General features: G+C 30.8%; 7 protein-coding genes and 2 non-coding genes across 10 annotated transcripts in view; 6 read left to right on the top strand and 3 right to left on the bottom strand.

Moving 5' to 3' along the window:
* Positions 1–36,012: 36,012 nt before the first annotated feature.
* On the top strand, positions 36,013–38,157 carry LOC124936657 (WRKY DNA-binding transcription factor 70-like). The gene is made up of 3 exons (XM_047477174.1): positions 36,013–36,340; positions 36,467–36,565; positions 37,566–38,157. The coding sequence occupies exons 1-3, from the start codon at positions 36,063–36,065 to the stop codon at positions 38,005–38,007; spliced, it is 819 nt and encodes a 272-aa protein (XP_047333130.1). The 5' UTR covers positions 36,013–36,062; the 3' UTR covers positions 38,008–38,157.
* Positions 38,158–49,211: 11,054 nt separating this feature from the next.
* LOC124936624 (WRKY DNA-binding transcription factor 70-like) lies at positions 49,212–50,891 on the top strand. Its single transcript, XM_047477138.1, has 3 exons — positions 49,212–49,585; positions 49,840–49,938; positions 50,372–50,891. Exons 1-3 carry the CDS (start codon positions 49,275–49,277, stop codon positions 50,814–50,816), a joined length of 855 nt encoding a protein of 284 aa, XP_047333094.1. The 5' UTR covers positions 49,212–49,274; the 3' UTR covers positions 50,817–50,891.
* Positions 50,892–59,795: 8,904 nt separating this feature from the next.
* Positions 59,796–65,018, bottom strand: LOC124934203 (glycerol-3-phosphate dehydrogenase [NAD(+)] 2, chloroplastic). Of its 2 annotated transcripts, XM_047474695.1 has the most exons (9): positions 64,616–65,016; positions 63,996–64,132; positions 63,720–63,825; positions 63,346–63,547; positions 63,150–63,237; positions 62,713–62,860; positions 62,184–62,333; positions 61,934–62,083; positions 59,796–59,928 (listed from the first exon to the last, which is right to left on the bottom strand). In XM_047474695.1, exons 1-9 carry the CDS (start codon positions 64,940–64,942, stop codon positions 59,914–59,916), a joined length of 1,323 nt encoding a protein of 440 aa, XP_047330651.1. In that variant the 5' UTR covers positions 64,943–65,016; the 3' UTR covers positions 59,796–59,913. The 2 variants fall into 2 exon arrangements, with proteins under 2 accessions (XP_047330651.1, XP_047330652.1); XM_047474696.1 differs by lacking the exon at positions 63,720–63,825 and having other exon boundaries at positions 64,046–64,132; positions 64,616–65,018.
* Positions 65,019–72,496: 7,478 nt separating this feature from the next.
* Positions 72,497–75,096, bottom strand: LOC124936487 (putative pre-16S rRNA nuclease). Its single transcript, XM_047476990.1, has 6 exons — positions 74,748–75,096; positions 73,656–73,713; positions 73,249–73,317; positions 73,084–73,179; positions 72,873–72,962; positions 72,497–72,765 (listed from the first exon to the last, which is right to left on the bottom strand). The coding sequence occupies exons 1-6, from the start codon at positions 74,894–74,896 to the stop codon at positions 72,733–72,735; spliced, it is 495 nt and encodes a 164-aa protein (XP_047332946.1). The 5' UTR covers positions 74,897–75,096; the 3' UTR covers positions 72,497–72,732.
* Positions 75,097–76,495: 1,399 nt separating this feature from the next.
* On the bottom strand, positions 76,496–79,786 carry LOC124934181 (uroporphyrinogen decarboxylase). Its single transcript, XM_047474672.1, has 6 exons — positions 79,502–79,786; positions 79,235–79,356; positions 78,846–78,956; positions 78,574–78,762; positions 78,376–78,501; positions 76,496–77,271 (listed from the first exon to the last, which is right to left on the bottom strand). Exons 1-6 carry the CDS (start codon positions 79,617–79,619, stop codon positions 76,756–76,758), a joined length of 1,182 nt encoding a protein of 393 aa, XP_047330628.1. The 5' UTR covers positions 79,620–79,786; the 3' UTR covers positions 76,496–76,755.
* Positions 79,787–88,006: 8,220 nt separating this feature from the next.
* On the top strand, positions 88,007–88,080 carry TRNAN-GUU. The gene has a single exon. It is a non-coding gene; the product is annotated as a tRNA-Asn (tRNA).
* Positions 88,081–90,132: 2,052 nt separating this feature from the next.
* On the top strand, positions 90,133–90,206 carry TRNAN-GUU. The gene has a single exon. It is a non-coding gene; the product is annotated as a tRNA-Asn (tRNA).
* Positions 90,207–94,615: 4,409 nt separating this feature from the next.
* LOC124936704 (E3 ubiquitin-protein ligase RNFT1-like) lies at positions 94,616–99,046 on the top strand. The gene is made up of 8 exons (XM_047477223.1): positions 94,616–95,288; positions 96,018–96,094; positions 96,181–96,349; positions 96,461–96,549; positions 96,839–97,003; positions 97,100–97,177; positions 98,003–98,106; positions 98,523–99,046. Exons 1-8 carry the CDS (start codon positions 94,715–94,717, stop codon positions 98,626–98,628), a joined length of 1,362 nt encoding a protein of 453 aa, XP_047333179.1. The 5' UTR covers positions 94,616–94,714; the 3' UTR covers positions 98,629–99,046.
* Positions 99,047–123,875: 24,829 nt separating this feature from the next.
* The window catches only part of LOC124937106, an 8,597-nt gene continuing 2,333 nt past the window's right edge, over positions 123,876–130,139 (top strand). The window contains exons 1-5 of the mRNA XM_047477617.1: positions 123,876–124,284; positions 124,431–124,578; positions 124,670–124,820; positions 124,912–125,037; positions 125,144–125,224. Of these exons, the coding sequence (XP_047333573.1) occupies positions 124,087–124,284; positions 124,431–124,578; positions 124,670–124,820; positions 124,912–125,037; positions 125,144–125,224 (704 nt within the window). The 5' untranslated portion in view covers positions 123,876–124,086. The remainder of the gene's footprint in view (positions 124,285–124,430; positions 124,579–124,669; positions 124,821–124,911; positions 125,038–125,143; positions 125,225–130,139) is intronic.

Genomic DNA, 130,139 nt, shown 5'->3' with positions numbered 1-130,139 from the left:
TCACCACCAGCGCTTTGTTTTTTAAGCACTGCACTTTCCGCATTTAAGGCATTTTTTAGGCCATGCTTATCTTATTCACAACCCCAGTAGCTGTAAACGCAGTGGCAGTGATCGCTTTCCAAAGAAACTTATGAGCAATCCAAACACACTCAGATCAAATCAAACCAATTTCCACCACTAGAAGAAGACAAAGCTTTGAACACATCTAAGTATTCACCACCATGATAATCTAAAAGAACGGAGCTATATATCATGAGGGAAAGCAGATTTTGTTGTACAGAACGAAACCCCCAAGTGTTTAAACCTAGATTAGTGACCATGTGTTTAATATAAACCATCTCAGTTGTAATGGTAATCAAATAAGCCAATGCCCATGAATAAGCAAACAGTCCAGGACTCAAGGTAAAAGCTGAATCTGTAGCAACATATCCATCAGCTCTGCACTGCACCACTCAAAATGACGGTTAATTCGATGCTAAATGTCCAGGTACTATCTGTATCTCACTTATAAAGTGACACATATACACAAAAGTAAAACATCATCTCTCTCATTTATTAATATTTTTTTCTTTGTACATGTGGCACTTTCTTCGCTACCTACCGGTACATGTAAGTACATGTAGCATCGAACTAACCAAAATGACCACAAGTGACAGAAACGTAAGCTTGAAAGGACATGGTTGCTTTCTAAACATTGTATCAGCAGCGATAGCAACCACAACCAGAAGGGGAGTCAGTCAGTCAATGATCGGAAAACGATTAAAGTATCCACATTTGCATGACGGAGAAGATTCGTGTTTGTGAAGATTGCTAGGTAGAAACACAGTTGAAGCAGGGAGGAATTTCTTAGCGGTTTCAAGTGAGAATTCATCGTGATGCAAAAACCCTAAACGACCGAAAACCCATACTCCTAAAGCTGATGTAAGGTACTGTAAAGCAGTAAGGAAACCAGGGTAGTTGAATTTAGTACTTGTTTATCACAGCAAGTAACCTAAAACAAGACTACTCGTCTCATAATACTGCTTCGATGAGTTCAATCGAATCGAATCCATTGCATACAAATCGATTGAAGATATTAATGAATCTCAATAGATTTGACAAACTGAGACTTGATTATCCCACATTGCAAGTTATACAAAATGAATAGAAACTGTAACTAGTAAATGACCTGATCACCGACATATAACTGTATTTTCTTCATCGATCTACTGCCTCCTCTAGTAAACATGTTTTTCTTATATTTAAGACTTATCATTAACAATGTTAATTTAAGTACAAATATGTTAAATTATTTAACATTTTTTTATATTTAATATATTTCTTTTATAGTGTTTGCGTTATTTTTTTTTTAATTTTTTTGTTCCTCCTTTTTAGCACATGCCTTTTGAATTTGGCATATGTGTTTTTGAATTGGCACGTACATGTTTTAAATCGATACACTCGCGAATGTATCGATCTTATTGACTTTAGAGTCGTCACTTTAGTTTTCTTTTCAAAGAAACTAAAGAAAAGAAAATCAGAGATTCGTTTTAAGAGTCCAGTATTTGGTTACGTATTAACAAAGAACCTACGACGCTATGTTATATACGTTTGTCTTAACAGACAACCTCTACTCCTAAGTAATTGGCCAATTGATGTTTGAAGGATTGTTATATTTTCGTTATGAGTTCAGAACCATATTGCTTGTGTGAGAAAATCTTAATCATTTTACATAGGGATTAATCATATTCATTAGATATTTGGTAGAAATAAAGCAATAATAAACATGTAACACGATTCTTGAGGAAGACGAATGAGCGTAAGGGATGAGAATGAGGATTCAAATCAAGGATTAGAAATTTATTTTTTTGAACAAAGGAGAGAAGAGAATGAATTAACTCAAGGTCCCAAGTGTTTTTCCTTTTAAATTTTGCAGAGTTAAAGAAAACTCCGAGTATAACACCTTAAAACGAGTCATTTTTAAAAATAATTTCCAAAATTCTCGAAACTTCACATGATAGTCAAAAAAAATTTTAAAAGCTTAAAGAAATCGAGTTTGGAATTTTCGGAGTTATAAAACTCAAAATATGACACTGCAAGGATAAATATTATTCTAAACAGGTCCCAAAAATTCTGAAAAATAATAATTTTGAAGAAAATAATAATTTTGAATTTTTAGAAATATTTGAGAAAATTTGAAAGTTGTTAAGATAATTGAATCCTCATTTTAAAGTTGTTTGTTAAATCTGGGAAACAAATAGGACCTAAATTTTATTTTTTAAAGTTTTAAATAAAATAAAAGGTAAAGAAAGCGCAGGGGTTCAAATAAAATAAAGGAAAAGTTTAAGGCCTATTTTAATTCGAAATTAAAATACAAAATATCTATTTGAAAATCAAAAAGATCCAGGGGCCTCTTTCTAACTTCCGGAGAAGTTGAGGAAATGAAAACATAACAAAATGTAAAAGAGCCAGCCGGCTCTCCGCCCGTCTCCGGCGATGGCGATTTCCGGTGACCTCCGCACCTGAGATCAAAGGCTTCTCGAAGACAGTTTCTTCTCCTTCAACGGAGACGGATTTCACGATTTCAGCAGAATGAACCCTTTGGATTCAAGAACGAAATGACAACATCTATCAGCTAATTATTCAGCCAACAACCAAACCAAATCATAGCAGCAAGGAAACAAAAAAAAAAAAGAAATCCAACAACAGAACCTGCAATTAACTTTCTAATGAACGAACGACATCGGTGTACAAAACCCGATGCCTCAATCACTGAATAAACGTTACATTGGATAAGAAATTACCTGATTAGCGAAAGGGAAGTGCAGGAAGTTCGGCCGGAAGTTTACTGTTGTTCTTCGCTCTACATCTTCGTCCATACCGTCTCTTTCTCTTCTGCACGCTTCAAATACTGTCTCCTTGTCTCCTGAGCCTCCATGCGACAAGCAAAGCTTGGTTTCTAAGATGCCCGTGATCGAATCTCCGTAGACCTTCGTCGTTTAACCGCAGGCCTATCCTTCCTTAGCTTTCTGTTCTGTTTTAAAATTTTTTCTTGGCCACGGACTTCCCCTTTTGACTCTTTTATATATATATATTTTGAATTTTATCCACCAAATGAACCTCCTCTTGGCAGCTTTTCCTTAAACAAGTCGACCCAGTCCCATTTTTGATCCAATGAGCACGAAACTTTTTATGAACAATTCACAACATAATAAACTTGAATCTCCCTTTTGAATCAGTCCAAATGGTCCTTTTTAGGTCAAGTTATAATTTTCCAGTTCTTCATCCATTTAAGCTTGAGCAATCCCGCAACCCTTGTACACGCAACTTGCCCATATCTTTGGACTCAGGACTCCTCTCATGATGAGGGGTAGGCATTAGAAAGTTGGGAGTCTTGCCCACAACTTTCGTGTTTTACAGAAATTGTAACACGGTCCATGTTCATCAAGAAAATGGCCGTACCGAAACATATTGATTCACGCACCAGCTTCACTACGGGCGACCTAGAGTGAGCTGTGTGGAAAACTGGGGGGCTATGTGGTATCATTGGAAAGCAAACTCAAATAGCTTTCTAATGGTAGCTCATATACTCAAAATGGACCCGTGGTTCAAAATGTATGAATTTTAGAAGTATAATATATCGCCATTTAGCTCATGGGATTCAGACATGGAGTGTTGCCTCTCTTGTACTGATCGGGTGAGTGTCTTAGTGGTCAAGCCAAGGTTCGGAGACGGTGTCATTCGAACGGTATGTGAATCAGCTTCCCATCCCAAGTTGAATCACCCAAAACCATCAACTTCAACTCAAGTTATGAATTTGTAAGTGGAAAGGTGTACAAGTTGATCTTCATAAGAACACTCTTCATTCATGTCGATATTTCATCCAGACCAGGGATTCATTGAAAAATCGGGATGAACCCACATCAAGGAGACTCATTTATCTTTTCAAAACATCCAAGATCATTGAATTCCATCAAGTATTGAAGTCGAAATGAATTTATGAAGTTTTGGGTTCATTGGTAGCTTGAAAGGGTTCTAAAGATGCAAATTCTTTTTTTTCAAATAAACTTTTTTCAAATAATCCCCTTTTTTTCAACTTCAAAATCTTCAAAAGACTGGTCAAACATTTCCCACGTCCATTTGACTTGTATTTGACTCTTCTTTGACTCAGGTTGACTCTCCGGTTGGTAAATTGATTCGTCGTTTGACCCATTCTTTCAACTTATCCTCTTTTGAGCAGCTTCTGCACATATTTGCAAACAACAACATTATACTCGAAATACACGATTTCTCGTGCCGGTTATTCTAAAGGTAAGAAAGAATTCAGGACTTCAGCATGTTTGAACTTAGTCCTTTGGATCATCGTATTATTGAAAATTTAAAAATAAGACAGAAGAAAATTTATAAAATTTAACAAATTTTTACATATTATTTAAATTACAACATTCTATTCTTTGTAAAATAAAATTCATCTATTATAGAATCTGAATCAATATATTTAACAAGATCTCAATCAGTGATTATTATTATAGTATCTGCTAAAAACTCTTCTTCCATCTTATTCCGTTGAACAATATTCACATATTTCATGGTTGAAAATGATATTTTTGTAGTGCCGGTATAAACTGATAAAGTCAAAACAAGTTAAATTAATCTATCAATCAAATTATAATTTGATGACTTGTTTATTTCAACTAATCTACGACACAATTTATTGATGGAAGACATATTTTAAAAATTCTCATTACGAGAAATATCAATTATATAATGCTAGAGTTGATATATCAAATAATGCATTTCTTGTTCACTAAAGTCTTTTGGATAATACTTTTTAGCCAATTTATAAATATCTATAGCTTTAAATGATTTAAAATTATCTTTAGGGTCTAAATTAGAACTAAGTATAAGGAGCTCTACTGCTTCCATCACTAAATTTGGAATTCAACTCTTTTTTGCTAAAAATCTATCACTGAATTAAAGATATTGAAATGATAGTGTTAACAATTTTCAACTAATCTTTTTGATAGGATCGGTGTTAGCAATAGAGACTAGGGTCTGACTATTATTAACAACTTATGATAAACGATTCGATAATAATCATGTGAGGGATTATTATCTATTTCTATTCATCACAAATTCTTCGAACTCTTGAAACAGATTCAAGTGCGGAAGTGTTCATCGGATTTGAAGTTTTGAACGACTAAATGGTAAATGGCAGAAAGTAAAGAACACATGGAGTTTTATGGATGTTCGGAGATAAACTCCTACGTCACCCCTTCTTCCACAACCGGAAGGATATCCACTAAATACTTTGAATCAAATACAACTTACTGAACTAGCAAACTCTCTGTTGAACAGAACAACCTCTGTTCAACTTACAATATTCTCACATCTAGACAGTAATTGAATATCTCTCTTGAGCTTGAATGATGATAGAAATCAGTAAGAGCAAGAGCAAGTGAGTTCGTGTATTCAATTAATTCGATGATAAAAGCAAGCAAGTAAGTGAGTAATTCGTCCGTTGTCCTTGAGCATCTATTTGTAGTAGAAGGACACCAACGGTCGAATCTTCTTCGTGGACACGTGGCAAGTGTCCGTTGGAAGGCCGCCCATAGTACCGGAATACCACAGACTCTAAGCAAATGGATTGTGGTCGTACCGAACTGGTAGTGCACCGAATATCCTCTGATATTGTCTTATACTAGACAGGAAGTTAGAGGGATATTTGTGTACGTGGCGTTCGTTCATTTGATACAATTAGCTGGCTTGACAGACTGCACAGAAGTGAGTAGAGTAGTTATATAGTAGACAACTAGTTGATCGTGGTTAGACGTATACTTTCTTCAGACGGCTACTAAATCAAGGCATTAGACGTGCTCCGTTAGACCTTGTCTAAAAGAGTTAGACATCCTCGTCTAACTACGTATCCCTTTAGACTTCGTCTAAAGGAGTTGGACGACCTCGTCTAACTACGCATCCCTTTAGACTTCATCTAAAAGAGTTAGACTACCACGTCTAACTACGTTTTCCTTTAGACCTCGTCTAACTACGCATCACTTTCTCTTCAACACATTTCACTATATTACTATGTGATGAAGTAGGATCAACCACATGCATTAAAAGTGGACATTTAACTCAATCGTTAACCCTTTTACAATTATTAAATCCATCTACAGTGGATGAATGATTAAGAGGTGAATTCTTTTGGAACAAAAGGGAAACAAAATATTGAATCCCTTGATGAAGAGTACTCTAACTAGAAAAACATACCGCGAACATATTTTTCCACCCGTTTCCAGCCTTCGACCGAAAAACCTAGCCACGACCGATTCTTCCAGATTACCATTTTATTTTTCGGTCAAGCTTATCTTTAGGCTTATTTTTTTGGATTTATTTTTTTTGTATGTTATAAATTTGTGTTTTGTTTGATCCTAGATTAGTTATACCAAAACTAAAACACAACATAAAAAACTCCACAATAAAAACATAAAATATAATTCAAAACCAAAACACAAAAATATAAAGCTTTCAAAAACCAAAAAAATCTAAAACATAAAAACTTCAACAAAAAAAATTCTCCATGAGTTTGCTTTGAACTCTAAAACATTTAATACTTTAATAAAGATTCACCTACAAAACCCTAAACATTAATGGACTTTAGAATAACCCTAATATATGAGATATCTAAAAAACCCTTAGTCTCTTTAACCTTTAAGATAACTTATATGAGGGTTTATTTTTATAGGCTTTAGGTTGTTTTTTTTGTTGTACATTTATTTTCTTTCATTTTGTTGTACACAAAGGCTATGTTTGGTACCTATATATTAATTATATAGGTATAAATTGTAATGAGTATAAATTGTAAAGATGTATTATGAGGTATAAATTATAAAGGTTTTTAGTGTTTGGTTTGGAATATAAAATAGGTATAAATTATATAGATTTTATTATTTTTATGTTTGGTTGGTGGTATGAGAAAATAGTAATAAGTGTAAAAGACTATTTTGCCCTTATATTTATATAAATTATTTTTAATATTTATCAGGTATTTTGCATTATTAATTATACAAAAATAATAATTATAATGTAAATGTATTTATAAAATAAATAATACTATTATATATTTACATTATTTTATATATAATTCATTATAATTTAACTTATATAATTATATAAATATTTTAATAATTAATTCAATCAAAAATACAACACAATCACTAATAAAATAGACAGAATATATATATATATATATATATATATATATATATATATATATTAGTTTCTAATATTTTGTTCATTCATATCATTAGTTTTAACTTCATTCTTTCGTGTGTCATTAATATAGCAAATTTTCCGGTATTATTTTAATTAAGCACAAATAAAGTTTATTAAAAAATAAACATAAATGTATAGTTATTTTGATAAAATCTCAGCCTAACTCATCTATTTTGAGAACAAATAAATATTTTGGTATTATCTTTTTTTTTTTAAAATATGTAAAGAAGAAGAAATGTAGACTATGTTTTGATTGAAGATTAAGTAAAAAGGTGAAAGGAATAGAGAAGAAAGAAGATTTTATGAGAAATATAAATATAAATATAATAAAATTATATAAAGGATAATAGTGGAATAAATTTTTAATAAAGGCTTGTAACTGGTGAAGATATAAATTATACCTTTTAAAAATACTGTAGTTATAAAATTATTCAGACAAACAATTAATAATTTTTACTATATGTATATTTATATCATGACGACAGTACTGTACTACTTACCAAACAGAAGCAAAATACAAAAGACCACATCAAGAGTGGACAAAAATCAACCGGTAGAGTAAATAAAAAAATGATAAAATAAAAAGTAAAGTAAAGTAAAGCGTAAATTATGTTTTAAAATGCTAAAATTGACTTAGCAGAGATCTGAAGGGTGTTGTGGGACATTGTTGTCTTTGACCTTTTCCCACACGTAACCAAACGCCGAACTCAATGAATCTTTAATTGTGGTGTCATACGGTTAAATTATTTTCCTAATTGTAAAAAAATTGGGTGGCGACTCTATAGTCGTGAGTTTGATAAAATTGAAAAAACTCTAAATAGACCTATGGCGACTTCTCATTAAAAATCATAATCTTTCTTAAATTCGACGTGATGATAAGTTATGAAGTCGTCTATAAGGTCTCCTTTTTAAAAGATTAAAAAATAATCGATCATGTAAAAATTGATTCCCCTCACAAAATATTTTTAGAAGAATCCAAACAAACTTAGTGTTTAATCACGCACAACTTTCTTTCACATATTTTATACTTCTCTATATCCGGTAAACAATAAATTAAAAGATCCACACAAATGTGGACAATCATCCTAGTTGTATGTTAAATAATTAAAATAGAAAAACTAAAAAGTAAAACGTAAGGTCAAATTTTTTGTAGTAGAGATATACAGAGCGTTGTGGGACATAACGCTTCTAACATTTTCACAAGGCGCAACCAAGCAGCAAACTCATTAAAAGAATCTCCAATCGTGACGTGCATACGCCTAAATTATCTTTCCTAATTAAAAAAAATAAGTGGTGACTCTTTAGTCGCGATGTGTATTCTTAATCGAAAAAACTAAAAAGACCTATGTTAACATCTCATTAAATTTTTAATCTCATATTAAATTCGATGAGAATATTAGTTATGGGGTTGACTCATTGCTTTATTTTTCGATATAACTTAAAAGAAAAAATTCTCACCTTAAAAAATTTACATAAGAGCATATTAAACAATATAAGATTTGAAAACAAATCTGAACAGTTTTTTTATTGCATACAAACCTCTATATAAGCCACTTTTTCAATTTTTGGTATTACACTCAATACTAACCAGAAAAAACTTGTCAGGTATTTTTCATTACAATTAAGATTTTTGTTATGGGACTCTTATTTTTCATTGCTTTCATCTCATTTGATTAGAGGTACAATTAACACTTACAAGATAGTATTGGTTGCTCCATGAATTTTCATAAACCGACTGTGCAAAAATGGGAATATATGTATAAGAATTTTTTTCTCTCTAAATTTTTGTTTTACAATTATACCATTTATTAATATTATTATATATTCCATTTTTGTTGACATGTCCGATTAGTAAGAATTTGATTTAGTCTTTTAAAATAAATTTAAATTGAGAAAGATTACACTTAAAATGATTAAATTATCTTTTGGAAGGGGTACATAATTTGTTTGTGGCTTGATCCATTCATTGATTTAATACATTCATTCATTGATTAGATAGTTTTTATTATTTCATGACATAGTTTTGTCTTAATTGATAATTGAATGAGAATATTTTAAAATTTAGGAATAATTTGATTTAGCTCCATTTATTTGTTTTAGCTTACTATAATATATGTATGTTTAATAATATTAAATTTATTTTACAATTGTTAAAGTTGGGTATTTTTTATTAAGTTTTCAAACAACGTCAATTATTTAAAAATATATATTTAAATCATATATAATTAATAATATATATATATAGATATAGATATAAATAGGTAGATATATATATATTTTTTAAAATATTAATTACTTTAATTTTTTTAATATATTTTTTTAAATTATTAATAATAAATAACTCACTATTTAATTATTTATTTATAACTTATATTTTTTACTTAAATAATTTGAAATTTTTATTAACTTAATTTTAAATATAAATAATTTATTTAAATTAAAAAATAAATTATTTTAAAATAAATTATATGGATAGATTTGATTTCTATAATTTGTATTAATTTATAATTCAAAAAAATGATAAATAAATAAAAAAACATGACTTACTAATAAAATATTTGATATATAGATAATTATTTTCTTAAAAAATTACAAATATATATTCACTATAAACTATATATACATATATTTATATTTATATTAAAATATAAATATATATTATTATAATAATTTTATATAATTAATTAATTTATTATATATATATATATAATTCATTAATTAATGATCAAATAAATTATATATAAAAAAAAGTGAGTAAATACAAAAATAAAAAGAATAAATAAAAAAATCTATATATATATATATGGTGATGCTTAATTTTTAAAGTGTTCGGATTGCCGGGTCGAGAGAGTTGTGGTTAATTTTGATATTTAAGTGAGAGTAAATGGATACTTGGGTCGGATTTTGGGTTGACCCGCCCATAAACTTAAAACGGTTAAAAATAAATTTAAAAATGTTATTTGTAGGTTTCGAACTTGAAACCTAACAAAAACAAGTACAATCTTTTAACCAACTAGGCTAACAACACTTTATATTTAAGATTCAACACCAAATTTGATTACGCGAGATATTTTAACAATAAAAGTTCAAATTTTTAACTAACTAACTAATCTATATATATATATATATATATAATGATGCTTAACTTTTAAAGTGTCCGAATTGCCGGGTCGAGAGCTGTGGTTAATTTGAATATTTATGTGAGAGTAAATGGATACTTGGGTCGGATTGTGGGTGGACCCGCCCATAAACTTAAAACGGTTAAAAATAAATTTAAAAATGTTATTTGTAGGTTTCAAACTTGCAACCTAACAAAACAAGTACAATCATTTAACCAACTAGGATAACAACACTTTATATTTAAGATTCAACACCAAATTTGATGAACGCGAGACATTTTAACAATAAAAGTTCAAATTTTGAACTAACTAATCTATATATATATATTGATGCTTAATTTTTAAAGTGTCCGGATTGTCGGGTCGAGAGTTGTGGTTAATTTGGATATTTATGTGAGTGTAAATGGATATTTGGGTCGGATTGTGGGTTGACCCGCCCATAAACTTAAAACGGTTAAAAATAAATTTAAAAATGTTATTGGTAAGTTTTAAACTTGCAACCTAACAAATCAAGTACAACATTTAACCAAATGTGATTGAGATGTGGTTTGTGGAGGGATAATAGACCGATATCATTTGAAAGTGGTTAAAGAAATATGAATCAAATTTTTAATTGACCAAAGTGTGAGATCACGCTGTTAATTATTAAAAAATATGAATCAAATGTTTGATTGACAAAGTGAAAGTGTAAAGTCACGAAATTAGAGATTCTTTCGAAAAAAATATGTGATGAAACATGTGAGAAAATAAGTTATTTTATTGAAGTGAATAAAATGTGAAATGAGAGCGTTATATTTTTTTATTTTAATAATTTTAAACATTGAATAAATATTATTTTGATTTTTTTAATTTATTTTATTTTTATCCTTATTAGTGTGTCTCGCACAGAAATTTTCTGTGTTAGATTAAAAACTCTATAATTATAATTTTAAATGGTGGAAGAAGAGAGGTGTTGAAAAAATATATTTTAAATTGACAATATATTTGATTATAATTTTGTTTTTATAATTTAATTAGTGTAATAACCGGAAGTTACTTAGTTTTTTTTAATTAAATTAATATATTTTAATTATTAAGTTAATTAATTTATTGATTAAAATATCCAAATATTTTTACTTTATTTTTTTATTAAAAATACAAAATAATATTCTACCTAAATATTCAAAATCAAAATAGTTGTCAAAGTCAAGAAAATGAAATGAACAATGGCAAGGGATATATTACGTGAAAATAGGGGCATCTGCAATGAATATTTGATTTTCCACAAATATATAGTTAGCGACAAATTTTTTATTTGTATAATAAACGTTGATATTTCAGTCGTAAATAAATTTTTCGAGGAATTTTTAAATGTATGACATATTATGATTGTATTCCAACCAATAATCTTTGATAGAAAATATATTTATCACAGAATTTCCAACAAATATTTCGAGTATAATTTTGATAAATTATTTCATTGATAATTTTTTTAAAAATATCCGTTAGAAAGTTCGTGGTATTTCAGTAGGAATATTTTAAAAAATATTCTTAATATTTTTACCACGGAGTTTACAACGAATACTTCTTATAATTTTATTGAAAGTATTATTTTTTATAAATAATATTGTATGTTTAAATTTTTTTCTTAATTATTTCTCCTAATATATTATAAAATAGTTTTTCGGCTATATAAATTAACACTTTAATAATAAAAATTAAAACAAATAACTAACTATTTCTTAGAAATATTAAATTTAAATTTACTAATAAAAATAAAACATTCACAAGATATTTCACTTTTTTTCCCTTTAATCTTTTCAAACTCAAAATAGTGTAGCCCTTTTGCTCTAGGCATCTTTATTATGTAACCAAATTATTTGTTTGTTACTTTATAAATAAATGCATAAAGAAAAGACATTTACAAGAACACATCGTTGTTGTTGTTTTTATTAATCGGATACAGAAGAATGCAAAATCATTTGAGATGACAGGCTTCTCAATTGGCTAGTCAAATCTCCACCTTATCTAAAGCATCTTGAACTGCAACCAGAGCCGAGTTTTGGACTGCTCTAACTCCCGATAAAAATAAAAATTTATTTTTTTATTGCCTTACGTCTAATATTAAAAATTGATAAAAAAAATTATTTTTGGTGAGGTTTAAACTCATAACCAAATGAAAAATTTAAGTTTCAATGTTTAGCAACTAAGTTACAACATTTTATGTTCAAAACATTCATAAATTTACTTAAATATTTATATATTTTATTAAATGGGCTGCCCTAGTCCGAGGGCTTGCCGGGCTTATCCCAGGACCGGCCCTGACTGCAACAAGTTGTGCATCTGAAATAAGAGCCTGGATATCTGCTCCACTTAACCCATTTGTTATATTTGTAATAGAATCTAGATCAACTTCACCGGCCAAAGACAACTGCATTCATGTCTTAACTTATTATAAATCTTATGTTTCAGAATACAAATATTACCCCCCACAAATTAGTTTTTGTCGATTAGCGTGTTTCATAAAACTGAAAATTATGTGTGGAAGACCGGAAATTGAATTTTAAGTGTCCGAAAATAAATGATTAACTAGTCAAATGAAAATATCTTATATTTAAGTACTCGATATGTCCGATAAAATGTTGAACTATTGTAGTAAAATTAGTTAAGGCCAAATAAGAAATAAAAAAAAAGAATAACGGAATAAACATATAGCCCGCAAACACTTAAAAATTTAACTAGACGCAGAATTTGTCGCCTGACGAACTCGAACCCAGGACCTTAGGATGAAAATATCCGTCTATTGTTAGATTAAGTGATAAAATATGAACTGAAGCTTCCATCGTTAAAAGATCTTCCTTTTTTTTAACCTAGCAAAAGACCATGTTATATACAATAAACTACGGAATGCAACTCATTCATGTTTTCCAATTAGAGACTATCACTACTAAACTTTTGTAAAAAGAACGGTTAGAATATCCAACCTCTCTTGCTTGGAAAGAAAATCACATAAGAGAAGTTGATCTAGCCTAGTAGTGCAACATTATGTAAATCCGGTCTACTGCTAATTTAAATGGGTAAAAGAGATTAATAACAGATGAGCAGAAGCATAATCAACAATATAAAATGCATAATCAACAAGTTTAAATGGTTAAAAAATGATTTCCTAATCATGATACCAAAACTTAACATTCATTATAACCAAATAGACAAAACATCATCCCAGACACTTTCAGGGCAACAACTTAAGTAAATAGAAAATTACTAGCATTAAGGTCATAGAACAAATTACTTTTGAGAGCTCTAAATAACATAAGGACATAGTATGATCATAATCAATAATAACACAATCATTTTCCCCCTAAAATACATACTATATAATTACTATATGCATAAGTAACTGTATCAATGAAGAAGTTCCAATGCAAACAGATTTAAGGGCAACAACTTGTTCACTTTTTATTCTATGCATCACAAAGTATTTCAATTTTTACATGCCATATGCACATTCATACATAAAGTTATAACAGTACTTTTCATAGTAATATATATTTTTTTTTTATTTTCCATGATATATCAGAACAGTCATTTAATATTATAAAACTAGATGTATTTTGATATGTATTTGGTCGGTCTTTTGACTTGATAATACTAATAAAGAAAAGAACTAATAGAAAAGAATAGTGGCTTGGTCATGTACGTATTTACGACCAATCTACAATAGAAGAGAGAAGGTTTCATCGACAGAATAGAACGGGTGTAATGAAAATAAGAACGAGAAGAATACTTCCCACGAGAGGCAAAAGTGGTTAGGCGATCAGTCAATAGGCTTGCAAGCACACTCTCACATATTTTGGTGAAAGACCATGTAAATTGAATAGGAGTATCTTGTATTAGGAAAATATCTTAAAAAGCTAAATAGAGGTTACCTAGTGACTGCAAAAACAAATACTCTAGTCAATACTTCTACAGTCTAGGGTGAACATTGTGTGGTTTAATCCGAAATCCAATCAAATCTGAATCCTAAATATTAATTCGGATTGAATATTTCGGATTGGACTGAGATCGGATCGGATTGAATTAAATCGGATTATCCAAACTATCTAAATAAAAATATATTTTTTAATTAATTTTCTTTAAATTAAATTTCATCTCAATATAATATATATTTTACTTATCATCACTTGACAACGATATTTTTTTTAATTTAATTTTATTTTTATTTTTTTCAGATTCAAATTTAATAATAATAAAAAATTCAAATTTTAAAAAAAAATTCAAAAAAATTATTGACTAATTTCAAGCTGATATATATAAATATTTTTTAGTTTGGATTATCCAAACAATTTTCAATTCAATTCGTATCCGATCTGTATTAATTAGTAAAATGGTTTGAATTACGTATTGGATAAATTTAGTTTGAATTTAATACGGATCGAACAAAATAAGAACTGAGAGAAAATATATATAAAAGAAAAAAAGTTGTGATCGAGTAGAAGTCGAGAACGTAGGAGAGATTGAGATCAAGCGCAAGAGATAAGCGGGAAACTATATATGCTGAAGAACGAAAAAGGATTTACATAAATTCGGGTCGAATAAACATGGACTTTAAATATATTAAAGTATTAGGGTAATAAAGAGATAAATTTAAAAGCAATCTCACTATTCTCACCAAGTTTCTATATATAACAAATTCATCAGTTAACCAGTTCTATACCACACTAAAATATAATAGAGTAGCTATAACATTTGAGTATCTTCTCTAACAACTATGCATAAATTAACATGAATCATCAAATGACAAATCTAACAGACTTGGATTCTCCATAATTGGCTACACTGTTTTAGTAACTAAATGGATCATATGTTGCATTTACAAGACCTTCGAGTGAAAAGATCAGAGAAAGAAACAAAGATGTAATCTACATGAATGCCTAATCTACATCTTTTAGACCTTGTTTGAGGAAGGGGTTTTTTTGACTTTATCTGCATTTTATCCAAAAAATCTTTTTTTTTTGATGAAAAGTAAAAAAAAATTGGTTTTTAAAATTTGAAGACTAATTTGTCCTTTGACTTTAGAAGATATGGTGTAGATGAGAGAACGATAGTTTAGAGAGAAAAGATAAAATTAGAGGTAATTTTGGTATTTAAATGATAAAATTATTTGATTTAATAGTTGATAAGATGTTTGTGTTTTGGAATAAAAACTGGGTTTTATCCCAAAAACCCCTTCATCATACGAGGTCTTAATGTTTTCACAAAGAAAACAGTCAACCACAATCATATTAAAGTATTCCACTGAGAAATATGGAGAATCAATGTAATGTTTAAAAGTTTGAGCCATCTACAATCTTCTACTTCTTTCTTATGAGCTGAAATCAAGATGGAACTATGATTTAAATTCTCCCACTAAAATATTTTTCAGACAAATCAATATAACACAATATTTATTTTTAAAAATAGTCCATAAAATAAAATAAAAATATGAATCATCTAAGTATAACAAAACAAAGCCACATTAGAAAAATAAAAACACTAAAGAGAAAAACATAAAGATCTTATGCCAAAGATAAAAAAAAAATAACGTGTATGAAGGTCTTCAAAATGATCGATAATATCTCCAACCGACTCCACAATAATAAAAGCTGAGTATGCATACATTTACTATCAAAGTTGGGATCTACAATTTTTGAAATATAATATTCATTAATAATTGAATCTGAGTCTAGATTTGAAGTAAATTCTCTATCAATATAAATGATAATCGAATCCATTAGGTAGTGTTTTCCCATTTTATTACGAAAAACTTTTGTAACATGTTTTATAGCGAAAAATGCTCGTTTTGTAGTCACGCTTTAAAATATGTATAATTAAAATTAAACGGATTAATCTGTCAATCAAATGATATTGTTCTAACTTTTTCTTTTCCCTCTTTGAATTTGACATTAAAAAAATTGTTGAATTTCAAGATTCTCAATCAGTATATATGTTAGATACTAAGAAAATTACCATAAGAACACGAATAATATAAAAACACGAATAATATAAAGATGATTCACATATACACAAAAATGGATGTCAATGTGTATTATTCCTACCCATCGGGTACTAAAGTATTCATCCCCGAACTCGATTTCATTTACTATTCGACCCTGAACCCGACGGGTATCTCAATTTGTATCACATTCCCGATAGAAATCGAGTACCCATTACTCGATTAAAAAATGAATTTATATTTATTTTATAAATATTAAAAATAAAAATATTAATTATTTGCCTTGCATAGTTATAATGTAGAAGTTGAAAATATAACAACTGAAGTTTAATAGTTATGTTAAACTTGAAAATAAAAAGTGAAGTGTAAGTAGAAAAATATATATTTTATTATTAAGAAAATGAAGATTAAGAGTTATATGGGGAATATAAATTAAAATGATGTTGGAGTGGGGTGTGTGTATAGGTAACATCCATATTATATATTTATGGTAAGTTTGTAATTATTGTAAAGATGTAGAACTTGAAAAATCATTTTAAACTTTAATATATATATATATATATATATATATATTTTATTATTAATATTTTATTATTAATATTTTGGGTATCGAGTATCTAGATTGAGTTTTGCACACTCTCATCCTTGATTCCGATCCAGATTGAGTAATCATTTTCACTCCTCATTCTCGATACCGAACCCAATTTAAAATACCTGAACTCAACCATCGAGTAACCACGAGTATCGAATATATGTGTACCTATTGTCATTCCTAGACACAAATGACTATAAAATTGAAATTATACAAATCTATTGAGAGAATGAATTTCAATCAAAGCCACCATAATACGATTTTCCAATTTAGCCTTACAAATTATAGAGAAAGAGAAAAAAAGAGACATAACATATTTTTTTTTTAATTAAACAGAATAAATTATACAGTATATATCTTAATGGTATGTAACTGAGTTTAAAGTAGAACCTCGATAAATAAATGTTCGTTAAATGAATAACCTCGTTTAATGAATCAATTTCTTTGGTCCCAACTTGGTCCAATGAGCATAACGAATAACATCGTTGAATGCATTAACAAATAAATACAAATGAAGTCTTTATATGCCCTACGTAAATATAAATGAATAATCACTATATTTTAAATAATATATATTTTTATATAATATATTATGAATACATTTAATTCAATGACTAATTTTCAAACACATTAATAAATTACATTTTTTTAAAAAAATGCCCCAAAGTTGATTGTTTCTTTCCTTTAAATGCATATGATCCTTAATTTTGTGTCAAGCATGCACCATTTCTGAAATATTTTGAATTTTTGATCAGGGTGTAATTTTGTATAGTGATAATAGCTTGCAAAACTTCTCGAGGACACTTTTAGTATAGTGATACTATCATAGGGTTCAGAATCATTTGCCTAATCATTTAGTACAGCTTAATGATTTCTTAAATAGGAATATAATTAAAGTTTGTAGAAGAGTTATAACTAAATGAGAATTTAATATATACAAATTGATATAATTATAAAAAAAATTCTAAAAATATCATCTAAATAAATTATTATTCATTTATCCATAAGTTACTATGAATGAATAAGTTTTGGACTTTTCGATTAGGAATCCATAAATTATATATTATTGAGTCAGGTTATTTATTTAAGAATTATTAAATTAAAATATTATTTAATAAATTAAAATGGTGTGTAGTTATAAATAAATACAATATATTAGTATTGCATAGTGGTGGCCTTATGCCTAATTATATAGAAGGTAATGATTAGGATGTTACTTTGTATAATAATAGCTATTAATAGAAATGTCGTTAAATTTTCTTACTTTTATCTACATTTTTTATTCATTTCATTTTTTTATGTTTATTAATTTTGTCTCTAATTTCGTCGTAGAAAATTCTAACTGCTATATATTTTTTTTTTCACAAATTTCTTTTTTTTAAGTGTATACCACTAATTACATTACATTGTAACTTGTTTTTAAAATATAAAAATAAAAAATATAAGACAATTTATGTTATAATAATAAATTAATTAAAAAGAAAAAATAAGATAATTAAATTATTAATAAAAAAAAAAAAGCTATTATTAATTTAATTAAAAAAACCAAAAAATATTTTATAATCCTTAAACTACATTTTTCATATCATATATTTAATATCAAATTATAAATGTATACAGTTTTTTTATTATTAAATTATTATTTCAAATTAAATAACAATAATATATAAAAATATATATGTGGTCAAATTTAACGGCCTACCTTATATACAGTCCAACTTAATAGATAAGATGGTGGAGTCAATACTGTTTTGTTTCATTTGCTGAAATGACGTCATTAAACTTTTCAAACACAACGTAATTGAAGGATTGGAGTGCATTCGTCACAACTTTCAAGCATTATTATTACACCTTGTGCTTGTTTGATTCTGTTCTTATTTTTATATTATTTGTAATGAGTCATGGATATTTTTTTAAATCAATTATTAAAATATATTTTATGTTTAAAATTAATAAAAATAAAATAAAAGTATTTTAATGATATAATTAATAAATGAAGTGATTTAAATAAAACCCTATATAAAATCGAGCTCTTTATTTTATTTTTGGGTTATTTTATATTTTAAAAAATAATTTATTATTTTATCATCAACAATTTAATTAAGAAATACATGTCCAATGAATTAGGTTTTCAAACAGGTTGAAGTATCTAAGGCTGGACTACGAAAAGTGCTCAACCTAATATGTGCTCAAAAAGTTTTCGGCTTTAGGGATAAGTTTTGAAGAGTTAAATTCATGGTTATGAGCCGGTTTTCAATTGGTTAATCGTTTTTAATGTCTTTCTTTATATTCATGGTTACATGTTATTTATAGAATTAATTTAATATTTTTCAAAAGAGCTAGATGTACATATAAAGAATGGCGGTGATTATATACTTGTATTGCACACTAATATGCTTCCAGCAAGAATTGGTTAAAAATAATATATTTATTTTTCATGATGAAAATATTAATTAAAATGATACGTTTTGATGAAATAAATTGGTGCAAAAGTTTAGTAATCAACACAAAACAAACATGCAATTTATTTATTTTTGATTTCTTATTTTTTTATTTATTTTTCAGTTGCATGCTCCCCTCTTGCATCAAGTTGGTAAGGAAAAAATTGTGAATTGAATATAGATGAAATGGTTGAGATTGTTGTTGATAAAATTGGTTAAACTCCTCTCATGAATGTTGTGATATGCGGGTATATGAAGTTTGTTGTCACGGTACTATTATTGGATTCTTAAATAATATAGTTGAAAAAAATTACATTTCTTATGAGTATAGATAAATTTATGGAGTTGAAAAGAAGTTAAAACATAATAGATATTTAAAGATTAGTATAATAGAGTGGGACATAAATAAATCCAGTAATATTATTTCAACTAAGAATATCATAGTTTGATTATTAATACTAATAGGATAATAATGAAGTATCGAGGAAAGTCATCCTAAAAATTCAACTCTGGTCTCAATAATGAGTTATAACTTATAATTAGTTGTTCTCGTAAGATATTATAAATAATTATGAGGCTTGGTATTTGCTTGTGGAGACTTTGTTGGATTTTATTTTAAATTACTATTTTTTCCCTCATTGTTCTATTGACATTTTTATTAATATTTTTTAAAACTTGCAAGTTCATATTAATTTTATTTTTATAAAAACGATGAATTATAATATTTTATACAACACAAAACGTTAGAAGGATTCTAAAAGCATTTTGAGTTTAAGCGGGAGGGCATGACGTTAGAGTGTCATGCTAGTTCTTCTTTAATTCCAAAAAAAACGTTAGAAGGAAAGAAAAGATACATCTTTGAAAAATTTCAATGTTCATCACTAGTATAAAAATGATAAATGGCGATCATCTCTACCGATTGGTTGTAATACTAATCGGTATTATTAGAATAATACCGATTGGTATTATAACCAATCGGTATTATTCTAATAATACAAATTGGTATTACAACAAATTGGTAAAAACCCATTAATAATACCGATCGGTTACAATACCAATCGTTATAGTCCTAAAATATCTCCAAAAAAATGGGCAGCAATTTTGCCACGTTTTTATGGCTTTTTAAGTCATAGTACCAATTAATTTTTCCACCAATCAGTATAACACCTAAATTTAGGTTAAATAGGCTGCTAAGGCTTACAGAACTCCATTTCCTTCAATTCTGAATCTTTGTTTCCACGCTGTACAACCACTTCGCGACCTAGAAATATTTATGCTCAGAGAGATGGAATCAATGGAGATGAATGTAGAAGAAGCTTGAACAATTCCCAAGCCCGACTCTTTCAAACTATGCGGACTCAAGAGTAAAATCACCTCAAGTATATATTCTTTTTTTCTATTTCTCTCCCCCTGATCTATATATTGAGGAGGCTAACATGAGTGCGCAATCTGATTTGGTAGGGATGATTGTCTCTTATGAATGTGTGTCTATCTACGAATGACCTAAAACTTTACTCGCCTAAAACATGTCACTACTTAGGAGAATGTAAGGGTCATACATCATCATGGTCCGAATATCCTGCATTCTTGCTTTCTGATGGCTCCCTTCTCGTGGGACACTAGATCATTCCAGTAGGTTCTTTTTTTCTTCTTCTTCTTCCAACTCTCTTATTCTGATGTGGGTTTGATTGGAGTTTTTGTTTATTTAAAAAAAACCTATATAGATTGGTATTATAATCAATCGATGTTGACACTACTGAAAAAAGGTCATTACCGAGAGTATAAGCTCTCAATAAAGGCCCTATATCTTTCGGTATAGACGTAATTCCAAGAGTTTGGGAAACTCTCGACATTCGTCAGTATTGCCTCTTTCGGTTAACCTAATTAATTGTTTACAGAGACATTTCATAAATCTCTCAGTTTAGACACCAAAGTGAAAAATCGAGAGTTCTTTGAAAATCTCTCGTTTTTACCATATCAATAAAAACCGAGAGTTCTTTGAAAATTTCTCGGGTTTTCTTGCAATAGAAAACCGAGAGATTTTCAAAGAACTCTCGAATTTTCCTATCAAGAAAAATCGAGAGATTTTCAAAGATCTCTCGGTTTTTTCTATCAAGAAAAAATGAGAGTTATCAAATAACTTTTGGTTTTTCTTGCTAGGGAAAAACCGAGAGATTATCTAAGAACTCTTGGTTTTTCTTGATAGGATAAAACCGTGAGTTATCTAATAACTTTCGTTTTTTCTTGCTAGGGAAAAACCGAGAGATTTTCAAAGAACTCTTGGTTTTTCCCTAGCAAGGAAAATTAAAAGTTATTAGATAACTCTCGGTATTGTCCATGTAAATGGCTCAAAAATGCCGATTGTTTTGTGTGCGCAACCAAATATGTTCAACCAACGTTCAAAAACCAAAATTATGAATTCCAAAATTTTAAACCAAACCCGTCAAACAACCTGTTATCATCAGTAAAACCAAAACATTTACAATTTTTCAAAAACCAACCAAACAACATGTTATGAGTCAAACCAAAACGTTAACAATTGTTCAAAAAACAATTATAATGTACTAACTAGCTGGGGGAGGGGTTGATAATGTCTCATTAATAATTCAATTTTTTTTCATATCTCTCCATTCTTTGGGTCATTTCGCTCTCCTTTTGCGTTCTTTCCATACTGATCATTTGGAGCTCTTGCGTTCTTTCCATATCCCTCCTTTGAAGCTCCTCCATTGTCGACTCAAGTTGTATCACAAATGCCTTTAAATGTTGATTCTCTTCCAATAACCGATCGACGGATCATTGAGAATTGTTTCCACTCCGACAATCCTCTCAAAAGTGTGTGGGTCGGATGCCAGATCCCATACCGATCACTGTCCCATGCATTTGGCGTCCGAACACTCTCTCCGTCAATTCGATGTCATAAATATCTGGTTCGTTGTTTCTAACTTCGTCCATCTCCGCCTGCACATTTAAAATTAATTTTCATTTATAAAAAGCGATATATAATTTTATTAAATTAAATTAACTTACAATTTTCTCTTGCGCTCATTCTTCTGGAATCGGGTTGAGATTTTCTTTTGTAGGTTTTGGAGTACGGGTCCTCTTGAAAACTTCAACGACAGAGGGGGTTCGTCTTATTTCACCCGCCTGTTGAAATTAATAACATTCTTTATATTGAGTTATTAGAAATAATGTACATACCAACTCTTCATCAACTTGTGAAAACGGTCTACTTCTAGTATGATGCGAGAATTTTAGTTTATTCCTGTTAACAACATTGATTCTATTATGTTGAGTCAAATCAAATTGATTAAAATAAACTAAGAAAATAAGTTTATTCAATGCTGACATTATTTTGATGATTTATGTTAAACTTAGTTATAATGAGACTAAGTTGTCAATTTGTTTTGTGTAGGCGCAAATCTAAAAGACATTGCTACTTCAGACGCGGTCTGACGTAGGCTGTCTTAGACGTCTTACGTAGTTAGACGAGGACGTTTAACTCCTTTAGACGCGGTCTAAAGGGTAGCATAGTTAGACGAGGTCATCTAAATCCTTTAGACGCTGTCTAAAGGGATACGTAGTTAGACGAGGCGTCTAACTCCTTTATACGTTGTTTAAAGGGAAGCGTAATTAGACGAGGACGTCTAACTCCTTTAGATGCGGTCCAAAGAGAAGCGTAATTAGACGAGGACATCTAACTACTTTAGACGCGTTCTAAATGAAAACGCTGTTAGACGAGGTCGTATAACTCCTTTAGACGCGGTATAAAAGAAAGCGTAGTTAGACGAGGACGTCTAATTCCTTTAGACACGGTCTAAAGAGGGACGTCTGATGCCTTACTTTAGCAACCGTCTGAAGAAAGCATCCGTCTAACCACGTTCACTTAGTTGTCTGCTCCTCCTACCGTCAGCAGTCTGACAAGCCAGTTGACTCTATCAAGTAAATGAATGCCACGTACGCGGATATTTCTCAAATGCATTTCTAGTACAAGACAAGATTAAAGGATATTCGGCGCACTACCTGTTCGGTACGACCACAATCCAAATACTTAGAGTCTGCTGTACTCTCGTACTATAGGAGGTCGTCCAACGGACACATGCCACGTGTCAATAAAAAATATTCGACCGTTGGTGTACTTCAACTATAAATAGAATCCCAAGGACAACGGTCAGACTACTGATGAACCAACTGAAAAACTTACTGACTTTCTACTTCTCACAATTCTCTCAAGAAAAATCTATTACTATTTAGCTGTGATTATATTGTAATACTGTATTTTCTGTGAGAAATTTTAGTACTATAAGTTGAATAGAGATTGTTCTATTCAATATAGAGTTAGATGGTTTAGTGAGTTGTATTTGATTCAAAGTCTTAGTGGATATCCTTCCGGTTGTGGAAGAAGAGGTGACGTAGGAGTTTATCTCTGAACATCCATAAAACTCCTTGTGTTCTTTACTTTCTTCCATTTGCATTCATTTGTCTAAAGATTCAAATCTAACAAACAGTTCCGCACTTGAATCTGTTTTAAGAGTTTGCGAAGAATATAAACAAATACTAATCTCTCAAATGATTATTATCGAATCATTTATCGTAAGCTGTTAACAATAGACAGACCGTAGTCTCTATTGTCAGTATCGATCCTAACATACTGTTTCTCTGCATTTGAAATAAAATATAATGTTAGAATCATTGATATCAGATTTTATATGAATTATAAAACAGTACCTTAAGTTTATTCGTGAAGTAATGGTTCCGACACATGAACTCCCAATTAGCTAGATCGTAGTCTCATGGGGGATTGACAAGTACCTACGCCTTGTCTCCTTGATGAACCCGGATATAATCCCTATTCAAATCAAAGCGCCACATATCCCATATCTGTCTGGCGTGTGCCATTTCGGTCGCTCGATGTTGATCAATAGAACCATTAGTACTCTTGAACGGATCTTGAAAAATAAAATATTCAAATGTTATAAAAAAAAATGTATTGAATGATTAAAGTATAATTAAGTAATTATCATCGTCATAGCAAACCAAAGTGAATCCAATTGGTCAGCACTTAATGCCTTCACTTCAGAAGACGATGTGAGATGGATGAGGGGTCCCGCACCACCGACCCCAAATGTCTAGACCACATGCGTCTATTATCATCGCCGTTGGGCCTCCCATCTACCTCTTTGAAAGTTAGAACAATCTTCATCCCTGGTGGTCTCCTAGATAGAAAGATATTCTTGTTCTTCCCCCGCCTCTTCCGGACGGAGGATTCTTCAATATTAGGTATAAATCAATACAAACAATAAATAAGTGTAAACATGATACCTGTCGATGATGGGTCGGGAGTGGAATGGTGCACATGATTCTCCTCCTGATCCTCCTGATCCTCCATCTGATCCTTCACTACAGCAAACGTACTCTTAATAAACTCTTCGGTCTTAGCCTCATCCTTCTCATGTGTACCACCTACTGGGTCAGCAATAGCTAACGGGTCCAAGACATACACAATGTCTCTAGAAGACTCTCATTGGATCCTTAGGTGATCTGCATGTGCAAGTAGTATATGGAATGTCATGTCTAGTTTGTTTGGTGTTTTCATCATTCTCCCCCAAACAGTTTAATTACGACCTTCAGACATCCTTAATGCATATATAATAAATAAATTCAATAACAATTGAAGTAGTAATAAGAATATATTAAAGTAAAAACATAAATCTAACTAATTAATCTTAACTATATATTCGTAAACCTTGGATTTATTTTTGTCACAATCTTTCAACCGGTTCGTGATGAAATATCATGGGCGTAGAATACTTGTTTTGCTTGACTCTCCAATATACATCCTTATAACCTAAATCAAAACTCATTTCAACCTAATCTAATATATATATCAAACCAATTCTAACATTAATCAAACATAAATCTAACTAAATATAACCTAAATCAACCTCAATATATAACATATAACATAAATCAAACCAAATAACCATAATCCAAACCTAATATAACCTAAATCAAACTCAATAACCATAAATCAAACCAAATAACCACAATCCAAACCTAATATAACCTAAAATCAAACTCAATAACCATAAATCAAACCAAATAACCATAATCCAAACCTAATATAACCTAAAATCAAACTCAATAACCGTAAATCAAACATAATATAATATAATCAAACATAAATATAACCTTGAAATGAAGGCAGCGGCAGAAGCTTTAATCGGATGGCGGCAGCAGCAGGAGCTTCAATCGGAAGGCGGCGGCGACAAGAGGCAGCTTCAGTGTTCAATTGGCGTCCTCAATCTGATGGCGGGCGGGCGACTTCGTCAATCCAAGTGGCGGTGGCGTCTATCCAAGCGGCGACGTCTTCATTCGTTGGCTAGTGGGCGAGCATAAGGAATTGAGGATTGGGGAAAGAGAGAAGAGAGAAAGCGGAGTGAAAAGAATCGGGAAGAAATAAGATTTTTTTAATTAAACAGGTCATTACCGGAAATTTTCATATAACTCTCGGTTTTGATCAATTACTTAGTTCCGAGAGTTTTCATATAACTCTCGATTTTGATCATTCCTTAATTCTAAGTGAATAAGACATATCTCTCGATTTTGATCATCTTAAAATCCGAGAGATATGTCTAAATCTCTCGGTTTTGACAAATGATAAATAGAGAAAACGAAGAGATTTATGTATATCTCTTAGTTTGAAGATTATTACCAAAAGATATACCTAAATCTCTCAGTATTACATCTAATAAATTGTTAAATAGTTGGAGTTTTAGTTTCTAATAACCTTGAACAACATTAATTTAACACATTTGATATCCTTAAAACATTACACAATCCCAACACATCTTTATAATCAAACTTTACACACATCCTTATTATCATCAAACACAAACATGCATATACACTTTTTTATATAATCAAACACAATCATATACATTTATAACATTAAACACAATCATTATTCTTAAAAAAATAACACACTTGATTAGCTTAGTTAAAAATTTAGATTAAAAAGTTAAACACCAACTAATTAATAAATTATGAAATGGTAATACCGAAAGATTTATAAACATATTTCGGTATAAAAGCATAATATCGAAAGTTAATGGTATATCTCTCGGTATTACCACTTCATAAACTATTAAATTAATTGGTGTTTCAGTTTCTAATAACTTTGAACAATATTAATTTAACAAATTTGATATCCTTAAAACATTACACAATCCCAACATGTTAGATTAAATTAATCTAGGACATTTAATATAATGATTCTACTGGGTTTTGATAATTTAGTTTAAATAATCAAAAAGGGAGAAATTGTTTGGAGAAGCGCGTCCAGTATTTTGATCGGCTCAAATTTTGAGAAGTGCTTTCGATTTTGTTCATGTTCGGTTTTTGGTGAACTGCTTCCGGCTTTTCAATATCTTTGGTATTTTGATAAGCGCTTCCGGTATTTAACCTCTTTGATTCTATATGAAGTGCTTCCAGTTTTTTTAACCTCTTCGGTTTTTGAGAAGCGCTTTTGGCTTTTCATTATCTTCGGTATTTTCTAAGTGCTTACGGTTTTTCCAGAACTTCGGTTTTATGAAGCGCTTCCGGTATTTGATCAGACTCGGTATTTAATCAAGTTCAGTTTTATGAAGCGCTTCCGGTATTTGATCAAGTTCGTCTTTTGTGAAGCACTTCCGGTTTTTGATCAAATTCAGTATTTGATCAAGTATCCAAAATCCCTCTCCAACGCATCAACCCAATCCGTTATTGATAGTCTGACACAACAGCTTAGCTAAACCTATAGAAGACTATCACATGCCAAACTAATTCAGACTTCATGTGTTGTACATTCTTAGTACACCACGATCTCATGAATATTCTCTGTTGTACTATCCTGACACTCATCCAATGGAAGAAGGACAAGTGTCCATTGAAGAAGATTTGGCTGTTGCTGTGCCTTGGATATATAAGAAGATCAAAGAAAAAACAGAAACAAGACTTGATGCTCTAGGCTCTCTTGATAATTAAAAACTCTCTCTCTACAAATCTATATTCAAGCTTTTGCCTTAGCGTTTTTCTGTGAAAGATTGTTCATACTGAAAAGCATTGTATCTATTCAACTAGTGTTGTGTGAGCTAGGAGTTTAGAAACAGGCAGTGTATAAGACTTGGTTTCTGACTTGATTTGTGTAGAGGTGCTATTCAAATCAAATCTTCTAGTGAAATCCTTCTCGAGATCAAGAAGAAGGGGTGACGTAGGAGAGTTTGCTCCGAACATCTATAAACAAACTTGTCTTGTGTTCTTTACATTCTGAATCTTTCAACCCTTTATCTTCCGCTTCAAGTCTAAACAAACAGTTCCGCACTTTACTTCGTTCAAGAGTTTGTGAAGACTTGTGAAGAATATAAACATATATTATCTTCTAATAGAGATAATATCGAAGTGAGGTAAGTGTGGTTAACAAAGCTTGATCTACCCCTTGCTATTGTTGACTCATTTCCTAACACAACACATCCTTATAATCATACACAAACATACATATAAACTTTTTTTATATAATCAAACACAATCATATACATTTATAACATTAAACACAATCATTATTCTTAAAAAATAACACACACTTGATGTTCTTAAGAGTTAAGACAAACTAAAAAGTGAAAAATCAAATAAAATAAAGGGTGAATACCGAAAGCAAATTAATTAACTATCGATACATACATTCAAAACCGAGAGATTTTCAGTACTCACCTTAAATAGATTTTTTAGGGGAAGAGTCAAAACCGAAGGTTTTACAATAAACCTTCGCAATTACCCCTTCCCAACACTTATATTATTTTTAGATTTTTTGGAAGAGTCAAAACCGAAGGTTTTTTAATTAATCTTTGCAATTAACCAATTCCCAATACTTATAATTATTTTCACTATTTTTTGGGAAGAGTCAAAATCGAAGGTTTTTCAATAAAACTTTGCAATTACCCCTTTCCAGCACTTCAAATTATTTTCAGTTTTTTTTGGAAGAGTCAAAACCGAAGATTTTTCAATAAAATTTTGCAATTACCCCTTCCCAACACTAATAATTATTTTTTATTTTTTTTGGAAGAGTCAAAACCAAAGGTTTTTCAATAACCAAAATTAACCAAAAAACCCTAAATATAACTTGTACTAACCAAAATTATAAAAAAACCCTAAATCTAACATATACTAACCAAAATATGACAAAATCAACATAAATCATCAAAATCTAACATATACTAACCTTAAGTTGAAGAATCTACAACGGCAAGAGAGCGGAGAGCGGAGATAGAGGCGTCTGAAAAAATCGGGAAAAGAAAAGGGGATCTGATTTTAATTAGTAAAGTTTTTATCAAGAGTTTTAGAAGAACTCTCGACAATTACCCTATTTTTTCCCGAGAGATGTGTATAAAACCTTCACAATTACCCATGTTCTTTTGGAAAGAGTCAAAACCGAAAGTTTTATGGAAAACTTTCGCAATTACCCCTTCTCAACATTTATAATTATTTTATGTTTTTTGAGAAGAGTCAAAACCGAAGGTTATCCCTTCCCAACACTTGAAATTATTTTCAGATTTTTTGGGAAGAATCAAAACCGAAGGTTTTTCAATAAACCTTTGCAATTACCCCTTTCCAACATTTAAAAATATTTTCTGTTTTTTTTAAGAATCAAAACCAAAGTTTTTTGGAAAAACCTTCGCAATTAATTACCCATTTGGGGAGAGTTAAAATCAAGAGTTCTTTGAATAACCTTTGCAATTACCCCCAACCCAAACACTTCAAATTTTTCCTGTTTTTGGGGAGATTCAAACCCAAAAGTTTTATGAAAAACTTTCGGTGAAAATTCGTATCACCGAAGGTTTTACACACCTCTCGGAATCTATTTTTAATCACGAAAGGTTTCTTCCTTTCGGGACCAATACCGAGAGTTTTATAAAACTCTCGGTAAAATATATCGGTAAATGCCCTTTTATTACTAGTGTGACATATACCATTAGTTATAATATCAATTAGTGTTTCCCTCTATCGATTTGTTAAAGTTCAATCAACGTTTCATTAACTCGTATTACCGAGAAAGCTTTTAGCGGTCGGTAACGATTAAATTAAATCCAATCGATATTTACCTATATTCTTTTGAGAAATTAGTAAATTTCAACTATTTGTTAGTTTGAACATGTGATAACAAATTTTTATGATTTATTTTAGTAATATTTGTTATTTACTTTAATCATTAGTTTTATTTTTTTTATTTATTGGAAATGATAGTCTTTTTAATCAAGGCAATATTAAATATTTATGTGATTGCACACTCTGATTATATACATTATGTAGTGTTGGGTTTTATTGTGCATCGCACGGAGAACATCCTAGTTAATATTTGTATTCTGATAAATAAGAGATATAAAATTTATCTTTAAAACACTAAATAGTTGAGGCATGTTGAGAAGAACTGTCCTGAAGAATGATTTCGCCTCCTCGAGTAAATTACTCAATATCAATAACAATTGATAGTAATAATAAACTCATTCAATGTGTTCAATATTTGTTAATTACTTCGTTTAAAGAATCAATGTTAATTAAACAATTAACAAATTCATAGTCATTTGGATTATATTTCACCGATAATTCACATTTAAATTTGATGCGAATTTATATTTATTTAGACCAAATTTCACCAATAATTCACATTTGAATTTAGTGTAAATTTCATTTAATTTATTTACCCAAATTCTCATTTTTATTTAATTAATAAAATTAGTTTAATTATATGTACTTCATTTTAAGCACTAGAAACAAACTCTCCTCAAACTAAGTGTATGGGTTGGGGTAATTGCGAAGGTTATTAAGAGAACCCTCGATTTTAATTCTCCCATATTGTGTAATTTCGAAGGTTTTTTGGAAAACCTTCGGTTTTGACTCATCCAAAAAACAACAAATAATTTTAAGTATTGGAAAAGAGTAATTGCAAAAATTTATTTGAAACCTTTGGTTTTGACTCATCACAAAAAAAACTAAAAATAATTCTAAGTGTTGGGAATGGGTAATTGCGAAGGTTTATTGGAAAACCTTCGGTTTTGACTCATCCCAAAAAAAGCTGAAAATAATTCTAAGTATTAGGAAGGGTAATTGCGAAGGTTTATTGGAAAACTTTCGGTTTGACTCATCCAAAAAAAACTAAAAATAATTCTAAGTATTGGGAAAGAGTAATTGCGAAGGTTTATTGGAAAACCTTAGGTTTTGACTCATTCCAAAAAAACTGAAAATAATTCTAAGTGTTGGGAAGGGGTAATTGCGAAGGTTTACTGGAAAACCTTCGGTTTTGACTCTTTAAAAAAAACTGAAAATAATTATAAGTGTTGGGAAGGGTAATTGCGAAGGTTTATTGGAAAACATTCGGTTTTGACTCATCCAAAAAAACTGAAAATAATTCTAAGTGTTGGGAAGGGGTAATTGCAAAGGTTTATTGGAAAACCATCGGTTTTGACTCATCCAAAAAAAAAACTGAAAATAATTCTAAGTGTTGTGAAGGGATAATTACGAAGGTTTATTAGAAAACCTTCGATTTTGACTCATCCTAAAAAAATGAAAATAATTCTAAGTGTTGGGAAGGGGTAATTGCGAAGGTTTATTGGAAAACCTTCAATTTTGACTCTTCCCAAAAGTAATTACCGAGAGTTTTAGAAGAACTCTCGGTAAAAACCTTACTAATTAAAATTAGATCCCCTTTTCTTTTCCCGATTATTCCAAACGCCTCTCTCTCTCCGCTCTCCGCCCTCTCGCTGTTACAGATTCTTCAACTTAAGGTTAGTATATGTTAGATTTATATATATATATATATATATATATATATATTAGATTTAGATGATTTAGGTTGATTTCGTTATAATTTTAGTTAGTATATATGTTAGATTTATGGTGATTTTGTTTTAATTTTGGTTAGTATATTTTAGATTTAGGGTTAATTTTGTTATAATTTTGGTTAGTATATGTTAGATTTAGGGTGATTTTGTTTTAATTTTGGTTAGTATATGTTAGATTTAAGGTTGATTATGTTTGATTTTGGTTAGTATATGTTAGATTTAGGGTTGATTTTGTTTGATTTTGGTTAGTAATTTTAGATATATGGTTGATTTTGTTTGAGTTTTAGTTAGATTCATATATGTTTAGGGTTGATTTTTGTTTGAATTTTGGTTAGATTCATATGTGTATAGAGTTGATTTTTGTTTGAACTTTGGTTAATTCAAATATATCTTAGGTTGTTGTATTAATTAGAATTTCATTTTTATTTTGGTTAGATAAATATATATTATATATTAAGAATAGGGAAATGGAAGCTCAACTTATTAATTATATGCATTCAAGATGAGTGAATGGAAGCGTATGTGGAGAACACCAAAGAGATTACACAAGTCATTCCAGAACCTGCTTGCACAATCAGATTACCTTACGATCCGAGGAGAGACTTCCAAAGACATAGTGTTTGTCGTGGACCCGATGGCTAATACTAATGTTACACATGAGGAGGATGAGAATGAAGAATTAAAGACAGATACGAGACACATGGCGTTGATATTGGAGCAAATTCAATTGAGGTATATGGAAAGAGCGCAAATGATTAGTGAAATCAAAGCAAATAGGGTGAAAATGAGGCAAAGATTGGAGAAATATGAACAACAAATTGAATTCTTAATGAGACATAATCAACCCCCTCCTCCTCCATCTACTTATACATTATAGTTTTTTAAGATTTCTAAACGTTTTGGTTCGACTAATAACATGATTTTGGATAATTGGGTAAGTTTTGTTTGACTGATAACATGTTGTTTGGATAATTGGGTTTGGTTTAGAATTTTGGAATTATAATTATCTTTTGATTTATGAATGTTATTGTATATGTATTGGTTTGCCTTATTTGAGAAATTTATTGAAAAACCTTTGGTTTTGACTCCAAAAAATTTGAAAATAATTCTAATTGTTTGTAATGGGAAATTACGAAAGTTTATTCAAAAACCTTCGGTTTTGACTCTTTCCAAAAAAAACTAAAAATATTTCTAAGTGTTGGGAAGGGGTAATTGCGAAGGTATATTGAAAAACTTTCGGTTTTGACTCTTCCCCCAAAAAAAGAGACGAGGCGGCAGTATTTGCCAATCCCCCACGAGACTACAATCCAGTTGATTGAGAGTTCGTGTGTCGGAACCATTACTTCACGAATAAATTTTAATTCAAATAAAATATGATATCAATTATTCTAACTTCATTTTTTATTTCAAATGCAGAGAAACAGTAGAATCAATGTTGTTAACATGAATAAACTGAAATTCCCGCATACTGGAAGTAGACCATTTTCACAAGTGGAGAAAGAGTTGGTATGTACATTATGTCTAATAACTTAATATAAAGAATGTTATTAATTTCATAAATCATTTATTTCAACAAGTGAGTGAAATAGGACGGACCCCCTCTGTCGTTTAAGTTTTCAAGAGGACCCGTACCCCGAAACTTACAAAAGAAAACCCCAACCCGATCCCGGACGAACAAGCGCAAGAGAAAATTGTAAGTTAACAGTAGAATCAATTATTCTAACTTCACGGATAAATTTAAGGTATAGTTTCATAATTCAAATAAAATCTGATATCAATTATTCTAAATTCATTTTTTATTTCAAATGCAGAGAAACAGTAAAATTAATATTGTTAACAGGAATAAATTGAAATTCTTACATCATACTGGAAGTAGACCATTTTCACAAGTGGAGAAAGAGTTGGTTTGTACATTATTTCTAATAACTTAATATAAAGAATGTTATTAATTTCATAAATCATTTATTTCAACAAGTGAGTGAAATAGGACAGACCCCCTCTATCGTTGAAGTTTTCAAGAGGACCCGTACCCCGAAACCTACAAAAGAAAACCCCAACCTGATCCCGGAAGAACGAGCGCAAGAGAAAATTGTAAGTTAATTGAATTTAATAAAATTATATACATCTTATTTATTATATAAATGAAAATTTATTTCAAATGTGTAGGTAGAGAGGGAGGAAGTAAAAAGTAATGAACCGAATATCTCTGACTTCGACTTGACGGAGAGAGTGTTTGGACGTCAAATTCATGGGACAATGATCGGTATGGGATCCGGCGTCCGGCCCACACACTTTCGAGTGGATTGTCTGAGTGTCAACAATTCTCAACGATCCACTGATCGGTTGTTGGAGGAGAATGAACGGTTAAAGACAGATGTGAGAAAAATGGCGTTTATAATGGAGAAAATTCAAGGGAGGGATATGGAAAGAGCAGAAACAATTAGTGAAATGGAAAGAAGGGATAGAGAAAGAGCGGAAAGGGAGAGTCAAAGGGATAATGAAATCACAACGGAAAAGATGCAAATGAGGAAAATAATGGATAAATATGAATAACAAATTGAATTTTTAATGAGGAAGTATCAAACCCCTCCTCCCCCAGCTAGTTAGTAGTACGTTTTGTTTCGACTGATAACATGTTTTTAGATGATTGGGTACGTTTTGATTCGATTGATAACAGGTTGTTTGGATGATTGGTTTGGTTTAGAATTTTGGAATTATAATTATCATTTTGGTTTATAAATGTTATATATATATATATATTGGTTTGGCTGAACAGGTTTTGGTACACAAAAAACGATCGGTTTATTTGGTACATTTATAAGGGTGATACCGAAAGTTAAATGGAAAACTCTCGGTTTTTCCTTTTCAAGAAAACCCAAGAATTATTTGGAAAACTCTCGAATTTTCCCTTGTAAGAAAAACCAAGAGTTATTTGGAAAACTCTCAATTTTTCCTTTCAAGAAAACCCGAGAGTTATTTAAAAAAACTCTTGAATTTTACCTTGTAAGAAAAATCGATAGTTATTTGGAAAACTCTCAGATTTTCCCTTGTAAGAAAAACCGAGAGTTATTTCCCTTGTAAGAAAAACCGAGACTTATTTGAAAGACTCTCGGATTTTCTTTAAAGAGAAAAACCGAGAGTTATTTGAAAAACTCTCGGGTTTATTTGAAAAGGAAAAACTGAGAGTTTTTCAAATAACTCTCCGTTTTTCTCTTTGGTATCTAAACCGAGAAATTTACGAAATCTTTCGGTAAACACCCAATTAGATTTACCGAGAATGGCAGTACCGATGAATGTCGAGAGTTACTCAAACTCTCGGTATTATGTATATACCGAGAGAGATATGGTCATTGTCGAGAGATTATACTCTCGATAATGACCCCCTTTTCACTAGTGAGTGCAACTATACAGATGAATCATTTAATGGAAGGGTTTAATGCTACTATTCTTCGGGACATTTGTCTTAGTGGAGCCACAACAATGTGGGAAACAATTGAGAGGACATTAATGACATAAAAATGACAATATTGACATTATCATAAAATCACAAGCTTAAAGAAACAATTACTCGACAAGAGATTTCCAAGGACCAATCCTAAAAAGGCTCTTTCAACAAATACATTCTAAGACCCACAGTAGCATAAAGGAAATTACTAGCCTAACCGATATCATCAACAACATCAAATGTAGACGAGTCCTCAAACATCAAGGTCCTATTTTTCCGTGAGTCGCAGCATGTGTTTAATGTGTGAAGACGCGTGATGATACATGTTTGTAAGGTTCATATGTTTGTTATATCTATAAGTAAACATGACACTATCTAAGGGATTACCTCAAGAAAAATGAGTCGGTTCATTGTCGTGTGTAGGTGATAACCTGGGAAGAGATGAATCCTAATAGTACAAATATTACGGGTAATATTTTAATTAATAACTTTTGAACAAGTACTTTAATAAATTCTAGAGCTGCACAAATTTGTATTTCTACATTCTTTGTTCAACGATCTACTTTGAAATTATTTGAATATACTTGTGTATATTATCTCATTACAGTTGTGCAATAATATTAATACTAGTAAGGATATTCGAAGTTGTAAAATTCAAATTCATGGTTATAAGATGCCAATAAATCTTTTGATATTAATACTAATAATATTAATATATTTGCTGTGTAATGCATTTTTTTTCTCTTTAACATACTCAATCTGTGTCAATGTGGAGATGTTTAGAAATAGTGTCGAATTTTGTTCGGATATTGATCACATGCTCACAGTACAATAAAAGAAATTTTAAATATTTAAAAATTTGGTGGATAAATATATTCAAATAATATCATATATATATATATATATAATTATTAAATATTATTATAAATATAAAAAATAAATAAGTTAAAGCTTATAATCTTAATCATACATAATTAAGATTAAGAATTAAAATAAGTGAAATACTATAAAACCTTAATCAAATTAATCTATATAAGATTTTAGTTAGATTTTTTATATATATAATATGAATAAGCTTTGATTTTTTATTATTATTTAATTCCCCAAACTAGTCCACAATAATATGAGTACTTTTTACGGCAAATGGATCCAGCATTCACCTATCTAGAAACGTGGTCCACATTGCATAATTACGAGAATGCCACCATTCCCTTGCGTCACTTATATCGTCATATAGCTGTCGTCATGTGAGTACGTTCCTACATTGTTTTTATAAATGGAAATCAATAATCCATTTTCCTCAATAGTGCTCCCAATTCTCCATCTCTCTACTTCCATCATTCTCCAAATAATCTTTTCTTTCTTTAATGGAATCACCTTTGATGGAAAAGGCAACTAAAGAGCTGATCATTGGAAGGGAAAATTTGACAAAACTCATAACACTAATTGAAGATCCATCAAATATTATCACTGATTTAGTCGCCGGAATTTCAAGATCTTTCGAATACTCTATTCGTATATTGAATTCCGGCGGCCAATCAGGTGATGGAATTTCCGAAGAAACCGTCGACCGGAAATCTGTGGATTCCATTCAGAGTAACAAGCGGCCGGCGGCTAGGGATCGGAGAGGTTGCTACAAGAGGAAGTAATAATTAATTAATTTCTAATCTTTTATTTTAAACAGCATTTAATACAGATATAATTAAATATATAGTGGGATTTAATAAATACTTATATTTTTTGTTTTATTGTTTACTTTATTATTATGCAGAAAAATATCAGATTCATCAAGTCTATCTCCTACAATGGAAGATGGGTATACGTGGAGGAAATATGGCCAGAAATTTATTCATAGTCATAAGTTTCCAAGGTAACCTAGTTATGTCTTTTCTTTTAGGTTGAAATTATTTGAAATTACTATAATAGTACATAATATGGTTGTCGATTGTTGTGAATATTGATTAACCCACATCAATAGATACCCCTATTTCTTAAAAAAATTAAATTACTAGGTAAGCATTAATGTATTTGTCGGTAGAGTTAAAGCTGGTTAGATACATGTTTTTTACATCATTGAATCTTTGTTTGGTTATTTATTTCTGGTAGGTTATTTAAATAACTTTTAAACCTTAAAACCCAGAAATATTTTATCATTTTCCATTTCTCTATTAAATTTCATTACTCAAAATACCTTTTATTTTAAATTTTTATTTTTATTTTTTGAGGAAAAAAAATGCCGCAAACACACTTAACCAGACAAAGAACGTCTGACAGGCTCGAACCCAAAAATTTATGATTAATATTCACCTCTTATTACCGCTAGGCTAGAAGAGTGGATTATTATTATATAATAATACTTTTAATTTTCTTTTAAAAAAAATATATTCTTATCTCAAAATCATCCACAATAATTTAAATAACCCGAATTTAAACAAGGCCATGTAGTGATTTGGAAAAAACATGAGTTTATTTAGATAAAAATACTTAAAAGTATTAATTTATAATGATAATTTTTGTATTTTATTAATTAAATGATATAATTGAATAGAGATGGAATGAAATTATGTTTGATTAAGGTTCAATTTTTAGAAGATAAAAAGTAATAATAACACGACCTTAATATCTAATTATGAAATAAATTAAATAAAAAAATATTTCGTATTTTGATTAATGAATTGAGAGATGTGATTAATGAAAGAGTGAAATAAAATGACGCTTGATTATAGTTAAATTTTAAAAAAATAAATGAGATTGAACATTGTCTTTATTTATCATTCTTTATAAATTCAAACTATTTAAACTAGTGAAGCAAGACTTTATTCTAAAGAGTTTTATAAATTGCATTTCTTAATGAGGAACTATATATGTAGGTGCTATTTTAGGTGTACACACAAGAGCGACGGTTGCACAGCAATAAAACAAGTCCAGATTTCGGAAGAGGATCACTCATTGTTCCAAACAACATACTTTGGCCAACATACTTGTTCAAACAAAACAAAATCATCTTATGAAAGCATTCCCCTTACTAATGACCCTTATATTGCAAACTTCGATTCGATCGCTACTCCGACAAGTGAGGAAATGGATCATCCATTAGATGACAAAAGTTGTGTTATTAAAGAGGGTGGCAAGGAGCTCCCGGAACTAATTGACGCAATGGCCTGGTCGGATTTGGTAACGTTTGAGTCGTCTGAGATGATGTTCAAGGCTGGATTTGAGGAAGATGTCTCTAGCATTTACAACTTTGATTATGGAGATTTAAGCAGTGGATTCGGAGTGAACATCGACAATGTCAATCTATTTCTTAATTAGAAATTCGGACAAGTGTTTAAGATACCAATATGTCACGGATTCGATTTCATCTGAAAGCGCTTTTAAAATAGAAGCGGTGGGCATAATTGTGGGGTGTCATTCTATTTATTTTTAATTCAAAAGAAAAAAAAATCCCAACAAGTAATAATAAAGTATACATAGATTTGTGTTTTTTTTACTAGCTTAAGTCCATTATGTATTTAATTAATTATACATTATGTCGATAAATGATAAATAAAATTTCTTGTTTTTCATGTTTCTACATTATAAGTCAAATAAGGTACCAATGGTTGTATGCAATGATTATTTCCTCTGTTTTCATCTTGAAATGGATTCAAATTAGATTACTCTTTGAAATAATCGAATGGTTTGTTTCTATAGATTATGTTAATTCTAGGGACGTTTTGCAATCAATCAAATACATGTTAAAATCTGAAACAATTGAATAATCAACATCATAACTTACTCTTAACAAATCCAAATCAGCTTATGCATTTCTCTTGTATCAAGAAAGAATAATTTTAATACTCATTTTAACTCTATTTATAACTTTAAGGGCAAATTAATTTGGTGACCCTTCAATTATTTCGATCGTTTACTTTTAGCACTCAAATTATATTTTAAAACAAATCGTTACTCAAACTTTCAGAAATGGTCACCAATCTCCCTTTATATATATCAAAGTGACCCGATTGCCTAAGTCGAAAGTTGTGATTAATTTGAATATACATGTGAGAGTAAATGGATAATTGGATTAAATTGCGGGTTGATCCGTCCATAAACTTAAAACAGTTAAAAATAAAATAAAAAATATTATATGTATATTTCGAACTTGCAACATAACACAATTACATTCATTTAACTAACTATGTTAATAAAACTTTAAATTTTAAATTCAACATCAAATTTAATAAATGTGAAATATTCTTAACAATATAAGTTCAACTTTTAAAAACTATTTAATAAATATATATATGATAATGCTTAATTTCAAAGTGTCCGGGTTGCCGTGTCGAGAGCTGTGATTAATTTAGATATAAATGTAAGAGTAAATAGATATTTGGGTCGTATTGTGGGTTGATCCGTCCATAAACTTAAAACGGTTTAAAATAAAATTAAAAATGTCATATGTATGTTTTGAACTTGCAACATAACAAAACAAGTACAACTCTTTAGCCAAGTGTGAATGAGATGTGGTTTGTCGATAAATAATAGGCTGGGAATAATTGAAAATGGTTAAAAAAATATGAATCAAATATTTGATTAACCATAGTATGAGATCACGATGCAAAATGTCAATTGAGATTGGTGATTTATTTTATTAGGGATAAGAGACGTATTAAACTATGATTGAAATATGATTTATCGAGAGATAAGAGGTCGGTAACAAAAATCGTTATATCACAAATTAGAGGTCGATTGAGATTGGTAGTTAATTTATTGAAAAATAAGAGGCGTGTGAAACTGTGAAAAAGAGAGTTTAGTTAATTATGAAAGAATTTATTTTTATATATATATAATAAACCTTAATAGCGAAAAGAAGAGCTTAACTAATTATAAAAGATAGTGAAACATTTTTTTAATTTTTTATTTTAATAATAAATTTAAATAAATATAATAGTAATTTTAAATTTATTTAAAATAATAATAAAAAATCAACATTAATAGTATAATAATAATTCATTCATATATTTATATATAAATAATAAATTTTAAAAAATAAAAATGTAATTTAAATTTATTAAAATAATAAGTTTTTATTAAATATTTTAAAAATAAAAATATTATATATAAGTATTTTTTAATTGTTAGTCATATAAATTATATAAGCATACACAAAATTATAAATATAAATCAACAATCTTAAGTGATTTAGTGGTTGAACAATTAATGCTACATAATATAGACCATGGTTAAAATTTATGATGAAATTGGTGGTGGGTAAATGACACTTACAAAATTAGAGGTCGATTAAGATTGATGATTAAAATATGCGATGAAATTGGTGATTGGATAAATGAAATTCATGATATGGAAGAAGATGGTTTGTTGTTTGTTGATTTGACCGAAATGAAAGTGTAAGCTCACAAGTTTAGAGGTCAATTAAGGTGGATAAAAATATGGAATGAGATGGTTAGTTAGTCAAAGTGAGTATGTCATACGATGAGAGGTCGATTGTGGATTGATGGACCAAAGTGAGTATAGAAGAGATTGGTGATGTACCAAAGTGAAAGTTTAAGATAACGATATGAGATGTCCTATTATGGTGGATAAATGTGAAATGATATAGGTTGGTCAATCGAAGTGAGGGTCGGATTGTTTCTTGTAAAATATGCAAAGAGATGAATTATTTGACCGAAATGAAAGTTTAGTCTCAAGATGAAAGGTCGATTGAGATTAATGGGATAAAAATATAGAATGAGATAGATGATTAATCGAAGTAACTAAGGTCTCGCTATGAGGAGTCGATTGAGGGATTGATGTGTCAAAGTGAGGGTAAAAGAGATTGGTAATGTTAAAGATGATTGATTTAATCAAAATGATAATTGTGTAAGGTCCCACAATATGAGAGGTTGATTATGGTATGCATAAATATGAAATGAGATGATTAGTTATTCAAAGTGAGGATAAAAAAGTCTAAGTTGTATATTATAAAATATATAAGGAGATGGGTCATGAGATAAGAGGTCTGTTAGGGGATTAGTGACCAAATTGAAAAGTAAAAGAGATTAATGATGTTAGAGATGGTTGATTTGACCAAAGTGAAAGTGTAAGGTCGCATATGAGAGGTCGATTATTGGAGTGGATAAATGTGAAATTATATGGATGGTTACCTGAATTGAGGATAAAGAAAGTCGGGTTGTATATTGTAAAATATGTTACGAGATTAGTTGTTTGACGAAGTGAAAGTAAGATATCGAGATGAGAGGTCGATTGAGAATTGGTGAATAAATATGTGATGAGATATATGAGAAAATGTGGAATGTTATATTGGCTTGTTTTAAGCAAGCCAATATAACATAAAAGAATATATTATATATCGACCTCTAATCATTTATCAATGGTGGAAAATGTGTCATTAGCGACCACAAAAATCATCGCTAAAACCCTTAACGCCATCGCTAATAAATATCAACAACAATGAATAAAACCATCCCAGAAAGACAATGAATATTAGCGACGGCACAGTACCATCATTGATAGTTAACATTATCAACAACGATGGATCATTCGTCGTCGATGATATTGTTAACTACCAGCGACGGTTGATCTCCATTCGTCGTTGTTGATAGTTAACAATATCAGCAATGATAAATCTCCATTCGCTGTCACTAATAGTTAACAATATCAATGACGACCGATCTTCATTTGTCGTCGCTGATAATCCTTACTCCCAGGTTTTGGCACATTTTTGGCTGAAATCAACCTGTTTCTTATCTTGTTCAAAACCCGAAATTAACAAAAAGATCATTCGTAAATAAAAATGAATACGTATTAATACAAAAATCTTAAATCGTATTAATATTACAAAAATATCAATCAATGTATACTACTGCTGATTAAGATGGGTCATCCTAAACATAATCAAAGCGATATGCGCTCATATAGCATCTTGTTTTGTGCGCATTTCTGTGTGGGCATCTTGCTTTGCGCACATCTTTGTGTGTATCTTCTCGATCTCGTCCCATAGCATCATGTTCTCCTCGCACAACACTTGCATCTCTCGAAAGTTTGTTGGACGTACTCTGGATCCCATCCTGATTACCCTACTATGTCCCTATGCTCCAAAAGCAGCCTCAAACACTTCGAATGACGTCATATCAAGGTTTTCTTGAAATCGCTTATGCATCACAACCTACAAGAATTTACAACACTATTAGTAATTTTAAACTTAAACGGGAGTCGGATCCTCGATGGTCTCTCTCCTATTTTGAGTCTCTAAGAAAAGATCTACATAACTAGGGGGTGTCCAATAGTCCTCTCATGTACAAATAACATAGATAATTAGATATTATAAAATTTTAATACTCTTAATTAAAGTGCTAAAACATATCATTTGTCGCTCCACTTGTAAATGGTTTGTTGTCGGCGTAGTGGGTGTATCTGACATTGGCTTTGTTGTCGGCATTGGTTGCACTTCTCCTCTGCAATTATAAGATAGTCGATTAACATATAATGCATTAAAAATGAATAATATACCTTAAATTCATTTGTGAAGTAGTGATGGTCCAGGAGATAATTCTAATATGAGTGGTTGAATTCAGTAGAAAATTTTGCTCAGATTAGTTGGTCATTGCCCTAATGTGGTTTGGTGTAGTCGTTGTGTTTCTTACATCTCCACCTATCCCAAATTTTCTTCATATGTGACATCACTCTAGCATGTCACTCTAGCTCTGTAAGTGTAAATGTGATGGGGAACAACTTCAAATGGATCTTTAAAAATAACAACTGATTTTAAGATTATGAAGGTTAAAATTATAAGATAACACGTTAAAAATTATCAAACTCACACTAATGGACCGCCATATATGGTTTAACAAGGAATGTGAAAAATCAGACCAATGAATTAGACGATGTGGCACCACCATGTGATCCCGGATATTGGTGCCAATATAACTCGATCAGTAGGTGATGTTATCACAATTTTATTTTCCATCCACCTCTTTGAACTCCAACCGCATCTTCTGCCTAGTTTGCAGTTTCTCATTTTCCGTGTTTTTGTTCTTCTCCCGTCCTTTCCTCCTCAATGAAGACCCTACAAAATAACAGTGAAATGACATTTGTTAAAATTTATATAATAATTTAAATATCACGTATAAGTTGTAATTAATTACCTGTCTCGGTCTTTTCGATGGTGGCGTCTATATACTCCTCGGGAATGGTTGAATCTGGATCCCTTAGTCCCTTAATGTCCGGAAGTGATCTCATAAAGGTTAGAGGACCATCATACTATATGCCATCGGTACGAGCTTGGAGCTCGTATATCTATCTCGATAGGTCTCGTCGTGTACCGCGTCCCTTAGGTTCCATGATATCTGCAAGAAAAATAAAGTTAAAATTTTATAAAGTTGATCATATTTTATTTTACACAAATTAACCTTAGATGTTCGAATAACGATGATTTATCTTTGTGGCAATTTTCCATCCAAGTCTAGATGTCATATCCGTAGCGTAAAAAACATGTTGTGCTTGACTAGCCATTATAAACGGATCATGAATTTGAGTTCGCAATGTCCTGTTCACATTAACACTTATAAACCCATACTTATATACTTTTATACCACGGTCCTTGGAATGTACATCAAACCATCTACACTTGAAAAGAATTACTCGGTTCCCACCAAAATACTAAACTTCTATGATATTTGTAAGTAATCCGTAGTAATGTATCTATCAGCTAAAACACCACTATTTTGCGTTGTTAACCTTTCGTCATGCTTCTCAGTGTTGAACTTGTACCCGTTTATTTTACAAGAGTTATACTTCTTATATAAATTGTCGGGCCACTTCCAAAAATCTTTAGACTCAAAGTTCGATCTAATTCATCTTTCAATTATCACACTTTCGTCTTGAAAAAACTTATGTATATTTTATCGCGTTCAATATTATAAAGACTGAGTCCCATGTATCGGTCAACTCTTGCGTCAACTATAAAATACATAATTAGTCACTAGTTAGCTTTTGAACTCTTACTTGTAATATTATTCGGCTTTGAGACAATTTTTCAAAATGTATACGTAAGGGTAGGTCGGTACGATATACCTTAATGTTTTATCCATACCTTATACCTTACCGAAAAATTCGGTATGCAAAAAATGCATACCTTTACCTTACCTTGATTTCGGTATACCTTGAATTCGATATACCTTAATTTTGGTATACAAAAAATTCATACATTTACCTTACCTTGATTTCGGTACACCTTAATTACGATACGGTATTAGTATTATACTTTTGATATATAAAAAACATATTAACTTTAAAAAAAAATCAATCTTATCGATATGGTAAAGATTGCTTATATTGAATAATAATTAGTATAATTATATTTTGATATTATTCAAAAAATTATATTTCTATAATTAAATTAATATCAAATCTATTTAATTATTTCTTTTTTAAGTATTATACATATATATATTACATATTTTAACTTATAAATACTATTTCGGTAACGGTATCATAACTTACCTTTTTTCGGTATAACTTAAAAATCGATATTTTTGATATATTGTGGTAAGGTATTTTCAATATACCTTTAATATCGGTAATTTTTCCCACCCCTATGTATACGTGAGCACACTCCTGATCACCTGGTTCATGTGTGTAAAGTGTTCCAATCGATAAATCTTCCATTACCAAGAATATAGTTGAAGTTGGTTATATCGATGTCTCTATTGACTCGTGATATTCTAAATATCGAGCATATAAACTCATACTCTCGTGCAAAAGGTAACTCTCACTAATTGACAATTCAGAAAAGTTTTTATTCGGAAGATACTTTTTTAAGGTACCCATATATTGTTCAATTGGATACATCCATCGATACTCGACATACCCCTAACAAAGCCTCAAAGGCTAAGTGTACAGGCAAATGTATCATTATATCAAAGAATAAATTTGGAAATATATTTTCCAATTTATAAAAGGTCAATACAATGTCATCTTGTAACTCTTCCAATTCATCTCGATTTAAGGATTTTTGGCACCACAATCAGAAGAATCTAGACAAGTGCACTAGAGCATTGTACACATCATCCAGAAGTATAACACGTGTGACAAGTGAAATGAATCAAATACTATAATAGGATGTGGAAATCGTGGCTCTTCAATCCAGAAATTTTCTTATCAATTATGTCTACACACCCTCAAATATTATAGTAGAACACTTTAGACATTTTTACATATTTAAGAAACACACATAATCGTTTCTTTTGATCTGAGAAAAGTGTGTATGTTGCTACCAGATATTGAAGAACACCATCGACCTCAACGGGATGCAATGAATGCTTTATGTTCAATAATTCTAAATCTTTATGATTTCCGAGTCCATCCTTTGATTTTTCTTTAATTATAGTGCCCAACATACTATCACAAAAGTTTTTCTCAATATGCATCACATCCAAATTATGCCTCAATAATAATGTTTTCGAGTATGGTAGATCGAAAAATATGCTGAGTGTATTCCAATTATCACCCCGACATTGATGAGAAATCTTACTCTTTTTGGGACGATATTTAGTCAAACAGATGTCTTTCAAATCTCTTGTTTGCATTAATATTTTGGTTCCAGATAAAATATCAGGTGCTGATCTTAACTCAATATTACCATCAAAAGAATATTTTTCCCTACGCCACCGATGATTAGGTGGAAGAAAATTGTCGATGACTCATGTAACACTCTTTTTAGAAGTATACCAAATTGAGTGAAGTTGTTCTTATTATAACATGGACATGCAAGTTTTCCCTTCGTACTCCATCCAGATAAATTTGCATATGCCGAAAAATCATTAATTTTCCATAACATAGGTGCCCGCATATTGAAATATTCTTTACAACTCGCTTTGTAAGTCATTACATGCACCGCTATGCCACAACTCCTTTAACTCATCAATCAATGACTAAAGAAACACGTCAATCAAATCCCCAAGACTTTTTGATCCGGGGATTAACATGGAAAGAATGAAGTTACTTCTAATCATACAAATTGTAGGAGGGACATTGTAAAGTATAATAATAATAGGCCAAATGCTATAAGATGTCTTTCCATTTGCAAAGGGTTAGAACCCGTCACTTGCGAGATAATGTATTACATTCTGAGGCTGAGAGGAGAAGTCTTTAAATTTTATATCGAAGGATCTCCATGTCACTAAATTAGTTGGATGCCTTAAGAGTTCATAATCAACATTAATATTATCTTTATGGCAATTCATCTAGGGAGCGTTTTTGAAAAACATATAAAACCTATACAACCTCGGTGCAAGTGGGAAATATGTAACATCTTACATGGAAATAACTTCCCATTCAAGCCTACCACTTGATTGGTTGATCTTCCATCTAGACACGCCACAAACTTTACACTCTTCCAAATCTTTATCTACTTTACAGAAGATCATACAATCATTTTACAAGCATCAATTTTATCATACATTAAACCGATGTCTATAATAAATTTCTTACAGTCATAGTATGAACTTGACAATTTAGAATTAACTAGTAATATTTCCTTTTTCAGCCATTTTAACAACAAGTTAAATGATGTGTTAGTCCATTGACCAACATTTTTATGTGAGGTAATTAAAGAAAGGTTGAGGCTTTTGAAATTCGGGATCTTTTGTACAAAAGAAGTTTTGAATCATCCAACAACTGATATAATGTCTTAGCATTGTCAACTAGTATTCATTATTTGAGGCTTCAACGGTTGGATAAAATCTTTGATAATATCTTCCATAAATTGATCTTCTTGATCATTTTCTTCGTTAATTTCATTATTAACGTCATTCTCTCCTACACCCAGATTTTCATTTATAAGGTCTTTTAATTCATCATCCTCAATCATCAATACCTACATTAATATTGTCCCTTTTATTCGAAGATCTCTTTCTCTATGAAAGTACCAAAAAATATAATTTGGACGGATTCCAAATGCAATTAGATAGTCTTTGACCACTATTCTATTCTCATAAGTTTGATTTTGCACACTTTACACACGGACAAACAATCAAATCTCTGTTAGTAGACCTAATTGCAAAGTCTATAAAAATTTCAACCCCTTGAATATAATTTGGATCATTTCGGCGTAGAGTCATCCAACTTTTATCGGTGACTTCTATTTTAACTAGAAATTAATTAACAACAAATAATGAAATTAACATCTACCTATTTAATTACTATCAACATATAACTAATTAATAAAATCAATGCCTATGATACATATCAACTCACACCAAAACAAAATGAAAAAACCTAACATATAGTTCCAAGTAAGTCATTTCTCAAAAACATGCAACCATAATAATAAAAAACTTAGTCAAATTTTGGATCTTACCAATTAGAGAATGCCAACAAAGAGTAAATCTAGAATACTTGATTTCGACCGATAAAACTGAAAATAAAGAACAACGGATTGAAGTAAACGATAAAACAAGAAAAATAATCGGAGCAGAATTCGATTTCATTACCTTTGGAAGGAGCGAGCGACGGAGCAGAGATCGGTAGAGCGGCGGAGAAGAGGGAAAAGAAAAGAGAGAAGAAAAAAATAAGAAAAGCGATGGGTCATTTCATGATTATCAACGAAGACATTGTCGTGTGCCATTGAATATCAACTACGGCACATGACAATATTGTTTGAATATATTATTACTTATCAACGACGTCGATAATCGTTCCAAACACGAGGCAGGAAAACTTGAATATCAGCGATGACAAACGACAATGTCATCGCTGATATTATAGAGTATCAGCGACGACGATAGCATAATATCGTCGCTGATAATCTATATTTTCTAGCGAAGGTGTTTATAAAGAAAATCATCGTTGATAAAAAAAATATCAGCTACAGCACTGTAACGTCGTCCCTGATAAAAAAATATCAGTGACAGTTCTTTGGTCGTCGTTGATAATTTTATCAACGACGGTTTTTTGTTGTCGTCGCTGATAAAAATTATAAGCGACTGTTTTTTTGATCGGTGACAGAAAAACAAAGCATTTGTTGGTATCTTCTACTAGTGCAAATGCTTTTGTACAAAATATTATGACAATATTTTGTTTGAAAATCATGTTAACTTTTTTTTTTATTTACCTAAAATCTTATATCTAAGTTTTAATATTAAAATTGTAATAAAAAATATTTTAGTTAAATAATTTATTAATTAATAATTATTAAAAAATGGATGAAAATAAATAAAAGTATCAACCTAAAATGAGTTGTAAGAGCTTGTTTGATGTTGGTTTGTTTAAAGTTTTTTAAACTTACATTTATTTGATGAAAAAAAAAATATTGTTTATGTTTTATTTATATTTAAATTTTATAAAAATAATATAATATATTGATTGAAAATATGTTATAGATCGTTTTTTATTTTTAAGAAAGCAAAATAAAAAGAAACTAAAATCAAACGCGCTCTAACTTTATTTTGGATCCATCAATCTAGAAGTAGGGTCTACGTTGTTAATTTACCATAATACCAAGTATATTTGCGTGCGTCACCTATACCGTCATGTAGATGTTGTCATGCTTGGACCTGATTATTTGAAGGTATTTTATAAAAAAAAAAACTATGTTTAAAAAAAAAAATTATTTAAATTTTTAAATGATTGTATTTGTTATAATATCATTTTATATTTAAAATTTAATTTTATAAAAATAAAATTTAAATATTTTAGTATTTTTATTAATAGAAATTAATTATTTAATATTAATAAATAGATAATAATATTTTAAAAGTATTGATAAGGGAAAAAAATTTAATAAAATTACTTTATTGATTAGAAATATAAAAAAATATGAAGAAATAGAGAAAAAATATATATATTCTTTTAGCTTATGTCAAAGAATTCTTTTTCAATATTTATCATATTATAAAAAGAACTTATTCGGTCAAGTTTATAATCTTATAAGTTGATATAATAATTGATTTTATATTTAGTTTATTCACTCCAGATTATTAGTTTAAGAAGAGATTGAGAGAGTGATTATTATTTTTTGCGTAATAAATTTTTTTTATATATATACAATTATGCTTAATTTTGAAAATGTTCGGATTGTCGGGTCGAGGGTTGTGGTTAATTTGGATATATATGTGAGAGTAAATAGATACTTGAGTCGGATTCTTGGTTGACTCAACCATAAACTTAAAACGGTTAAAAATAAAATAAAAAATGCTATAGGTATGTTTCGAACTCGCAATCTAACAAAAAAAAAATACAACTCTTTAACCAACTAGACTAATGACACTTTATATTTTTAATTCAACATCAAATTTGAGAAACGTGGGATGTTGTAATAATATATTTTTATCCACATGCGAATCTCTTTAGTTATTATGAGATTTTTACGCAAAATTATTATGAGAATACGTCCCATATACAATACAAACAATTTCCATAAAACTCATTTCAAACAAGCTCCAACGAAGGGAATACATGAATTCACATGTTTTTATAAATGAATAGGTAAAACCAGTTTGTGAGCTACACTCTCTCTCTCTCTCTCTTCTCCTTCTTCCATAAACTAAAGATTTAACCTTTTTCTCTCAATCTCTGCAATGGATCATCACTCACCTTGGGTAGAAAAGGCAACTGCAAAGCTAATCAAGGGAAGGGAAAATTTGATCCAGCTTATGAAATTGCTTGAGGAACCGTCCAATATTATAAGTGATATCTCGGTTTCAGCTGAAGATTTGGTCACCGGAATTTCAAGATCCTTCGATCACGCTATTCATATATTGAGCTCCGGCGCCGGCGATCAATCAGGTGGTGGTATTTCCGACGGAACCCTTGACAAGAGATCTGTGGACTCCGTTGAGATTAGCAAACGCCCGGCGGCAAAGAATAAGAGAGGTTGCTACAAAAGGAGGTGATCAATCTATACCTAGTTTTTATCTTCTTTTATTTTTTATTTTTGAATTTTTTTTTTTGAGAGTTTATATATATCTCTATGTGGCTGGATCACCACCACACATCAATTTTTTTTTTAAAAAAATCAATTAAATATATACCCAATAAAATGCTAAACATGTTCTATATTTTATTTATTACAACTTTTAAGCCAGATCATGCATATTAATATATTTGTGTTATCATATATTTATTATTTACTTTACTTTTCAGAAAGAATTCAGAATCATGGAATCTTTCTCCCACAATGGAAGATGGGTATGCTTGGAGGAAATATGGCCAGAAGTTTATCCATACTCATAATTTTCCAAGGTATCCTACCAAGTCCTTTCTTTTAGATTCATTTAAATTTATTTAGGATTAATTAATCAAAAAAACTATTTTGTAGCTCGGGTAAATCAGGAATCAAGGCAAAATTGGGTTCGATTCGGGTCTGAGTATCCAGAAACCGAACAAATATTGACCAAAATTCATTTTCTAAGTTTAATTATAAGATCAAATTTTGGGTACCCATCGGTTTCGGAACCGATAATTTTGGGTAACATATAATTAATCGGGTACTCATCGATTTGGAACCAATAATTTTGGGTAACTTAAAATTTTCCACCCCTAAATGGTGGTGAACATACTTTTACATTATTTTAGTGCAATGTTCAAACTACTAGAAGTTAAACAAACAAACAAATAGTTTATAAAGAGTTGAATAAGATGCATTTATTAATGATTGAAAATGGGGAACATGTAGGGGCTATTTTAGGTGCACATACAAGAAAGATGGTTGCAAAGCAACTAAACAAGTCAATAAGTGGGAAGAAGATCCGTCCTTGTACCGGACCACATACTTTGGCCGACATACTTGTTCAAACAAAACAATATCATCCCAACAAAGCATCCCTACTGATGACCCTTATAATGTAAACTTTGATTCGATCACTACTCCGACAAGTGAGGTAATGGATCATCCATTAGAGGACAAAAGTAATGTTAATAAAGAGGGAGATAACAAGGCTCCAGAAGTAATTGATGGTATGTTGTGGTCGGATTTAACAACATTTGATCAGTCATCAGAGATAATGTTCAAGGTTGGATTTGAGGATGAAGATGTCTCTAGTATTTACAATTTGTTTGATTATGAAGGTTTGAGTAGTAGCTTTGGAGTGGACATCGATGCCAATGACACTCTTTCTTAACTAATTATCTATTGTTTCTTTGCATTTGTAATGGAGATACTCCAACTTTCTTTCACAAATGAAATTTTTTTATTATAGTGCATAAATTTATGTTTGTCATGTCGTGGGTTTAGTTATAGCTTAAGTCCATACATAAATGATTAAAAGAAACATGAAGTATAACAAAATTACTAAAAGCCACAAAAAAAAAAAAAAAGTTAATTATGTGTTCTCATATACTCCCCTAGTTCCATAACGACTGATGTGTTGTCTGACGGACTTGAACCCAAAACCTTTTGGGAGACTAGAGATTAACTAGACTAAGTTTATTCTAGATAGGAATAACTTAAATCTTTTGAAAATATATTATATAAACAAAAAAAATCATCAGAATTGTTAAACATTTCATATCAATCAAATTCTTTGAGCAAGTCCTTATCCAATCCTTCCAAAAATCTTTTAAGAATGCCCTAATTTAAGTAAAAGTTATAATGGTGTGTTGTATACACCCATTTTAGACATGATACATTATATTTATAAATGACTGAATTTAAACCATTATTTTGAAAGATGGTCAAGAAAAATAATCATTCAATGGGGGAGATTGTGTATGCAATATTACCCTATTTGAAACAAGTAATTTTATTCATAAACATTCAAATTTGATTATTGTTTGAAATAATTATATAATTTCTAAAATTAACAAGGAAAGCTTTTAAATGAAAACCAATGACATTAATTAAGAAACTTAAAAAATGTAGTTGCTACTTATAAGGCAATGCCACAAATGGGGACCAATGTTTGATTTGTATAGTTGGTGTTGGTCTAATCCAAATCACGTTTAAGAGTATCTTATTCTTGAGTTCTTTTGATATTGATAATGATATTCAGGATCCATTTATATTTGAGTTTTTGATGTTTAATTATCTCATGATAAATTATAAAATTTAAAATAAAATATTTGATTATCATCGACAAATAAGTTATGCTGTGTAGAGAGGTGTAACATTTATATATGTTCCACTATAATTGCATTATAATATTGGGGTTGCAAGCTTATGGCTTATATTAGTCAATGTTAGAGATTGTCCAGATGCATTAGTCAATGTCAGAGTTGGTCCAAATACATTAGTCAATGTCAGATGTGGCCCAAATACATTAGTCAATGTCAGATGTGGCCCAGATGCATTAGTCAATGTCAGAGTTGGCCCGGATGCATTACTTAATGCCAAAGATGGCCCGGATGCATTAGTCAATGTCAGAGATGGTCCGGATGCATTAGTCAATGTCAGAGATGGCACGAATGCGTTAGTCAATGCTAGAGTTGGCACGGATGCATTAGTCAATGCCAGAGATGGCCCGAATGCATTAGTCAATGCCAGAGATGGCCCGGATGTATTAGTCAATGCAGAAATAGCCCAGATGCATTAGTCAATGTCAGAGATGGCCCGGATGCATTAGTCAATGCTAGAGTTGGCTCGGATGCATTAGTTAATGCCAGTATTGGCCCGGATGCATTAGTCAATGTCAGAGATGGCCCGGATGCATTAGTCAATGCCAAAGATGGCCCGGATGCATTAGTCAATGTCAGAGATGGCCCGAATGCATTAGTCAATGTCAGAGATGGCCCAGATGCATTAGTCAATGTCCGAGATGGCCCAGATGATCTACTGCATCTCTCTTCTAGATTTAGAGTTGTCTCAAAGACAACTTAACAGCTTCTTTGTTGACCTAAATATTCAAGTCGACTCGGTAAATCTCCACCTTGACTTGAATACTCCAATTGCTATAAACCATTGTGCAACTTCATAACCAAATACAGTTTCTTCGTAGGTGAATGGTTCTGACGAATTCACCTCCTCCAGAATGACAATCTCAACAATTGTTCGGTTCCTACCGATATCTTCAACAACCCCATAAGCCATGTTATTATAATAGAGCTCGCATCTTGATCTGCCACATTATCTTGTCCTCTAGAATGACAATCTCAGCGGATTTTCTTATCCTACCGATAACTTCAGCAACCCATAAGCCTCTATCGTTTTAGTAGACACTGCATCTTGATCTCCCACATTATCTTCTCCTCAAGAATGACAATCTCAACGGTTGTTCTACTCCTACCGATAACTTCAGCAAGCCCATAAGTCTTGTTGTTTTAGTAGAGCGTGTATCTTGATTTGCCACATTATTTTCTCCTCCGGAATGACAATATCAATGGTTATTTATGCTCCTGTTGACAACTTCAGCGACCTCCATAAGCCCTGTTGTTTCAGCAAAGCTCGCGTCTTGATTTGCCACATTGTCTTCTCCTCCAGATTGATAATCTCAACGGTTGTTCTGCTCCTACCAATAACTTCAGCAACACCATAAGTCTTGTTGTTTTAGTAGAGCGCGTATCTTGATCTGCCACATTATCTTCTCCTCCGGAATGACAATATCAATGGTTATTTATGCTCATGTTGACAACTTCAGTGACCTCCATAAGCCTTGTTATTTCAGCAAAGCTCGCGTCTTGATTTTCCACATTGTCTTCTCCTTCTGAACGTGTCGTCTTGATTCTTACTACTGTCATCTCAATTGAAAGAACAAACAATCGAATAACCTGAAGCTCTGATACCAGTTTGTTGTAACGGAACGCGATAGATGACGTAAGTAATAAAGAACGACACCGATTTTAACGTGGTTCACCAAGATAAAACTTGGCTACATCCACCAGAAAGAGAGAATCTTATTAGGAGATCAAAACAAAGATTACAACCGTATAAACTAGGGTTATGACACGAGTTTATATAACACTCGGTCCCCCAAAACCCTAACAGTTACAGAAATGTGACTGGAAACGATGCTCTCAAGGAAAAGACTTCAACTTTCTGAAGTGCCCGACTGCACCTTTAAATAGTCTTCAACTAGGTCAACACAATATTTTGGCAAATAATCTCCAAAATATTATCACAATACTTTCCTAGTTCTATTATCATAATAAAAGATCATATTTCTTTTTGTGTTAATCTTATTTCCTTAAATCAAGATTACACACCAAAAAGATATACTTTCCTTTTGTTCAATATTCTCTTTTCTTGCATCATCCATTCAAGACATCTCAACAGATATGGATACAAATTATTCCAAACTGTCAATACAATGTTTGTTAAAATATCTCAAGAACAAATCACCATTCTTAATATATGATGATATTATTTTAATAATTATAATAGGGGATAATGAAAGAGAAATAATTATATTGAATAGGCACCTAAATAGGGTATTCAAAATGAAAGGCTTCAAAAATCCAAAATACAAAGCAAAATTAGGTATCTTCAATATTCTTATGTAAATAAAATACACAAGCAACCAACTTTATTCTACATTCTCTTCTCTCAAACTAAGGATATCTTCAATTTCAATGAAGTGTTTTATGAATAATGTTCATTAATTAATCACGTCCTCTTTAAAATCACAATTATCAATGTTTAAAGAGGAAGTGATGAACCTAGTTAGGATTATTCCTCATGCACAAACAAAAGGCAACAAGGTATGATAATATTATTATTAATTAGAATCCCTATTTTTCAATTGGCGACGCCAACTTGGACTTATGTGGTCCATGTGAACCCCATGGATCGAGAAGCACAAGCTGTGAATCAAGGGGTATTGTTTAATTAGAACAATGAATGTGGTGTCTAAGAATTAAGAGGTCATTGTTGACGACCTAGATAGACACATTGATGAACCTAATTATAGTAAACAGTTAGGATTTTTTAGATGCAAAAATTCAACCTATTCTCATGAGAATATGAACTTTTATGTTTTATCTCAAAGTTGCAAGTCTCAAAAATTTATCTCAAATATGCATAATAATGATGAGTTTAATAATGCTATCATAGTAACACCCATGAGAGAGAGACGCCACATGTTGGACATGAAAGATTGGGCAACAAATTATGAGATTTTGTATTATTAAATGTCCTTTAATAGATCTACTTTTAGAGATAGTGACCCTTAAATAATTGCATAATTGTTTGTAACTTGTAAATTTCTGTAAAATCCTTGTATATTATATAATTGTTACATGTTTTATACAGTTTAATACATAATATTTGTGCTGAATTTAGATTTAATGGAAGTTTCTTTAAATATGAGTCAATAGTGTTGTTATGGAGTGTAGGATGTTTAAAACATTATGAATATATAATCCATTAGGGTGGAAAGAGTATAAAATGTACGAGTTCGATTGACTAAAAGAGCTTTAAATGGAAGTGGAGATCCATGAATATTGGGTGTGATGTTAGTTCTGCATAATAAAAAAATTATTATAAACATATATAGAAAATTTTGAATTTTGTTTTTCACAATAATAAATTAATAAAATGTTACTTATGGAGAATTTAATTTCAAACAAGTCTAACTATGATACCGACACTTCAAAAATTCCCGTAAGAAATGTAATTTACTTGCATACTATTATTCGTTTTATAAATATATTTATTTACAAAATTACTTAATCTTATTTAAAATATATACTTAAACATGAGATTACTTTATTTGTGGAGATTTCTCTTTATGATTTTTTATGTGGGAAGAAGTGAGATTTTAATTTTATTTTTTTTAAATTTCGTTTTTTGAATGGAGTGTCATGTATGGAGGGATTTTGTGGATAAAAGAGGAATAAAAGATAGTGTACTATAGTTGGTCGCTGCAGAATGTGTTGTGGAAAGGTGAAGACGACATCTCACTTGTTTTTGCATTGTAAATGAGTGACTACGATTTGAAACTTACTATATAGAATGATTGATACTAGGCGATGTCTTAGTCAGTCGTTGGTTGTTGAGATGTTTGGATAAAAATCACGAGTTGGTTAGATTGAATCGATAGGTCCATATCCCGATTACCGTCTGGTGGACCATTTGGCTCGAAATGAATCTTACAACGTTTAGTGATTGCAGTCATGCGATTAATGCTTTTAATACACAACATTATTATTATATCGATATAGGAGGTCTATTATAAAAAAAAGTGCAGGCGCTCATTAAATTTTATATTATTTTTGTTTGTGTGTGAGTTTTTTTTACTTATATTTTTACTATAGTTCGGAAATGATTAATTTCTTTATGTTTCAGGTATGTTTGTTGTTTTTATTATGTTTCAACTATTATCATTTATATTGCATTATAACAAATAAATTTATAATAAAAAAAATAAAAGGCTGTATGTTTTGATTTTTCTGCAACTTGTCTTTGCAAGTGGTAGGGAGATCAATTTGGTATTATCTTTTTTTTGCTATCTGGCATCTGCCATAAAGTTGATGCTGACATGACTATTAGTTTATTTTTGTTTTAGTTTGTAATAAATGGTAAAAACAAAAAGTAACTAAAAAATTGAAGATACAATAAAAAAAAAATTAAATGAACAAAAATCGTAAAGAAAAAGAATAATGAAGCCAGTTCAATAATATGACACAATGGTTGGGTTAGTGAATAGGAGATCTAGGGGAGATGAAGAGATGAGCTTGTTTGATTTTTTTTGGTTTCTTTTCTGAAAATCTTAATTTGATAAAAAAATAAAAAATATATTCTGATTTGACTTGGACTTAAATTCATTTTTAGAACTAAACAAACATAGCCTTGGATGAAAGACATGAATATTTTACCAACTTCATTAAATCATATCATAAATATATATGCCACTTGGCATTTATAGTGTGGCTTAAATAAATAAATTTCAACCACATTCTAAAGACTGAAGATTGTCAGTTCATGTTCATAATACAGTTTTGTTTGGGGAATGAACTATTTCAAAATATAATTTTTTTAAATATATTAATGTATAATGATAATGTTTTATAAAAAAATTAATATATTTTAATTAATGAATTAAACAATGTAATTAATGAAGGGGATGAAATAATGTTTGATTATAATGAGTCACTATTATAATAAATAATTGTGCAAATGTCATCTTTCATTTAAACCAAAATAATGTGAAATTAAGTTTCTAAGTTTACGAGTGTATTTGTCATTAATATAAAGTGAGGATATCTAATTCAACTTTCTAATTTTATGAAGGGGCTAAATTAGAAATGTTCAAACCAAAATAACTAACATAATAACAGTTATTTTGTAACGGTATGTTCCCCAATTAATTACGATCAGTTTCTTTTTTTCATCCCCATCAGGGAGAGAAAACAATTTATCGTACTCATCAATCATCAATTGGAAGATCTATCCCATTTCTAAAGGAATAGAAGATTAAAGAATCTTTTAACTCTGAATAAAGATAAATGAGTACAGATACGCTTTCGCTAATCATAGTTTTAATTTCCCACACATATTATTAGGATTTAATTCAGATAAATCTAACACTATCGAGACAATATAGAAAACGGGTCGAGTAAAAGTTATAATTGAGAATTAATGTCTAATTAACTTCAATTAGCATATAGATTCCACATATAAGTGGCAGTTTATTGTGAAGAGTTTGCTCTATTGGTTTACTGTTATAAAGTTTCAGTTCTCAATTAAAACATCAGATTTATTTTAAGTTGAAAGATTATTGTTGTAAGTTGTTTGAAAACGGACAAATCACATTAGTCAAATTGGCATCTAAATGATTTCATTTGGTCTGTTGAATTTTCTAAGGTCTTGATCAGGATAGGCTTATTAAAATAATATATGGGTTATTTCTATAATCTTGTTGGGTATAAATTTTAAAAAGTTAGGTTTTCTTGATAAAATAATTTTAAAAATTAATATATTGTTAAATAAAAAAATTTAATTTAAAATATAAGGTATTTTAATATTTCGTTTAATAAATTAAGTGATTTAATTGATTAAAAGATAGTGAAAAAATGTTTAATTAGAATAAGAATATAAAAAAAAAATTGTATCAAATTTTATAACATTTACTTATATCTGATAAAAACTTTGAAATTAAAAAATTCATTCAGGATTAATCTCTGATAATGATAATGGCTCATTTTTTTTTTTATTTCTAAAAAATTCATACAACGGGCTTTCTAGAAATCTGACTAAAGTCAATAGAAAAAAAATCAATATATTAGAGACGAAAAGATAATATATTCAATTATCAAATAGAATTCAATATTTTCTTACATTCCATATTAGCCAAAATGGACTTATGACCCAAATGGATAGGAATAGGTGAGTTTTGATTGTCTAGTCATATTCCTAAAGTTTGAAATTCCAAAACCAGAAAGACTTGTAAAGACGAGTTGACTCTGATATGTGATGACATGGAGAAGGAGGTTTCCATGACCAGCAGTAAAGGTGGTCGGAGTTATATATATATGACACCAAATATGAAAATGAAAGTAAAGTAAGGCATTTCGAACTGGGGTAGGCTAAAAATAATAACGAGCAAATTTTGAAAAAAATAAGTATATAAAAGTAAAGTTTTACTATTTTTTTAATAATTAGATTAAAAGAATAATGAATTATATTAAATTTTTTTAAGAAATTAAGGGTAATGTCATATTTCTACCGTAAAAAAAAAAAAATTCGGGTTGGGCCTCAGCCCACCCGAACCCCTACATAGAGAAAGCATCCACTTTAGTATCATCACACATTTGGTCTTGGAGAAGATCTTAGAACAAAATAGAATGATACATTTTTCCTTTAAATTGAATCTTTCCTCATTTGATAATCAAACAATGTACATCCACTATTATACTATTATAATGTATATGCACTAAATCTTCACCACAATGTACATTATCCATTGCCTTGACCCGCGACATAACTTTTGCAGTAACACCAACTTCCACTCATTTCATGTGCTACCTTAACACTAAAATGAATATTTTTCTTAATGTTATTATTAAAGTTTACTTTTTATAATGTATTGACTTTATATTGAGATAAAGATTCTTACTTTGTTATTTTTAGTTTTTTATATGCAAATTATAAAGTTTAAAAATCATTAGTAATATAATAAGTTTTATACATTACTTAAATATAAATTAATATTTTGAAGACTATTTTATGTTTTAGTTACATTGGTGTTAATCATTGCTCTATATTTTTTAATAATATTTCAGAGTTTAGACTATAAAATAGGAAATAACAGATCCAGCCTTTGTAGACTAGTATATTTTGTGGAAATTGTTTATATAAATATATTTAAAGTGGGTTTTCTAAACTTTAGAATTTTGATAATTTATTTGTATATTAAAATATTTAATATTAAGAATTATAATTATAATTTCAATAGAATTAAAATAAATGTGATTATAATTTTCAATTTTATTATTCTTAGTTTAGAATTGTAATTCTAATATTTATTCATTTTTTTTTTTTTTCAAACAACATATCTTATAATTATATCACATAAAGCACAATTAACGTGTTTAATCGATATTTTTTTAATTTAACAAATTATCCTGTCGAACCAATATATATTTTTTTCTTAATAAAAATTAATCCCTAAACAAAACTATTTTGATAATTTATGTCAAATTAATATTTTAATATTATATATAATATATAATATTTATTCAAATGATTATTAATTACTATGTTTTTTCAAATATAAAAATTATAATGAAATAGAATTCTATAGTAACATAAAAATTGAATGTAATTTCTTATGGGAATGTCAATTTCAATTCTCATTATGTCCTTATTGTGTTTTTAGTCCAAACTAAAATACACAACATCACTTTTTTCATGTCTTTTTATTTATGACATGAGATTTTTCCATTAGTGGTTAGTATAATCCATTGAAGACTTGTTTTATGTTTAGTTATTAAGATAAAATTTAATTAATAATTTTATCCATTTCAATATCAAAATTGTCATCTAATTTTATCCTCTCTAAACTATTATTCTCTCATCTAAATTTAAAGGGTAAATTAATTTTAAAATTTTAAAAATCAATTTTTTTTTAAAAAGAAACTCAAGTAAAACTCAAAAAATCCTTAGTCGGAATGAATTTAAATTTTTTGATTTATTAAAGACTTTTTTTATCATTCTATATTTTGAAATAGAATGATAAAAGGTGGTGTCTTCTTTAATCATTTACAGAAAAATAAATGGAAGAAAGCATAATAAGAAATGAGAGAAGTTAATGATACTTGCACAAAATTAGGCCAAGGTATCTCTACTCACACTTCTTCAACCTGAAAACCAGAGCAGAAGCACATTTCAAATCATATGATTGAATATTACATCACTTATATTTATTAATTTTAAAAGGTGGAAGAATTATGTAAATAATATTTTATTAATAAATTTTCTACATTACAAATTTTCTAAGAATGATAGAAGGTGGTATTTACATAATATTTTTTTGTTAACTAAGAATTGTACAATAATAGTGGTATGATATGACATTATTTTAACTAAAGATCCTTATTTTATATGTAAGAAAGAAAGAAAAAAACAAATTTGAAAGGAATATTTTATAAATATAATATTCAGCCAAATAAATTTATTATATCAACTATTATAATAAGATCTTATTCTAAATATTTCTTAGTTGACCATTTCAATATTTGCTGTTAGAATAATGTAGAGCCTACAATAATATAAATTTTACAAGTAAACAACTTATTAGGGTTAGAATAAAAAAGATAATCTTGAGTATAATGTAATTTTTATCAATATAATTAATATTTTATTAAAATTACATAAAAAATTATAAATTTTTCTAATTAATAATTATATAAGAAAAAAAAATCAAGAAAAATTCTCCTTGGAACAATAGGGGGATTTTAGTGGTGGATTTCAACAAAATCAAGGGAGATACAACCTTCACTTCTATCAAGAAGATTCAACCATCAAAAGAATAAATCCAAAAAGATTAGTAGTTGTCTTGCAAGTAAATCCTTTGTTATAACATTTATAATGTGAATCATGATCCATACAAATAATTTGAAAATCACCGAAAAATAATATGGATCATGATAAAAAAAAATAATATGCATACCAAATGAAGCCGACATCACAACTGTATATGGATCATAATCAATCAAATATACCAGATTAATTCAAAATCATACTATAATTTGGATCCTATCTAGAAACCAATTGGGTTTTCTTTGAAGGAAAATCCTAAGAATGTGTATTAACCGATAAAGAAGTCTATTGAAGTAGGCTAACAAAACATAGAAGTTAACTGAAAATAAATCGAAGTCTAAATTAAAAATGCTATGTTGCAATGAAATAATTGTTTTCATGACATTGGCAATTTGAGGTACTTTATTAATCCAAACTTATTAGAGGTTATTTAAGATTAATCAATGTTAAACTAGAATTTACATGAGCATAATTGTAAGAAAGAAAACAATAAATGTATACAGATATTTAAAGTTACTAGACTATTTTCATTTTCTTTAAATGTTTAAGTTGGTATGCACAACTTTTTGGCAAAACACACTAGACTATTAATAGAAGCTAGAAACAGTGTCTAGCAAATTTACTCGATTCGATATCAAGACACATTGACACAATGGTAATATTTAATTTTTTTCATTATCTAAAATATCATACATTAAATATTTTTTTGACCCCCCCCTAGGAAAATATATATTTTATTGAAGTTAATCCATGTAATCTTTACTATATTATTCTTTTAATTCTTAGTTTTGATACTATAGAAATATGTAAATAGTTATGTAGTGGAAGAATTATTACAGTTTGTGGGGAGCAATTAGTTGTAGTGGAAACAGATCACTTTGTATTTAATAATTTCCACTACATAGTGTATTGTAATTTCATCAATTTCATTAATGAAGATCATCTGGAAAAATATCCAGTTACTCTCTAAAACTCACAGATATAAAGTATACATTATATATTTTTTATTTTTTATTTATCTTTAAATGTAGTTCACATGTTATTACTCATATATATATATATATATATATATATATATATATATATATATATATATATTCTTCCTATAATTGTAAACTATTTAACACTTTGAATGGAAATTTACTTTAAAATACTATATGAAACACATTATTTATGTTAAACAGATTATTGTTAAACTAATGTAAGAGATATTTGTTTCAGAATTTGTGGTCTTATCATTCTAATGATTTTATTCTTATCAACTACCATTATTAACTATAAATGAAACTTGAGTAAAGAAAATAAAGATTTAGATCCTGAAATTACCTGTGGAAGATTCATCAACTCGCGGACAGCTTTTTGAGGTGTCAATTCGTTGTCGATGATCCTAGCAACAGCTGTCAAGACTGGCATTTTGACATTATATTTATGAGCCAAAGCAATCACAGCTCCTGCTGTTGATACACCTTCAGCCACCTAGAAGATGTATAATATCCCAGCCATTCCATATGATCAAAAATTGCAAACCAACTGGTGCAAACTGGATACTTTCAAGGAATTTTAAGAAGAAAAAAACCTGATTCATGGAACTTAGTATGTCATCAAGACTTTCTCCCGACCCAAGACGAACACCAACTGTTCGGTTTCTTGAGAGATTCACAAAACATGTAAGCATGATGTCGCCAGTTCCTGATAATCCGGATATTGTTTCTGATTTCCCACCCATCTTCATTGAAATAAAAGGAAGCAGTGTTACACGAGTATCCAAGTAAATTTAGATGAAGAAACCAATAACTGCTATGCTATATAAGAATGGGAAGCATTCCATAATAATTGTAGTAATGAAGTAACCAAATAAGAAGCATTTAGCTCAAGCATATTGAAAGATGACCATTAATCACACCTTTCTCAGGGACAAAAACACTTAAGAACCGCTAGAATCTATTTGAAAACTACTATTTTGTCACAATTACGATCCCATTAGAAAATCACAAAAGCTATAATTGAAAATGACTTTGTTTTCCTTTGGTATAAGATATTTGGCCATAATGTAAAATTCAATCACTTCAATTCAATTAGTTCTAGAAATGCGAAAGATGGTGAACCTTGGTTGCTAACCACCGAATCTCTGAACAGCCCTGTGCAACAAGAGCAGCCATAGAGTTATTACCCAAGTTCATGCCTTCTACTATCCCTGCTGCTATTGCAAGTACATTTTTCAGTGCACCAGCAATCTCCACGCCTGTAACATCGCTGTAGTATCGATCAGTAGTTACAAGTCGAATATCTTTATTCTTTTTTCTTTCTTTCTAAATAGCTAAAATTTGATTCAGTAGAAATAAAGGTTGGATTTTACAGAATACATAAAAAAAATTAATAAAACAAGAGAAATAAAGGGAAACAAGGAAGAAAATAGTTCCTTTTATCTGAATTCTTGGTGCAATTGGAATGGTACATTTATCCTTTTTATTTTCTATGCATTTTAACACTTCTTACGGCTCAGATATCCTAATTCTTATGATTCTTTGAATTGAAAATACACCTTGAGGTACTGATTCTCAAATTTCTAGAAGCTAGCAGCTGTTGAATAGCACTTGCCAGCTTTTTGTCTTTTGATGCCACCACCATTGCTTCAAAACACAAGAACCACAAAACTAACTTCAGAAACTTTCTCAGTATTAACAATACAAATATGATGTACAAAAAATAATCAATCATTTTTCAGTTTAGTTTCTGACCTGTTGGTAACTTGCTCATCAGTTCTGATGCAAATGAAGGTCCAGATAGAACAACATAAGGCTGACGTGGATTCTTCAAGGCTTGAGGTATAATCTGTGACATCATCCTGAATGTATTAAGCTCAAGCCCTTTACTGATAGAGATGAATGGCAAACTTGGATCAACATAATCTGCAATACCCTCCAAGAAAGACGAACTGGACTGCAATAAGAATAATGTCAGAATGGGAAGTTGCATTCATTATTTGACTGGGAAATGCATTATGCTTTTTTTTTCCATTTTCAACTACAAGGTCGTGTGACAAAGCCCTGAGTCAGAATGAATTTATAGATGTTTTACGCAAGAATAACAGGAAAAGTATAATCCACGACACCTGGACAGGCACAGCATGAAGACAGAAATCAGCACCAAGCAAGGCAATTTTTGCATTAGTTGTTGCTATAAGATTATCAGGAAGCCTATGTTCTGGGAAGTATTTACTGCCAAAAAATTATTTAAACAAAACTCAGTATGCAGGCAATGTTATTAATGAACAATAACAGTACATGGAATTCACAAACATCGAAGTTATCAGACCAATAATTTTCAGTTTTAGACAAAGAAATAGCGAGAAAATGGGTAAACACAAAAAACGAAATAAGACACTTGCCAGTTATAGTGATCGTTGTTAATAGAATGACAAACATGAGGATCACGCACTAGCATGTTAACTTCTAGTTCAGCCTTTCTGTCTGCAACATGAGCAGCCATTGCTGTTCCAAAAGACCCACCTCCAAGCACCACAACCTGAAGATTTATAGGAAGTAAGACATATCAACAAAAGAAGTGATAAAAAAACCGAAATCATCTATTACACATTTTCGGTGATTCTATGACTACTGTTACTATTTTCATCATCTATGATAACTATTCAGCAATCAGAACAGTCTCCTCTCAAATTCCATTCAAAGTTTTACATAACCAAAATCAATAGCTATAGTATCCTGATTCAAATTACTTTAACCAAACTATATTACAGAAGATACGAAGAACAGTTAGCCATGATTTCATTCATTTCATAAAGTGATAAATGATCGATTTGGACCTGTATGGTTCCAATTCATGTTCAATGAGCAACAGTACTCAAACAACAATGTATTTTCATAAAATAAAATTATATCCTAAATGATAATGCCAACATATATGTTCTAATGAGAATAACATAGTACATACATCTATTGGAATAAGAAATCTAACAACATCGACATAGTTCTTCAAATAATAGTGTACCTTCTTAGTGCGTTCGAGAACATCGGTCTTAGCTTTGGAACGCAAGGAGCGGGACCAACGAACCAACTTCTCCCAAGCTAATCGAACAACTTTCCGACGGTCTTTGGTGCTCCGTTCCAGCGAAACATCGGGAGTGAGAAGAGGATCGAGAGATAGGAAATCTTCAGTAGGCTGCAGTTGCAGGGAAGAACAGGAAATGGCTGTAGAGGAGGTTGAGACACCATGGGAGACAGGATAAAAGGCAAATGAAGGAGGTTTTGCTAACTTGTGCGCCGAGTCTGTGGAGAATAAAGGAGTTGTAAACGGTGGCTCTAACCAGGCCGCCATTGATAGAGATATAGAGAGAGAGAGGTGCAGAAATTCTATAATCGGAGCCTTTCGTTGAAGACGTTGCAGTTACCTTCTTCGTTCACATCAGCTTAGCCACACGACTGATTTTACTTTTTTTCAATTCTTTTTCATGAACTTTCTATTCTTAATTTTATTTTATTTTTTTAACATAATTTTAAGTTATTAAACTTCTATTTTACACTCGAAAAAGTATTTATTAGCTTAACTAAAATTTAAATTTGACTTTATAAATTTAAACTTAAGTTCGACTATTTATCTACCAATTCGGTTCGATTAAAAAAATTTGAATTATAAATAAATTTTTAAGTTCGAGCTCGAACTGATAGTTGAACTTAAATAAGTTTCATTACAATAGTTATCAAAGAGAATACTTCAATTTTGATACGAAATAAATGGTTGAGTAACTTGAATTTACTAAATTTTTGAAGTAAATGATATGAAAAAATGAAGTGTAACGAGGGAATAGTGATTGTAATAAGTGAGAGGAACAGTAAAGAGAAATAAGTATTTGTGAATAAGTAAAGAGAAATAAGTATTTGTGAATAAGTTAGAGAAATAGTGAAAGAAAAAAAAAAGTATTTGTGAATAAATGAGATGATAAAGAGGGAATAATTATTATTGTTAAAATATTTTATATTATTGTTATAATATATTATAATAATATGATGAATTAGAGAATTAAGGTTTTATTTTAATTTTCAGGCAATATGATATAATTATGTAGACTTTACTGTAGACTTTAAAGAGAGAATTAATCAAATATATATTTAAATTTGACCGTCAACAATACCCCTATCTAGAAGCTTTATCTCATCCTAGATAGTGTTGTCACGAATTAGGGATAAGTTCGTTGGAGATCTATTTCAACTTGAATTACCCATCCCCAATTGACCTACCTGCATTATAAATAGTCCCCTATGGTTTGTAAACCAAATCATAAACCAATCATAAAACAATTACACAACAATACAACTTAAGAATCAACCAGGAACCGTTTTTTGTCAAAACCTTCTCCAACGACTCCTGCTTCCATCCAAGCTTCTAGATAGCTTTCAACATACCTAGGGAGTGTTCTCCAAGTGTTGATATGAATCCAAAACTCATGTATATCAATCTATAATTGAAATTTTTTATTTTTTTTCAGATTTTCTTGCTTGATTAGGTTTGCTTTGTTTTTGAACTTGATTATGTGATTTCTTTGTTTAAAATCATTTTATATATATATATATATATATATATATAATGTACGAACTTTCCGTTGAAAGAAAACATATCAAATCAACTTGAATCAAAAATAAAAATTGTTTTTTTTTTTAAAATTTGGTGTTCTTAGGTTTAATCTGAAATTTTTTATTCAATTAGTTTCTATACAAGTTTATTAATGTGTTAGGATGATTTCCAAGCAACTATAACATCATTTTGATTATGTTTGATCAAACTGTGTTTTTGATTTTTTTTTTTTAAATTTTAATTCAATCTTCAAAAATTGTTTTAATGCTTGAACGATGTTCTTGTTTTCCTTGTGTTAAACTATATTTATCATTTCAAAGTTAATGGAACAAAATCAAGTCTTGAGATGACCTAATTTGAAAAATCCCAAAATTTAACATAGAAATGGTGTTTTGAAATTGATCTTTGTAAAGATTCAATAATCGTGGTTTATATTAAGGTTTTTATTTTTCAAGATCATATGAACTAACGGTAGCTTACAGATCATGATTCCATGATCTGAATCAAAAGTTATAGCCTTATGAAATTTTGACTAAAATAAGAACATCGGTAATCCTCGGTCCTGTTCTTCAACCGCGACCGAGAAAACAAACCAGGATCAAAACCTAGGACTGAGAAAATTTAGCCTTCGACCGAGGATCACGACCGGTGTTCTTAAGAAAGGACCAAGTCCTAGGACCGAGGACTTCGACCGAGTTTTCCAACTTAGGACTGAGCACTCCCTTTAGCCTGTGATCAATGTTTCTAACCCTCAGACCGATCCCTCACTTAGCCTAGGACTTGTAAAACTAATCATAACCCTAGACCTAGGACCGAGAACTACCTAACCCTAGGACCGAGAACCTAAATCGGTAGACTTGACCTAAGACCGAGCCTCCCATGTCTAGGACCGAGCATCCTATGTTTGGGACTGATCCTCCCGAACCTAGGACCGAGAACCTAAATCGGTAGACTTGACCTAAGACCGAGCCTCCCATGTCTAGGACCGAGCATCCTATGTTTGGGACTGATCCTCCCGAACCTAGGACCGAGCTCTCCGGTCCCTTGACTCTTACGACCCGAGCCATAGTCCGAACCACCCCGATCTTGATCAAGCCCGACCGAGCCTAGATCGGCTAAACCAAACATAGGCCCTATGATTCCGGTCCTAAGGGTTGTTTGGTTCCACATTTCAAAATCCAATTTTTTTTTATTATTTTGGAACCCTAATCCATTTTCAAATAATCCTAAAGGGTTAGAAAATGAAAATTTATATTTTCGGGATATTTTCTAAACAAATATTTTGGCTAAGATCCCATTTGGAATTTATTTTTAAATTCTAACACATTCCTTTGACATTTTCAGGTTTTGTTAAATCTAATATCAGCGCAATAGGTACACACCCTCCTTGTTTAGTACCCTCTGAACTACTAAAATGAAGTAAAATGTTATAAATAAAATTTTAAAATAGCTAGAGTTGTTTTTAAAAATAAATATCGTCATTTGACAGGAGCGGATGACATAACGTGAAAACTCTTTCTTGAGCGTAACTAAGACACGAACCCTTAAAGAAATTCTAGTATAAATACGTTTATACACGTATCATTTTATTGATTTTTATAAAATCACTTGGCGACTCTAATTTCAAATTAATAATCTCTTTTGAATTAGTTATGTTTAATTAATTTAAACCGGGTTTTGGTCAAATTATTATTAGTCTCAGATTATTAAAATTTGAATCGAATTAATTGTTTTTACATAATTAATTCCAAAGCTCCTACACATTATTTTAAAAATATTTTAAAATAATATTTTTTTTTTAAAAAAATCTAACACGCAAACCAAGGTTAAAACGCATCGAACATCGAACCATTCCGCAATATATGCGCGTTATTTACCATGCTACAATTGGGAGCTAATTCCCATAGTGACATAGTCCACACATATTAATCCATATTTATCAAAAAAAAAAAAAAAAAAAAAATATTAAGCAATGATGAAAGAAAAAATATTAAATTTAATTATCCATATCATATTACATATAATATATACTCAAAATAAAATTTAATTAGTATTAATATAATATTTGAACGAAAATAATAAATTAAATTTGAACTTTATATATATATATATATATATATATATATATTTATATATATATATATATATTTATTTATTTATTTATTTTTTCACATAATGGCTAGAATACACCACTGAGAATATACAATATTTGTAATAGAAAGAAATATAATAATCTAAAATGTCTTATTTCACAAATACATGCACCAAAAGTGCCTATTTCACATTATTTATAAGCCTTCAAACAACATTCCAACACATAAAATTAATACAGTGCAAGGAAACAAATAAAAAGTGCCTTATTCCACACATAAACCAAAAGGTTCCGACTGCGATGACCACGAAATCATTATTCAACAACACAACAAGGAAATAAGCATAGAGCAAATATCAGACGAAGATCGCAAAGATCACTTTACCAATTGCTGCAGGATTTCCTAATATCATTCCTAAGACAAACTTGAGCAAAGGCATCCCCACTTTCTTCCAAGGAAAACCAGTTTTCTTCTCCAATTGCTCGGCCAGGTGCACCAAATCCACATTCTCCAACTTTTTCATCTTCACCTCATCCAATCGACCTTCTTTCCAACTGCGAACAATCAGTTCCATCACACAATCCACATGAAGGCTGTATTTCTCATCACTCGATACATAAGCCCATCCCGGGGCGTTCCCAGCTTTCTTGCAGCACAAACATTTGGCTTTTGAGTTTTCATGGATGAGGAACTTCGTGCTTAATTGATTCCACTCTTTTTCGACATCACTACAAAGAGGATGAAGACAAACACTTTTTCCATGTGTATCCGTTGCCTTGAAGATAAATCCACATACATTCCTTCCACATGGAGAGCATACCTGACCCGGGTAGTTACCCGGATGTTGGGGAATGAATTGGAACACTTTTCCAGGGAAATTTGCATTTGTGGTGGTTGGCGGACGAGCAGAAGACTTGCACTTCTCTTGGAGGTGGAAGCACTTCTCATGGAGTCTATAATAACAAGACTCACATTTGAATCTAATTCCAACGCCGATTTCCCTGCACCCATCGCACCAAAAGGGCGTAGGGGCATCTCTGGTCAAGTACTTATGAGCGCCTCTAGTGGAGGGGCATTTCATCTCTTTCCTAGCATTGTAGCAATTGTCGTGGAGCCTATAATTGCAATGCTTGCATTTGTGTCTCTTCCCGCTTCCATCTAGGCCACATAAGTCGCACCAAAAGTGCTCGCTTGTCGCACCATCTCTCACCATGAACTCGTGTTCTCCCTTTACGGGGCATCTTGCTAGAAACCTGTCCACGTTCTTAGCACTAATCGAGGAAGATGCCATTTCTACTTTAAAAAAAAATCAAGAAGACAAAAACATTAAACCAAACATGCATGTAATGAGATTTAAATGCTAAAAGTAAGTTTGCAATTGTTGTGTGCTAATTACCTCGAGTCAAGGAAATAGAGAGTTTGCAATTATCTTGCCCAAATAAGTGAGAGTTAATAATGTAACTTGTGAGATTGAATTGGTGGTAGGCTAACCATTTATAGTCTTATTTGGAACCTAAAATAAAATAAAATAAAATAAAATAGAATAGCGTGGTGATGAAGGTACATAGATAAAGTCAATCTACTAACTTATATATGCACTAGATAATATTATGCTAAAAACCAGTAAATCTTTCATATAAATAATTTAATTTCAAACCATATTCTAACTAGTTATTATATAATATCTAACTACCACTTCATTGTCCTTTTGCTAAAATTTATAATATATAGTATTTTTTATTTTCAATTTTAGTATAACATATTTTTCTACATTAACAAATAACAGTATAATATCTTAAATTATTAATTAAAATATAATAAATATGATAAATATTTTAAGTCAACTTGTTGAGAAGATATTTTATATATAAACATTATAATACAAGTTTAAACTTTATAAAAAAAATATATTAAACTTACAATAATTATTATTTTTGTCTTCACTGATTAGATTAAATAATCAAAAATAAAACACTTAAACATTCAACATTTCATATCAAATTATTAATTATGTACATTAAGAAGGTTGAACACAAATTTCACTAAATAATACAAGTTTAAGACTTTATGTTCAAAAGATTAGATTTTCTTTTAAAGAATTTAATGAGTGATAATTGGAGAATAAAAGAAGATTTTCTGAATATTTTTTTTTTTATATAATTACATTAGACTCTCGATAAAATAATATTCGATAAAATTATAACTTCGATAAAGTAATAAATTTTTACAGTCCCGACTCCTTCCATGACACAATTGTCCGTCACGCATCTTGTCGAAAAGTTGGCGGGAGATATCTATTTCACATCGGTTTACATGACAGTTATTATCTTATTCGAATATTTAAAGCCGCCACCAAAACCAGTCGTGAATCGTCAATTGGTGGTGTTAGATGAGAAACAAGTTCTTATTTATCTCTTCTTCATGATAAGTCAAAGTCTTATTTCTCTCTATGACTCTATCTCTATATCCTCCTCCATATTCATGGCTATCTATTACCCAACTCCAATTAATTACTATCACTTCTCTAGAATAAGAATTGACTGTCTAATTTGTCTGAAATATGAGTAATAGTTTTGTTTGAATGAGGATGACAAGAGATTGGTGAGAACTCTTCCTAGGAATGAGTGTTTCTAATATTTAGTTGATTTATCCTTGTCTAATATTTTTGTTAGAATCCACATCCCTACTAGTGCAGGAGATTTTCAGCCTAGACAGGTAAGATCGGAAATCAAAAACGAATTACGTTGCTGCTGAAAAAGAGACATTTATATGTTTTTTTTTCCGAATCTAACGACTATTATTAATCTTATTATATATTCTTCGAGATGCAAGATTGGGAGAAGAGCTAATTAGATTGATACTTTACACCGAGCTTGGAATTCTTATTTTGATTTTATTTGAAACTAGATAGGTATGATACAAATATTAACGTGCTTGAGAACATTAATGCAGAATCAAATGGTTTAGGGTTTGTCATCAAATTTTTATAATATGTCCACCTTCTCAAAATTGTGCCCAAGTTATTAAAAACAAAAGTTCAAAGAATATCATTTCATTAACAAGTTGATTCGTCTAATTTTAACTCTACATAACGGATATTTTTCGCTAAAACATGTTAAAAAAAGTTTTTTTTAATAAAATGGGAGAAACTTTCTAGCATATTTCATGACATTGATAAAGAATTTACTTCAAGTATAGATTAAAATTCTATTATTCATGAATATTATATTCCAAAAATTGAAGATTTAGCCTCGACATGAGTAATTGTTTGCATACTCAACTTCTATTATTGTGTTATATTGATTGTTGTGAAAAACATTTAGCCTAAATAAATTTCAAATTATGACTCCGTCCTTAGCTCCTACACATCTCATAATTGAGGACCAACTTTCGAGAGACTAAATATATGACAATCTAGGTTGCAAAGTGGACATATTGAGGATAGGTGTGTCAAGGATAAAGGCCCCTCAAACAAATTCTGAGGTGGAGGATTCTACTCACCATTCGTGGAGGATCTCATTCAGTTGATGGTGGACGAGGATACTGCATATTGAGTGCAGGATCCAGCCCAGACCAAAAATTGATTATAGGGTTTGTCCTGATGACAGTGTGCTGCTTAGAGGAATATAAGTTCAAGAATGTGTCAAAGATGCACAACATCAACCAACTCATAACTTTGAGAACTTGGTTACGAAGTGGAATCTAAATGCATGGCAATTTTTGTTGAAATTATCATAAATATTGAGGAAAATGTTGAAAAGGGTAAAAAATCATACTCAAAGGAAATCATACAAAATTCATAACCTGTCTTAATTTTGCCCCATAAGGGTAGGTAAGTGAGTCTACATGGATGTGGATCTATACTCTCCTTATTAATCTTTTCCTTGTGATGTCCTCTTGAGTTATAACTCAACTAAATTATGATAAATCTTGTCATTGGTTAAACTGTCCCCAAGTTATAACTTAGATCAATAAATAAAGAGTCCCACTAAGTCAAAATATAGTTTTTTCAAATCAAACAAATCTTGTAATTGAGATTGCATATGCATTCAAAAAGATTACATAAACAGTTTGAAGAACATTGTGTGAGACTTATTCTAATATGATATAAGATCATTTCAAGTATAAGTAAAAACCCACCAATCAACCTGCCCACTTATTTCTCTACTTTATTTGTGGCAATATATTAAATATTCATATATTTGCTTCTAAAATAAATAAACGATACACAATTTTTTTAAGACATGTGTTCCAAATGGGCACATTTTCACATCTAGAGAATATTGCTTTCTTCTGTAGCTTCTATTCACATAGTTCACTAAATTAATGTAATGTAAGTCAGAATTTGTTAGCAGAAGAAGATTGCTGGTTGAACCCCTACTTGGCGCATTTCGAATAAGAGAATAAAAAAAACAGTGAATTTCTACCCGGATTAGTTTAACTTTATTGCATCTGGTTCACATGATCCAGATATCCCTGTCAAAGCGAAAGAACAATCATATGATACTTATGACCTGAGAGATGTAACTGTAATGAACTTGAAACATTATTATGAAGCATCACACCAAGAAGAAAAGAAACACCTGAAGTATTCCCACTGCAGCAAATTTGTCAGTCATTGTCTTAGCCACCACAGGGTGAAAACTCAATGGCTTCAACATTAATTCTACACTCTGAGTTCACAATACACCAACATTAGAAAGCAATGGAAGAAATTTAGTCATAATGAAGTTTGCATGTTAATGAAGTGAGAGTTGAAAACAGGCATCTATTAACTTCATTCAATGGACCTACCTTCGATGTGAAGCACTCATCCCAAAAGGTATACTTCATTCCTTCGAGTCTCTCGTTTTTACATAACTCGTCAATGAAGAGTTTTATTATCACTGACTAATGAAGGAAGTGTTGTCAGCAAGAATACATAATGTGAAACAAAAAAAATAAAATAAAAAAACATACTTGTGGACACCTTCTATGCCTGTCAAAAGGGCAACCAACAACAAAGCCTATAAGGGACAGTTCAGAGATCTGCATGCAAAGAAATTTAACCGCAGCGTAAAGTGATCCCTAATCGGAATAAATGTTACACTCACAGAAGTGATTAGAAGTTCTACCACTTCTATGTTAATCAGATGCACATTTTATTTGAGCAACAGTTAAAGAACATTTGCACCACCTAATTGACTACAATGTTCTTCTATCACTTGAGATGATATAAGAAAAATCACGGGATTAATTCGTGATTTCTATTTGGCAGAATACTGAATTAAAAAACATTCCCCCTTTGAAATCAAGACATAATGTAGCTGGTAAAGTCATGGAGTTTCCAAACAAGGGATAAAAAATGATTCAAGAAATAAACTCACCAAACACTGAAAATCAATAGCCATCAGCTCAATAGTTGATTTCTTTCGAACGAGAACACTGATGCAAAATATCCCAGTATGAACTCATTAGAAAGGGAAATATCAACTAAGTAGAATAAAAGTCACAAATATAAAATGTAGATTGCAGATAAACAAATAAAAAAAGGAAGTATAAAGTGCATAAAGCATCACTGATGACTTAACTAAAAATACATGTTGTTAATGGAAACAGTAAATAAAGCTAGTGGAAAAATGTCTATATCCTAAACAATCTGAAAAATGTGAGCAAGCCAACAAGAAGAGAAGAAGAAGGAAAACAAAGAGTCCTCATTCTTGCAACTGGTTAATTGGAACATGGTCAAGCTACACAAGAACTGTGGAGGTCTTGGGATATGAGACCTTGTGACTTTTAATATGGCACTCCTGTTTAAGTGGTGCGAAAGATTCTCCAATGAACAAGATAGTACGCGGGCATCCTTTATTAGAGCCAAGTACGGTTTGGATTGGTCATGTATGGTCACCAAAAAGTGATATCAACCTATATAAATTGCAGCGTTTGGCATAAGAAATTCAAGGAGAACTCTTTATTCAAGATGGGAGACGGGCACGGCCATCAGTTTCTGGAACGACAGGTAGAATGTGGAAGGAAGTTTGGCGTTTGTTAGCTCCCTCCCCCTGTTTTTATGACTTGTTTCTTGTTTTTGCTTTTGCACCCCTTTTTGCCTTCACTTTTGTTGCATTTCTTTTCCTATTATGAGTTGGGAAGTTGTCTCTCAGACGTAGTGTCACGAAAATTGGCTCATCATTGTGTGTAGTTCAGGTCATTATGGGCCATCACATCATTAATGGAATCTCTATTTTCAAAGAAAAACAAGGGTTAAACCCTCTGCTGTAGTTTTATTTATTTTTATGAATAGATCAACCTAATATAGTTGATCAGTGTTGCATTAGATTAAACTTACAATTCTGTAGATTAGGCAAGTTCCTAGATAATAGGAGTTTATCCTGTTTATTTGTTCATAATTATCTTGACCCATTTAACTTCTTCACTTGAATATCAAATATAATATAAGTTTAGAGAAAGATACCCACCTGAGAGGAGAAGCAGTTGCGTTATTGGCATCTGAAACAGCAAGACCCACATACTTATCCCCCACATCCAGACCAAGAAGACGCCCACTTCCAGATGAACTTGCCTTTACCAAATCACGAAACAAATGCAAAGGCTTTGCGTACTTCATCTCTTGGTTTTACACTTGTGTTGTAGAATCGCAGTCAAACACAAGCGTCTGTCTTCCTCGTTTCAGTCTCCTCGCCACCCTTCATGAGCGAATCAACACCCAAAATCGAATTCGCGACTCTTACTACAGATTGGAACCGAAGCGAGTTGCAGGTACTGTATTCAACTGGAGTCGATTTGAAAAATGAAAATTTTCCCCATTGAAGGTTTGCGGCGCGCTGGGGGAGTAACTTGTAATAATAGTTTAGGTCTTGTTTGATTGTATTTTCAAAAATCATCATTTACTTGTAAAAAAGTTAGAATAATTTTCTATCATTTAATATTTTTAATATTTAATATTATATATTTGCAAATTAACATTTTTCAGAGTGATTCATTCGAAAATTTGATGAAATGACTCTAAAGATTCAGTTATATGACTTTTTGACCCACGCTTAAAATAAAAAGCGCTGGTAACACATTTTTTTATTTTTAGACGATTTTGTCCCTATCGTGAGACGCAACCGGCATTCGCGAGACACAACCGGCAATCGCGAGACGCCCTTTTTTTCTTTTCCGCACTAATCAATCCTTATTTTATTTACATTTACTATTATATCATTTTTTGGGTGTATAAAAAAAAAATTCATACAGTATCTGATTACATTGCATCTCGCAACGAGGGCATTTTCGTAAAAAAAAAAAAAAGTGTCACTCAAATAAACTAATATTTAGTGTCATTTCATTGAATTTCACATTTCATTTACTAAGTTGAGATGTTTAACAATAATTTATATTTTATTTTCAAGATGAACACTTTTCACATATACTACTAAATTTATAAAAAGTAAATAATCATTATTTTTTTTTATTTTACAAAGTGGTAGAAAAATAAAAGTGACATTAGACCCAATGCTATCCAAAGTAGGCTGTTTAAAATCTCTATTTATCTTGGAAAATCTTGTACTTTTTAAAAAGTTATTTTTAATTTAGGTACATCTTTTATTTAGTTAAATTTTTACATTTTTAAATTAAAATTTTAATATTTTACTATTTTATGAGTTTATAAATTATTTTAATTTTATAATTTCATAAGAATAAAATAAATTTATATTTACATATTTAAAAAATATAATAATTTATTCAGATAAATAAACTTGTGTAATTATAATTTCTTAAAACTTGATTCTATATTTAATTATATATATAAATACTAATAATATAACTAATATTTTTTTAAACAAATGTTAAGATTTTATGTAAATTATCAATTTTAATAAATTCTACTTGTTTTGGGTCATAATATTTGTATTCAACCCTTATACTAATAATAACAATCATAAAAAAAAAATATATATATATATATATATATATAATTAATCATAAAAAATATTTAATATTATTTTATGATTGGTGTTTCACAAGAATTCTGCTATAAAAAATGATAAAAATTAGTTGTTAAAATTTTTGTAAATAAAACGGAATAGAAATGGTAAATTCATTTTACACTAGAATAAATAATCTAAGTTTTGACATAAATTCAAAAAAGCTAACTATTTTACTATACACTTTATACTAGATCAACAACAATAATATTATGACTTATATCAACAACCAGAACTAGCATCACAAAGCTGAAACCACCTCAACTGGCTCCATTCTTTTATCAACAACATAAACAATTGTTTTACATAGAAACTAAACACCCCTCAGAAATCAGAATCCAGTTGAAACCCTAAAATATTAATTTTACAAAAGATTTCTAACTCAGCTTCATGGGTATGAAGTTAGCAATCCAATGTAACCACAGATTGGAAGGCAAACTGATCACGACGTAACCCTAAAAAGAAAAGAAAAAACTGAACTCTGATTGAATCCTTTCTAGTATCTGATCGACTTGGCAACCTCAAAGAAATGAGCGACATTCTCCTCGGGTGTACCTACCTTAATCCCATGTCCTAAATTCAGAATGTGTTTTTTGTTCCCTGCTTTTGTGACAGTATCCAGTATTCTCTTTGTAATGAACTCTTTCGAGCCAAATAGAACACCAGGATCGACGTTACCCTGAACTGCCACATGATGGCCCAAACGCTTCCTTCCTTCAGCCATATCCACTGTCCAATCCAAGCTGACTACATCAACTCCGGTCAGAGGCAGTCTTTCAAGCAAACCTCCTGACCCACTGGCATAGAGGATAAGTGGAAGATTTGGATGTGTTTGTTTGACGGAGTCCACGATTTCCTTTAAATAAGGAAGACTGAACTCCTCAAAGTCAACTGGGCTAAGTTCCGTGGCCCATGAATCAAATATCTGAACCGCTTGAGCTCCACTGTCGGCTTGGTACTTAATGTATTTAGCCATTGAGACAGAAAATTTCTTCAGAAGGGCATGGAGAACCTTTAAGAGAAGTATAAGTAGGGATGTCAATTTCAATCTGCCCCCATAAAAACCAAGTCAAATCAATCCAAACATAGGTGTTTTACTCGGTTTGACCAATGTCACTAACATGTATATTCAATTTTTTCTTTTACTATTTTATATATTATAATATAGAGGTTAGAAATCACATTTATTAGACTATATATATTATAAATTATATTAATTTAAATAGAGTTTAGTATATATACATATTATTTGGAAACTTTAGAATATGTGTATTACTTCACAGTGATGTGGTAAAAGGGGCACCAACTCTAGGGATGCATGTACCGAGGGCGTCAAGATTAGTGTCAAACTTGGCTAAACAGAGTTTGGGTTCTTTACTCTGGTTTTTTAGATGTTGGTTTTGAGTATTATCCAATATACATTGTTTTTGTGTGAATCCTTTGACGTTTTATTTCGTGTTGTCTTTAGTTATGACCAAAATTGTCATAATACTTTGTACTGGTTTGGTTTTTCCTATAGTACATGCGACTTTACTATGGATTTATGAAAAAGTGTCTCATACAGAAAAAAGATTCTTTCATTTTCTTTCTCCCTATAGAGGATGATCATTAGTTCCCACCCATGGGGCAAATGGAATCCGATAGGAAAAAGTTCATTTTGCATTTTCAATCAGCTTGTTTTGCTTCGTGAACTATTAAAAATGGGTCAAATTACTTTTCATTGTCATTTATTGGTTAACTTCAGTAATGCCTTGATATGCACTTTAGAAGGAAAAAATAGTTAATTTAGCCCAAGATTGAGAGATGCAAAAATTGTGTATAGATGATTTAAAAACTTAACGAAGTTCAGAAAAAACTGATTATTAAGAGTTTAGGAAGCAAAACGAGACTACTGCGTGTTGAGGAAGCAAATTGAGAAAACAAAATGAACTTCTATCCATTATAATATAAGTGGTGGCTCAGAAGTAAAATGGGGTGAGGATAGTAAAGATCATTCCCCGTCCCAATCTGCCCCATTACCATATGTAAGAATAAGGCCACATTGGGATGATATAAAAATTCAAACCAAGGAGAAAATCGAATAGCGGGGAATGCATTTTTTGGTTTAAGAGCTTACCTGAGGTTGAGAGAAAGCCAATTTCTTTATTTTGGTAAAGTTCTTTGATGAACCACCTTCAACCACGTATGATGCCAAGGTAAAGGGAGCACCAACGAAACCCAATACAGCCGCTTTATTATCAACCTGGAATTACAATAATAGCTCTATTGTTAAAAAAGTAAATATTCAGCATCAATAACCAAATATGTCACTGACCTCTTTTCGTAGGGTAGTTAACGCTTCTCCAACATATGGAACAAATTCCTCGGGAATAAATTCTCGAACTTTTTGGACATCCGCAGATGTCTGTGGTGGATCAAATATGATTGGCCCTTTGCCTTTAACAATGTCAAAAGGTATGTTCATCCCAGTAAGAGGAGTTAAAATATCTGAGAACAATATAACCTGTTTTGACAGTTGGTAAGACAATAAATAAGCAATGCCCTAAACTTGACATGGGTTTATAAGGGAAAAGTTAATATTATTACCCCATCAGGCTGAAAAACTTTCCATGGTTGGAGAGATATTTCCACCACAAGATCTGCATTCTCTGATCTATCTCTGAAAGAAGGATACTTCTCGCAAATCAGTTGATAACTCTGCAACAGAAAAGGAAGACATGAGAATCATAACATAGCTGTAAACCCAGAAATGTATGCATCAAACTTCTTGATTAAGCTGCTTATTGATATAAAAAAAATGAAATGTTGGCCTCTAATAGGGCTTTCATTCTACAATGACAAACTAAAAGTGGTCACAGCAAGTCGAGTGGCCAATATCAAGTTCATAATTGACAAAAATTACAGGTTAAGAACACAAGATATAAAAAATGAAATGGCTAATTCTCTTTTGAGATAAAACCATGAACTAAACCTGCCTTCATATACCTCCCTGCTTGCCTCATAAGCCAAACTGGAGGTCTTTCTACTTCATGGCCACGAACAGTACTCAGTAATAAGGGTTCAGTAGCATTCACAATTGTGGGTTCGGCAACAGTTCCTATAAACGAGAACATTGTCTATTAATTCACAATTCCTGCTAAAACAATCTCATAAATTATAGATTTTTAGGGCAAGCAAACGAGAAAGTTGACCGGAGATTATTCGAATTAATTCTGGGTATAGATTTGTTTGACTAATTTTACCTCCAGCTATGCAGCGAATTCTGGGTATGTTGCTTTGGCGAATAGAAGAAGATGAAGTTGATTTGGGAGAGGATTTGAGGGCGGAGAAGGAAGGGATGGAGCTGTTAAGACAATACATGGTTTGGTGTGGCAAAAGAGTCGGGATTTGGAAGATGTCAGTTCAAAGAAATGGGTCTGAATCGCATTTCTGAGTCAGATTTGAAGATTCTTCTTTTATTTAGGGAGAGAGAAGAAGAGATATTGGGGATGATGGTAGATCGTGATAGGATCAAATAGGAGAAGAAAAGATAAGGAACCAAAATCTCTAATCTGAAATTGAATTCTCATTTGTCCCCTTTCATGGGCTTTGATGGCGTGACCAATCGGATTTTCCGTTCGGAGCCTGACCCGAAAAATCGCCATTTTGTTTTGTTGGGTTGGTTAAGGCTGGGCTTTGGGTTGAATCTCTTCTTCACATGAATCCATGTCATGCATTAATGACATTTAGAGCTTGTTTGATCTTAGTTTTTTTTTTGAATTTTATTTTGAGTTTGGATAAAATATTTGTTTAACTTAATTTTGAAAAAATCAATTTTTTAAATTTAATGATTATTTTATTAATTTATTCAGAGATGAAAGATGAGAAAGAATATTTTAAATAAAAGGTGTTTTTGTTGAATAAAATAAGTGATGAATTAGATGGAGTGAAATGAGAAAAAAATTTAGTGCAAACCATATCTTCAAGTACTACAAGAATTATGCTTAACTTCATTCTTCATGAAAAGATAAGTAAATAGCCTAACTTGGGCTCAATTACAATGATAACTCTATCAATCACACTTATTGGAATCAACAAAAGTATTCTCCGATAATTTTTTATTATAGTTCTACGAGAACTATTCTTGACTTCATTTTTCTCGAAAATGATATTAGTCATGTTCATTGATCATCTTTTTGTTAAAAGTTTAAGTGTTTTTAAACGGAATTTGAAATCTAAATTTAACACCTAGTCTTATGATCTTTATGCTAAATTGATAAGATCGTTCATAGCAAAATACATGTTGATGTGTCATGTGTGAACTTGTTAAGTCTTGTTGGTACCAAAGAAGATAAGAGACCTCGTATTGTTCCTCTAATTAGTTCACACGAGCTCAGTAGTTAGACATTCTCGTCTTCGGCTACTAGGGACGAATGAACAAGGACCATATAATCATCATTGTTTGGTTGAAAAGATGGTAACTCAAGTGGCTTACAATACCTTTCAAGAAAAGTGATTGTCTTGCGTTAAGTCTCACTTTTTTTTACCTCTCACGTTAGGTTCGGTTCGTTTATCAAAAGTTTTTATCTTATTATTATATTACTAAATTGTAAAATATTTAAGTAGAAAAGATTCAAAATATTATAACTCCTTCGTTAGTTAACTTTTGATAATATATTATATTATTTCATGAATAAATAATGAGAATAATATCAATTTTATTTATAAAGTTGGACGGAGATGTAAATTTATTTATTAAGTTATAAAATTCTATCTGTGTATATAAACTTGTCAAAAAAATGTTAAATTTATTGAACTTAACAGATTTTTCTAACCGCATTAAAATGTAGTCATGTTGTCATTGACCTGTCATATCCACGTATTATTTTTATATATATTATTTTTATAATCAAAATTTCCAATTCAAACTAATCTTATTATTAAAAAAAATTAAAAATAACTTATCTCTTTCAACCGAATATGCTCTCTCAACTCATCTGCATCTAACACCGTTAATAAAACTCAGACAACAATTCCGACAACCAACACCGTTACAAGAATGTCTCTGCACATCATCAAGAATGACAATAAAAATCGCAAGAATAGATATAAATAAATGCATAAACTTTAATTTCGTTCTCTACTATGGGGGATTTTTCATCATTCTGAATATGAGTATGTTTCTTTGGCATCTAATTCATCAAATTCGTTGGCTGTAATGAAAAATATCTCTCCAATGAAGGAAACCTGAGTAGCGCAAAATCTAGATCAATCATTTTCCTTTAGATTCGTTGAATCAGTATGAGTCTTTTCCGTCTCCTTCACCACCTAAGAAAACATGTTGCTTCTGGTAATCCAAGAAGAAGGATTCGTCGTCGAAGAACAGCAAGCAAAGGGGAATGATGATTTCGGCGGCATTTGTGTTGGAATGGGGAAGCGACAACGAGAAAATGTTCTCGGACTTAAATTGTTTTAAGGAAGATCACTTTTTGGACTGTGAGTGTTGATAGATACTTTGTTTCTTCAATAACGGCTATGATGGGATCGTATATCTTAAGAAGGCATATGAGAATCTTTCTTACCCTTCTCTCCCTTCTCTAGTGACATCTTCACTGCGAGATTTCATCTAATTGACCAAATCAAATATTTTGGTCGAGAACTCCATGAGGATCTTTGTGTCCTTCATTTTGGTACTTTCGAATTTCCTGAGTAGTGATTGGAGCTAAATTGTTCAAACTTTCACATCTCCTTGGGATTCACTCTACAAGATCTCCCATGCCTTTTTGGCTGTATCGGCACACATGATTTTGGGAAAAATTATTTCAGTAACTATTCTTTGGAGGATTGAAAAAGCGTTTGCGTCAGCTTATCGAGACTGCTTTAGTTTCTTCAGGTTGACTTTATTGAGTTCAGTTTCTTCCTCTATCTCATTCACTCCATTCTCCACAATTTCCCATTGGTTAAGTGATCGAAAAATATTCTTTATATTTACGTACCAGAAATCATAGTCTTCGTTATTAAACTCTGAAATGGAACCTTTGATATTTGTAAAGGCAATAAATTTTGATAGATTGGTAAAAAGTTTTGATGGATCCAAAGAAACTTGGAGGATTGGATATATTAGTAGAAGGTTTTGTGACTTCTTAGATATGGAGTCACTAGTACCAAATAATAGAATATTTTAAAAAGAGACATTGAAAAAGAATGATATTTTATTATTATTTTCTATCATTAGGTTTGCATTACAAAAGCTTAATATATATGCTGAAAAATTATTTAATTAATATGAGGATTCTTTTCTAATTATTTAAAATAAAAGATGTAAAAAATAATGTAATTGATTGTTTTCTAATAATATCTAATCAATATAATAGAGGTTACACCACATCAATTTTAACCACTTTTATTCTAGTTTTTGGATCATTGCTTAATCATTTGAGTGAGAAATTGATAACCCAAAACAAGAGTTTGACATGCAACAAATATATGAAATAAGTATAGGTAAGTAAATGAAGGTCACCCCACCAATCTCAGATAAATATGATATTTCTAAAAGATTTTAACGACGAATCCAAAAAAAATGAGGTGTCTTAAAATTTTAACGACGAATCCAAAAAAAAATGAGGTGTCTTCAATTGCTGATAGTAGTTAAACTAAAAATATAGGCAAAATTTTGAGCAAAGCCAATGTTGATAATAGGTTTAGGGATGAAGTTGTTAAATGTGAAAACAATGACAATTTCTTGAAAATCAAATTCATCTCTTTCATGAGGAGGACCTCTTCTTGCATTTGCATTATTTGTATGAGTGTCAGTTTTGATTATTTAGTGGTACACTCTTGCGTTATCATTTGGTATTGGAACTTTACGTTGTAGGTCACTTTCTCTATTGCTTTGTTTTGTAGTTGTTACCGCTGTGATTGTTAAATTGGTGTATTAGAGTTTCGATCAATGTCTCAAATTTCGCTGTTTGTCTTTTTAATCCTAATTTCATTAGAGAGCTAATGTTGTTGAATCTATTTTGTTGGGCTTCGAGTCGAGTATTCATTTTGTAAGATCAATTTTTGTGTGTGTTTTGATGATGAAATGGTGCACCTCTAAACCATTCTAAACCATTCTAAACCATTGTTGATAATGTTTTAGGTTCATTTTGGATTCTTGATTTTTGTTTTGAGATATTGTTCACACCATGATATTTGGTATTCATTTTTCTTACTCGAAGTTCAGTGAAAAAAATTCTTGTCATTTCCAAATATTGAAGAAGCGTCTAATCTACTTAGTGTTGCGCGCCTTTGTCGATGCAAACACAAAGGATAAATCCAGGTGAAGAATTGATTGAATAGAGTGAAGAAAATGACGAGAGAAATCCAATAGAATTGATGAATTCATATGAGAATTGAATGACTTGGGTAAGAATTATATCATTCAATCTCAATTTAATTCCAAAGTAATCTTTGAGATTTAAAATATTTGTACAAATATTCATTATGATATTTTAAGAGAGAAAGTCATGTACCACTATCAATCTATTCATTCAAAACCCTCAAATTCCATCAATATCACAATAAATGTGTGTAGAAATTCCAACATTATATTAATATACAATTTATAAACAAACACGTTATGACCTGTCTTATTGGATAGAACATTGATCCAAGAGTCCACACCATTAATTTATGAAATGTACACCAAATCACACGGTTTCCTTTATTATTGTTTCTATCATATAATTAATTAATCATAGATATTTATTATACTTATAGCATCCTTTTCGAGACTCCGGTCCTTGTACGGAGAAATTATTTAATCAAGACTTAAGAGCGGATAATATTTAAAACAAAGAATACTAGTTTATTTTTATGAAAACAAATCGAGTTTGGTAAAATAATATATATATAAATTCAGTTTAATATATAAAAAAATAATTGACTTTATTTACATATATATTATATAATTTGATATTCTAATTTAGTCTCCTTAATCCTATTTTTCTATAAGGATATGTAATATATAAAGCAAAATTTGGTTCATAAAGAAATAGGTTATTTATAAATCAATGGTCGTTATTACTTAATAAACCTTGTTAGGTGTTGGATTATAAGAAAATAAATTATTTAAAATTATTTAAGTAAAAGGATTATTTTTTGTTTTGTTTGATCTTGAATTATTTGGATTATTTCAAAAAGCTTTTTATCACATGATATATATATTTATTTAACTGTTAAATCTTCTAAATCGTCATATTCAAATATTCTTAATTTATTTTTTAATTTTAAATAGTATTAAATAAAAAAATATTTAAATTCATAATCAAGATTGGTTCATATAATTCAAACCCAATCAAAGTTTTAAAATGTATAAATATATAATTCAAATATAATTATTTTGAAAGGAAAATAGAGATATTATAAATTTTGATATAAAAATCTTCAATCAGTGTAGTTTCGTTTAATTTTTACTGGGAAAAAAGATTGATGCATAACCAAATAAACAATATTTCATCACATTTATAAAAAAACAATAATTTAAATTTCATTACAAAAAAATATATAATAAATTCAAAAATTTAGTCTAATTGTGATTTGTTTAAATAGATTCTGATTTATTTAAAAATAGTGATTTTAAGGAAGATGATTTTTTTATTATAAAATACTATTAATATATATCGATAATATATATATATTTTATAAAAGGAATATACTATATTTTAGTTAATGAATTGGGTTATGTGATTAATGAGAATTTATATATATATATAATAATGCTTAATTTTTAAAGTGTCCGGATTGTTGGGTCGAGAGCGGTGGTTAATTTGGATTTATATGTGAGAATAAATAGACACTTGGGTCGGATTGTGGGTTACTCGCCCATAAACTTAAAACGATTAAAAATTAAATTAAAAATGTTATAGGTATGATTGGAACTTGCAACCTAACAAAACAAGTACACCCATTTAACCAACTAGGCTAATAACACTTTATATTTTAAATTTAACATTAAATTTGATGAACGCGGGACAGTTTAACAATAGTTTTTAATTGGTCACAATTCTCTTTTGACTCTGTTCTATACATTTCACTATTAATAGTGAGCAATAATGGAAGAATTCCGTCATATTTATAGAGATATGAGACATAATTCATATGGATATAGTAAGTCTCGCATGTTCTACTTTAATGGTAGTCTTACAATTTTTCCTTTCACTCGTAGTATGGAGAAGAAGTGGACTTTAGAGGTCAAACTAATTGAGTTAAGGAATCAAACTGTATCAATTATTTTAGAAATCGTTCTACAATGTGAGAGTAAATGGATACTTGAGTCGGATTGTGGGTTGACTTGCCTATAAACTTAAAACGGTTAAAAATAAAATTAAAATGCTATCATATTTTTACCGTAATATTTTTTCACGGTTTTTTATATTATTACTCGTGTAAATGCACGAAATACATGCTAGTTGATGAAATGATACTAGATTATGGGTGATGTGATTAATGATAATATATATTTAAAATATTTTAATATTTTTGTTAATGTATTAGATGATACAATTAAAGATATCGAAATAACAAATCAGGGCCCTTATTGGTGACCAATTACAATTTGAGATTTTTTCTTTTAAACTTTTTAATTTGGGGATCTTTATTGGGGCCATTTGAAATTTGAGATCTTTTATTTCTAACCTCACAATTTAGAGGTCTTTATTGTGTTCAATTAGAATTAGGGACATCTTCTTTAGAATCTCACTATTTAAGGTCTCACATTATCGAGTAGGTATAAAATGAGGTTTTATCCTATTACTTGACCTTTATAATTAAAAAATTTAATAATGACATGTACTTCTAAATGCTACCTTATTTTTTTTTAATAAATATTAGTTCATTAAAAACAAAATATAATAAAGAAAAAACTACATCCATCCAAACTCAAATTAAACTTTAACTTCACTTCGCGATGAAATAAAGTTGAGTCTGGCTTAGGTCTATAATTACGTGTCACTAGTAATTTTTTTCGTATAAATGCCACATAGTACATTTTTTTACGGACGTCAATATCTGTAATCCCTGAAAAAACCCCTTTGTGTAGGTTCCTGTGAAAAGCTCGAGGTTTAAAAATTCGACATTTGTTTGCATGTCAGAAATTTTCTTTTAAAATAAAATATTATTTTAAAAGATATAATTGATTCCTGTCAATATTTTGAAATTAATTAAAAATAATTATTTTCGGGATTTAATTTTAAATAATTTGGGATTTATGATAATCAAATCACAATTTTTTTTAGAAATCGTTCTATTTAAATTAAGTAAACATAATTAATTTAAATATTATTTATTTTGAAACAGAGTCGCTAATTGATTTTTAAAAATCAATAAAAGTTGACATACGTATACAAACGTATTGACCATAGTTTTTTTTTTAATTTGTAGTTTGGTGATACTCGTGAAAGGGCTTTCGCTCTTCATCCTCCATAATCGTTTTAAAAACGGTCTCTACTTATAAAGTTGAATTTTGAAATTTGGTTGTATAATATTTGAGTTTTAACAAATTATTCTTTCGGTCCTAGTCATGCTTTTAAGTTTTAACGTTATTTAAAATATTGAAACAACAATATTTAAAATGCTATTATCTGTTGCGGATTATAACTATGGAGGAAAAACTTGAAGAATATCAGTCGTTTTTAAAGGCATTAGGGTTTAAAAATAAACATCAAACGAGCCTTTGTTGAAATATTTTTGTGAAAATATCCCAAAAATATTTAAAATGCATTTTCTAATTTTTCGAGATTTTTAGAAAATATTTCTCTCTTCATCTCATAGCCCATAAATCAGTTAAAGTTCTTGCCACCTTGATAAAATTATACTTATATGTATCTCATCATTTCAAATTTTTAAATGATGAATTATCTTTTTGGACAACTCAAACAAGTTAAGAAATATTTTTTAGTTACCTAAAAATTTGAAAGACAAAATGTCCTTTCCTTTTAATATGATGAGGATTGATCACCAAAATAATTGAAAAATTGTTTGAACCAAAATGGAAGCATTTTTTGAAGCACTATGGAAAAGTATATAAGTCGAACTTGTTGCTGCTCCCATTAGACCAAAAGCTCCATTATATATGCATTGTTGGAATAACTTAGTTGGTTAGAGCATGTGGCTGTTAACTACAAGTTCTAAGGTTCAAACCCTCATTCTAGCGCATGTGTAAATAAATATTTTAGATATTTGTTTCCTTGGTAAATGAAGTTGAGATATTCTCATTTAATGTATATTTCTCTAGATCTCATTTCCCTTTAATTGATCAATGTTCTTGTCACCTTTGTAACCCCGGAAAAACCCATTTACGTATAGGGTGAAAAAGCTTGAGGTTCGAGAATTCAACCTCGGTTTGCGCATATGTAAATGAAAGATTTGAAATATTTGTTTTCTTATTAAATTCAGTTGAGATATTCTGATTTTACGTATTTTCTCTTCATCTCCTAGCCCATAAATCGACTAATGTTCTTGACATCTTGTTAAAATTATTGTTATTAGTATCTCATAATTTCAAATTATCTAAAAAATTGAAAACAAGTTAAGAAATATTTTCTAATTACCTAAAGAATTGAAAGAAAAAATGTCCTTTCCTTTTAATATGAAGAGGATTGATCTCCAAAATAATTGAAAAATGGTTTGAACCAAAAAGGAAGCCTTTGTCAAGGCACTGTGTAAAAGTATATAACTCGAGCTTATTATAGCTCACATGTGACCAAGAGCTCCATTATATATGCATTGCTGGAATAGCTCAGTTGGTTAGAGCGTGTGGCTGTTAACCACAAGGTCGGAGGTTCAAACCCTCCTTCTAGCGCATGTGTAAATAAATGTTTTAGATATTTGTTTGCTTGGTAAATGAAGTTGAAATATTCTCATTTAATGTATATTTCTCTATATCTCATTTCTCATTAATTGGTCAAAGTTCTTGTCACCTTTTGTAACATCGGAAAAAACCCATTTACGTATCGAGGTGAAAAAGCTTGAGGTTTGAGAATTCAACCTCGGTTTGCGCATATGTAAATGAAAGATTTGAAATATTTGTTTTCTTATTAAATTCAGTTGAGATATTCTAATTTTACGTATTTTCTCTTCATCTCCTAGCCCATAAATCGATTAATGTTCTTGACATCATGCTAAAATTATTCTTATTGGTATCTCATATCTCATTTCTCTATATCTCATTTCTCATTAATTGGTCAAAGTTCTTGTCACCTTTTGTAACATCGGAAAAAACCCATTTACGTATCGAGGTGAAAAAACTTGAGGTTTGAGAATTCAACCTCGGTTTGCGCATATGTAAATGAAAGATTTGAAATATTTGTTTTCTTATTAAATTCAGTTGAGATATTCTGATTTTACGTATTTTCTCTTCATCTCCTAGCCCATAAATCGATTAATGTTCTTGACATCATGTTAAAATTATTCTTATTGGTATCTCATAATTTCAAATTATCTAAAAAATTGAAAACAAGATAAGAAATATTTTCTAGTTACCTAAAAAATTGAAAGAAAAAATGTCCTTTCCTTTTAATATGACCAGGATTGATCTCTAAAATAATTGAAAAATGGTTTGAACCAAAATGGAAGCCTTTGTCAAGGCACCATGTAAAAGTATATAACTCAAGCTTATTTTAGCTCACATGTGACCAAGAGCTCCATTATATATGCATTGTAGGAATAGCTCAATTGGTAAATAAAGTTGATGTATATAAATGTTTTAGATATTTGTTTCCTTGGTAAATGAAGTTGATGTATTCTTATTTAATGTATAATTCTCTAGATCTCATTTCCCATTAATCGGTCAAAGTTCTTGTCACCTTTGTAACCCCGGAAAAACCCATTTACGTATCATCGGGGTGAAAAAGCTTGAGGTTCGAGAATTCAACATCGGTTTGCGCATATGTAAATGAAAGATTTGAAATATTTGTTTTCTTATTAAATTCAGTTGAGATATTCTGATTTTACGTACTTTCTATTCATTTCCTAGCCCATAAATCGATTAATGTTTTTGCCACCTTGTTAAAATTAATCTTGTTGGTATCTCATCATTTCAAATTATTATCTAAAAAATTGAAAACAAGTTAAGAAATATTTTCTAGTTACCTAAAAAATTGAAAGACAAAATGTCCTTTCCTTTTAATATGACGAAGATTGATCTCCAAAATAATTGAAAAATGGTTTGAACCAAAATGGAAGCCTTTGTCAAGGCACTATGTAAAAGTATATAACTCGAGCTTATTGTAGCTCACATGTGACCCAGAGCTCCATTATATATGAATTGCTGGAATAGCTCAGTTGATTAGAGCGTGTGGTTGTAAATCACTAGGTTGGAGGTTCAAACCCTCTTTCTAACGCATGTGTAAGTAAATATTTTAGATATTTGTTTCCTTGGTAAATGAAGTTGAGATATTCTCATTTAATGTATATTTCTCTAAATCTCATTGCCCATTAATCGGTCCGTATCGGGGTGAAAAAGCTTGTGGTTCGAGAATTCAACCTCGTTTTGCGCAAATGTAAATGAAAGATTTGTTTTTTTATTAAATTTAGTTGAGATATTCTGATTTTATGTATTTTTTCTTCATCTCCTAGCCCATAAATCGATTAATGTTTTTGCCACCTTGTTAAAATTATTTTTATTGGTATCTCATCATTTCAAATTATTATCTAAAAAATTGAAAACAAGTTAATAATATTTTCTAGTTACCTAAAAAATTGAAAGACAAAATGTCCTTTCCTTTTAATATGATGAAGATTGATCTCCAAAATAGTTGAAAAATGGAAGCGTTTGTCAAGGCATTATGTAAAAGTACATAACTCGAGCTTATTGTAGCTCACATGTGGACAAGAGCTCCATTGTAAATTCATTGTTGGAATAGCTTAGTTGGTTAGAGCGTGTGGCTGTTAACCACAAGGTCTGAGGTTCAAACCCTCCTTCTAGCGCATGTGTAAATTAATATTTTATATATTTGTTTCCTCGGTAAATGAAGTTGAGATATTCTCATTTAACATTTCATTGATTCCTAATAGCCTTTTGAAATTAATTAAAAATAATTAACTTCGAGTTTCATTTTATATAATTTGGCGATTTATGATAATCAAATTACAATTTTATCTTTTAAAAATTCTTTAGTTTAAATTAATTAAACATATTTAATTTAAAAGATTATTTATTTTGAATCAGAGTCGTCAATTGATTATTTTAAAAATCAATAAAAGTTGACATACGTATACAAACGTATTGACTAGAGTTTTTTTTAGTTCTTAGTTTCGTGATACTCGGGAAAGAGTTTTTGCGCTTTAATTTTATCGGTCTAGGTTAACAGATCCTCAGTTCGGGTCGAGGACTCTCTTGGTCGAGGCTTGGGATCTTCGGTCTAAGTACTAAAGTCCCTCAGTCTGGATGCTAAGGACCCTCGGTCCTTGGCTAATCTCACTAGTCTAGGTGTATAAACCTATTAGTCCTAGGTTAGACTAGGGTTAAGTTTCTCGGTCGAGGTGTATAAACTTCTCGGTCCTGGGTTAACTCTGGGCTAAGTCCCTCGGTCCTAGGGTTTGTAGCTCTCGGTCCCAAGCTTGGGATTCTCGATCCCAAGGTTAGACCTATCGGTACTAGGGTTTATGATTCTTGGTAATTGAATATTTTAGATATTTATTTCCTTGGTAAATGAAGTTGAGATATTCTCACTTAATTTATTTTTCTCTAGATCTCATTGCCTATTAATTGATAAAGTTCTTTTTACCTTTATAACCCCCGGAAAAACCCCTTTTTGTATCGGGAATTTTGACCTCGATTTGCATGTCGGGAATTTTATTATAAAATAAAATATTATTTTTAAAAGATTTCACTGATTCCTGGCAGATTTTTGAAATTAATTAAAAATAATTAACTTCGAGTTTCAATTTTAAATAATTTGGGGATTTTTGATAATCAAATTAAAATTTTAATTTTTTAGAAAATCCTTTAGTTTAAATTAATTAAACATAATTAATTTAAAAGATTATTTATTTAGAAATATAGCTGCCAATTGATTTTTTTTTAAATCAATAAAAGTTGGCATACATATACAAACATATTGACTATAGTTTTTTAGTTCGTAATGTAGTGATACTCGGGAAAAGGGTTTTCGCGCTTCATTTTTATCGGTCTAGGTCAACAGATCCTCAATCCAAGTTGAGGAATCTCTTGGTTGAGGCTTAGGATCTTCGGTCTAAGTACTTAAGTCCCTTAATCTAGATGCTAAGGACTCTCGATCCTTGGTTAATCTTACTGGTCTAGGTGTATAAACCTATCAGTCTTGGGTTAGCTTGGGGATAAGTTTCTCGGTCGAGGTGTATAAACCTCTCGGTTCTAGGCTAGCTCTAGGCTAAGTCCCTCGGTTATAGGGTTCGTACCTCTCAGTCTTAAGCTTGGGATTCTCGGTCCCAAGGTTATACCTCTCAGTCTCGGGGTTTATGATTCTTGGTCCTAGGGTTTGGGATTCTCAGTCCCAAGGTTCGGACCTCTCAGTCCTAGGTGAGAATCATCGGTCAGCTAGCTAATTAGACGCGAGCCCCTCCTCGACAGATTCCTCCTTTTTCTCCTTAACCTACGGGGTATTAGTAGTCATTTCCAATTGTTATTCCCCTACTAAGGGTAAGTTCTTACGCGTTACTCACCCATCTGCCACTAGAAACACCACTTCCTATCTGACTTGCATGTGTTAAGCATGCCGCCAACGTTCATCCTAAGCCAGGATCATAGTTGCATTACTTATAGCTTCTTTGTTCGTAGACAAAGGATCTTTCGGTCCTAACTCAAGAACATCGGTTGGACCTCTCAGTCCTAGCTCAAGAATATCGGTCCTAGGTCTCGGTTTGAGGTTCAAATTTCTCGATCCTAGGTTTTGGTCCAGATCAAGGATCCTCGGTCGGACCTATTGGTCCTCAAGAACACTAAAGTGCAGGTTTTTATATTAATTTTTTAGCTCTAATCTTTGATCTAAGAGCTTGGGTAGCTTCACAAAACTCTTAGGAACTTGTTGATCCTCATCTCAAGGTATATATCGACCTAGATGATGATCAATTTATTCAAAACAGTTTGTGATAAAAAAAAGTGGGTTTTTAATTTTAAAGTTGTTTTGAAGTGTAATGATCTATCCAATAGCTTGTTTATAATACATATACTTGATTGGTATCAAAACAAGAACACTGACTACTTGTTTGAACCAAATCAAGAACTCAATTTTTTTTGATTATTTTGAAAATTTTGATTTTGATCAAACATGATCGGGATGGATCAAACATGATCCAAATAGGTTCCCAACATAATTACAATAATGCTGGGAAGCTTTTAGGACCGTGATTCAACAAAATTAACCCAAGAATAGCAAACCCGTTTTTTTGATTTTTAAAATTCAAATTTATGTTTTTGTTATTTAGATCGATTGATCGATTCTATCATATCCATATAGTTTCTAAATCATCTAAGGATGAATTCTCAATCATAAAACATCATAAATAGCAAGCATACAAGCTTATGCAATTTGAAATATAAAAATTTCAAATTTCAAATTGTAAATATGAATTAGAGGGTGATTGAAACATTACCAGGGATTGGAGAACACTCCTTGATCCTTAGGGCTTTCTGGATGCTCAGATCTAAGTTTTAAGGCCTCAAACAGAAAATTCGAAAAATCCAAAAGCTTCAAGCTTTAATGGAGAATTTTGATTTTCTTCGATTTGAAGGTTATGAGTTGGTTCATTGGATTCAAAATGACTTAAGGGGTGTATTTATACGGTCCTTAACTCGGTGGAGGCTCCAAGTGGCATGAATCGGCCAAAAGACATTAATGACTTTTGATTGTTCTTGACTTAAGTCGCTGGAATAGAGATGATTCATTCCTATCTTGACATGGAGAAATAATCACCATCGTAGGTGATCGTTTCAGGCTTTAAATGAGCCGAAATGGTGGACTAACGGATGAGTTCCAAGTTGGAGAAATCATCAATGGATCTTCAACCTTTTCCAACGACGTCGCGATGAAGAAGAAGATTGGAGGCCAAAATGACGCCGCTCAAGGCGCGTTTAGGCGTTCCGTTAGGCATCATTGATGTATGGGCGGTCCGTTAACGATTCTGCTAACAACCGTTTGCTAATCCACTGTGATCCGGGCGCGCACTGCTCTAGCTACAACCAGCTATGCGGAGCGCTCTGAAGCGTTGGATGCAATTCCAACGTCCATCCGATGTATGCGGTTTCTACTATAGCCAACTCTCCAATTTTCGGACACACTAGATTGCAATTTTATTTTAAAACCTTAAGGGTTTCTTTGAAATTGATTTTTCTTTCACTCTTTAAGTTTAATTTTGATTTTTTTAAGTACACAAAATATTAAAATAAATATACCAAATATTTTACCAATTTATTTTAATTTTTTAAAAATATTTTTAGGGTTAAATAAATAATTGTTTTAAATAAAACGGATACAACAATTCATTCTAAATTATTTATTTTTGTCTCTTAATTTTTCTAAAATTAATTTAAAATAAATGAGTACAACTCTTATCTTAAATAATTTTATTTTTATTATTTGACCCTTTCCCTTAATTAATTAGGTTTTAATTATCACAATAATTAGCCTAATTAATTGTTTTATTTGGTTTTTGACCATTATATTAATTATTTTGATTTTATTCATTTAAAAATAAGTTAAAATAATTATTTTAATATTATAAATTGACATGTAAATTTTTGAGGAGTGATAGGAGGAGGGAATGATGTGTCACTACATCACTTGGAAAAAGGATAAAAAGTGAGGAGAGAGAAGAGAAAAATTTTGTTATTATTTTGGTTAATCAAATTGAGGCATATCATTTTCTTCCCCCATTCCCTCTCTCAAATTCTCTCTCCCAATCATTTTTTTAAATTTTTATTATAAATCTCATTTTGTACAAATCTAACAATACAGAACTCCAAATTATAAGGTTTAAGAGAAAATGTCTCAAATTACAATTTGTCCTCCTAAGGAGCCCCAAATTGTGATGTTCGAAAGAAAACGTACCAAATTATAATTGTCTCCAATAAAGTACTCAAAATTGTAAGATTCAAATGAAGAAGTCCCAAATTATAATTTGTCCTAATAACGAACCCAATTTCTTATTTCAACCCATTAAAGATTTAATCCTTTAAACACCAAGATTTTTTTTTAAGAAAACCAAAAATTGAAATAGTTAGGGTCTAAGCCCTAAGATTACATTAGCTTTTGGTAAGAAAGAGAGCACTAAATCCACCAACCCAGTCACATCTGTTCATATACATTTGACTTTATCCTCTCTTCTAATTTGTCAGCTGTAGATAGATATTTTATTCTCATTTCTTCATCGACAAGGATAGAACCTTAATCAAAGTACAAACAGATATCTACAGACACTGAAACAATCAAACACACAACCACAAGACAAGACAAGAGATGGAAACTTCAACTGGTAACCATGTCGATAGATTAAACGATTCACATTCTTCCACCACAACCCACGCTTCTACCACATCCAGAAGACACGCCTCTCAATTCTCCGCCTTGAATTTCATCCGGTCTCCCGTCACAACCTTTCTCGAATATTCAGGAGTTATCCGGTCGAGATCGACCAATCTCGACGACGCGGAGCGCTTAATAGCTGCCGGAAGAGATAATGATGGACAGTTTCTTAGTCGTTCCGATGATCCCACAAATACCGGCGGAAATGGAGAAGTTTCAATCAGGATCGTTGGGTCTGGTGGTGATTATAATGATGATATGAATGGTCAAAGATTGGATGGTGGGGTAGTAGATGGTGATGGTGAGGTAGATAGGGTTTCTGGTGTTTCTTCCACATTAGGGCTTGAAGATGGTGAAAGAGAAGGCGGTGATTCCACTGCCAGTGGAAATGGTAATAGGGATGCTTCGCATCAGAGATATGATATACAGCAAGTGGCGAGGTGGATTGAACAAATTCTCCCATTTTCACTGCTCTTGTTGGTTGTTTTCATCCGTCAGCACCTGCAAGGTACTCACTAATTTGTATTTCTGGATGAACTGAAATTTGAACTGCTTAGCCCAACGATTGGCTCAAGAACAAATCTGCATTTAGTAGGGAGAATTGGAAATGAAAATTTTGATTGGTGGATACATATGTTGATTTTTGTGCAGAATGATTTAACTTTCTGCCCCATCATCTGAAACATTCATTTGTGTTCTTGTATCCATTAGATGAATTTTCTTGTTGTCTTGACTTGATTATCTTTATGTCCATAGATGCTTATCATTGTTTGAAATGGGTCTCTCTGCAATTAGTTGTCTCTATATCTTGGAACACATGTTATGAGTTAATCTAGATGATCAAGTGTTTATTTGATTTAAGTTCATTTTATAAATGTTAGTTAAAACACTAAGTTATTTAGATTCAGCTCAATCTAAGCTATCAAATCTGGCTTAATTCTTGGTAAGTCATGAATGACTTAACTCGACAAATCATCGAAAAGACAACTTTAACCCTGAAAATTAATTAGCTTACGTTATAAAAGAGTAAAATAGTCTTAAGTACTTTCCCGATATTAGTTCGACGCCTTATCTAATCAACTTACCTAACAGGTTCTTACAGTTTGCATATTTTCATTTGGTTTATTAAACATTTATTTTTTGAGATACTTAGCTCATTCGGCACTTAAAATTCAGCATTCAGCATTTTGTTTCTAAATTGCGTATATTGATGATCTCTTTCTATGATGTGTGACAGGATTCTTTCTGACGATATGGATAACAGCCGTAATCTTCAAATCCAATGATATTCTCAAGAAACAGACTGCTCTAAAGGTAGTATTAATCTCTTGCAGGTTAAACTACACTAGTTCAATTATATTCTTTTGATAAAACTAAAAATTTACATGATTTTTCTTCAGGCGGAGAGAAAATTATATGTCCTTGTCGGGATAAGCTTAATTTTCATTCTTCACGTAATTGGTGTATACTGGTGGTATTGGTCTGATGATCTCTTGCACCCGCTGATGATGCTTCCTCCAACATCTGTACCGCCATTCTGGCATGCTATATTCATAATACTGGTCAATGGTACGAGTTTATTTGATCTTTCATCCAAGTGATAATTTTTATTCTATAAATATATATACCCATTACAGGGAAAAAGCTCAGTGACATATTTATGTTTTCTTCTTCAACCAGACACAATGGTGCGACAATTGGCTATGGTTTTGAAATGCATGTTGCTGATGTACTACAAGAATGGAAGAGGACATAATTTCCGCCGGCAGGTAAATATGGAGCTTGTTTGATGTAGGGTTATTTGGAAATAATATGAGTTATCTGGAAAGAAACTTTTGATGAAAAGTGGATTTTTTATTATTATTTGGTTTAAATGACTAAATATCCTTTGTATTTAACATATAAAATGTCATAAATAAATAAAGTTAGGGTACTTTGGTATAGTTGTTGATTTGACTAAGGAAGTGATTGATAATGGGATATATACCCTTTCACCTTTAAAATGGGAGTTAGGTTATTCAGTAATTGAACCCACTGATGGAGATTGTTGTTTTGTAGGGCCAAATGTTAACCCTTGTTGAGTATACATTGTTATTCTACCGGGCAATGTTACCTGTACCAGTTTGGTATCGGTTTTTCTTGAACAAAGATTATGGAAGCCTATTTTCTTCATTGACAACTGGGTTATACTTGACTATCAAGCTTACATCAATTGTGGAGAAGGTAATTAATTAGTCATTGTTTTCTTCTTTTATGTTAAGAACAATTCATTTCTTATACTTGAAATGATTTTATTTTCTTGAATTTGCTCTTAATCAGGTCCGGTCTTTCTCTACTGCATTGAGAGCGTTGTCAAGGAAGGAAATTCAGTATGGTACATATGCTACAAAGGAGCAGGTGTGTTCATATTTTATTGCCAAATTCAATCTAAGAACACGCACTTAGAGCTTGATTGAACTAGGCTTTTTGAAATCATTCAATGTTTTTTAAAAGAAACCCTTGTTTTATGAAAAAGTGGATTATTTGGGTTATATGACTAAATTTTCTTTGTATTTAATATTTGAAATATTCTAAAAATTAAAGTAAGTGTAATTTGGTATTTTAATTGATGCTTTGATTGAAGAAGGGATTCATGATGGTAAGTGGTTATTTGGATTAAAGAGAACGCTTAGGTAAAGAGAAGGCTTGGCCTTTTATAGTAATGGTCATAAATTTTTGTCCATAGAGTAATGGATTTTTGCTAATGTTTGTAGAGCTATAAGCAACTTGAAGGTTCTTTGCTTTAGATATTGAAATGGCAGTTAGATCAAAGGGTTTGTACATAGAATGAAAGCAACTTACCATATGCAGAATTACAAGTTCAATCTTGTAACTCTCTAGCCATAAGTATACCAAAAAATAATTGGGATTGCCAACCATTTCTGTCCTCTAGGTTGTGCATTATCTTCTTAGTCCTTGCAAAGGGAACTTTTGGCATAAATGTTGGATGGTCTTTCAACAATAGGCTGAATTTGTCTCATTTTCTAGCCTCATGATGATTCTCGCCAAATTCATTTAGCATGATCGACAGGCAATGCACATAAATATACAGATCTTGTGTAGTTTCTTTATTTGGTTATATATAATGTTTTTCAAATGCTTTTGACTACTATATAAGCAGTTTATAGGTTTAAACAGCTCCTTTTCGTGTTATTCACGATATTATTGGACTTTATGATGCAGGTAAACGCTGCCGGAGACCTCTGTGCTATTTGCCAGGAAAAGATGCAATCTCCAATTTTATTACGCTGCAAACACATTTTTTGTGAGGATTGTGTCTCTGAATGGTAAGTTTCATGTATTTTTGCGCGCTTCAATTTCGCCTTTTAATCTCCCAGGCCTTGTTTTGTGAATCCAAATAACCCATTATCTCATAACCAAAACCCAATTCAATCAAGCCCCTATTTCCTTTGAGTTTGCTGGACATGCTGGTCGATGAGGTCGACCATTATTTAATGGCTACTGACTGAAATACAATTTACATTATATTCATGATTTAATACCATAAATAAATCAAATATACAAAAGCAATCGGCTTCTTGTGGTTGAATAGAGTAGTAATAAACAAACAAATAAACAGTAGGCATATTTTTTTTTTCTGAAATATTCATGTGAAAAGTTTTAATTATTACCAATTTAGCTTTGTTGACAATAACATGAACTGAAAATCTTTTCCTTATTCGTGTTTCTTTTGTGTTTTAAGGTTTGAAAGAGAAAGAACATGCCCCTTGTGCAGGGCCTTGGTGAGGCCTCCCGAATTGCGTTCTTTCGGGGATGGATCAACAAGTCTGTTGTTCCAGTTGTTCTAGAACTGTCCTTTCGGCCATAACAGAAGTTTCGGTCATTTGGAAGAGGTTTTCGCCTTTAAACTTGGCCATTGTAAAAGAAACTTCTTCTGTCTAGATGGATGGAGTGTAGAAAGGAAAAATCCAACAAAATGAGCCAATACAAAATTTGGGTCCTAAAAATAGGAGTATATAATATAAATCATTTCATTCCCCCCTTTCTTTTTCTCTGATGTATATTTTTAGTGCTTCCTACAAGAGGAATGAATACACACCTGGTTTGTTTTTACATTATTATACAAGTTCTTTCCATTATGATGATCTAAATCATAATAAATGTATCTAAATTTAAGTGGAAAAAACAACCAAAATAGACAATTTGTATGTTCAACATTATCTAATTTGTGTTTGATATGAAGAAGTAAAACAATTGTGGTTAAGAGTAAATTCATAAATATTATGGTCTAAGTCAATTTTTAGTTTTTAGTGTAACTTGTTTATGGGTTATTTAAAAGGATTTATTAACTTGTTTTTGTTAGTATATTTTATTTCAAAAGGATTTATTAGCTTGTTTATATTTAGAGGAATGATAAACTCAACGAATGGGCAGTGAACCACAAATCTGATGTGGCATGTCACGTTGCTTTCACGTCAGAATTTTTTTAAAAAAAATTAACATTTCGAGTCATTTCGAACATTTTTATTTTTTCTCTCTCATACCACGTTATATATTTTATTAACTATAATTTAATTAGATAATTAAGTGAATATTACTTAATATATATATTCCGGATTACTTAATAACTAAAGAATTCTAATAATTATATTTTTGATTAAATTTATGATAAAACTTGAAATCATTAATTAAGAAATTTATTTTTTTAAGAATAATAATTAATGAAAGAATTCAAATTTTAGATAATATTTGTCTCTTTAAAATAATTTATTATTATATCAATACAAATACAATTAAGATTAAAGAAAATAATTTTTATTTTAAAGTAATGAATATTTAAAGATTAAGAAAATAAATTAAAGTTCATATATCTATAAAACAAATAAAAATATATTTATTTAGAAGGAAAAATATATTATATGAAGTTAACTTAAGCAAAATAAAATAGATTAATGTTATATATATTTATGTATATACTTTTAACCCAGGAATCCCTCCATTTGTAGCTTTGCACGTGTAGTGGATAGGTGGCAATACGAGAAAATATCGCAGGGAGATTCGATGTTCAATGTATTTCAACCTTTCAACCTTAGTGGATATGTGGAGCTTTGGAATTAATCATGTAAAATAATTAATTTTGTTCAAATTTTAATATTATGGGGACCAAATAACAATTTGGTTGAACCCAGTTTAAATCAATTAAAAATGACTTAATTTAAAAGATTATTTGTTTGAAATCAGAGTCGTCAAATGATTTTATAAAAATCAATAAAATGATACGTGTATAAATACCAGAATTTCTGTATGGGGTTCGTATTTTTTGTTACGCTCGAGAAAGGACTTTCAAGCTATGTCCTCTGTATCCGTTAAAAGACGGTTTTAAAATTTTAAAATAAACAAAGTCTGGTTATTTAAGATTTATTTATAACATTTATTTTCTTTAATTAGTAGTTCGGAGGTCCTAAACAATGATAAGTTTAGATTGCGTAAATAATTATACAAAATTATTTAGAAGGGCGTACATGCGTTGATATAATACAGAGTAAAAACTCTGATAAATATCAGAAAAGTGTTAGAATTTAAAAATAAATTGTTAGGATCGACTTTAACAATAGAATGAGGTTTGAATATTGTTGTGCTAATCTTGACTTTCAATGTGATTTTAATCCTATTAGAGATTAAAATTTGCTTCTATTCTTCGACAAATCGTCACAAGCTCTTGAACGGTTTCAAGTGCGAAAATGCTTGCTAGATTTGAAGCGGCAGATGCGAGACAGTAAAATGCAGTAAGGAAATAATACTAGAGTTTTATGAATAGCGTCTACATAACCCAATCAGAACACAATACTTAACAGTTGGCTGTTCTGAACTTCTAACAATCACTCTACTGAACAAAGTATTTTATCAAATAAGATTTGAACAAGTAATATATGTGAATCTTTAACAAATCTAAAAAATGTTTTTATCTACTATGTCTACAATAAAATAATGCTCAAATAAAAATTTAGTTAAAGTATCATACCAAGCTCTTGGAGCTTGCTTAAGACCATATAAAACCTTATCTAATTTGAAGACATGATTAAGCAGAGAATGATTTTAAAAACCAGACGGTTTGTTCAACATACACATCCTCATTAAATATACCATTAAGAAAAGCAATTTTAACATCCAATTGATACACTTTAAAATTTTTAAAACCTACAAAAACTAAAAAAATTCTAATAGCTTCAAGTCTAGCTACAGGGGCGAATGACTCCTCAAAGTCAATTTTTTCCTCCTGTCTATATCTTTGAGCTACTAGTCTAACTTTATTTCTCACAACTAAGTCATCTTCACTTAGTTTATTTCTAAAAACCCATCTAGTTCCAATAACAGATTGATCATCTGGTCTTAGAATTAGATGTCAAACATTGTTTCTTTCAAATTGATTTAATTCTTCTTGCATAGCATTTGATCCAATCTGGATCAAACAATGTTTCATCAATTTTCTTAGGCTCAATTTGAGAAATAAAAGCAGAGTTTGCAAATTCATTAATTAGTTGATTTATAGTACTAAGAGGTGCATTAGGATTACCTATTATTAGTTTAGGTGAGGGATTTCTGTTCCATCTGAATTCGGTCCCAGAGGGTCAGCCGTCTGATCAGCTGTCTCAGCAACATCCGGATTGTTAGACGCATGCTGACTTTCAGTCTGACTGTTTGGTTGAACTTCAATCGGGTCAGCTTGATGATCAGAAGGGCTATTTCTGTTGACCTAAACTTCATCATCACTATCAGATTGAAGATTAGCAGCTTCTAATCTGTTAGCCACTTTGATGATTTCATTAGAATTACTTTCAACAGATTCATCAAAAACAATATGGGTAGATTCTTCAGTTAGAGTTTATTTATTAAAGACTCTATAAGCTTTGATAACTGATGTGTAACCTAACATTATGCCAGTATCAACTTTGGCATCAAAAGTAGTCAAATGAGTTTTTCCATTGTTATGAATAAAACATTTACAACCGAAAATCCAAAAATATGAAATTTTAGGCATTTTGCCATATAAAATTTCATATGGTGTTTTATTAAAACGTTTATTAATCATTGATTTGTTTTGAGTATAACATGTTGTGTTAATAGTTTCTGCCCACAAATTTTGAGATACACCAGAATGAACTAGCTTTGACCTAACTACTTCTTTTAGTGTTATGTTCCTTCTTTCAGCAATGTCATTCTGATGTGGAGTTCTAGCACTAAACAACTCGTGTCTAATACCAGATTCTTCAAGGAAAGAAGACAGATTTCTGTTTGTAAATTATGTTCCTTTATCACTTGTAATCTTTATAATGCTTAAAGATTTTTCATTTTGTAATCTTCTAAAAATCTTGATTAAATTTTCAACAGTTTGATCTTTAGATGCTAAGAAAATTACCCAAGTAAATCTAGAATTATCATCAATTATGACTATAGTATATCTTATTCCCCCTAAATTGGTCACTGGAATTGGACCAAACAGATCCATGTGTAATAATTCCAGACACCTGTCGGATTGGATATTCCATTTGTTTTTAAAAGTTGATCTGACCTGTTTGCCCATATGACAATAAGGACAAATCTTATCTTTAGAAAATTTTAGTTTAGGTATTTCAGTTACAAGATCTTTTGAACAGATGTTGTTAATCATTTTAAAATTAAGATAATTTAATTAGTCTTTTATGCCATAACCAGTTTTGATCATTTTTAGTTATCATGCATATGGGATCAGATGTCTTATTATTCTAGTTCATCTTATATGAGTTTCCTACTCTAATTTTTTTCAACAGGGTGTTGTCCTACTAATCTTTAACTAGACATGCATATTTTTGAAAATCTACAGTGTATCCGTTATCGCACATTTGACTAATAATAATCAAGTTATAGCACATATTTTCTACTAACAACATGTTATTAATAGTAAGGTTATTGTGGACAATCTTACTCTTACCCACGATTTTACCTTTATTGTTATCATCGAATGTGATTTTCGGTCATGTACATTTAATTATATTTGTCAGAAGTCGTTTGTTGCTTGGCATATGTCAAGAGCATCCGCTATCTAAATACCAAACAGACTCCTCCAAGCAGATATCCTAATGTACTTACATATATATACATTTTTACAACTTTGGTACCCAACTTCATTTGGGTCCATGGTTAATTAGTCCATTGGGAATCCATATTTAGGTTATTTTTATGAATCTCCCATTTTGTATTGTTATTAAAGCGTATGATTTAGACAAGACAGACGTATTTCTGCCTAATGTAGATCCCTTGACTTTAGGAGATGGTTTTTTATGAAAACTTCTTGACTTTCTGTCAAGTTTTTGCTTGCCAGACCAGATGGCTGCCATTTCCTTGGGTTTTAGCCAGCTTGACTTTTGGTTAGTTAGTTGAACATATTTAATCTCATCTTTTAAAGTAAAAGTCATCACATCTATGATTAGTTATAGTATCAGTTAAATTACCCTTGACAAAACTTATTGGTTTAAGCTTTTCTTTTATTGGGTTTAACTTTTTGTTGGACTCATCTAGAGAGCTCTTATCAAATCCTAGACTGGATTTGCATCGACAGGCCTTTGCTGAATAATCATTTGTTTGACAGCTTCTCCAGAATTTGTCCAAGAACTAATCACATAGTTTAATATTTGATTTCAGTAGAAAGAGTTTTGATTGTTTCTTTGAGCTTCTCATTCTCTGATGAGAGCTCAGTTATTTCATTATTCAAAAGTTTTGGTTCAGAGTTTTGAAATGACAAACTTGTACTGTCAGATTTGTTTTTCAAATTTATTTTATTAAAAGAGTTTGACAGTTTCTTGTACTCAATGACCATGTCATGGAGTGTAGTGGTTAGATCATCTCTTGTGAATTCGTTAGAAGAGAAGTCAAATACCTTAGTATAGTCAGCCATGAAACATTTGACGCCTTCATCTTCACTTTATCTTGGTGAGTTGTCGTCTGAATCACTATCATCCCACTTGCTCTTGCTTTCCTCAGCCAGAAGAGCTTTTGTTCTTTTCTATTTCTTCTATCCAACGACTTCTTATCATCCCTCTTGGGCTTTCTGCAGTCAGCCTTGAAATGACCTGGTTTATCACAGTTAAAACATTTCAAGTTAGCTTTTGATTCATCCTTATTATTATATCTATTAAAGTTAGAATTAGAGTTAGAATTAGAGTTAGAATTAGAGTTAGAATTAGAATGATTCTTCCTCATTAATCTGCCAACCTTCTTGACGAAGAGTGACAATGCATCGTTGTTGATCTACTTAGTAGACTTCACAGTTGTAGCGGCAAGTGGCTCTTCAGCAGTCACCAGCGCTTTTGTGATGGCCGACGTGGATGGCTCCTTTTCATTCCTTGAGTTTATTTAAAACTCATAGGCTTTTAGATCGGAGAACAAATCGTGCAACTCAAACTTGTTGAGATTTTTTTATTCTATCATCCCTATCGTGTTAATGTCTCATTATCTAGAAAAAACTCTCATAACTTTAATAGCAACCTCTCTGTTGTTGTAAGTCTTTCCCAGAGTGGAGAGTTCAATGACTATACTGTAGAATTGTTCATCGAATTCAATGATTGTTTCTCCAGGACGCATCTTGATGTTGTCAAACTTATGTGTGACAACCGTCAACTTATTTTCTTTGGTTTGGTCATTGCCTTCACAGAGTTGAGTCAGCTTATCCTAAATTTCTTTGGTAGTTGAGCATGACTTGATCTTGTTGAACATATTTTTATACAACGTCTTATAGAGGATATCTTTGTCCACATTGTCGAGGTTGGCCTTCCTCTTGTCTTTAGTAGTCCAATCATATATTGGCTTCTCCTTCATCTCAGGAGCACCATCAGTTGAGGTTGTGGTTATGTTGATCGTCTGGATCTTCATTGGCCCATCGGTGTTGACATACCACATATTATCATCTTGAGTTGCCAAATGAGCTTGCATCCTGGTCTTTCAATCATTATAGTTTTCCTTTATGAACTTAAGGATTTTGTTTAGGAGAGACATGATTCGGATGTCTGAAGTTGCTTAAGAATAGAAAGTCTGCTTGAATACCACTTGTTAGGATCGACTTCAACAATAGAAGAGGGAGTTTGAATATTGTTGTGTTAATCTTGACTTTCAATGTGATTTTAATCCTATTAGAGATTAAAACATGTTTCTATTCTTCAACAAATCGTCGCAAGCTCTTGAAAGACTTCAAGTGCGGAAATGCTTGCTAGATTTGAAGCGGCAGATGCGAGACTATAAAGTGCAGCAAAGAAATAACACAAGAGTTTTATGGATGTTCGGAGATAAAACTCATACGTCACCCCTTCTTCTATTTCCAGAAGGATTCCACTAAAATACTTTAGTTTGTATAGCGTCTACACAAACCCAGTCAGAACACATGACTTAACAGCTGTCTGTTCTGAACTCCTAGCAATTACTTTGTTGAAAAAACAACGTTTTGTTCAACTTACAATGCTGGATATACTCTCTGATATTACAGTAACTTATCTCTCAGCTTAGCGTAAATGTAATACAAAATGTACTTATGAAAGATGAGCTAGAGAGAGAGTAAATTGATCGAGAGTTAAAGCTTATTGTTGTTCGACTTGTTGATTCACTAACTAGTTCGACGTTGTAATGTATTGTTCTTTTATATTGAAGCGTAGCAATGATCGAATCTGATTCTTAGATACGTGAATTGACCGGAAGGATTCGTCGTACCGAGAATCTAGGTATTTAGGGATTGTGATTTGACCGAGAGATTTCGTTGTACCGTGAATCCAGGTATTTAGGGATTGTGAATTGACTGGGAGGATTCGTCGTTGTGCTCTACTACTTTTATATTCGAAATATAGCAACAATTGAATCAACTTCTTGGATACGTGTCAACTTTCTGATGGTTGATCATGGCCGTTGTATTAAGCTGACTAGGAAGTTTGCTAATAGCAAACGCTGTTGTTCGCTTCTCTTCTAAATACTGCTGAAGCAAGGCTGCTATCAGCACGTCTTCAAATTGCTGCTGAAGCAAGACGTCTACTCACGCTTCTTCAGACTGCTACTAAAACAAGGCGTCTGCTCGCGCTTCTTCAGACTACTGCTGAAGCAAGGCGTCTGTTCGCGCTTCTTTAGACTGTTGTTGAAGCAATGCGTCTGCTCGCGCTTATTCAGACTACTGCTGAAGCAAGACGTATACTTGCATTGCTAACGCCTCTTGAGTTGTACCTGCACATTAAACAATTGCAGAATTTAGTTTTATTCACTTATTAATGCATCATCAAAACTACGTCGTATTGATTAAACTTAGTTTTATTATCCTAAGTTTATTTTAATGAATTAAAACGTTTTTCTTAATTTAATTTAATTAATTATTTCTCTTTTAATTAATTGTCCCATTTTCTTTATTTAACTTAATCTAACTTAAATTCAAAACAGGACCTTAGTCAAAATATTTGTTTAGGAAATATCCCGAAAATATAAAATTATCATTTTATGACTTTTCAGGATTATTTGATAATGGATTCGGGTTCCAAAATTAAAAAACTAATTTTGAATTTTGAAAAGTGGAACCAAACATGTCTTATGACCAAAGTCCTAGGATCTAGGTTTAGTTTAGCTGATCTGGGCTCGGATGGGCTCGGTCTAGACTAGGGTGGTCTAGACCAAAGCTCGGGAACATGGGTCAAGGGATCGAAGAGCTCGGTCCTAGGTTCGGGAGGCTCAGTCCCAAACTCAGGTTGCTCGATCCTAGGTCTAGGAGGCTCGGTCTCAAGTCTTGGATATCGGTCTAGGTCCTCGGTCCTAGGGTTAAGTGGTTCACGATCGTAGGTCAGGATGGAACTCGGGTTTAGGGTTAGAGGTAGTCGGTCCTAAGGTTAGAGGTAGTCGGTCCTAGGGTTATGATGGAACTTGTTAGATTAAGTTAAATAAAGAAAAAGAAAAATTAATTAAAAAAAGAAAAATTAATTAAAGAAAAATGATTAATAAACTTAAGAGAATAAGTTTAAATCAATGTGACATAGTTTTAATGATGTGGTCTGAACAAAACTAAAACTAAGCTATGGTCTGAACAAGAACTAAGTTGTGTAATTTGCCTTTGTGCAGGTACAACCCTGAAAAAAAGCGCGAGAAGATGGAGTCTGAACTTCAACAGACAGTTTGGTTTGAAGAAGCACTAACAGACGTCTAGGCTTTAATAGACAATTTGGTCCGAAGAAACGCTAGCAAACGTCTAGTCTTCAACAGACAGTTTGGTCTGAAAAAGCGCAATCAGACGAAGTCTGAACTTCAACAGACAGTTTTCTCTAAAAAAACGCTATCAGAAGTCTAGGTTTCAACAGACAGTTTGGTCTGAAGAAGCGCTAGCAGACGACTAGGCTTCAACAGACAGTCTGGTTTGAAGAAGTAGACGTCTAGGATTCAACAGACAATTTGGTTTAAATAAGCGCTAGCAGGCGTCTAGGCTTCAACAAATAGTTTGGTCTAAAGAAGCGCTAGCAGACGACTAGGCTTCAATAGACGGTCTTGTCTAAAGAAGCGCTAACAGATGTCTAGGCTTCAACAGACGATCTGGTCTGACGAAGCGCTAGCAAGCGTCTAGGCTTCAATATACGATCTAGTATAAAGCGGGTGCTAGCAGACGTCTAGGCTTAAACAGAAGACTAAAGCAACGCCCGTTCATCTTCCCTGCTCATCTCCCGACAAGCGGCATACTAACACATCATCACGCACAATAATCAACGGTATAATGCCACATGTCAATATTCAGATTCGACTGTTGCATTAAGTGTCCTGTATCATTATACAAACCTTCTAAGAAGCTCAACAACCACACGCCATTCAAGTAGGGCTACGATATTTAAGTGCAGCTACAACACTCAAGTAGAGCTACGCTACATCAGCACGCGGAGCTCTACAACACGCCATCATTGAATACAAAGCGGCTATGAATTATATATATAAGTGGATCTTAATAAAGAAGAAGGTTGTTGTTCAGGTTGTTGTTCTTGTTGTATTACTATCTCACTATCCCAACTGTAATTCACATACTTTGTACATTCCATTAAGATAAGTTGAGAGAGAAATTGTTGTAATATATGTTAAGAATATTAAGTAAGCGTTGTAAGTTGAACAGAGGGTATCTGTTCAACATGATGAGAGCTAGGAGTTCATAATAGGTTGATTTTCAAGAATAAACTCAAGAACATGAATTTTCAAACTCAAGATTTTCAATTCAATTTTTCTAAAATTTGATTTAGGTTGATTTGATCAATTTTTTTAACATAAAGTTTAAACATGATATAAGGAGTGATTATAAACAAATAACACACATAAATAATCCCTAGAACAGATCAAACCGATCAAACTTGAAAATTTTGTAAAAAATTCAAATCTCCAATCACAAATTGATATACAAAGGTTATAGATTCATACCAACAGCTAAAGAACACTCGTTGGATGTGTTGGAAGCTTTCTAGAAGCCTCGATCGAAGCTGAGATCACTAGAGAAAGTTTTTACAAAAATTGTATTTGGCCGAATTTTGGATTCTTCGATTTGTAGTGTAATATTATGTGATTGTTTGACTATTTATACAAGCTTTAGGTCGGTCGAGGTAGGAGAATTCAAGTTCAATTCGTCGATTTTAAAGTTTATCCCTAATTTTATCTACAATCGTGGCAGCCTAAAACTAGGGTATGATAAGATCAATAGGTATAGGGGTCGTGCTGGTGAGGATAAGGTGAAGATAAGGGTGAAAAAATGAAGGGATAAGGTCGTTTGTAGGCTGAGCTGTCCCTTTTGGAAGATCTCCGGCGATGGTCGCGTTTCTGGCAAGCGTCCCCTTTTGGTGAAGAAGACGACCCAAAAACATCGTCGTTTCGTGGCGCCGTAAGGCGTTCCATCCACATTTTCCGATTTCAGCTAACGGGGTTAGTTCATCCCGTTAGTTGATCCGGTGGAGTGGACGCGCACTAGCTCCATTACAACGGCTTGTGTGACACGTTCTTAGGCGCTATATGAAAATTCAGCGCTGATCCGATGGCTAAAGATTCAGTTGCATCTATTAAAAATAATTTTGGCTGCACCAGATTATTAATTTTCTTTTTTTAATAAAAGAGTTATTTGAAATCGAATTTTAATCACTTTCTTGCGTTTTTCTTCATAAAAAATTCCACAAAAATTATTTCTGAAAACTTAAAAAAATTATATCCATTATTTTTATTTTGGGGTATTTATTTAATTGTTTTTAAGCCATAAATTAAACATAATTTATGTTTACATTTCTAATTAAATAATTTCAACTCCTTATTGGATTTAGTTTGGGTAAAATAAATACAATATTGTAGCCTCAAATTATTTTTTTGGAATTTTATTTATTTTTTCTAATTACGGCTTAATTATCACAATAATTAATCCTTAATTTGGTTTTAATAACTTCTTTGGGTTATTTTAAATTAAAAATTCAAAATAATATATTAATATTATTAAAAATAATAATATTATCTATAAAATAAAATAGGGTATACCAAATTTTAATGCTTACCCATATCTATTATTCAGAATTAACTAAGAAATTAAGATATTAATATATATAATTAAAGAATAAGGAAGGGATTAATTTTCATAATTTACTTATAATAATCGATGTATATATATTAAGGATACATAAAAGAAAAGAAAATAAAGAATTATATGTATATAATTATTAGTAAGGATTTTAAGTTTTCGGTTTGAAGAATTATATATATATATATATATATATATATATATATATATATATATATATTAATAATTAAGGAATTGAGAAAATAAAGATTTATTGAGTTATATATAGATTGATATTATGAAATATTTGTGTGACGAGTAAAATTATAATTATTTTTTTTTGTGTTACACGCAGTTGAAATTTATGCGATTTGGATACATTAAACAACATTCAGATTTTCAGTATTAATAACACATACAAAATTTAGTATAATTTTAGGCCCATTTACATTTATAATTATGCGCTTGTTAATCGGCCCAAAGAAAAATTAATAATTGGTCGAACTGAAAATTTAAATTATGAGGAAATTATTAATTTATAAAACCTATTGATTGAAGTTATCTAATTAATTTGTTTTATAAGATTAAGACGGTTGTGTTTGTAACTATGCAGTTTTTAATCGGCCCACAAGAAGTTTAATAATTGGTCGAATTAAATACTTAAAGTATGTACAAAAGTTATTAATTTATTTAATCAATTAATTGAAGCAACATCTTACCAAAGTAAGCTCTCTTGTGTTGGTTAATATATTTTATAAATTAAGAAGGTAGTGTGTATGTAATTCATGCGGTTATTTAATCGGCTCAAAGAAAGATAAATAGTTGGTCAGAATAGCATTATGCACATGTGGTAATAAATATGTAACAATTATTCGGTGTGCCATGTGAATAATTAGACTATCCAAAGATAACCAATTGTTTATAGTACTTATTGTTAATATTTGATTACTACGAAAGAGTATCGTTTGCAAGTTAATATTTAATGTCTAAAGACTAAATATTAATGTTGCATTTGGTATCTTATGATGACACGTACTATTATTTTATATTTATGTGATTATTAAATTTGTATGAGTATGATTGTTCATTTGTTTTATTATCTAGTTAAGTTAAAACTTCTTCTTGTACGGTTTTCTTGTTAACATGTTAAGTTCATTTTATATGATAAAGATTTAAGGCGTATCTATAATTTGTTATATTAAGAATTATATCTAAAAGGGTTAAAATTGATAAGGGTATTATTAGAATGAAGATATCATAAAAAATACACCATAATATAAGTTTTATTTTGTTTCAAAATTAAATGTATTAAGGTTAGAGTTACATTAATGTATTCTCATGCATCTAATATGGATTTTCTTATTCACACTAAGTTAATTGATGTGAATTGCAGTTTTTTCTAAAGGGAGACTTAGTCTCTGTATGAACTCACATCATATTGTGTGTAAGAAAAAATAAAAGATTGAAACAAAATAACATAAATGGTGTTTACTTAGCAAATGCTTAAAAAGATAATAAAGTAAAGAAGTTGTAGAAATTACAAATGTTGCACCTAAAAAAAATCACTAAAGAAAGTGGTGCATAAAAAAATACATATTATAGTTGGACAAATATACTTAAGGATATATGCATTAAGAAATTAAGTATATTTATGATGTTGAACAAATACCAATTCGGATAAATAGAGATCATTTGATATTTTTTATTCGAATTTTGTTGGATACCAAAACAGTCAAAAATTCGTGCCACATAATTTTAGTTTAATTATTAGTTGAAATAATTAATTCTTATAAAAGTGTTAAAACAGATGTTTGAATTATTTCAACATGATGGCAAGATTTATTAGGTGTTTTGTGGCATCCAATTAAAGAATCTAACTGTAAAATTTTATCACGGGTTTGCAAATTATGAATGATATAGAAAGACCACTAAAGATATTACGTGACAATAATCTACGGTTCTTACTAAGTCGAACTATTTGGAAAATAAAGAATTTAGAATGTTTTAGTTATCTATTTAGAATATTTGAATAAACTATAAAATTACGAATCAATTCTCTAAATATTTGGTATCCGAGGTCTTTCATGAACATATTGTTCCTATGGATATTGCATATTTAGATGATATACAGTTTTAGTGGGAGTTTGTATTGTGATGCTTGTATAGATATAATTTGGAATCTCTGTGCACATTAAAGATTCAGTTTCTAATGAAATTAAAGATATAATTTTTAAAGAAATCAACATTATAAAATTATTCAGATGGATCTCTATAAGGAATAAAGGAGGACCAGTTGACATTAGACATGTTAAAGATCACACTAAATGTTAATTCACATTACACACTCATATTTGATCTATGTCATTTGATTGTATTGACTTATGTGACAATTGAGGGTTTAGTAACGAATTAATGTAACAAAATCGCTTTAATCCTATGTTGATATAATTAATGGATGGGATTGACATAGATGTATTTAGAAATGATAACAATATTTTGAGCTTTTAAAGTTATAATATACAATTGAAGGAAATATATATATGACCCAAGTGGGAGATTGTTGGAATTAATTCCAATATTTGGGTAATTTATTATTTTGTAATTGTATATTAATTGTTATCATATAAAGGTTAAAGTCCAATTAATTTGATCTATTAAAGTATAAAGGTTACATCTATTTGGATATCTATAATAAATGTGGGGACATATTTGTGTAGAAGTAGAAATATCATTTACTATTTCGTTGATGAGCCGAATAGTAAATGGGTATATTAGGGCTAGGTTCCCAACCCATATAGATAGCCTACCTATTATGTTTCTCTCATTAGGAAAAAGTAGATGTATGTTCATCTCTCAAGAACACTCAAGTGCTATCGATATAGGGTTGGAAGACTTAAACCCCACCTACATCAGACATTCCGATCTAGGTCTAGATCTAGAACAAGAAGATCCAAGATTGAGAGAAGATTTGATGAATAATAAATACGACTTAATGAACCGTTCTTCATTTCAGATTCAGGCATCGTTTTGAGCGCCTCCATTGTCTTCATTGCGACGCCGAATAAGATAAGATCAAAGACCCTCTTAGATTTTGCTAAATTGGAACTCAACTGATAGTCCACTTTTTTGGCTGATTTAAAAGTTGAAATGATCACCCTACTTCAGTGATCATTTTTACTACTTCTATAGGGGCGATTCATCCATATATCTTCAAGTGGTCGGAAGAAAAGTCAAACGCCATTAATGGTTGTAAGTATGAAATTTAACCTACCCTAATTTTATGAATAATATTATTAATTATAATAACATTAAAATAATATTTTGAATTTTTAAATTTAAGATAACCCAAAAAAATGATTACGAATTAAATTAGAGTTAATTATTGTGATAATTAAACCCTAATTATAAAAATAATTTGAGGTTAAAATATTGTATTTATTTTACCCAAATTAAACTCAAGAAGGGTTTGAAATTATTTAATTATGATTTTAAACATAAATTATGTATAATTTATGGCTTAAAATAATTAAATAAATACCTCAAAATACCCAAAAATAAAAATAATGGACATAATTTTTATTATGTTTCCAAAAATATTTTTGTGGAATTTTTAGTGAAGTAAACGCAAGAAAGGGGTTAAAATTCGATTTCCAATAATCAGGTGTAACCAAAAATGGAAAATTAAATTATAGTAGGATCCTAGATCATTGGATTAGCACTGGATTTTCATCCAGCACCCAGGAATCAACCACGCCTGCCCGCTTTAATGGAACACGCGGGCGCCCGGTCCATATAACATCGACTAACGAGCCGCTAACCCCGTTAGCCCGATCGCCAAAACACGGACAGAGCTCCAACTGAATGCCTAATAGAGCATTCATTAAACCAAAATGACATTGTTTTAGGAGTCTTTTTCGCCGATGCAGGGAGCTCGCCGGAATCGCGATCGAGCTCCGACGTTTCTTTTAGAAGGGATATCTCCATCACTTCTCCACCTTATCACTTCATTTTTGCTTCCACTTGCCCGTCTTATCCACACCTTCAATAGCCCCATGCATATTAATCTTATCTTCTCCTTGAGGTGCCACGACTACGTATATAATTAAGGATATAACTTTAAATCATCAAACAATGAACTAATCTTAAAACCCAAATCAAGGATTCAAGAATCCGATCAAGAATTTTTTTTTAAAAAACTCCTCCGATGATCAAAGCTTCGATTCAGGATTTGGAAAAACACTCAATAATTATTAGGAGTGTTCTCTAGTTTTTGGTAAGCTTCCAGATCTGTTGAATTCAATTTGTAATTGAAAATTGGTTTTTATCAAGTTTGATCGGTTTGATCGGTTCTAGGGTTCAATTGTATGATTTCTTTGTTTAGAATCAATTCTTAAATGTTATATGAACTTTATGTTGAAAGAGATTGGATCAAATCAACCTTAAACTAAAAAACAAAAATTTGAATTGAAATTCTGAATTTTTTAAAATTCATGTCCTTGAGCTTTAATTTTAATTTTGTTATTCAAATAGTTTTTAAACATGTTAGGATGATTTCCATATCACTATAACATCATCCCGATCATGTTTGATCAAACTGTAATTTAGAAAATTTTGAATTTGGATTTCATCTTAAAAAATTGTTACAGAGTTGCTATGATGTTCTTGTTTTGGTTGTGTTCAACTATGTTCATCATTTCAAAGCTAATGGAACAAGAGTTAGGCCTTGAATGACCTAATTCAAAATATCCCAAATTTTAACCTAAAAATGGTTTTTTTTAAATTGTTCTTTGTAAAGATCGATTAATCGTGATTATGGTTAGGATTTTTGTTCCCCATAATCATATGAACCATCTACAACTAACAGATCATAATTCCATGATCTGTATAAAAAGTTATGGCTTCTGCAAATCTTGACCAATTCAAGAACACTCGGTCTTCGACGACCGAGTCTTATAGGACCAGGGCCGAGAAATAGGACCGAGAATATTCGGTCTAGACCGAAACCAATGACCAATATTCTTGAGTTAGGACCGAGACCGATGATCGGTGTTCTTGAGCTAGGACCGAGACCGATGACCGGTGTTCTTGAGCTAGGACCAAGACTTAGAACTAGTGTTCTTGAGCAAGGACTGAGGAATCTGACCGAAGTTTCTAACGTCGGACTGAGAGGCCTGATCTGGACTTAGCCTCCTAAGTCCACAACCGAGAAAACTAAACATGGGACTGAGCCTCCTAGGCCAAGGATCGAATAACCTAAGTTCATGACTGAGCCTCTTGAACCCCAGGACCGAGCTCTCCGGTCCCTCGACCGAGTACTCTAAGTTCGAGACCGAGCCTCAAACCTAGGACCGAGCCCTCTAGTCCATTCACCCATGCTCCCGAGCCCTGGTCTAGACCACCCCGGTCTAAACCGAGCCCATCCGAGCCCAAATCACCAAAACTAGTCCCAAACCCTAGGACTTCGGACCTAAGGCCTATTTGGTTCCACGTTTCAAAATCAAAAATTGTTTTCGTAATTTTAGAACTCCAATCCATTTTTAAATAATCTCAAAGGTCAGAAAATGATATTTAAATAATTTCGGGATATTTCTTAAACAAATATATTGGCTAAGGCCCTGTTTGGAATTTATTTTTAAACTTTAACAAACTTTTGATATTTTTTAGGGTTTTCACTCAGTATTATATTAACGCAATCGCATGTATTCCCTTTTAAATAATTTTGTAAAATTATTTATGCAATTTAAACATATCATTGTTTATGACCCCCTAGACTACTAATTAAAGAAAATAAATGTTATTAATAAATTTTGAAATAGCTAGACTTTGTTTAAATAAAATAAAAATGTCATTTGACGGGCGCAGAGGACATAACGCGAAAGTCCTTTCCCGAGTGTAACCAAAATCCGAACACCTTATAGAAACTCTAGTGTAAAATACATTTGTATACGTACACCTTTTTATTGATTTTTTGAAAAATTATTTGACGACTGTTTTAAAATAAATAATCTTTTAAATTAGTTATTGTTGATTAATTTAAACTGGTTTTTGGTTAAATTGTTATTTGAACCCTAAATTATTAGTGTTTGAATAAAATTAATTATTTTTACATGATTAATTTCAAAAAACTCCCAAGTATCCTTAAAATCTTTTAAAATATTATTTTATTTCAAAACGAAAATTGCCTAACACACAAACTAAGGTTGAAATGCATCAAACCTCGAGCCACCACGCAATATTCCCTGTATTGCCACGTGTCCACGACACGTGCTAAGCTACGGGGGAGTGATTCCTGGGATTACAATGGCTTTTGATTGAAGCCTCCACCGACTTAAGGATGCTATAAATACTCCCCTAAGTCACTTCGAAACCAATGAATCCACTCTCCATCTTCAAATCGAAGAAAACCAAAAATCCGCCATTAAAGCTTCAATCTTTCGGATTTTTCAATTTTTCTGTTTGAGACCTTAAAGCTTGGATCTGAGCATCCCAAAACTTCCCTAAGGATCAAGGAGTGTTCTCCGATCATTGGTAAGGTTTCAATCACCCTCTAATTCATATTTATAGTTTGAAATTTTAGTTTTTATATTTCAAATTGCATAAACTTGTATGCTTGTTGTTTATGGTGATTTATGGTTAGAAATCATTCTTGGGATCATTTATGAACTTTCTGGATAGTGTAGAAATAATCAATCAACCTAAAACAGAAAACCCAAATTTGAATTTTAAAAATCAAAAAAACAAATTTGTTGTTCTTGGGCTAATTCTCTTGAATCCCAACCCAGAAAGCTTCACAACATGATTGTAATCATGTTGGGCAACTGTTTGGATCATGTTTGATCCATTCCGATCATGTTTGATCAAAATCCAAATTTTCAAATACAATTAAAACTTTGAGTTCTTGATTTGGTCAAAATGAACAGTCAGTGTTCTTGTTTTTATACCAATCAAGTATATGAGATATAAAGAAGTTATTAGATAACCCCTTTCTCCTCAAAACAGTCTTAAAATAAAAAATCCATTTTTTGATCACAAATTATTTTTGAATGATTTGATCATCATCCAAGTTTATTAATACCTTGAGATGATGATCAATATATTCTTGGGAGCTTTGTGAAGCTACCTAGACCCTTAGATCAAAGAATCCAAACTAAAAACGAATTTAAAAAAAATGAACTTTTGTGTTCTTGAGGACCGAGGCTTGTTAGCCTAAGACTGAGAGATCCGACCATAGGATCCTTACTCTGGACCAAAACCTAGGACCGAGAATTTCAACATGATTGAGAGGTCAGACCGACGATCTTAGCCAAAGTCCGAGAGTCCTTAACACCCAGACCGAGGGACTTCGGTACTCCGATCGAAGATCCCGAGCCTCAACCTAGAGGCTCCTTGACATGGACCGAGAGTTTTTAGACCCCGACCCACGAAAATGAATTCAAAACCCAGGACTCCGGTCCTAAGGCTAGTTTGGTTCCACTTTTCAAAAATCCAAATTTATTTTTATAATTTTGGAACTTCAAATCATTTTCTGAAAATTCCAAAAAATTAGAAAATGCTTTTAAAATATTTTTGGGATGTTTTCACAAAAATATTTCGATAAAGGCTTATTTAGGATTTATGTTTAACCCTAATGCCTTTTAAAATGACTAATATTTTTCAAGTATTTTCCTTAAGTCAACGACATCAGTAACATGTACCAACATTTAAATATTGTTATTACAATATTTTAAATAACGCAAAACCCTTATGCATGCTTAAGACCGGAAGAATAATTGGTAAAAATAAAACATGATACAACCGATTTTCAAAAGCCAAATTTATAAGTAGAGACCTTTTTTAAAACGAGTACGAAGGATGAAATGCAAAAATCATTTCTCGAGTATCACCAAATTACGAACTAAAGAAACTTTGGCTAATACGTTTATACACGTATGTCAACTTTTATTGATTTTTAAAAATCAATTGACAACTCTGTTTTAAAAATAAATAACTCTTAAATTAATTATATTTAATTAATTTAAATCAACGGATTTCTAAATATCAAATTGTGATTTGATTACAACAAATTTTAAGATTATTTAAAATTAAACCCCGAAATTATTTGTTTTTAATTAATTTTAAAGTTGTCAGAGATCATTTAAAAATATTTTATGTAATATTTTATTTTAAAGAAAATTCCTGACACATAAACTGATGTTGAAATTTTTCGAACCTCAAGCTTTTCTGCAAAACCCAATATAATTATATAAATGTGTTTTTCTGAGGGTTACATGGAGTAAAAAATGTTACCCGATCAGGTTAGGGGTCGGGAATGGGTAGTGCTGAAAACTCAAACCCGATACCGATACTCGAATATATTTATATTAAAAAATATATATATTGTTAAAATTTAAACGACTTTTTAAATTTACATTTTGACTATCATTATCTTAACCATCATTACAATAAATATAGTATTTATTTTCTCTTTACCCAAAACCATAAATCACGCCAACATCATTATAATAAGTGTTTCCCTTTCATTACTCACGACTCTTAATCTCCATTCTTCATTTTTCATCTTCTTTCAACTCTACTTCAATTTTTATTTTCAACTTTCTCTCTAGTTTTTGTTCTAACTCCAAGTTCCCAATAATATAAAGATTGTTATATTTTTCAACATTTACAACATAATTATGCAAGTAAGTAATGTTTTAGTTTTAATGTTATTTATTATTTAATAAAGGTATGCTTGCCCTACAACTTTTATAACCTTATACTTATTTATTAACTTAATCTTCGATCTCCATTTTGTAGCTTTTTTTTCGTTTTAGCAGCAACAAAGTTGACATTTCTGTAACTTCTAACATACTATTCAAGAAGGATATATATATATATATATATATATATATATATATATATATATATATTTTTGAAAAACTGTTGATGATTAATATTTTGAAGTTTATGTTTAATTAAGTATATTGTTATATCCATTTTAAATTATTTATATTTTGTAGTATGAATTAATTTATATTATGTAGCATGGATGATTAATTGTTGTCTAACATTTCTGTAACTTCTAACATACTATTCAAGAAGGATATATATATTTTTTTTTTGAAAAACTGGCTTGATGATTAATATTTTGAAGTTTATGTTTAATTAAGTATATTGTTATATCCGTTTTAAGTTTATTTATATTTTGTAGAATGGATTAATTTATATTATGTAGTATGGATGATTAACTGTTATTTAAGAATAAAATATTTATTAATATTTGTTGGTCAATTATATTTTGTAATAAATATATTAGTTATGATATTAGATTTTATTTATTATAATTTTAAATTATTTTAGGTTAAATGTGTTAAATTAAAATATAATTTTTTTAATATTTAATATATTTATAAAATAATAAATATAATTTCACACTTTAATCGGGTAATGGGGTACTTGTCGGATATTGGGTACCCTACAAATCGGGGATGATGGTATAAATAGAGATACCTGTCGGGTTTAGGTTGGGTAGTAAAATGAAAATCGGGTTCATTGATGGGTACTTCACTACCCCACGACTCACGAGTAAGATATCCGTTGTCATCACCACGTGTAGGAGGAATTTGTGCCCATTTCCAACACAAATTAAAATAGACGTATGTCAACATATAATTTTAATTTATTCCCAATCTCATTTAAGATTCGACGGAAGAGTTAGTTATAGGGTTACCTATAAGGTCTTATTTTATTGTCTTATCTAGAGCTAAGTTAAGCGGTCTACCATCCCTCAAAACAAACCTTCTATAACTTATTTCGATCAGAACTTGATATTTCACCTTAAGTCATTCTTTAATAACAAATTTCAAATGTTCTTTACAAAGTTAAATAGTTTAACCTGATAAATTAGTTAGACAATAAGAACAGTGAGAATATGATGGCCAGTTTCTTTATTTATCTATAATGAAACTATTTTTGAAGTCAACTATTATAGTTTATATGAATATTTTGTGTAATGTAAATTCATGCTAGTAATTACAAATGGACATTTACCTGGAGTAAATTTATCACAGACTAATATATATGTTTTTAACTCCCCGAAAGATTACCAATAAATAATAATGCATTATAATTAATAAAAATAATTGTTTGAACGACAAAATATTATATAAGGAAAAAGATATAAACTCACATTTATGATAAATAAAGCTCATTAAGAAGTTATACATTGTTTCTCTCAATTTCAATACCCTAATTGATCAAGAATTAATCAATTTTCATGATATCCATTACAAAATAAACTTTATGACATTTGATTTCTTGTTAATCCAATTTATAGGAAAGGAGACTAAGCTAGTTAACCTTCTAATCTCATCACTTCTAAAGATTATTTAACAGAAACTATTCCATCCCTACTATATATAAATTTTCCTAAAGTAAAAGAAAACCATCACTCTCCTAAAGTAAAGAAAATAATAAGTCAAAGATTATACACCTCTCAAATCAAATCAATTAGACTTTTCAAGGATGACAATGGTACCCGTATATCCGATACCTGTGGGTACCCGATGATCAGGTTCGGAGTCGGGGATGAAAAATAAAAGATGTTACCCGATTGGGTTCGGGATCGGGGATGGGGAGTATTGAAAACTCAAACCCAATACCCGAATATATATATATATATATATATATATATATATATATTATTATATATGAATAAAATTTAAATATCTTTTCAAATTCCAAATAATAAGTTATAGCCATCATTAAATAAATATATTAATTATTTTATCTTATTCACACATCACGCTTAACATCATTCATTAATTTGTAATAAAATTTATAATAAGTGTTTCTATCTCAGAAGTAAATACTTTTAATCTTCATTTTCATTCTATTTGTAATAAAATTTATAATAAGTGTTTCTCTCTCAGAAGTAAATACTTTTAATCTTCATTTTCATTCTTCATTATAAATTTAATCTTACTAGTTATTTTAAGTTTCAACTTCTATCTTCGTCTTATCTCTAGATTTTGTTCAACTTCAAATTTTCAATAACAAAACAAATTGTAAGTAAATAAAGTTTTGTTTTTAAATTTTGATATTATTTATTTTAATTTTATTTAATAAAGTTATATTTGTTCTTCATCTTTTACAATTTTATACTTATTTATTTTGTAATTTCTTATTCAATAAGTAACTTGTAACTTCTATAAGACTACAAGATGATACATATAAAGGTAAGTTATGTTTTGTATTGTTTCATTTAAGATAAACTAAATCTTAAAAGAAGAGGTGTTTTAAGGCAAAAATAAATAGTCAATATTTTAAGGCAAAAATAAAAGTTAATTTACCAAAACAAAAATAAAGGGTTATTTTTCAAGCAAAAAATAAAGGAAAATTAAGCCAAAAAATAAATGGTCAAGCACCTAAACAATATATTATTTATTTATTATTTTTATAAATATTATATATAAGTAGTGAATTGTTTGTAAAAGATTTGAGATATGTTATTAGTTAAATATTTAAATTTAATTTTTTTTTATTTGTTAATGTTGATTGTTTTTTTTTTGTATTTATTAATTTTGTAGTTTCTAATTTATATGTGTTGAAGAAGTGTATGCAAAAAGAATGTTTAAAAAAAAAACTAATTTAATGATTTTTTAAGTTTGTGTTTATTTAAGAATTTTGTACTATGAATTTTAAGTTTATTTGTATTTTTATAGTATGGATGAATTTATATTATATAGTGTGGATGATTAACTGTCTATTATTTAAGGATAAAATATTTATTAATAGTTTTAATTAATTATATTTTTAGTAACATATTAATTAATATAATATATTAAATTTATATAATTTAAATTTAAATGTGTTAATTAAAATATAATAATTTTTTAATATTTAGTATCGGGTAATGGGTACCTGTCGGGGATCGGGTACCCGGAGAATCGAGAATGTGATATAAATAGAGATACCCGTCGGGTTCGGGGTATGGTAGTAAATTGAAAATCGGGTTCGAGAATAGGTACTTCACTACCCGACGGGTAAGGTATTTGTATGTACATAATCAAATCAATATCTCTTTCTCTTTATGTGGCCCTAATTGCTAACTTGTAATTCTAATTAACTTAATAATAATTCTACTTACGAAAACGTTAGAAAAGTACATTATCTTTCTCAAAGATTGTGTTAACATCTATCATCAAGCAAATTGGAAAGATATATTAAGAAATATTAACAAATAATTCATAATAACATCTTATTTCTATCTTTTTTTTTTATTTGGCCAACAAACTAGGAGATCTCAACCATCATAAGAGGAAGATAAAGAAGAATGCCTGCCACCGCCAACTACCAGCTGATGTCGTCGGATGTGCAACAGGTAACTTCGTCTTCAAGCTTTCTCAATCAGCGACAAGGAATTTCTCAATCATCGTCGAGCCAGAGGAGCTTGGCTGCAATGAAGAATTACGAGACGCGGGGACGAAGCTGATTGAAAGCGGAAGGAGCTGATTGGAAGGGGTTATGATGAGTTAGGGTTGGGGATCAGTTTTAGTTTCCTATTAAATAAAATAAAGTAAGGTCGTTTTAGACCTCATTACAATGATGCCGTTTTTGGCATTATTAAGGTGATGTTGAGGCACATGCTATGAAACAACATATCTCAATCCCTCACACGTCCCTCAATTTGTGTCACAAGTTATTAAACATTTTTTTCTTAGATCTTCCTCGTTCATGTAGAACTAATAGGTGATTGCAACACATGTACTCAAATGTATGTTAATAAGTATAGCTAAATTTTGTTAGATTTGGATTGGTGCATTATTGCTAAATGTAATGTATGATTTATTCAAAATAAGGAGCTCACGTAATGCTTGACAATATTTGCTAAAATGTTATGAATTTTTGAATTTTCTTTCTATTTCTTTGTCCAAAATCAATGCATCATCTACAAAAATAGAAAATGTGGTATTTTGGTCCATTTATACCCACATTGATTCTTATAATTTTACCGTATTGAATATAATTAGAATAAGTTTCATTTAGGTCTTATATGACTAAAGAAAAAATAATAGGGAAAAGAGGGTCTCTTGTCTGATTCTAATTGCAGGTTTTAAAAGACGGTAATGTTTTTATTGTGAATGATATTGTATAAAATCGTTTGCACACATTGCATGATTAACTTGATATCATGGTTTGAGAATCCTATTTTTTCATTATCTTTTTAATAAAATTCTCATTCTAGTCTATATTATATTAGGCTTTTGTCCTGTCTAATTTTTGTGCCAATTCATATATTTTTCCATTTTTTTTTTCTTTTTTAAGGTTATGCATTATTTTCAAAACTATGAATATGTTGTCTGTAATTTTTTTTTCTTTAATAAATCCACTTTGTTGTTCAGAAATTAGTTTATACTTAAAGTGGTTAAAGTCGGTTGACTACTTTTATTATGATTTTATAAACAATGTTATAAAGAGTCATTGGTATCAATTGTGATATCATGTTTGAAATTTTTATTTTGAAAATAAGACAAATGTTAGTAGAGTTAATCTTATCCCGCGTCACTAGTTCAATAAAAAAAAAAGATTGATACTACTTTGATAATATCACTTTTATATTGTTCTGAAAGTGTTGATAATAAAATGGTTGAAATCTATCTAATCCTATATATTGAATAATATCATGGATAAAGAAACATAAAAAAAAAATAAAAAAATAATATATATAATATATATCGAGAGAGTAATAATATTTCTTGTAAAAGTTTAAAATATTTCTCTACATAATTTTATTTTAAATTATTCCTTATATATTTATTTTTGTTTAAATTTATTCTTTAAACATCTAAAATATTATAACACCGTTAATTTGAGTTGAAAATAAGCGCACAATCCTCACACACGTGGTATATTTATTTTTTATTTTTCTAAAAATCTTAATAAAGACAAAACTCTCACATTTATCTTCAAATTATTTCTTAAATTTCATTCTTAAACAACGACCCAACTATTCCATTTCATTTTTAGACAACGTTGTTGCATACTAAAAAGACAACGTTGTTGCATACTAAAAGGTTGTTCCATTGCAATGAGGTTGTTACTCATTCGTCTACTCAATATTCTGTAATTGTTTATAGACAATTTTGGGACACAACACAAACAAACAACACAACATCAATATTTTGTAAATTTGTAGTTGATTTTTTTTCATTGAAAATTTTATTTTTATAATTTGTTCATACAATTTGAAATTAGACACAACACAAACAAACAACACAACATCAATATTTTGTAAATTTGTAGTTGATTTTTTTTCATTGAAAATTTTATTTTTATAATTTGTTCATACAATTTGAAATCTAAATAATCAATTGTTTGTTTAAATTTGATATATGTAACTCCCAATTAAATTTAATGACAAATAATTTTCTTATTAGAATAACGAAACGTGTACAAATAAGGATAGACGATTTGAAAACTCTCAATGTGGAGAGAGCGGCACTCTTCAAATCCAGCATTTTCCGACACTTCCCTCTTCCACCAGGCCCCGAACGTTGTCACTCTCTTTCTATGTCGGGTAATTGTCGTGGAAGTTCGGTGTATACTACCTAATTCTCCTTTTACTTACGAGCTTGCAAGGATCTGGGTTTATTCCTGGCCGCTTCGAAGCTCAACTTTCACTAGGGAGCATAAGTTTTGACAGATTCCGCATCAAAGATTTGATTTTGGTGGGTTTTCTTTTCTTTTTCTTGTGGGTCTTCTGTTGTGGCAGAAGATGGATGGGAGACGAATAACGGCCAGTCCTAGTACGTTTTACGGCCGTCGAGTTGTGGCGAAGAAGCGTCCACGCATTGGGGCTGATAAGTTTGTCAACAGCGTAAAAAAGCTTCAAAGGAGAGAGATTTGTTCGAAGCGAGGTCGTGTCTTTAGTACGAATGATTCTCAAGAGAGGTTCCGGAACATCCGTTTGCAGGTACGTCCATTTTGATGAACATGTTTCTTTATTTACCCAAGCTTGATTTTGGATTTTTTAGTATTTTCTGTCTTATTAGGAAGAATTAGGGTTCTTATGCTCTCTGGGTATGATTACTTATGAAATTATGTGTTCGGTTCCATCAGGAAGAATATGATGCCCATGATCCGAAGGGACAGTGTGACCATGTACTCTCTTTTCTCAAAAAAAGGTCGAAAATTATTGAAATTGTAGCAGCCCATGATATTGTCTTTTCTCTTGCACAGTCTGGTGTCTGTGCTGCATTTAGTCGAGGTAAAATTTCGTTATCACATTTATAAACTCAATTAGAGGATATGCTTCTTAAAGGGTAGTGTCTTCTATTGTTCAATTTTTTGTTATGCAGAGACTAATCAGAGGATATGCTTCTTGAATATAAGTCCAGATGAAGTTATAAGAAGCTTGTTTTACAATAAAAACAATGATTCACTTATTACAGTCTCGGTTTATGGTTCAGACAATTTTAGTTCTTTGAAATGCAGAACCACGAGGATTGAGTATGCGATATTTCTTCTATTTCATTTACAATGATTTTTCCGATGTTATGCTTTCCTCTTTATGGTAGAATCTTTTTAATTTTTTTTGCAGATATATTAGAAGGGGAAAGCCAGATGGAGGCTTCGCTCTATTTGAATCTGAGTCGTTGAAATGGCCTGGATTTGTTGAGTTTGATGATGTGAATGGGAAGGTGCTTACATATTCTGCACAGGATAGGTAAACATTAATCTGATTAAAACATAATTGAATTATCAAAATTGTGTGAAAAGAAAGATAAAAAGATAAAGGATACTGATTGAATGAATGTTTTTATTTTTATCAGCATATACAAGGTGTTTGACTTGAAAAATTATGCAATGTTGTACTCCATTTCAGACAAGAATGTTCAAGAAATCAAGATCAGGTAATCTTTTTTGTCCTTTAAAAATGTTAGGGTAATTTTTTCATATTTTTGATAGGGTAAACACCCATATAAATAAATACAAGTGAAAGTAAAGAAGCAACAATCATAAGACTGAAACAAAATGCCGAGAGTTAACTTGTAGGACTTGACAAAAGTAAACTTGTCAATGTAGCCTAGATTGTTATTTCTATACACCCCGTCAATCTAGGGGTATATTTCAGTCCAAACGTGCAAGCGAGAAGAATCTGATTAACTCAAAATAGTGGTTTTGATAGCGGAAAGGAGGGTCGATGTCAAGATTCTCCCATAGTGGCGTTACGAAGTATCTTCTCTGGATTGAGATAGTCGATGGTAGAGTTTTTATTAGATGACATTAGAGTGTTTGCGAATATGATGCCAAACGTAAGTGAGATGCACATATGAAGGATAACCCAAAAGTGACTTGTTATCTTTCGGATATGTATATGCTAACAATCTTGATTTTTTATTTATTTATTAAAAATAGAAAGCCTAAAAACAAACATAACCCTAACAAAAGTTATAACAACAGCCTAAGGCCCTGTAGCAAGAAGTGATCGCAGTCTTGTTGCTAGCAAAGAGGAGCTGATTTAGGGCTAGAAATCAAATTGGAATCATCTGGACCCCATACGTGCTTATTCTCTGACATTTCCCACATTTTGTTCATTTTTAGTGCGTTTAGTTCCTGTCACATTGTTTCATTCCATCCAGGCATCACACATGTTTGTTTATAATTGGACGGTTCTTTTATCCTAGTGATGTTAGAGGATGAAGTGACAGGAAATGTGATAGGAGTGTGCTGTTTTTATCAGTTCATGATGATATCATTCAACCAAGTTGGTCTTGATCTGTTCCTATCACTTCTCTTTATGTTTAAGTTTGTTCGATTTTTCTCATTGTCACTAGTGAGATGACTTTACTCAGATGCATCATTGGTTTCGTCTATTTGGGATTCATTTGTCCCATCGCTTATCTCATTTCATCGTGTTTATAAGGAAATTCGTGTTCATGAAATATTACATATTGACACGATCATTTTAATTTTATCAATGTCATACAATTTGTACCCTTTTATCCCGTCGGGGTTAAATTTTCACCTTTGAGGCAAGTTATTGGAACTAGTAACCCATTTTTTTAAGCTGTCAAGTACCTAACAACAAGCCGAATTTTATATGTTTTGAAGGATCTGTCAAATTGTAAATTTGCAATATATATGGCTACTAGTTTTGATATCTAAGATCCATACTTGATCATCCTTTTGAATTCCATTTAAAGTCAAACTGTGTTCTCCTGTATAGATACAGTTTCCATATAATTGAAATTGTACCAGTTTTAGACATACCTGTACTGAATTGGTCCTTGCTTCCTCCTGTGTTTCCTTTTATCTCACCTTCCTTAAATTTTCATCGTTTCCGAAGTGTTAGTAATTAGTGGAAGACCATCCCGAGCTCCATTTTCTTCAATAACTTCTATGGGGGTTTTAGCATTGGGAATCTTCTCTCCCTCTACTACTTGGGGATCTTTTAACAATTTGGATACAAGTTTCAGCTTCGCCTCCAAGTGCAATTCTTACCCCTCTATTCCAACTCTTATGAGCTTGATTTCCTTCATCAGCTTTGATACCATGAGAGAAAATCAACCAGATGAATAATGCAAGGATCGCAACGAAGATGAAGAATTGCATGTTGGAACCCAATCGGGTTCTTCCGGAGAGATGATTTCGGGCTAGAAGATGAATTGAGGAAAAACTATACTATGATAGATTGTGATAAACTATAGCAAGTATTCATACATTATCATTTCCATTACTGTTTTAAACATGGCTGTTCATCATATATTAAGAAATAGCATTCTCAAAGTCTTATTTTCTTAAAGAGTTTAACTTGTCATTAAAAAGGCGAAAAAGGCTAATGACATCAAAAGTTTCATAAAGGGGAAGGAGAAATAGCAAAAACTAAAGTACAGAAAAAAGTTGATACCATTAAGATCAAGATATTCTCATCCTGAACAAGCCTGCCTCTCTTTTCTAAACTGAAGTAAACTAATGGAAAATGAAGTCTTTATTTCTTTCAACGCCGTAATTTTTCCCTTGGGTAATGCTTGACGATCGCTTTTTGAGGCTTCCTCTACCCACATCTCTGTATGACTTTCATTCCTGCAAGCCATTTCTATTCTAGTGCTACAACGTTACCTGGTAGGTCCGATAGTAGTACACTGCGGAATGGAATGATGTGAAACCTTCCTCCACCCATATCTGGTATGCCAAATCTTTCGCCCTAGGTGTGAGGCCCTTTTTAATTTTATTTTCGCCCAGGCACGTCTTGATCCGCTTCCAGCCCTGGGGATCATATCTGTAATAGCTCCCTCTCAGGATAACTCTTATAAACTCTGTGATGTCCACCATCTCGAGTTATTATTTGACTGCCTTTTATATATAGGGGTCTTCGTTTCGAGTAGTGTTTAGTCATAAGCCTGTCTTTTTTTATCTTCACTTGTCAGCTCTTGTTCCTAGTCTGATGAGTCCTGGAAGCCTGTAATATATGAGGGGTCCATAATATAGAAAGGCGGGCAGCAGGGCTGGAGCAAGAACCTATCTGCCTAGCAGTGGAAAGGGAAGAATAAATTTTAATAAAAGAGCACAAAAATTCTTCTATTTAATTCATTTCTTTTCAAATTGTACACCACTGATGAAAGGGATTGAATCTGTGATGGTTTTCCCGGACCCACATCTCAGAGTATTTTATTCTCTTCTATTCACGTTTTGGTTGTCTAGTTTTGGTTGTCTATTGGCGACGGACTTAGCAACTAACTGAGGGCTTCTTAATTCGATCATGATATCAAAGCAATATGAGAAAATTTCCAAGACATCCATGGTGTAAGATTATTTCTTTTTCTCTTGTCGACAATATTTCTTTCTATGGTGTAAGCTATTGTCTTTGATGATCTCATTAAGGTCCCATCTGGTTGTGAATCACAGGTCCTCTTTGAGATATTTTCAAAGTCCCTATCCTTGAGACACTTTGAAGGATGATCTTGACTCTAACTCTACTTGCGGCATCAAGCATGTCTATTGTGACTTGACAATCAAACCTAACCTAGCCTTAACAAAGCAGAATCAAGAACATCTCCAATAAAGTAGTCATATTTTTTTTTAATAAAGGGCAAACTTTTCATTAATGAAAAAATGGTTGTGAATGTGAGAAGCATTAAAAAGAAACAAAAAGAACTGGAAAAGAAAATGGAACACAATTACAGAAAATAAGAGTGTAAGTTATCATTAGTAGGCCAGATAAGAGTGTCGTCTGCGAAAAGGAAATGCTTAATTGTGTTCTCATGCCTCATCTTCCCCAGATTAGTGCCCTTATAAAAACCCGTACTGGATGCCCTTTTGAAACACTTAGATAAAGCTTTTATCACAATTATGAACAAAAGAGGTGAGAAATGGTCTCCTTGCCTAAGACCCCTTAAACACTTGAAAGCCTTGCATGATAGAAAACATGGGTTCCGAAATGCATTTCCTGATCCACCTTCTCCATTTCTCAATGAAACCCATCTTTTTAGGATAAAAGGAATGCAGTCCTAGTTAACATGTTCGAAATCTTGATATCAAGTTTGCAGAGGCATACCTCTTCTTCCTTCAAGAAACGAAATCGACGCACTCATTAGCGATAAGAGATGCTTCTGATATTTGTCTACCCTGCACAAAAGCCAGTTGGTTAGGACTTAGGAGAAATAAGGGACAATATGAATACTTTGAGTCTATTAGCGAGTGTTGTCACACCAATTTTGTAGAGACTAGTAACAAGGTTAATAGGCTTGAAGTGCTTAAGTTTCCTAGCCCCTCTTCATCTTCATGACAAGAACAATGAAACTAAAATTCCAATTCTTTTCAAAAGAGATTGTTTCGTTAAAGTGTTTGAAGGATCTCACGAAGTCATCCTTAAGTAAAACCAGAACTCTCTGATGAAGGCAATATTGTAACCATCGAGCCAGGGTTTTTGTCCCCATCATAGTTCAAAATGCCATCCCACATTTCCTTGATCATGAACTCATGCTCAATAAAAATCCTTTGATCGTTGCTATTCTGCGTCTCTCGCTTGCCTTCTCTGTACGTACGGTCTTTAAAGAAAGTGAGAACGGAGTCTTTAATTGTAATATGATCAATTGTCTCAGCCCTATTAACCCTAAATATATAAATTTGGTTTAATCTTCTTCGAGAATTAGCGAAGTTGTGGAAGAACCGGTTATTCTCCTTTCTTAAGCCACAAACATCGAGATCGTTATCCTCCTCCTATTTGTAAAGAAGTCGAGGCACTCTATGAGAGTGTTCCTGTTGAATACCTCAATGTTGGAGAGAGCACGATCTTCCTCCAACCTGTCAATATTATCATCATCATGGTACATGTAGAAATATTAGAATTGATGGAACCAAAATTGGGTTTTCCTGCATTCCCTTATAATTGTTTTAAGATTTATAAGTCCACCACTTCCTGCACAAAATTGTGATTTGAGATGATCGTTTTCAAATCTAGACAGGGGTGTAGGAAAGGTCCACAAGTAAGAATAATAGACTTGTGATCGGAAAGGCGACTGCTAGTTCTAACGCATTGGTTCTTTGGGAAAGTCTTTCCCAATCGGAGTTGTAAAGAAATCTGTCAGTACGGGAAATGCTCCCATTATTACTATCATTCCGCCGAGTGAATTATGCCCCTTCGAGAGAAAGGATTCACTGATGAAAGGATTAAACATATCTATCTCTTTAGTGAATCCTCTCGAATTTTTCTTTTTGCTTAGGGCCTTAACGAGATTAAAGTCCCCGCAGATGCACCACGACAAGGGCGGAGTGATAAGACAGACATCTTTTAGTTCTTAAATAAAGGTAGACTTATTGTTGTAA

Source organism: Impatiens glandulifera, chromosome 4, assembly GCF_907164915.1.
Source record: "Impatiens glandulifera chromosome 4, dImpGla2.1, whole genome shotgun sequence".
Classification (NCBI taxonomy): domain Eukaryota; kingdom Viridiplantae; phylum Streptophyta; class Magnoliopsida; order Ericales; family Balsaminaceae; genus Impatiens; species Impatiens glandulifera.
The sequence above is the reverse complement of the archived record's forward strand: the minus strand, read 5'-3'. Positions and strand labels throughout refer to the sequence as shown.

What these genes read in the sequence shown, in the direction of transcription:
- LOC124936657 (XM_047477174.1), top strand. Translation starts at nt 36,063, where the DNA reads ATGGAATCACCTTTGATGGAAAAGGCAACTAAAGAGCTGATCATTGGA. An exon ending in AGAGGTTGCTACAAGAGGAA is followed by an intron (nt 36,341 to 36,466) that starts GTAATAATTAAT and finishes ATTATTATGCAG; the next exon opens with AAAAATATCAGATTCATCAA. An exon ending in CATAGTCATAAGTTTCCAAG is followed by an intron (nt 36,566 to 37,565) that starts GTAACCTAGTTA and finishes CTATATATGTAG; the next exon opens with GTGCTATTTTAGGTGTACAC.
- LOC124936624 (XM_047477138.1), top strand. Translation starts at nt 49,275, where the DNA reads ATGGATCATCACTCACCTTGGGTAGAAAAGGCAACTGCAAAGCTAATC. An exon ending in AGAGGTTGCTACAAAAGGAG is followed by an intron (nt 49,586 to 49,839) that starts GTGATCAATCTA and finishes TTTACTTTTCAG; the next exon opens with AAAGAATTCAGAATCATGGA. An exon ending in CATACTCATAATTTTCCAAG is followed by an intron (nt 49,939 to 50,371) that starts GTATCCTACCAA and finishes GGGAACATGTAG; the next exon opens with GGGCTATTTTAGGTGCACAT.
- LOC124934203 (XM_047474695.1), bottom strand. Translation starts at nt 64,942, where the DNA reads ATGGCGGCCTGGTTAGAGCCACCGTTTACAACTCCTTTATTCTCCACA. An exon ending in AACAACGATCACTATAACTG is followed by an intron (nt 63,826 to 63,995) that starts GCAAGTGTCTTA and finishes ATTTTTTGGCAG; the next exon opens with TAAATACTTCCCAGAACATA. An exon ending in TTCATGCTGTGCCTGTCCAG is followed by an intron (nt 63,548 to 63,719) that starts GTGTCGTGGATT and finishes TTCTTATTGCAG; the next exon opens with TCCAGTTCGTCTTTCTTGGA.
- LOC124936487 (XM_047476990.1), bottom strand. Translation starts at nt 74,896, where the DNA reads ATGAAGTACGCAAAGCCTTTGCATTTGTTTCGTGATTTGGTAAAGGCA. An exon ending in GGCATAGAAGGTGTCCACAA is followed by an intron (nt 73,180 to 73,248) that starts GTATGTTTTTTT and finishes TTCCTTCATTAG; the next exon opens with TCAGTGATAATAAAACTCTT. An exon ending in ATGAGTGCTTCACATCGAAG is followed by an intron (nt 72,963 to 73,083) that starts GTAGGTCCATTG and finishes TTGTGAACTCAG; the next exon opens with AGTGTAGAATTAATGTTGAA.
- LOC124934181 (XM_047474672.1), bottom strand. Translation starts at nt 79,619, where the DNA reads ATGTATTGTCTTAACAGCTCCATCCCTTCCTTCTCCGCCCTCAAATCC. An exon ending in TAACTACCCTACGAAAAGAG is followed by an intron (nt 78,502 to 78,573) that starts GTCAGTGACATA and finishes TTGTAATTCCAG; the next exon opens with GTTGATAATAAAGCGGCTGT. An exon ending in TGGCTTTCTCTCAACCTCAG is followed by an intron (nt 77,272 to 78,375) that starts GTAAGCTCTTAA and finishes CTTCTCTTAAAG; the next exon opens with GTTCTCCATGCCCTTCTGAA.
- LOC124936704 (XM_047477223.1), top strand. Translation starts at nt 94,715, where the DNA reads ATGGAAACTTCAACTGGTAACCATGTCGATAGATTAAACGATTCACAT. An exon ending in AGAAACAGACTGCTCTAAAG is followed by an intron (nt 96,095 to 96,180) that starts GTAGTATTAATC and finishes ATTTTTCTTCAG; the next exon opens with GCGGAGAGAAAATTATATGT. An exon ending in CATATGCTACAAAGGAGCAG is followed by an intron (nt 97,178 to 98,002) that starts GTGTGTTCATAT and finishes TTTATGATGCAG; the next exon opens with GTAAACGCTGCCGGAGACCT.